Below are 144,179 nucleotides of genomic sequence, written 5' to 3'. Positions count from 1 at the left end.
TGAAAGGATTCGTCATAATCTTACCTGAAGGTATTTTTTCCACTTAGGGTGTTCTTTTATATGATCAGAGATTGGTTTATATAGATTTCGTTTGTCAGCAAAGGTAAATAAACATGCAAATACACCACCAGGTTTCAAACTCCAATATAAGTTCCGAAATGCTTTCTCTTTGTCTTCAATCCAGTGAAGTACACTAGCTGACATAACTTTAGTGAAGAAGTTTTCAAACTCTGGATACTTGTTTTGAATATCATTAACATCAGTCAGTAGATATCGAGTTTTGTTTGTAATGAAGTTGTTCTCCATCGCAAACTTGATGGCATTTGGGGCAACGTCAACACCTAGAAAATGCACAAACGTTATGGGATGAAGTCTGCAGATTTCGGGGGTCAAAAGTCTACATTTTAACCGAATGAACTGTAGTTGGTTGACAGTCCAGACTTGTAAAAAAAAATGGCCCAGTGATGGGACATGGCCATGGAATAACTATTCTGGTGCACGACTGAGCCTGCCGTGGCCCAAAAACGCTATATAGCTATAGATACTTGGAGCAATCATTAGAAACAACAACAACAACAACAACAACAACAACAACAACAACAACAACAACAACTTCACACTGTTTTACCGACAACGGTTGAAACATTCTTTCGTGCTGCTATCTGATTTGTCAGTTCTCCAGTACCACACCCGACATCTAAAATAATGTCACCGTCTTTCCAGTCATTGTCCCAAAACGACAACAGTTGCTGGCCAAACATTTGCTGCCCTTCTCTATTCTTTGAATACACTCTCCAGTCGACGTTGTTCATGATGACAGATTTGATTCGTTAGATTTGTCCTTGCAGAGAGTCCCGCCTCTCAGGGCAGTTATAACAACCAATTCAATCATACAAATGGTCAGTTATAACCAAGCGATGTCAACAACAAAGCGAGATGACCTTTGGTAAAGACAAATGCACAATCCTGCTTTGCGATAGTTTAACCCCAAAATGGGTCTGAAGTACACTACTGATAACGTATACAGCTTGCATGTATTTGTTTTACCTTGAAGTGCATGCAATTATAATGATCAACATGACCAACTTACTGAGCGATTTTAAAGTGGCCATATGGATGAGGATTGGGTATTTGATTTGGATTTTTAAGTTATAAAACAATTTTATCATGGCTTCCTACTTGAGAAATCAATGTGAAACAACACATACCAAGTCCCCTGTTGGTAAATAAATAAATTGGAAAAGATTAATAAATGTGTGTAAAAATCTTTGTTATTGTACGTACAATAACGAAACTTTTTACACGTATTTTAGCTTTTTGCAATTCATTGAGTTACAAACATAGATTTGGTCTATGTTGTTCACATTAATTTCTCAAGTAATGTGTATGATTTGTGAAAACTGTATAAACCTGAAACAAATTAGTTTCTGTCTTACTGAAGTTGCTCTTCAAATAATTTGATGATTTGTTATTTTGTGTAGCGACCAAAATACCGACATCAGACTGGTAGCAATTTATTTACAATATATACAATTAAAAGCATACTGCTTACCCCGGTTATTAAGGCGTCATTATACATTTAATTTTTCCTTCGACAGGGGCAATTGAGTCGGCAAGCCAATCATGCGGCCTTAAATTAAACTTGTGCATTGTGATATGCATGTGTTCATACTAGGTAAACACCATATGACATTTAGGGTGGAGCAGGGGCGGAAGATATCGCGAGAAAACAAATGCTGACGGATTCAAGACAAAAAATGCTTCTAGAGTACAACAAATTTGCTGTGATCTATTGTCAAAGCATTCCTCGGTAGTTGGTGTAGACTGTGAGATACGTTGTGTCGTTCCGCCCTCACCGGCCTCCTCTCACCGACGTACGTACACGTGGGTGGGGTTGACCGATGTGTGAGGGCCCGTCCCGTCATGCACGACATACCTGAATATACCTTCATTTGAAAAAAAAATCTTGTCAAAGGTTGAAACTATTCCGACAACACTACTGTTATAAAAAAAACACTACCATCAAATCAGATTGTTTTTTTGTACAAATGAATTCAACGTCAGTCTAGATAATCATAAATTCAAAAACAATATCTAGAAGGAACCACACCTAGCTACCACATTGACTCATTATTACAACTAGAAACTTTTTTTTTTAAGTCAGTCAGTCAACATGATTATTTAAGCAGTACGAGTGAGTACTTCCCCGATACATCGATACTCTGTACGGAGAACCGGTCAACAACGTTTCACTTTTTGCTTTTATTTCTCGTGACGGGATAACACAAACTAAGAGAGAGACGTGAATATCATATCTGATCACGTGAGATACTGTAAATCTAGATATTTTCGATTCGCTACTAGAACATTTTGCGATTTTACAGTCTTCAGCTAGTTCTCAAACAAAGGCTAATTTTTACTAATTACCAGACTGGTACATTGTGTTCATGTACAAGAAGGCATTTTAGTCACCATTTATTTTTGCATTTTGTTTGGAAGCGAAATCAGTGAAAATAAGTCTTCAGTGAATATTTCCAGGTTTACAGTATATTCGCAGCTGTTTTAGACAAAGAGAGCAAAACTTGATATCAGCTTTGTCAATGTAAATGTGACTGTCCCCTATAATACATCTGGTTGGCCTTGGTATGGTCACACACAGGATATCTGTTCTCTCTGACTTTTTGCCATTCATGTTGTAAATGCCTTCTTTATTCTGAGATGGCAAGATTTTAATAAAATTGTTGTTACGTGTAAAAAATATCGTTATTACATTTAATTTTGAGTACAACATTTTCGTTCCGCCACTTTCGATCACCGAAGTTTCACGTAACTGTCAGCAACGGCTAGCGCCCTCTAACAGTCTCTACTTGTAAGTCTGTATTGAGGCCAAAGGTTGCAGAGCAGAGTCGAGGAACGAAACGGGTGGGTAAGAGACATCGATGAGAGATGTTGAAAACGATCAGGTAAGGGAAATTATACGATAGACCAAATCTATAAATATTTCAGCCACAATAAAATGTTGGGGTCATGGCAGGGTTAATAAATAATAATGCTACGACAGTGGGTTAATTCTTTTGTCAGGGTTAATTGGCAGACACCGGAATTTGAGGCTGGCACACGGGAAATAGAAATTAGAAATCGTTAATTAAAACCAATAATGGATTTATATTACTGTTCAGTGTTGACTATTTCCATGCATAGATTGCTTGTATGCCTATAAGCTCTATTACAAACAAAATACGTGCACACTTTTAAAATATGTGGGACATGATGTCCATCATGTATGTGTATGTCACGAGTCCACAGATATATAACTTGAATAGGATGGAATAAACGGAACATTTATAATGAATGCGTTCAGTGTACACTGTATAGTCCTTTGTTATCCATAGACAAAGAAGTAAGGAAAGAAACAATGGTAGAATAATCCACGACATATGGAATATCATCGTTTCGACTGACGTGGACTAAATTTGTCACGGATTCAGAATTATCGAGTCTCGACTTTATATTCTGTCAGGCAGGACTATAGTCTCTTGTTAATGTTACAATATAGTCCAGCTTGCAGAGTAGTCTATCAGCTAGCCCTCGGATGTGCTTCCGATAAAATACGACACACAGCCGAACAACGCTATCTAGGATGGAACATCCGAGTATGCGAACTTCGTTCGCTTATAGTTATAGCATCGAAAGAAAGCCCGAACGTCTAGCAGCAAGACTACTTGCAGAGCTGCAGAGGGTTAGAAGGAAGGGACGACTTATTCCGTCTGCAAGCAGGACTAGGAAGGGACGACTTACTACGTCGACAAGCAGGACTAGTCTCATGTTAGCCTGTTCACGTGCGCTGTAAATAGGCCAACCTTTTGTTTACTATGTTTTTCCGTGGTTCACATTGCCAGATAATCATCCCAGAGAGGTCATCATTTGAGTCATAACAATATTATATATATCATATGATGAATATGCTGAATTGAATTCTTTGTGTAAAACAACTGACATTTTCATAGTATACTCTATTTACACACAGGAGTCATGCAAATAATTTGGATTGTGTCTATCCTCAGTTTGATGTTAGGGAAAGGGTTTAATATGTTATCATCCCTAGTCAAATACAGTGTTTTTGCTAAGGTTTGGGAACCCCGGTAACAGAAAGGGGGAAATAGGTAAAACTGGTAGTGCTTCCCATGCAATGTATCATAATTTTGGTGGGGAACCCCGGTAAAATGATGTGGGAACCCCGGTAGATTTTACCTACTTACCGCCCTTAAATAAAACACTGAAATAGTTTTATCATTATTAATTAATGGCTATATATTATGGCTGTATGTCTACTAGAAATATGAGTGATGCACAGTAAAAAAAAAATTGTTTGAATTTTATTGATCTTCCCAACAACAAAGTAAAGACAGACAAAATGTATCAACATTACTTGCAAAGTAAGTTCTTTCTATTATAGTGCTGAATTTTTTAAACAAATTGTAAACATATAGGTAACATAATTTGTGTGTGCGTGTGTGTGTGTGTGTGTGTGCGTGCATGTGCATGAGTATGTTTGTGTGCACACATGTACATGTACATGTATGAAGGTGTGTGTGTATGTGTCTGTGCATGTGTGTGTACATGAGTATGTGTGTGTGTGTATGCGTGTGTGTGCATGCGTATGTGTATACATGTGCACACATGTATGTGCATGAAGGTGTGTGTGTGTGTGTGTGCATGAGTATGTGTGAGTGTATACACATGTACATACATGAAGGTATGTGTGTGTGCATGTGTATGCATATGTGTGTGTGTGTGTGTGTGTGTGTGTGTGTGCACATGTACGTGCATGAAGGTTTGTGTGAATTGGGCAAACTAGCTAGTAGTCTATTATTTTGACAAATCTCAATCATACACTCTTATTCTATCTACAGGTATAGTCAGATGACATGATATGGTAAATGTCTGCCAAAAGACCTAGAGCTATTGAAAGGTAGTGGTTTAACCAGAAAACTCCAGGTATTGTCACCCCGCTCCATTTAGTCATCAACGAACTACCATTTGATAGAGAAGGTACTACGTCTGATGCCAACAAAGGGTGTAAAACAGATGAATGTAGTCACAATGACCTCCACAGCAAATGACACCTGTGCTGAAAATTTGGCAGAGACAGTGATCATAAAAAGAGAACCCATTGAATATGAGGACAATTGTGACATTGAGCATACCAGTCAGCCTAAGTGGGCAGCCACTAATGAATCCTATCCTCAGATAGAGCCACTGCAACAGCCAATTGTAACTTTGACAACTAAAGATGCAGTAAAGGTTGAGACAGTGCCACATATAGAACAATATGCCTGTGGGGAAAATGTGACTGAGGCAGTTACAGTTAAGGAAGAAATTGAAGAAGGTGGTGCTAACAATAAACCCATAACACAAAGTCATTGGAATGTCGTTAGTGAGAATTTCATAACAGTCAGTGAGGAAAATTGTAGTAACTCTACATATGTGCCAAGCACAGATCCAACCCAAAGTACAGAGATTAAGAATTCTTTAGGTACGTGTCAGCAACCCATGTCTATAGATATTGATAGTACTGCAGACACACAAGAGACAACAAGCACTTCTCCCAGCCATGCATTTCCAATTAGCATCCATCAGGTAGATATAGGTCTAATTTTAAAGACAAAAGACACGCCATGGAATGTAAATAAGGTAGCAAACCATGAAAATATTAGTCTACCGGAAACCAATAAACAAACAAAATGTCCCACCATCACGTTAACTGGTAATCTAAGTGAGGACTCTGCAATGGAGAGCTCTCCTAAGGAAAAGAATATCAGTAATCCTGGCAATAATGAAACTCGTATCAGAAGACAGATGAATGACACACAATTTGCATGTAATGTGTGTGGTGAAAGTTTTAAACTGATGTACCAGTTAACTACACACAAGAGAATCCACATTGGTGAAAAACGATTTGTATGTGAAGACTGTGGTAGGCGTTTTACATACAGCAGCCATCTGAAAAGACACACTATGATTCACACAGATGAGAGACCGTATGTGTGTCAGGTGTGTAACAAAAGTTATCGTAGAAACAGCGAGTTAAAGAAACACCTGGCAGTCCATACCTTGGGTTTGACTGTATGCCAGGTGTGTGGCGAAGATTGCGAGGATGGGCCTCTCTTGAAGGCTCACATGGACATCCATGCATATGAGAAAACTTTTATTTGTAAACTGTGCGGTGAAAGTTTCAATGACAGTTGTGGTCTAAGGCACCATATCGGAAGCCACAAAACAGAAAAGGAAAAGTTGTTTCTATGTAAAGAATGTGGGAAATGTTTTACGGAAAGTTTCAACTTGGAAACACACATGAAGACACATGAAAATAAGAGGAACTATATTTGTGGGGAATGCGGTAAAGGTTTTAACCACAACGAAACTCTAGAAATGCACATGAGGATCCATACAGATGAAAAACCATTCATATGTAAAGAGTGTAGTCAAGGTTTTTATCAATATTACAGTTTGGCAGTACATTTGAGGAGCCACACTAACGAAAACGTTTATGTGTGCAAAGAATGTGGGCGAGATTTCAATCAAAGTACTGATCTGAAAAGACACATGACAAGTCACACAAGTGAGAAATGGTTTTTGTGTAACGAGTGTGGGAAAGGTTTCCATAAACTGAGCCATCTGCAGAATCACCGAGAAACACACACAAATGGAAGACAGCACGCGTGTGAAGAGTGTGGCAAAGGTTTTAAACATATTGACACGCTGAAAAAACACATGATGATACATTTAAATGAAAAAACTTACGTCTGTAAAGACTGTGGAAAAGGTTTCAATCAGAGTAGTTATCTGACGATACACATGAGAACACACACAAATGAGAAACCGTATATCTGCAAAGAATGTGGCAAAGGGTTTAGTCAAAGTTGCAGCATGAGAGCACACTTAAGGATCCACACAAATGAAAGACCATATGAATGCAAAGAATGTGGGCAAGGCTTTAATCAAAGGTCCATTCTGCAAAGACATATGCGAAGACACACCGATGAACGACCATATGTGTGTAAAGAGTGCGGCAAAGGTTTTTATCGAAGAGACCATCTGAAAAGTCACATTAACTCCCATCGAGTGACTGACAAATCATAAGCAATAGGGAAGATGGAAATTAAACAGTCAATCTCATGTGCACACTGGCAGATCGATCCTTTACATCTCAGTGACAATTATGAACTGACTGGGGAGGAGGGGATGGGACTACCGTACATCCTGTATTTGACGCTATACACACAAACTTTGGTTTATGTTCATTACCCATTTCTCTAAATAAGGTTGATATATTTTTGGTGAAAGAATCTAAGATGGCATCCACTATACTACATTCTCAATAGCTAAAGGGACATCGGGCATGCGTTCCTGAACCCAGCTTACAAAATATTTCCAGAGCCTGACAAGTTTGTGTCCAGTTTGTCAATTTAGTGTGCAATTAGCTTTGGATATCACCCCCCCCCCCACACACACACACACACACACACCCCCCATCACGGCACCTACACTTAGTGCTATCAACATAATACTAATTTGTACTATTGAATGTCAAAACTGATGTAATAGATATCAACATGAATCAAAATTTGTCTTTTGACCTCATAAGTGTGTGTGCATAGCAAAAGGCAAATAATTACTAGTTTAAGTACTTGAAGATAAATATGAATAAATTTCAAATATATGTGGAATTGTAGTAAAGCAAACACAGTACATTATATATAGTCTTGTAATGACAAAGATTTTCATAAAAAATTTTCACTTGCCAAATAAAGACCTATTGATTTAGTAGAACTTCACTTAACACTGGAAATTTATGGATTATAGTTATTTTTATTGTTGTTTAGTATTTTGTATGATACTTTTTATTATTTATTATTGTTGGGTTGATATTAGGTGAGGATGTTCCTAGGTATGTCAGAGTGAGATGTAGATCGATCTCATTGAAACGCAAGGTGATCATATTGTTTACTAACTGGGTACTATAATGTCAAAAAAATATGTACCATATAATTTTTGTCTGTGGTTTATGGGAGGAGAAATATGTGTTTAAAGGAGAAGTGTGCCTTTTGTGAATTTATGATGTTTGATAAAAATTAATGGTTTCATTCACTTTTACAGAGTTATCATTGATCTGAACTTTGGCAGAATTTACAATGTAATGGTTTCATTCACTTTTACAGAGAACTTTATCATTGATTTGAAGTTTGGCAGAATTGACGTAATATGAGACTTTCCCGGGCAAACTTCTGTTAAACTCATTACAATAACAATACCAAAAGACAAACTCCGCAACGTTTAAACTTGCTCATTCATATTCTGAATTTCAATTACGAGAAATACGGCCATCACTCAGTCATTATTGTGAAGGTCATGAAATAAATTGATGTACATAATTGGACTATAGTATCTGACAGTTGTGCTAGGTTTGTTAGAAACTGGTCCATGTATGTCAGATTTGCACATGAACACTTTTAATATTTTAAATCATTTGACCTTGAACATAGAGGTCAAAAACCAATGTCTCATTAGAAAGCTCATCATGAATAACATTGGTCTAGACAAGTAAATGAGGTCTCTATGAAGATGCCAGAGTTGGTTGGCAAATTAAATTTTTTATAGTAAATGTGGCCACCATTCGGCCATTATCAACTATAATGATGAAATAAAATAAAATATAATCATATTTGAAAGTGCAATGGTAGAGCAAACAGTTGTGTAGAAATAAAGGTGTATTCTTTACACAATACTAGACTCAACGAGCATTTTTTTTTCTGGCTCCCAGATACCCACCAATCAAAATCTGTACATGTCCTTTACATCTTGAATCACAATGAACTATACTTATAATAGCTGCAATAATTTAGCATTTGATGTGATTTTTAAGGGCTTTTTCCTCTGTTTTCGTTCCGACGTTTGATTCGGGTTAAACGTCGGAACGAAAAAGGCTCAAAAATTGATGAAAAAGCCCTCAAAATCACATCAAGCGCTACAATTATTGCAGCTATACTTATAAGTGCTCCTTGTCACTTAGTTGTCAAGTATAATATCACTATTTGTAACTGTTCCTGGGATCCCTGTGGTTAGTCCTATAATGTATTTTTCTCTTTCTCATCTTCCCTCCCTTTGGTTTTGTTGTTTTGCTTGTTTCTGTATGTGATTATACTAGTCATATCACAGGGGACCCAGAAACCGTGTGACAAACAAAACAAAACAAACAAATAAACTATCAAATAAAATGACAAATGAACAAGCAAATGAACGACAAGTATAGGGACAAATAAAATAATTAAATAAACCAGCAAATAAACAGATACTCGTGGGGGTATACCTAGATACGTTTTTTTTTGTACCCATGTGGGGTTTTTTTTTATACTAATACTAATAGTGATGGGTACAAAAAACTTATCTGTTTATTTGCTGGTTTATTTAATCATTTTATTTGTCCCTATACTTGTCGTTCGTTTGTCATTTATTTATTTGTGACACGGTTCCTGGGTCCCCTGTGGTCATATCTTCTCTACTTTTTAGTAGTGTATCTGTCCTAACAGTCTGCACAGATGACCTGCGTCTTCTGAAAAGCGCCACCACCGAAATCAACCTCGTTGCCTACATATAAATATGACGAATTTATACTCTCGCGTAGAACACTTCAAAATTATTACAACTTTGAAGATATTAGACTGGATTAGGTATTATCATATTAATATCCCAGTGTGTGAATTTTCGCTAGCTAATTTAAGCATTTTAAAATTATATTAATTTTGCTTGTCATCCTCGTACTGCCCGCCATTTTGAGAATGGTGTGTTGATTGAAAGGGACAGGAGAAAAATATTGTTCGTAAGTTTGTACGCCTTATATGCTGCTGATACGGTGATTACGACGGGGAAGATATCACCTTATATTCCCTTTAGTGCAAGAGTCTGATAATGTCGGATTTTGAAGGTATGTATGACAGAAAGACAGCTACGAACACATTCGTGCGAAGTGTGTGCTTCACCATTCAAGGACAACAACACTGCGAGTTGAATGGGGTGACTGAAATTAGTGAACGACAATCTAAAGAATACGTGTGTACAACTGTAATGTGTATAGTACATGTCGCTTAAAATGCAATATTATGTGACTATCTAGTCTCTGGGGACCATTTGTAAAGTTTAGTGATAGATTTAGAGTTTGTTTATACACTTTGATATTGTATAGAAAGCATATAAATTATAATTCAAACACGATGTATGAGTAGTTACTTTGATATCAATGTCATGCATGACAAAGAAAATAAATTTCTCAATCTTTAGCCTTAGGGCAACAACCTACCACTAACTAGTGTAACCAACTACACGTATATCATTGTACATACATGTATCCATGATTCTTGCATACACAGTGACACAGAGTCTATACATTTTCGCCAGTGTCTTTAATATTAATGAAGTAACAAGTTAATCTTGTCATGTACTAAAGTATAACCTCTTCATATACATCTTCTCCTACATAATACTGAAGTTCCTAAAGATGTATCTCTAAGTCTAAGTTTCCTTTCCCTTTTATTTCATTTAGATGAATTTGACCTTAGTGATGATGATAAAGCATACAACAGAAAGAGACCAACTGAGGCATCATGGGACAGTGATGACGACCTTCTAAAGGATGAATACTTTCCAACTAAAAAGGTATTGATCTTGATAAATATTAAGTCATCGAGTGATGTCATATTATACTACAACCAGTATTGTTTCAGGTGCCAATAACTTGGCAGTAGGAATATGATATCTGTATTTGAATTTTATGTATCTTTTAGCTCAAAATGAATCTGAACAGGTAGGTCATATGACTGAAGTTATTGCAACCATAATAAATTGTGTGCAACTTCTCTTTCAATAGACAAAAACAGAATATTCTGATGAAGAATTAGATGAAGACGCTCTACTAGCCAGTGATGTAGAAGACGGTGACTTGTTAGATGATGGAAATGATGAAGGCCAAGATCACCATGGAGAAGATGAACTGAGGTAATGATCTAAACAGTTCTTTGTTCAGAACACTGTTGTCAATGTAGTATGTAAAGTTATCCTTTCTCTGTGTGCATACACAGAGTGGTACATATATACATGTACAGTAAGGGAGTATTTTATTTACACTGTTAGTTATACGAAAAAATTTAGCTGAAAAAATATTATATTGATTTTATGCCGTTAGTTATTAAAAGTTATGCTTTTGCATATGTGCTTATCATGTATGTGTATACATTATCATACATATACTGCAAAGGTGGTGTTATAACCACAGGATACATGTAGCTTTGTTGTACTTACTTTTTATTTAACCCTTGTTACATGTAAATAAAATGTACTTCTTGATTCCTTCATTGCAGGGAAGACGTCCAAGATGGAATTGATGTCCTCCTGGAAGATACAGATGATTTAAATAATGACATATTAGACATTCGTGTCCAAGACGATGACATATTGGATGATACTTTTGATGAAGGTGGAGGACAAACACAGGCTATTTACCCTAGTGAGTCTGTTGTAACACAGGAACTGATACAAGATAAATCAGGAGATGATACAGATCTAGAAGCAGAAGACAATACACCAGAGGATACCCCTGAAGTGGTGAGTTCAGTCAATGATAATCATATTTTTGAGAGCTTATTATATCTCCTTAAACTTATATAGGTTAGTAAAGTGCTTGCATTTACCAGATTAAAACTTAAACCTGAACACAACACAAAAAACCTACAAGTTGGGAAAAAACAAGATTCTAGCCAGATAAAATTCCTGATTTATAGAAAGTTCATAGCAAGAAAGTTAACTCTTATATTCAATTTTACAAAATCCTTTCTCTGAAAACGTAATGGGAACTTTTGGTTGCTTAAGTTGTCTTTTAAGATATTTCTCAGGTATACAATGTAAAGGTTTGGAGGGGGGGGGGCAGTTTTCTTTCAATTCTTATGTTAAAATTGATGCTGCATTTCAAGTATAGGGATGTTTATTCTGAACAAAATGCTAAGTGTTAAATCTCAAGACCAAAGTAAATACTATTGCACTGGGTTTTCAGAGTCATGACATGATTGTCCAGTACTGAATACTGCGATATTATTCAGCCCCAAAACATACTTTTTGTAAACGTGTGACACACACACATGCACACGCATGCATGCACACACACACACACACACACACACATACACGCACGCACACACACAACAATAATAGCCAATTTTGTTGTTGTGAGTCAAAATGAGAAAAAGTGGGATTTCTTGTGAGTCACCACCACATAGTAAGAGATAGGAGAACTCCAAATTTTGGTGCGTCACTAGAAATTGTGTGCATCAGTAGCATGTCAACTTGGCTTAGAGGGCACACTGACACACACATACTTTTAGAATTTGTCTTTCATATAAAAAAACATATTTGCTTAATTGTTTCCTTCTTAAATAGGGACTAGAACCTGAAATTGAAACTGAGGAGAGACAAGATGATAACACAGAAGAATTAGATGATGCAATACTAGAGAGTAGTGACAGTGAAGACGATGATGATGAGACAAGAGCCAGGTTTAAGTCAGAAAGACAGAAGTCAGACACAGTTGGGTCAGGTGTGGTGGCAACCACTACAACAAGGAAAAGAGACATACCAGATACACTAGGTAGGTAACACAAAAGTGGCTCTACCTTATCAAGGATGTAGAAAATAGGTAGAAGGTAGAAAAAAATAAATGAATTTATGGCTGAGAAAATTCTGAAACATGGAAACATTGTGGAAACATTAATTTTATCAAAATGTTTACACAAATGAATTTGTGTTTAATTTCCTTACCTTTATTGTAAAGCCTTCTTTGATAGCAACCATGGATTTACAAATTTTTACAAAAATGGAGATAGCAGAGGCTTCCTTTCTTAGTTTCTCAGACTTTAAAAAGTATGAACCTTGACTAAAAATGGTCACTGCATGCTTCACATGTCAAATTCCGGCTTTCTAATTTTTTTTCCTTTTGTAACTAACATTTTCTACATCCCTGCCTTATACATAATACAGAAAGTGCTAAATCAATATTCTAACTATGCTGTGTTTATTGGATATGTGCTGATATCCTATGATTCCAGTACAACAGTCAATCTACGTAACATAATATGAAAGTCATTTGCAAACTAGTTGATGCGCTGTATGTAGGTAATCCTGAGAGTAACACTGATAGGTGTGTAAATGACTAGGTGAAGGAGTAGAAAAATACAGTGATTGATTGATTGATTGATTGATTGATTGATTGATTGATTGATTTAGAAACATAAGTTGGAAGGTCAGCAAGGGCTTATTTTCTGGCTGTTCATGTTATGTCCTGAATATTGGAATTGAAAAATCTGAAATGCCGAAACGATTGTTTCTCAATTTCTGTTAAAGTACCAGTAGTGTACTTTTGACATTATAACAGTGTCCCAGATCCCCTAGTTTGCTTGGAAATAGTGAAGTGTTGATTTATCATGTGCAAGTCTGACTGATGAAGTGTTTTCAGCTATTTGTTGTGAATGTTTTATTTGGGGTTTGATTAAATTTACCATGCTGTAACAGTAAGTAAGGAGAGTGTCGTTCAGTTTGACTCTACCAAACGATGCAGGTTTTCCCTAGGTACTCTGGTTTCCTCCTGCAGTAACACTGAACCCATGAGGGATGGCCCTCACTGGACTTCTTTGGAGCTACGTTTTTATGTACTTAAAGAACTATCCAGTGTAAATAAATAAGATTATTGTATCTTTAAACCTTCACAGAGGTGAGTGCTGAAATACAAGCAACAATTGATGAATTTGACCAGCAACAAAGACAAAAGAAGATGAAAAATAGAAATCAGAATCAGAATCAATACCAACGACACCAACAGAGGTTTCCCTTTGGGAGGGGAATGATGCTTACAGGAAGGGGAATGGGACAGCAGAGACCCATGATGAGCTTACTGCAACATAGACCCAGAGGTGTGCAACCTCTAATGCACATGGGAATGCCTCAGAGACCCCTCCTACCGTATGGACCAGGACAAGTACCAGGACCCAGACTGGATCCAAACATACCCAAGAAAATCCACATAAATCCTCATTTCAGAGGTACAGTGACTGTTAAACCAGAGGGTAAGTAGAGTGTGTGGTTACTCTTATGGTAAACTATTTCAAATGAATATTAATGGTTCTTATTGCACGACCAAAACATTCTAATTACCTGCGAGTAATGTTTCGCCTGACCTGGTCGACAGGCTTTGTCAAACTGTCTGTTTGTTATGTCACAACGTTACTTGCACTATTAGAATGTTTTGGTCGTGCAATAAGGACCGTTATAATACTATGCTTTACCGACCTAATGAATATTTTCAAGGATATTTCAAATGAGTTCTCTTTCTTACCTGATATTTTGGCTGTTCAATATCATTGTCATACCTTATTCTCCCATAAATATGTCTTCATTCACATCTAGACATAGACGATCTTTTCCAGGTACTTTTTTTGTTGTGTGTGTATTGTATTTTGAAAACAATGGAGTAATATTTCTTGTTTGTTCCAAATTTGAACACAATATTATTTGGGTTTGTTACAGCACAACTGAGAGCGGGAGGAGAAGGATCCAGTGAAAAACAAAGGGCACCCCAATATCCTCCCCAGCAATCAGAACACAGTAGACCTCCCTATCAACCCCCAACATCAACAGGAGTGACACAGGTAACATGAGACTCTTAAATAATGCCTTTACATGTGGGTGTTGTTTAACAGGAGCTTAAGGACAAAGAACACACAGTGCTACCCTATTTCTACCAAATTTCTTTCTCTGTTAGTTCAAAATGACTGACTTTCATTCTATGGTCACAATTTTCTTGTTATTCTTTTTCACCCTCAAATTCACATGTTATTTTACATTCATGTTTATCAGTTGACATACAAATCTCATGAACAGTTCTTCCCCTATGTTACAATACTTTAATTCATATACATATAATTTAGGAGATTGCACACTGTCAAACCAGATATCTGTCCATGAATCATGCTTTGTATTGTACATGTGACATGATGTGTATGTAATGCAACGTAAACAAACATTGGTTCCATGTTTCAAGGGTGTGTCACCATCTCTGAAGTCATGATATAAAGAAAATGAAACAAACACTGTAATTTACAAATATACATCTTCGCCTTATTTATTTCATGTGATTGGTAGATTGTTTGAAAATATTTTTAAAATGGAGAGAAATTAGGTTAGACGCGGTTTTGATTTTAACAATACAGATGGGCAATTCCATATTTGTGTACAGTGAATCTTCACTATAGTTCACTTTGTTGTTGTTTGCAGCCTGGTTACCAATACAGAGACCAAGCTGGAAACTTTAAACCCCAGGTAACAGAGGCATGGGGTCCTCACCATAGAAGCCCTTCACAAAACCAGCCAACACGGATGGGTGGTAAGTTTACTTACTTCATCTGTAGTAACCAGATATCTTGTGTTCTGAAATTCCAAGGTCCTGGGCATGATGTCTGAAATGTAAGTCAGGTTAGTTCAGGATTGACAGGCAACAGCTGTGTGTACAGGATTTAACAATGTGAAATGTTTGGCAATAGACTCGAGGATTTTGCTAAGGTTTATTTGAGAACGGTCACCCAAGAATTAGAGAGGGTTAATAGTTACAAATAGTCAAGGTTTTCTATAAAAACAAAAACTCAGCATTTCACTCTTACAGATAAAATGTCCCACTGTACATTTGTACATGATTAAAATTCACAAATTACGTGGTATTTAAAGTGACATAATACATATATTTTTATAATATGTACATGTTGTAATTATCACTATGCATGATGTACTCTGTAACTTGTAGGGCCACCACAAGCATCAGGTCCTCTAACTAGCTCATCATACAGTCAGATGCCTCCTTATGGCAGACCAATTCAATCAGGGCTGCGGCCAGGACTAGACCCTCGTCAAAGGTATCCATATCCACAACAGCGACCCATGTATCCAGGAACTCAACCGCGCTATCCTGGCGAGCGACCACCATACCACGGTGGGCTCAATCAAGGACCACCTCGCCAGAGAGGTCCTCCACTACCACATCAAAGAGGTCCATACCCCAGACAAGGTGGACCACAGAGGGTGCCACTCCTAGATCAACAGGTACATATGGTTTTCAGTGAGAATAGTTTCATTTCAAGCTAGCTTCATAGATATTAGTCTGTAGCTTGTCAACATCAGGTGCGACAAAACATTGTGAGAGCATGCATACATGTAGCCCAAGCAAATGCACTCAAAACAACCTCCATTTCTGGAATCACACTTATATCACATACTTATCAAATTTATAACATTACATTACTGGTGTGCACTGATTTCCATAATCAGCAGAAAACTTATAAAGTGCATTTTGTTATTAAATGTAAGATTTTCACAACTTTTAAATTCTGAAATTTGTGTATTTATTTCAGATGCACGGTCATGGCAATGCTGGGAACCGATATCCGCATCCCCAAGGTTTTCAGCCCGGCGCTCCACAGCAACATCAACAGCAGTATAGACCACCTCCACCACAGCCACAAAGGTCACCACATCAAGGTCATTTCCCACAGCGGCAGGCCACACCCAATGAACCTAGATTTTCACCACCAACCCCACAGTCGCCAAGACAACAGCGACCTCCAACACCAGCATTTCAACAGGTATGTTGTATTTTATAGATGTACTGTACATATATATACAATGATATATACATTAACACTTTCCTGCTATGCTTTTCATATTGTGTGCATATACCAAGGCCTGAACATAAAAGCCAGTTGCCCATGGACTCCTTGTACTTGGCGTTCTGTGTGATGAATTATCTGTTTTGAAATTTTTTTGCGCATATAAATCTTGAATGAGTTCTGTCTCGTCCTAATTGTTGTTGTGAAACTCGTACCCACCCAAATTTGTCTTAATTATTTGCATGCCAGGTCCAGGGACTTTGATTTGTTCCTAGGGAAATATTTACATGGCCCTCACCAGAAATGTTCTTTCGATTACTTTCAAAGTTTGTGTATATATTTTTCTTCTCTGGTGGAATAAATTTCAGTTCAATTCACTTCACTTCAATCGCACATCCTCATGAAATTTTGAAATCAAAGTTGTCTCGTTCTGTCACCTACATGTGTGAACTAGAAAAAAAAGCCCATCATGACAAAATTGGGCAACCAGTCAACTACTGTACAACTTACAAGTATACCTCCATTAAAAATAGTGTTCTCACTATATTTATCCAACAGAGACCAAATGTTCAACAACAGCCAAGACCTAGACAGCAAGTGCCACCACCTACCCAACAACAACAACAACAACAACAACAACAACAACAACAGAGATTACCTTCACCGCAACAGAACATACCAAGACATCCAGGTCCCCAACAAGGTCAACCAAGGCCTCAGCATCCACAAAGTCAGCAGCCACGACCAGCAACACCAAATACACAGCCAAGACAACCAAATCCAGTGCAAAGCCAGCAACCCCAACAACTACCACCACCTCCGCAACCACCAAAGAAAGAAGAGGTATTCAGTGAAATTTGACTAATGATATACCTACAGTGTAGAATTAATTCAGGAGTTTATTATACTTTGACCAATCACATAGTAATGAAGGGTGTTCAACTTCCTTATTTGTAAATACTGATCTGGTAGTCTTCCAAGTCCAACAAAAATGTCAAATTTCTTTTCAAATAGCATCACACGGCACATCTCATATATTTCTTTTGTATGTAATAATACTATAATGTATGCTATGATACAGAAATGTGGGATTGGAAACGGCCAAAATTATCAACTATTTTGACTTGTTTAGTTTGTATGCCGACCTTGAATCAGTGATTATAAAGGAATGGAGAAATCGTAAGTTGAGATTTTGCACAAAGATGTATGCTGAAGCCAGCAGATCTGTAGGAGACAATCTTTGTTCATTGCTACACAAATTACCAGTGAAATATGAAGTATGAACAGAAACTAGAATGATACCATGTTAAGTATGTGGTTCTTTTCTCTTGTGTGATATTCGTGTCTTTTGTCCAATAGGAACCAATGACTGAAGAGGAGAGGATTTTGAAAATCAAACTTGATGAGCAAAAGAAACTGAGAGAAGCTATTCAGAAGAGAAAAGAAGAAAGGCGGCAACAGATGGCTCTCAAAAAACAAGCTGAACTCAGGAAAAAATTGATAGCCAAAGAGCAACAGCAAGGCGTGACTGTTGAACAGGGAGGTGGGGATGCATCTACACATGTCATAGCTGCACCAGTTACACAACAAAACATGCCAACAACTCAACCAAAAGCTGCTGGGACAGGTCAGATGACACAAAAACAACAAATGTTGGCTAGAATGCAGAAAGTAAGAATGCAAAAGTCACAAGAAGAACAGAGGGTAAAGCATCAAAAACAAATTCAGCAACAACAACAACAACAACAACAACAACAACAACAACAACAGCAGCAGCAGCAGCAACAACAAGAATTTCATCAACAGCAGCATTTTCAAGCACATCCGCAGCAGCGACAAGCTAAGCCACAGGTACTGATGCAACAGCAACAACAAGTCCCAAAACAAAAGTTACAACAACAGCAGCAGTTGCAACAACGACGGAGGCTACAACAACAGCAACGCCAGGTTCAGCAACGGAAACAATTCCAGTTGCAACAACAAAAACAACGTCAGTTGCAACAGCAACAACAGCATCAACAACATCAGCAGCAGCAATGGCAACAAAGTCAACCACCAGTACACTCGGCCCTACAGCAGAAAACCATTCAGCAGTTTGGACAAAATAAGACAATGGTTCACTTGTTATCAACTGGAGCTGATGCCCCTCAACCCATACCCACCATTGGAGGAACTGCACAGCCACAACCCATTGTACGAATCACAGCCACTGGTACACTGCAGGTACAAAGTCAATCCAACCCAAGACAAGCTGTGAAAAGGGTATGTAGTGCCATGTGTATGTGAACAAGGAGTGCATCATGATTTTTATGAAGAAAATCATAAAACCTGAAACAAAACATTGAGTGGTTGGACAAAAATTGTACTCTCATTGTTACATTTTAGGGACTGACGTGACAAAAATCTTAGTAACATTGTTACATTTTAGTGACTGACTTCACAAAAAATCTTACCAACATTGCTTGTTAATCATCTGGCTTGACACCCCTCCTCAACTCCACAAAATTGAAAGGTCATAAGTGCAGTATTGACATTCACATCTTTACCCAAAGCAATGTTGACCTGTATAAAAATGACACAATCTAGCCACAAGGTTTGAAACGTGCCTACTTAATCCTTTTCTTTATTTTTCAAATCATTTTCAGAAAGTTGTGATGGGTCAAGATAGTAAACAGATAAAAGTCCAGAAACAAGTACAGTCTCCTCAAAAACAACCTCAACTAAGACAGCAACAGTTGCAGCAACGAGGTATACAACAGCGACAACTCCCACCACCACCACCACAACAACAGCAGCAGCAATTACTTCAACAACCGACCCCCAACAGGAGGGTTTTACCCCAACAACAACATCTGCAGCATCCACAATCTAGACTGCAACCCAAACAACAACAGAAACAGCAACAGCCACAACAAGTACCAGATAGAAGAGTTATTACAGGAACTCAATCAAACCAGCTGTCATACAGGATGGTGACTATAGATGGTTTACCATCTTCTATAACCAAAGATAGACTGGTGGATATGTTGAAATCAGTTGGACCTGTAGAGGTAGGAGCAATGCATGAATTGAAAGGACATAGTTATTGGAAAAACATTTTTCATGTATTTTAAGCAGTGTTTGGCTCTTATAGTCTGATTTGAAACACAGAGTAGAGTACAGCTTCAGAATCACTTTTCAACTTGGCTGACTAGTATTGTGCTAGGTGAGTGCTAACACCAAGCTGGCACTAACACTTCACCAGCATGAACTTTTAGTAACTGGAAGGGTTAATGCTTGTACCTGCACTACGTTAACACATGCTATTCCAGAGTTAACACTGGAATAGGGATAGTGAATCTGAAAGGAATTATTGAACTGTACTTGTACTGTGCAAATAGGCAGACAGGAAAATAACTATGTAAATTGTACATTTACATTGTATTGATTTGATTTGTAAAAATATAGTGATTGCCATGATAGCGTTCAAATCACCTTTTACCAGGTTTTCACACATTTGTATCAAATGATGTATGGGAAATACAAAACATACAGTTTATCAGAAATGGCTAGTAAGAATGTAGTATTCACACATTTCTTCAAATATACCTTCTGATAATGCCAAGAATACTCCACATAATATCCACACATGTAATATGAAATGCTAAATTAAAAATAACACCTTGCACTGAACAGACAACAGGTAAGGTAACGTCATGATTATGGCAATGCCCACTACATGTACATACCAGTACTAAGAGTTAACTCCAAAATTTATGTCACAATAAGACTACAATTTCTTTGAATAAACTGATATCACTGGTCATTTTGATACAACTGTGTATTATAATGATTTTGCGAGTGAAACTGAATGTCAGTAAACAGGTACATGTATGGTGACATCATTATTGCAGTGACATCACCTACATGTACATGTATGTACTTGGAGTTGACATCAAAATTCACATGACCGCTATTTCCTTTTGCATAGACAGTTGTTGACTAGCAAATTCATTGAAATTACTTCATTATTAGCTTTGTCGTATCATGAAATTTTATCTTTTGCAATTTTTAGGGCTTCTGAATGCGAGTAAATCAGCAAAATGACTTTATATTTTTTATAAATTTTCTATATGATTTTCAGAATGTTCAGATTATTCTCACGCAACACAAAGCATTTGCCATTTTTAGGTCTTGTGAATGTGAGTAAATGAGCAAGACTACTTGATATTTCAGCACTGTTGATAATCAAATGTCATGTGGATACGATAAACGATTATGGTTACTAGTATACAGAAAACGCTTTACAAATGTACTTTGGTGTTATGGGTTGTGAAGCAATCATAATGATTGCTTCACAACCCATAACACCAAAGTACATTTGTAAAGCGTTTTCTGTATAACCATAATCGTTTATAGCATCCATATCAAGTGTAAAAGTATATTGTTTCATTTATTAATTGACCACGTTAGAAAGGCCACATGCTCGGCTTGTAAATAAAGCAGTTGAATCAGTATACTTTTACACTTGATATGAATGCTGTGAAGGAGCGTACATGGAGCACATAGAGAAAGTGCTTTACTTCAGTGTTACTCGTTGTAATAATGGGTGCGGGCCCTCATATCTAGGCGATTTATTAATGGTTAGATCCACCCGTCGTTCCCTTCGGTCGCAATCCGGTAGCGTGGTGAATTTGCACCAACCGATAGGGAACACTGCATACTATGGTGATCGGGCCTTCTCTATTTGCGGCCCACGCCTTTGGAATGCCCTGCCACCATGTCTTCGTTCTTCACATACTTTGAACAGTTTTAAATCTGCCTTAAAATATCATCTTTTTAGATCTCATTATCATTAATTTTTAACTTTTTTACATTTCAGTTTTTAAATGTCATTCCGTGTCTTTGTATTTTTATCTTGTTTCATATTATGTTTATACTTGTGTATATGTACATTTTAAATTACTTTTATACTTTTGTTCAGCGCATTGAGATTGTTTTAATGTAATGCGCTCTATAAGAAATAAATATTATTATTATTAATATGAATACTATAAACCGAGGGTAGCACATAGAGAAAGTACTTTACTTCAGTGTTACTCATTGTAATATGAATGCTATGAACGAGTGTAGCATAAAGAAAGTGCTTTACCTTCAGTGTTACTCGTTGTAAATTTGATAAATTTTCTTTGTAATTTTCAGAATGTCCAGATTATTCCTACTCAACACAAAGCACTTGCTATATTCATCAGAGCAGAACATGCTTTGACATTTCAAAAGAGATATCATAGGTAAGTTATCACTTTCTTTTGTATTTCTCTAGTTTTGTGGTTGTTTTGTACTATATTATTTGAAAAGTCAAAGTTAACACGGTAAGGTATAGACAAAAAATATTAAAAGAAATGGGAGCATTTTGCTGAAATCCACCAACAAGTTATTTGAAATTGGTTTTATATAAGACACTTGCATGTAGTAGTTAATGGAAAACACCACCTCATGCAATCAAAATATATATATAAATCTTTCAGATATTTTAGTTCATCTGTTTATTTAGACAAAAAAATATTTGAAGAAATGGGACTATTTTGCTGAAATCCACCAACATTATTTATACCCCCTGACTAAGTGATTCAGGTAGTTCTTGGATTTCAACACACAGTCAAACAGTAATAATTACTTTCTCTTCTTTTCTGTTTTCACAGACATATGATTGATCTTTCCCATATCAATGTGAGCATAATGCCAGCGTGAGGTCCAAGCGGTCACTACTGTTATGTAAGTTGCTGTCTGTCAAACCGTCAGAATATCACATTTTCTATAGTTGTTTTCAAGTGTAAGTTCACTTTGGCATCGAAACAGGTGTTGTTGTTGTCATTGACAGCCAGAGTGTTTTTATTTCGATGTAAATAGTTTACCTCATAATCATTTCGTTGTTGAAATGTGATATGTATGTGTGGTCTTCAAGTCGTGGACATCTAGTGCCAGTCTCTGAAAGTTGCAACGGTCAAAGAATTCACAGGCTGTGAGAAGATTGGATTTCAAGTCAAGAAAGATACAAGAATAAAGACAGGTCTGAAGGATGCAGCTAGAAGATGAAGACGTTCATTCTGATGATGACAGTATTGATGTCATGGTTACAAGTTGAAAGGTCAAGTACTGGCAGAAGAGCCTGATGCGAAGAAGACTTGAATCATGGCATGATATGATAAGATAAATTTTAGTTGTGCTGTTGTTACAGAGTAATTGTACATGCTCTCATGCTCTGTTTTATACAGATGCTGTTAGAGGAGCATTGTTAAACATGGCTTTACTGATAAAAAAGGGCATTGTCAAAAAAACCCCATGGCTTTACTGATAAAATGAATGCCATTGTCAAATGTACATGTACATGTAGTGGTTGTTGACATTTTTTGTCAGCACTTTTATGATGTGTAAATAGAGTACCAACCCAACCATAGAGGAATTACTTAAACTTGCAAGGACCAAGAATCATGTTTGCCTGGAAATTTAGGATATTTTGAGAGAGGAAACCTTCAACTAATCAGGAAGTTTACCAACACGATTTTTGTTTTGATTTACCTGACAGCAATACCTAAGCTCAGTATTCACTCCTTATCAGTGTGTTTAGGGAACCATCCAATTTTTGATTTTAGGTACATGCAACATGTGACACAAAATCTGAAGAGAGGAGAAATTTACATGTTTTAATCTTTTTGTAGAGAATGTAAGTGATAGAAGTGTGTGTCTGTAAGTATGTGTGTGTGTGTGTGTGTGTGTGTGTGTGTGTGTGTGTGTGTGTGTGTCTGTCTGTGTGTCTGTCTGTGTACTCCCAGTTTTTGTCATCTTATGGATCACAGTTCCACATAAAAAGGTATCGGAACTGCCCAACCAAGCCCACAAATTAACCACAAAAGAGATCTGTAATACTACATGACTAGGTAAAATCTCTCCTACTACATCTACATTTCGTGTGTCTGTAACTTGATGGATTTTTGTATGTGAATTCTCTCATGTAAACAATTTTACCTCCAAAATATATATACTATCCCCCGATCACTGTCTTGGCCATCACATGTGTCTGGTATCAATCAGGAAAATAAATTTATTCAACGGGTATCATTTCTCGTATTTTCCAGTTAAAAGTACATAAAAGAACAGTGAATGATCATGAAATTAAATTTTGTTGACACTCAAGTTTGGAAATTCGTATCAAGAGAAATTATATCATTATAGGAGTTTTTGTATAGAAGATAATCATTTGAATGATGTTAGCAGCCCAATTTGAAAAAGTGACCACTGTAGTGTAGTACACTCTGAAGATACTTACGAGACATCACCAAAAATTTGGGATTTGCTTCCAAGAAATATTTTTGACTCTATGATTAGAGATTTCATTGCTAAGTATGAACCCAGAGTCCATGAACATTTATTCTCAGACCACTGTCTGTATTTACTGATTTACTGTCTGCCATTTCTGAAATGTAGTATGAGAACGATACACAAATTTGTTACCCCCAAAAAAAAATTGTGTGAAAGTTGTTGATGTATATTGGCACACCTGTGGCTTGGCGAAATTGACTCTTATAATTGATAACTAGATCTTAGTGAAACCATGACTACAAATTTTACTGAATAACTTATGTAATCTTGATATCAATTAGGATTATGATAGAAGAGCTTGAACATATTCAAATTGGTTAAAATTTATTAATGTGGTTTCAGTATTTCTGCCTTCAAGGAAAAAACAACATTTGAGCAGAGACATGGAATATTGTAAAATTATTACTTTTACGTTTCTTTTGTATGAACAAAAACACACTTTGAACTTACTTTTGTTTGAACAAAAACACACTTTGAACTTACCCGGTATTTTTGTGTGAACAAAAACACAAATTGGACATGTTTCACTTCCAATGAAATAGATAAGTGAAGTAGATTCCTCACTAAAAAATTATTACCTTTCTAAGGGCCTGCCTCAAAGTAGATTGATAGAGAGATGGCATGTAGGAATGTGGTCCATAAGATGTCTAAATAGAAATCTTCAAATAAAGTCCAGTACAGTACAGTACAGTACAGTACAGTTTGGTACAGTAAAATCAGAACGTAATACAAGAAAAAAGTGACTAGACCGTAGATCTTAAATTTCCTTGAGATAATTCTTGTCCTTTGAAAAATTTGCTTTTATGTTGATGTCTATTTTCTACGTACATGTATATAGTGGACTTTGTTTGGGTGAGAATGTGAGATGGTTTGATTGTTGTGGCATGATGTGTTGTTACAATCACAAACAGATTTGCCATGAATAGAAGGAAGTATTGTCCTGTATACAATAGTTGTCAGGGTTGCGGTTTCAAAGAAAGGTCCATTTGTATACTTTCAATCGTATACCATCAATTGAAATGTTGTTACCAAGAATAAATTTATGAATACAAATTGATAAATCGGATTTAAGCTGTTCAAAGAAATTTAATTTAGATTTGAAATGATATTGTAAAAAGTCAACATATCTAACTTGGTTACTGTAAAATTGAAGATCTAAATTGATCATTATAAATCAAAGTTCTGACTTGGTTATTGAAAGTCAAAAATCAAAATTGGTTATTGTAAAATTGAAGATCTAACTTAGTTATTGTAAAATTCAAGATCTAATATGTAGATCATTTTAAATCAAAGTTCTGACTTGGTTATTGAAATCAAAGATCTAACTTGATCATTGTAAATCGAAGATCAAAATTGGAGTAGGGAAATTGAAAAACAACATCTTAAAGCCAAAATGATTAGTCATAAGCATGTCTTAGAAACGTAACAGCGAGAGTCTAGAAAATCAACGTTTTGGTAGGATACTATCCACTCTAGTTTATGATAACAATGAAGTTCCATGTTCCTGTCGATCTCTAGGGTAAATGTTGGATAGTGTTAGCATGAAAGAGAGATTTCGTTGGAAAGGTTAGCTGTATGAAAATGTCTGAGGTGTATGTGTGAGGAATGAAACCACTGGTGTGAGATAGTGATATTATGTGTATTCATGAAATTGTTCAGAGGGTTGTATCTGAAGCCAGAGTACGATTCACGGTGTACTTATTACACATTTAAACATTTTGCTTATTATTTCAAGGCATCTGAGATGCAATAAGATCGTTTTAAAGAGCAGCGGACATGAACATTGAAAAGTCATTAGGAAAATATATTCAAAAATTATGCGACATGTATTTACAGTGCATACACTTAGAAAAAGGACAATAGAGTAGAAGATTACTGATAAAATTCAGATGATTATGACCAATTGACTAGAATTTATGAGTGATGGTTTGAACAGCGGTTATTTAATAGATTTTTCAGATGGTGAAGTTTTAACTGGGTGTTTCTTTGGAGTGAATACTGAGCAAATCAACCCTGAAATGGTTGAAAAGATTAACTTGATATGAGATGATATTATTGATACTTGCTATCTACCCTGTGTGATTCAGGGTCAATTCAATCGATCAACTCTCATCATTGGATTTCAATCATCAACGAAACTACTCATTCGAAGTATATTAAATGCACAGAGTAATCATTTTAATATTTGATAAACACACTTCTTATTTAGCTTCAAGTCGTAGCAATATTTGGAAAAAAAACAATACAATTATGTACTGTACATTTGAACTGTGACTGAGTACTCTATTAACTGAAGCACTTGCCTTATTGATGGCAATAGAAAATATGGACTTGTGTATAAAGGGTTGGGACATGCACACAGAGAGTGAGACATGATGAAAGGGATGGAGCTTTGTGATTTATTAGAATTTATATCTTTTATATTTAGTTGAAGAATGTTCATTTGTTATTAACCTATATAATGATAATATCATTAAAATGTGTTTTTGAAAACAGTACTGAGTACTTCAGCCATACAGTATTTATTATTTATGTGATATTGACAAATGAATAACAGCATATATATAGACTATTTCATATGGTGCTATGTTGTCAAATGACTGCCAACGTACAGTGTTTCGTACATTGTGTTATTTCGTCAATTGATTGACAGTATATAACGTTTTGTAAGGTGCTATTTTGTCAAATGACTGCCAACATACAATGTTTCGTATTTTGTGTTATTTTGTCACATGATTGACAATAGAAAACATTTCGTAAGGTGCTATTTTGTCAAATGACTGCCAACATACAATGTTTCGAACATTGTGTTATTTCGTTAAATGATTGACAAGATATAACGTGTTTCGTAAGGTGCTATTTTGTCAAATGACAGATTTTTTACGTGTGTAGTACTTCATGTGGTACTGTTCTGTTAGGTTTTGAAATGTTCTAAAATATTTTGTAGGGTGCTATTTTGTTTTTGAAAAGACACCTACAACAGTACCGAGGTTTTGAGGTGTTGATGCACTGTTTGCTTCATGTGTATACTGTCAAAAGAGGAAAGGGAATGGGGTAATATCATGTTTATGATATGATCATTATGAGAGTCTGAAATCAGTTTATGCATCAGAAAAAAAGACACAAATATTGAGAACTTAAACATCATGTGTAATGCAATGCATGCAGAAGGTATCTTGAATAGTTTGCCTCATTGAAAGAGTAGATGGTTGAAAAAGATACGACATACATTTGTATCTTACACTCTAACTTATGACTCTTGTAATCAAGCCTTCAGTTTACTAAGTAAGATAGATGCAAACTAAATATATTGTTCTTCAATGTGGTAGATTACACAAGTGGGTGATAGTGGTTCCTCTGTTGTGTGATTCTAATCACCCTGTGATCAAGGTAGTGTAAATATTGGAAGTCCCAAAACAGTACACTGCAAGTTCATGAAACTCTTGTCAATAAAATTGTATGAAGTCTCCCTACTGAGATTATAATTTAAACCTATGTCCATTCAACAATAGCTTATCACTGTTGTATCAACATGTTGTGACAATAGTTTTAGTTTGTTTCTAGCTCAGTAAACTGAAGGCTCATTTGCCAGAGTAATATGTGAAGATTGAACTAATTCAGCGTATAAGCCAAGAGTTGATATCAGCATGTGGTATCAGCAAAACTTATAACATAAATTTACTAAGTTTTTGACTTTCTGTTATTTCTTCATGTGAAGTAGATTTCACATCCCGTGCTCGACAAAAGCAATCAACATGACCTGGTTTATCAACCACTCTATATATTGTGGTAGCCTTTGAGATAAGTGAGTTTGACATCTTTAAAGATTTATTACATCTGGCAACATTCATACAATATCATTATTCGTGATCCAAAGAAGTAAATTTCAAATTGATGAGACAAATGTAATTCTCAAATATACAACATTTTCAAGACATAGATTCTAATTTGCCATAACCCTACAAACTCGCAAGAAAAGCTTTCAAGAACTATATATAAAATCCATAAAAGTTCTACTTTGATAACACTAACCATGCAAGCTATATCAGTCAGTATTGCCAGAAATATTTGAAAATCTGAAAATCTAATTTTTGCACTGTAACAGGTATATATACATTTTTGTTGCATGTTGACAATCACTTGGAAATTATAGAATCTTTCTCACTTTCAGTGACCTTATGTCATTTGTGTATGTCATCTTCTTGAGGTCAGGTTTATGTAAACGACAATGGCTTTGACAGGATTAGGGTTAATAGGAAAAGTGAATCCCCCCCTGATATGAAAAAAGATCCAACCATGTATAAAAGTTTTTCATTTTCAAAATCTTAGAATTTTGATCATCATCATAGCTTCTGCATTTATTACATAAAAAGTGTTTTGTGGGAGCTGTATGTATTCAGTTGAGAAAAGTAAGTCTTTGGGACAGCATGTATTTACAAGTCAAGGTGACGTTATTGATATATTTTGATCAAGTTATCGTGAACTTGAACTGATTTCAGTCTTTCACATTGATGTTATCATTTACATGAGTTTAAAGAAGATGAAGAAAAAAGATGAAGATCTGGAAAAAAAAACACACCATGATATGTGATTATGAGGCAACAGAAAAATAGGAGAAGGGTCTGGCTTTGATTTGAATATTACAGAAGAATGCCCTCTGTTGGTTAATTGGTCAGATTTGACCCTTGACCCTTCTGTATTCATATTATGGTATATCTACATTGTACCATATGAACCTCTGTAATGACATTTCAGAGTAACTTTGGTACAAAAGTATTTGTAGGGAGGTGGATGGGGGGGGGGGGAATTGCAGTTTTGGGGGAAAAGATGTGCAGATTAATCACTAGTTTGCAATCACACTGACATTGACATATTTCTTTTGGTGACTTAGAAATTAGATTGTAAGCTCCATCGTGTTGTTCAGCCCTGTCTGGCTTCTAAACTAGAGTTGTAGCTGATAGTGTTGCTTGAATGTCGTGAATGTCATATTTTACAGACTATTTAGAAGTGTGATAAGATTGTCATTTCTTGATGGACTACTTGTCAGGGATGACTTTGCCTACACACGTCTTTGTTGATAAGTCATATAAGATGTGCAGTATTATACACCATGTACGTCAGCTGACAGAGTACTAGTATTTGAAAAGGATGTGTCTTTAAGTTGTTTGTGTGCTTTGGTTTTGTTTTTCTTGTACATGTATATATATATTTCCCATGCAAGGATTTTACATCATAATTGCACTGGTCGTCAAACGTCGAGTGTGATCCCACTCAGTTTGTGTGCTTACTTGTAACTTGAAGATAAAACCCAGTGTGTTTTGTTATTATTTGCATCTCAGCTCATCAGAGGTGGGACTGTCAGCTGGTGACCATAAACATGTGACACTTTCCATCAAAATTGCATGGAATTTAGAGTTTAATATGACTGAACTTGTCAGCTTTACAAAAACAATGTTTTATGTACATACAGAAAACATGAAGAGTTGTGGAGATCAAATCAGTTTTTCGCCTTTATTAGTCTAGTTTCTTAGACGTGTTACGATTGTAGAGAACATCAACAGGTGTGTAGGTACTAGACTAGTCTTCATAACATTTGTACCAGAGATTACTTGCACTGGTGCATGTACATACTAGTGGCATTTTCACTGCAGTGCAATACCGAAAACATCATTGTATGCAAATGATATGCAAATGAGGATGCGATCATTCTATACAAAAGTGCATGCTCGCATAATGTTATTTTTACAGAAATTTGTTGTTACGGATAAACATATGTAATAATAACAGAACCCCATGCCATGTGAGTTCCAGTGTGGGTACTCAGGGGTTACGTATTTGCCCTTGTGCTTGAAGTATTTTCTGCTGCACTTTCACTTGCTACGCTTGTGAAAGTATGGGCACAGAGAATACTGCAAGCACTCGTGTAAATACCTTGAGTATGTCACACTTGCACTCTGTGTGTCATGGGGTTCTGTCATATTATTGACTCATTTAAAGTAGATTGCATGTTATGGCAATACATACAAGGTGAAATAGTGTGTTTATTAATTAACAAGTCCAAACAGAAAGAGTGTATCAACGCTACTTGACACATCCTTTGAGATAAGGTTTGATTTTTCAAGACCGCTGTCTTAAAATTAGATTGAAAGCCAGTCAATGTCAAAACTTTGAAATTCCATGCTATTATTGTGGAAAGTGTAATATCAGCTACCATTCTACAAAATTTGTAGCCCATGTCAACAAACAAACAAACAATTGGATTTATCGGAAGAAACAAAACCCTTATGTTGAGCTAGTCATTTATTGTCACCCTTTGAGTGGCCAGTTGTTACAGTGAAACTCTGATTATCCGAATTGTTCGATAATCTAAACATTCATTATGTACCCCAAAGTTTTCACAAGGGTTTTGATGTGTTCACTTTTCATGATGTTTCAGACACAGGAAAATTATGCCCCACCAACAAAATCAATGACCTGAAGTGTCTGCATATCCAAACAAAATTCATGTCCCCGGGGAGAATTGGATAATTGGAGTTTTACTGTATCAATTTACATATGAAATCTCTAAGATGAGTTTTGTATTTTAAACTTTCGAAACATATGAATGGGTAACAGCCTTTGTTCTGGGTAGGTGAGATGCAGTTGTGCAAGTTACATTTGTGTGTTAAAGGAAGTTACATACCACAGCTGACCAAAAAACTGTGTTAAAATAATCCAAGCTGTCAAGAAGTACTTGTCCTTCAAAACTGGAAACTGTTTTCTCGTGTTGAATCGCATAAGTCATGAGAAAAGAGCATTGATAATTTTAAAACTCACACATTGCAAATCTGTATTCTCCACTGAAAGGATTTGATACTTTATAAACAGTGAAATAGTATCAAGTAAATAGTCAATGTTTTACTAAAACAAATTACATGTACTCTTATGCCATCATAACTATCAAATTAGTCTGCATTGTCTATAAATCTCTTAAAGGCCCATCATTCAATCCCAAGTCCTTTCAAATGTGCTATATATATTATCGGTAGAGTCGAAAGGATTACGTAGGCCTGAATAATTCTTTTATTCAAGACCAACTTTTTGTTAAGTGCTGTCAACCAACTGATTTTCTCACAAATTTTCATCCTAATTCATCCTTGATACTATGATAAGAAATTCTTGAATAGTTGCTATCAGAAACATAAAACATGGTTTGTAAACGATATCAACACTATTACCAATTTTCAAATCTTATGTATTTTAAATTGTATATGTAGAAGTTAACAGTAAGAACATTGGTTCTGTTGGTAAAGAGTTTTTGTCTTCAATTTATACAGAACTCTAGATTTGTATCATGTCTGTGAGTTTGATTATCATGGCTCTATTGTCGTACATTCCTTTCCTAATACTAAGGCTTTCATATAATCTGTGCAAGTCTTTCAAATTTATTTACATCTAGAACTATGAAGACAGGTGATGTACAGTATTTGTGTTACTTTTTACTTTAATGTAATTTCTAACATGTTACTGTAGAGAAATGTAATTTATAATGCATGCTGTGAATGCACCATGTGTAGTTTAGTTCAATTCACTCCATACTCATCCCAGTTTTAAGTCAGTCTGCTAGTGTAACAACGACAAACCTAACCTGGAGACTTGTCTTGGTTTTGCTATCTTAAGAAACTCTGTACACACAGAAACTTGTCTTGGTGTTACTATCTTAAGCAACTCTCTACTCCCAGAGACTTGTCTTAAGAAACTCTGTACACCCAGAGTCTTGTCTCGGTGTTACTATCTCAAGAAGCTCTCTACATCCAGAGACTTGCCTTGTGTTGGTATCTCAAGAACTTAGGAAGCTCTCAACACCAAGAGCTTCTTGCAGTAGTAACACCAAGACAGGTCTCTGTGTGTAGAGAGCTTCTTGAGATAATAACACCAAGACAAGTCTCTGAGCTACAACAAACCTAATTGACCCATTCTTCATTTGACCCATCTATCCCGTAAAAGTAGATTTTTTAAAATTTATTTGTAGTTCCTAGCACCTTGTATATTATATTTTCTAACAGTCTTTTGTGTTTTACTCTTCTTTTTGTTAATGTAATGATCTGTACCACACTTGTCTTCATAGTTCAAATTAATGTACTAAGTTGTAAGAATAGCGTGGAATCCATACGGATGGGGGTTTTGAATTCGTTGTGACTTTTATTTTTATAAGCTTCTATATATATGTTGTTTGTCCTGTCTGTAGTGATGAGTGTTAATTGTTGCATGTCAAAGGTACCTGTCAGCTGACTTTTTTTGTCCAAATATTTTAGTTAATTCCTTTATTTTTACTTTAAAAAGGTCGGTTTTGAAATTATTTCATGAAAAACATATATATATATTTATATTGTATTTATATTGTATAGTGTACTTTGGTCTTCTTTCCAAAGGTCAGTGTATGTCTCAGCCTAATTAGGTAATATTTTGAGAGAAGTCATGTTGTTGCCTTTTGTGTAGACTACTTGTGTGTTCTGGGGAGGGTTGGGGGTGGGTGGATGTGTAAAGTTTCAAAAACATTCTACTGAAAATTCAAACAGCGCACAATACAACCATGTCGGGTTTTCTCATTAAAACTGTCAATTTCATTTTGGAATTGAGTTATTTAAGGATACCTGGATGAGATATCAGAGATTTGGACCTTGCGAACAAAACTACGATTTATGTATATTTGATATAAATATTCTCAAATGGAAGTACGTCTTCTCATAATTTTGATACTAACAGCAATACTGCAAATTGTGATTTATATAAAATGATTGCAGTGGATGTGGTTCTCTCTACACTTGTACCAGAGTGACAATGAACCTAAAAGGGTTTACAAGTATCCCAGAGTGTTTGATTTGTTACTCATTGCAATGATGTGGTTCTAAACTTTGTACCATCTGACACTGAATTTAAAGGTTTTGTTAAGCAGGTTCAATTTGTTGGATGCTATGTATACAAAAGCTTAAAGGTGAATTGGTATACTGTGTCCAACTTTACACTCATTTTGCATTTATTTGAAAATAATGATATCAATAGCAGTATTACTGAAAATCTATACATGTTTTAAACATTGTGTCTGTGCTCATCTTCTTGTACCGAGTTCCTGGTGTGTTATCTTATAAAATTGCTTCTTCGTACAAAATCCATTTTGTACCTAAAGAGTTTATTAGAAGCCATGATGCACATTTAGAATTCACTTTGTAATACACAGGGAACTCAGTACATGAACAAGCCTTTGGAAGTGTTATTCCTATATATGTCTTATGCTTGATATTTGGGTTATAGTGGTGAGATGTTTTTTTCCATCTAATGCAGTATCTGGTTATTGATCGACAATATTTATGTAAATGTGCATTGTTGGGTGAAGGTTTCTGAAACACTGACATGTTTCACCAGTAATTTTGTTTTATAAGAAAAGTTGAAATAACAGCTATAACTATTCTACAACCCATGCAATTCAATGCCAAGCCCCAAAAGATGAAAAACAAAATGGAAAGCACGTCATTTGGATCATTTTGTTTAAGATTACTTGATTCATATATAACATGTAACCTGGCCTTTACATGTTTTGGCTATCCAGAATTGATACACTGACCACATTTATCCACAGGTACAAAGTTACTCTGTTTATTGTTTACCTTTCTGTGAATAACATGTTGTATTTATTGTTTTACAGCATCAAGACAACACATATATAAACACAGACATGGTAATAACAGATATGACTAGAATAACCAAATATTGCCTTTCTACAGGTCATACATATTATTTTACAATGCTTTGATATTGACTGTAGCAATACAAATGTGACCTTTGAATTACAATCTCGGACTTATCTAATACAATATTCAAAGCTATATAATGTTCAACCACAAACAATATTATCATCAGGCCAGGTCCCTTAAAATTAGGTTGTCAGTTGACAGGATTGTTGTGCCGTATTGTGTCCTGAATTAATTTGACCTTTCAGGAACTGGCTTAATTGATTTAAATGACAGTTCTTGTTAATTACAATGTCTAAGAGTCTTGTCAATGATATCACTTGAATACACAACTTTCATGAGATATTGTGTACCTCATATTGATGTCATATCCCAAAAATTCACGCTTCTTCACTGGACCATTTCTTGATACGCTGCATCCCTTGGGGTACTATCTGATAATACATGTATGTATATTTTAGGAACAAATATCTCAATTTCTCTGTTCTCATGTTATATAATCTTGGTTTGTTTCTAGATGATCAGTTGTTTGCCATTTTTTAGCCAGGAACTCCACAAGGCTTAAGGTTAATTGCCCTTTTTTTCCCAGAGATGCTTAAAGGGGCACAAGCTGAGTTTATACATATTTGGGTGCATATTTAAAAGGTTCTCGCAGTATTGTACTTACTGAAGCACACTTAACTACCACTCACAAGCGCTGGAACTCAGTCCTGGTATTAAGATAGAGCCCATAAAGATACAATGACATTATTTATCATACGTATGAAAACTGGAAATCTGCACTATGCAATCAACTGTTCTAACAATGCCAGAAGATGCTCGAAATGTTAGAAAAGACATGCATCAACATTAACATTATATTGGAGTGGGGTTTTATTGAAGTATTTTCACTTGAGTAAAAAAATTATAAACTCAGCTTGCGCCACTTTAAATTCCGTTTTCATTTTCAATTTCCCCATTTCAGAATCCATATGTGGAGTGGTGCTGAGGACCATCTATTGTAACATACTGGTAATAATTTAATACTTCTAATGTTACAGGAGACACAGAACTGTCTAGTATATCATTGGTGTAAAGAGTGTACATTCTTTAAGTTGAAATATTGTCTCAGATTGCCACAAATATCAAGAAGTGCAAGTCTTCAATTTTTATCAACTGTACATATCGTAAAACAAATGGTTATAAGTACGATGTTGATGTACATGTGCAACAAACTATGTCAGGAAAGAGTTCTTAATAGGAAACCATATCATAGATAATACACAGAAGATATACAAGAACCTCCACACAAGACGCTGAGAATCTTTCATGTCTCTCACCTTTCTGTTTACTTCGCGAGTGCAGCTTCATTCTAGAATGTTTCAGAACATCAACAGCTGAACTTTGAGGTTGAGACCTTCTTTCAAGCATGTAGTATGCCTCTTAAGAAGACTTCTGGTTTCAGATGAGTTGAAAGCTTACAATGTACCTGGTAGGCAACAACAAGAACAACAAGAACAACAACAACAACAACACACCGGTATGATGACACCCCATCATATCTATAACTACATTCAAGCATATATCAGTCATTTCAAGTAACCCCAACCTCTACCAACTTGTACTGATATTGTGCTTATATCATATATCACACACATGAAATAATTTGCAAAACTTTTAATTTTTTCCTTGTTTAACAAGTTAGGACAGCAAACAGGGTTTGGAATGTGACGATGGATTGAACACCAAACTATGACTGGGAAGATGGTTGATATTCAACTGCATTGTAACGGAAACTGTATGTTCTCAGTGTGACATTGAGATAATGAAACTGTAAAATAGACTGTTAACACAAGTTATTACTTAATGACCTTATGCTGGTACAAATAAATACATGGTGACCAAAATGAGCATTATAAGTGTAAATATTCACATCACTTATTTCCATGGTAATTGGAAAGGGTAAAGATGAATATTCTGTACAACAGTCTATTGTAATGTATTCAATATTTGAATTTGTGAAGTCACTGTGTGACATAACTAAAATGTATTAGTAAAAGTCTTTTGTACATACTTAAAAGAAATCAAACTGTAATTTTACGATTGATGAAATGATTTATGTTAAGTAAAGTTATACTTAATTATCAATTAATGTTAATTACAAGATATTGAATGAGAATAAAAGATAAAGGTTAGAAAAGAGAAAACTTGTGGTGGTTGTTCTTGAATGAGGGTGTGTTTGTTACCGGAATGTAATGTGCACTAAGATTTCATCATTGTTGTAACTTTCAAAGTTCATAACTTGGTGAAAGACGGACCAAACTACTGAAAGTTGCCATATGGATGAGGCTTGGTTAATATCTCTTTTGGATTTTTAATTTATTTATAAAGTAATTTTATCATGGCATTCTACTTGAATAAATATGAAACAACATATGCTAAGTCCTTGTTTGTAGCTTTTAATAATAAGTTGCAAAGGAATGGCAAATGTGTAAAATGTTTGTTATTGTACAACCCCTATCCGAGTGGATTCCAACGTAGCAGAAACCTGCAAATAGTCAATCTGAGTGAGACCCTTCTAATGTAAAGCATAGCTGACCAGACTATGTATTGAACATGCATGCATGCATGCATACATACATACATACATACATACATACATACATACATACATACATACATGCATGCATGCATGCATGCATGCATACATACATACCTACATACATACATACATACATACATACATACATACATACATACATACATACATACATACATACATACATACATGCATGCATGCATGCATGCATGCCTACCTACCTACCTACCTACCTACCTACCTACCTACCTACCTACATACCTACATATATACATACATACATACATACATACATACATACATACATACATACATACATACATACATAAATACATACATACATACATACATACATACATACATACATACCTACCTACCTACCTACCTACCTACCTACCTACCTACCTACCTACATACACACACACACACACACACACACATATACATACATATACATACATGCATACATACATATATAAATACATACATACATACATACATACATACATACATACATACATACATACATACATACATACATACATACATATGCACGCATGCATGCATGCATGGTATGTATACATACGGTATGTAGCGACGTAGTAAATCTTGACAGTCGGTTAGCCATTAGTCTATCAGAATCTTGTCAAGCAGTCATCAATACCACCCTACTAATTGTATAAACCATAACGGTGGTGTCATTTTATTAAAGTAATGGTGGTTAATTATATTATGGTCACTCCAATCAAATTTATGATACCATGCATTCAGTTCAAAGTTATGAATATGATAGTCATTATGGCTGTATGATGATAAATTATATCAAATGTACCAATTAATTATCGTGAATGTTGCAAAAGAACAAAAAACAAAACCTAGTTAATACGATGTAAATAAGGAGTTTTCAACAAACCAAGTGACTCATGAAAGTCGTATATTTTAGTCTACTAAACGTAGATTTGCTCCAACTTGAATCTGTATTCAAATGGAAATTGGTCTTTTTGCAGTGATTTTGAACTGTTTTGTAACGGCTTACAACGTAAGAAGTAGTGTTCATTACGATCGTGACGAGTGCCTTATCATAGTCCTACCGTAATATATAACTATATTATATGTATTTGTACAATGATATGAGAACTGACAGATTGAGATCAGTAGACCAGACCGCCCACACCCTTTCTTATAGTCTCTACGATCTGCACGGAGAACACACTTGTTATTTCATCTTGTGACGTTATTCTTGGACACTACCAAACAAAAATGGTCTATTCCACTGATACACAACTTGGAACATGGGATATAGTGGTTGTCGTTGCATATTTTTGCTTCGTTTTCGCTGTCGGCATTTTCGTAAGTAACCAGAGATTTATGAATAAGACATTGTATATGGAAGATAACTTAAGGGCAGAAGTTAGGGAGCCTTCAGTAATTTTAGGGGGTGGGGACGGGGAAACCAGTCCGCGGCTGTTGCGTAAAATGTTACCCTCTCCCGATTCTGTTGTGCCAAGAAGTGTCCATCCCCCACCTTACTTTAGCTTTCTTAAACATGCCTTGCCCCCACACACCCCCCCCCCGCCTCAAATATTCTAAAATATTATTTAAATATGGTGTCTAGCGTGGAAATGGACACGGACTTACTCCCACCGCTGCCACCATGTTGAAAGTTTTTTTCCCATTGCCACTAACAAGGTAAATTTGTGTGAAGGAATGGCATCCATGAAAACATTTTTGGACCCCATTGGCTGAGCTGAAGGCCAGAACACCCAGAGACCTATAATGAGTACACTCCCGACATGATTGGGACAGAGGTCAAAATCTTCACAACATACCCCTACTATCTTACTCAACTGTTCCTGTTTTACGTCTGTGAGACCCTTTCCTCTCCTCAAATCACAACTCAACTGACCGTTATTTGACTCTATGGTTGTCGGGTTTTGATGTGGATAACCCTAACAGACGTGGCAATAGTGGGATGCTAAAATAGTGCATAGTTAGACATAGTCTAGTTCCTGTACGGTATCGTTACCATTTAAACCTCCACTCACATACGTGGTTTAGTTAAAAACCCCGTTGGCTTCCAGACTAAGTTAGACAAAACAATGAGTCAAAATAAAATGTGACTTCTATTTTCGATAATATGATCCTCCCCGAGAACAGATTTGCAAAAATCGACACCCCATCCCCCGTCCCCTGAAATTACAGAAGGCTCCCTTAAAGCTTGTGCTATTGTTAGCGACTTTGACGTTGTAGCAGGCATTTCAAACAATCTATATGCTTATACATGTAAGGTATGAAGTGAATGTAACCCAAGACTTGGTTTTGAAGTTTTGACAATGACAGACATTCGTTAGCACTTTGCAGCACTGCCAAGCTGGACTTACTTGAATGAGGCAATGTAAGCCAAATATTTCGGTATAAAATACACTCCGAAAAAAACATCAGAACTTTACATTAACCAGCAAAACAATTTGTCATACTGTTATACCTTCTTTAGTGTTAATTTTATATAAGTACGCTTACTTACTTTGTTTGTTTGTTTTGGTTTGTTTTCATATTTTGATGTGTGAAATCGATGGCTCTGAGAGGGAAAGATTTTGATAAACTTATTACGTGTGTATACAATCTCAAGAAGCTCATTGGGCTTGCAAAACAACGAGACTGTGTGCCTTTAAGAATGAAATCCCGGAAGTGTGGTAAATTTCGGTAGCATGGAAAACCCAGAATCCGGAATGCGTGAAAATACTAACAAAACATTCAATTTACTATTCTAGTATAATGTCAATGTCAATGCCACATGCTTTCTATAACATCACAATTTGTGTTTTGGCATCAACTGCATATTGTTAATGTCATTTTATTTATGGTTATATATGTGTGGGTTTTTTCTTTTTTCTCGTTTTACTCTTTTTTCCAATTTTTTCATGTGCAAATTAAACCGAAGCGAGTTATTTCGATTATGGCAATAGAGCGATAATGAATATGTGAGCTGATTTACTGATATGGCTCTGTAAATATTATATTAGCATGCAACCTTTCCAAATTAAAGTACTCTGTCATGATATCATATATATATTTCTGTCAGTGTGTTGACTGTGTCACTTTTATACAATCGATTTGTGTTGACGAGTCTGCCAACGCTGTCAGAGTTTATTTGTATTCTGGTCACACATTAACGAATGCCTGGAAAACACTTGACAACAATATTTATCTCGGTTATAAAAAAAAACAGTTGACACAAAACAGAGAAAATATGTAGAAACAGCTAACAAACGATGAACTCAGAATGTTCGACAAATTTTGATTTATCATATTATAATTCATAATTATGAAATGTTATAAATGTCAATAGAAGCTAACGTTGTAACATGTATAATGGTTGACATTTATCCCGCCTCTCAATCCTCTTTGCTAGACAAGAGTACAAATGACCAGGTTTATATGTCTTTGTGGCTTACTCACATGTTCAACACAAAGGCCAAACATTGTTTTAGTCTAGTTGGTATCTATGGCTTCGATTCTCAAGATCTCTCTTCATCATCCTCTTCGAAGCCACGGTTAGCCTCTCACACTATTTCACTCGAAATCACATAACCACACAGCCTCGGACTAACACGATGCTAATGCGCCTGGCTTAATATCTGCATATACAGTTTCAGTTGTAATGGCAGTGTTTCAAAGGAAAAGTCTTATCGGTCTTATTTCTGCCTTTTAGTACAGTTGTGTTGATAACTTCTATCAATAAACATACTATTGTGGGTGATAAAATAAGATCTCGTTTAGCATAAGATTTACTCAACTTTTGAAATCTTCAAGCTCAAGTGCACGCGGCATGTTTTCTGCCATTTGGGTGATTTCGAAGTCACAGTGCAATATGTCTGACCGGATCGTGCCTTTTTTTTCGGTTCGTTTATGTTATTTACTGTGATTATGTATATTTCAACTAAATCGAAGCCTATATATATCTTGGAGGGGACCTCCTATTAAGGTCTATGAGTGAAGATAAATGCTAAATTCTACAGATCTCTGCACATTTATGTGTACATTGTGTAATACGTTATTCTAAATATAATTAACAACTTTTGTTTTATTTTATTTTTAGTCTATGTGCCGTTCAAATAGAAGCAATGTTGGAGGCTATTTTTTGGCGGGAAGAAGCATGAACTGGTGGCTGGTGAGACGATGTTTCCTTTCACTTCTCAAATATTTCTATTACCAGTTTTACTCTCAATTAATTCATAAAATTAAAGAACCGTAACCCCCGTCTCTTGATAAGTTGAAAGCGGTGTTTTGAGTGATTCGTGTCTCTTGTTTTGAATTTGTAATTCTGAGGAGTTTTGGTAAAATTTATTTTCTAACTCTAATAAGTAAACATTCTTGTTGATGAAAACTGACCCAGTCACTGGGCTGTGTTATGACCGTCTTCTTATTACAGTCCCCCTAAACACTGACTATGACTTTCAAAACATGACGCCTTCTTCTTACTTTAATAGGTTGGGTTGTCGTTGTTTGCCAGTAACATTGGCAGTGAACATTTTATAGGACTTGCTGGTAATGGAGCTGCAGGTGGACTCGCTACATACTTGTTTGAAATCAATGTAAGTCCCACCATCGATTGGTTTATTCTTTTGCCACTATTAACCAAATTAGAGTTTTAAAGCGCCCCCCCCCATCGCACTGTCAGTTTTTCGTGCCATATGCTCTCTTCAGCCCCCCCCCTCCCCCGATAAAAAATTCCACTCGTTCCCTAACCCAAATTGTTTTAAAGGAGAGTTTGAAATATTCTGCTCTTGATTTGTGGCTCTTTGAATTACATTAAACCTCTGGAGCGGTCTTTTACCATCTTTATTTGCAGACTTTCTTGTGACACCCCTCCCACTAGCAGCCACCATAATGTAACTGTATCCCTCTCATTAAGATAAAAAGGAAATGCCCTACTAGAAAAGTATCCCCAAGTATATGTTATAGCTAAATGTGAGATGTCCGATTTCTGCTGGCAAAGCCTACGTCGATTTGAAAAGAAATCTCTAATGGATTGTGTACATCTTGTATTCACTTGTCAATTGTAAACTATCAGTGTGCCCATACCTTTGTACATCTGCAGCGTGTGCAGGGTTGGGGTACAATCCCCACTCCCCCCCCGGCATAAATTCTATCCGTTCCCTTATCTCGTTCCAAATGTGTCATCATAAAATGTCAGGGTGCCAATATTTAATATTTTGAACTGAACTCTTAAACCTGTCAAGTTTTTTTTTTTCATGGGGGACAATGTCCTTGTTAGCTTAACGCTTATATCATTGTTAGTTTAATTTGATAGGTCAAAAGTTAAGCTACAAACTTAAAGACAAAAAATATGTATAATTTATGACAAAGCACTTCCACGTTGTGCAATTCTGTATGGTTGACAAAGAACGAGAAAATTACATGTACTGTGTGTCTTACAAATAAAATTAATATATTATTTTTCCATTTTCAGGCGATATTCTGTCTGGTGATGTTGGGCTGGGTTTTCCTACCCGTCTACATTGCTTGTGGTGTAAGTAAATCCAACTATTACACGTGTAGTTACTTCTAATTTTAGATTTTGCGTGTAGACCTCCGAGGTCATTCTCACCCCATCTGAATTTGTATAGGGGTGGGGGTGGGGGGGGGCTGGGTTTGATGATCTCTAAGGTTTGGAATAGACACATTTTTTTCTACCGGAATCGAATATATGTGTATTTTACAGTTACATGTAAGTTGGTGTATATGCTCTATACAATTAACATTGTTTGGTGGGTATTAGGTATGGTGAGTTGATGAAGTTTGATCATTATTGTTCATTTTTCAGGTATCAACTATGCCGGAATATTTGAATAAGCGATTCGGACGTCAGCGTCTGAGAGTCTGTTTGACAGCATATGCTTTGTTGTTGTACGTTTTTGTCAAAGTGTCGGTGAGTATATGATAAATTGATCTCTTGATTTTGAGTACCTTGTGTACATATTCATTCGTCATCGAAATATATATGACAACGTACACAATCAATCAAGCTATCAAGCAATCAATCAAAAGGAATTTTATCGCACCAGATTCCAAAACCATTGTTTTATTCAATGGCACCAAAAAAAATACAACTCACACCACATATTCTCTGTTGAACAGATATTATGTCGTCTGTTTGTTCCTTTGTTTAGATTAGATGCTTGTTACAAGTATCCAATGTACAGAGGTCCATAGTCTGAGAGTGAGTTTGAAAATGTCCGGCCACCATACATATCTTGTTCTTGAACTGTGTCGAAAACAAGAATCACTTTGTTACCATATGATAAAACCGTACCATGGCTTTGGCGTTTTAAGAAGTTACTCGTCCGGAGAATTGGCTATCTAACTTTACACACTAGCTCGACAGAATTCTGGCGAACGACATAGCCAATTCTCTGGGCTATAAAGTTACCCAAATGGATTATGCTACTTTTTTTCTCTCCAGGTCGATCTGTTTGCGGGCGCTATATTCATCCAACAAGCTTTACGATGGAATCTTTACGTGTCTATCATCTTCATTCTCGGTGTAACTGCTCTGTTCACCATGGCAGGTGAGGTTAATATATTGGAATTTATATTCGACGGCCTTCTGGAATAAAATGTCTGTCATGAACGAAAATACAACATATGCTCGTTGCCTTCAAAGATTTGACGTCGTTTGTTTTTTGTCATAAATGCAGATAGTTTTAATTTAAAAATTAATCATAGGCCTGGTATTCAAACTTGTGACTTTCTGTTCTATTTGCTATGTGTAAATTGCCTTGGAATGAAACTTTCTCATATACATATATGCATCCCAAATTTTGTAGTACACACATTGCCTCCTTATAACTAGTCCGTATGTGGAGTCCAGAATAATGAAACAACAATTTGCAAAGCTTGACATGATTGTTTCCATAGTAACATGGAAGCCATGCGGATTGAGATTCTAAATATTGATTTTAAATCCCAATCCGCAAGGATTCCAGGCTAATATCCATAGCTACACTTGGAGGGATCTTTAGTCACCCAGGGTGACGGTAGCGGAAGAACAAATCACGCCGCTCTATCTTGAGATGTCTAAAACTATTTGCACACGCACACATGCGCGCGCACACGCACACACGCAGACAGACACACACACACACACACACACATACATACATACATACATACATACACCAGCTACATAAACAAACATACAAACTGATATGTCCAATACAATGCCTGTGTGCAATATTTTGAAACGATCCAGTCGATTCATTGTTCTTTGGACTTTCGAAAACTTAGGAAAGACCGCTAAAACATCACCATAGTCCTCGAATTGTGCAAGTGAGATAAACACAGAATCATATATCTATAACATTAATTGACTTAATGTGATTTGATGATTGAACAGGTGGTTTGACGGCTGTCATGTACACGGATGCTCTACAAAGTTTCATCATGGTAGCGGGCGCTATTGTCCTTTCCGTACTCAGTAAGTATCAAACGTAATTTATACTAATATAGTTACATTAACTTCGTCGTACTGAATACTTCCATTCAAAAGTATTTGAACAAGTCTGGTAAATATTTACTAATTTAGACACATCGCGACTTTGTTCTGACCGTTGTGTATTACAACCAACGAATTTATATTAGACGCCATTCGCAAACATCTCGAAAAGTAGTGAAGTTCGGCGTCATTTTCGAACTTAAATATTTGTGGTGTCCCACTCTGCTCTGCTTCCGAGACGAAATTATTGAAATAGGCTAGCGCCCTTAATAGCTAATTCCCGATCATATGCATAATATAACACTGCGTACATTTTATCAATATTCATATTTGTAATGATATTAATGCGATATTTCATCATTTTCGTCCAACAGGTTTTATAGAAATAGGCAGTTATTCTAACTTGAAAGAAAAGTACATGGATGCTATGCCAAATATAACACGATATACTAATTATACATGTGGTACACCACGTGATGATGCGTTCAATATGGTTCGTGATCCAGTCGACTCTGATTGGCCATTCCCTGGTCTGTTGTTCAGATCTACCGTCATATCTCTTTGGAATTGGTGTGCTGACCAGGTAACCACATTACCATAAGATAACGGAGTCAGCAGCTCCGAAATGATGCTAGTGTTATTACTGAGACGTGCGCATGATCAGTTAGGTATTTGCTTTAGACACATGCGCAGTGCAATTGCAGAAGTCAGTGTCTCAGGTTATTCCCCAGACTCTGAGATGGAAACGCTTATACATAAAGGCTCGATGCACTGAGGATGGCATTACAAATGACCCTCTTTCGACGCTGATAGTAAATTTGATAGTACTTTCTCACATGATTGGCATAGATTTTGATAGAGAAAATGTCTGATGCAAAGAAATGTTGAGTACGTGCGATTTCACCCACCTCTGTCTACGACCAGCAAAATGTATATCTTGCTTAGATTGGTATAGTATCAAGAAACTGTATGCAGAGATACACAAAGCAATTATGCTTTACTTTTTGAAAAAGCAAAATATTCTGTTCTGGACATTTCTAGACAGATTTCACCTTATAGCTCACAGGAAGGGCAGTAAGGTTTTCATAGATTAAAGTTACATAAATCTATGGTCTTCCTAATTCTAGCACAGTGTCAGTGATGCCTACTTAGTTCCTCTCATACGGTGAAGTCGACAGACGAGCAATTATAGAGTCGTGTATAATTCATCCTTCGTTTAGCTCGACCAGGCGTTCCAAACCGTTACCTGTTTATAAGTTACTTTCTCTGGTATTGTTAGATTTATAGTTAATTTATCGTCCCGTGCAGCATTAAAATGATGTTGATTTTCCCCTTTTCCATATAGATTATTGTTCAGCGTGTTCTAGCTGCAAAGACCATACCACATGCAAGAGGAGGCAGCGTACTGGCAAGTTACCTCAAGATTTTACCTTTGTTTTTAATGATGTTTCCCGGTATGATTAGCAGAGCACTGTGGCCAGGTAAGTACTTGGGATTTAATTGTTCATCAAGTAAATAAAGTAGGGGTTAACGGAGAGCGAGAGTTACCCTTGTTGTGTTACTCCACAATGAAGAAGGTCATATCGAATGTTTACGCCGTACTGAATAAAATGGTAGGAGAGAACAGTATCAAACACGCAAAATGTCGAAAGGAAATGCATATAACGTCAGTTCTCAAGTCTGCATATGTAAATTCCCCTTTCTCTTTATCATGGAATATGTAACCTTCGAGGAAGTGGAACTTATCGTGTATTGTTTTTATTCTCGTTTTCAGAGGAGATTGCTTGTGCCGATCCAGAAACCTGTTTAGCAGTATGCGACAATGAACTTAGTTGTAGTAACATTGCCTATCCTAAATTGATATTGGAACTTATGCCAGAAGGTATAGTGTGAACTATTTACTCTGTTCTATATCATGTTATATCAAGTGTGGGGATGCCACTATTGTACAGTAATGCACTGGATACATTCATCGACAAACTCTGTCTTAGTATTAATATTTACCACATACCATAAGGTGATAAGGTTATACTTTATACAGGTATATGTAGTAACGTATATGCTAGCCATGCTTGTATGGCTGTAGTGAACGTTGCACTCCACACATAGGGGAGGGGGTGGGGTCGAGTGACAACAGTCGAGAATCGAGTCACGGACCCGCACACGCCATGCAGGCAGGGCTACTTATATGCATGATAAATAAGTGCATACGTTATCAAACAATCCCTTCTAGTGAGCAACAAACTTGTTAGTTTTCTTTATCATACGTTATTTCTATTTCAAACCACTGTATAGGTCTTCGTGGTTTGATGATGGCGGTGATGTTGTCAGCTTTGATGAGTTCGCTGACTTCCATTTTCAACAGCGCCAGCACTGTGTTTACTTTAGATGTATGGAAAAGACTCCGCAAGGACGCCAAGCAAAGAGAGTTGATGATAGTTGGAAGGTAATACACCCATTGACTCGAATTAATACTATACCAATAAGTTTAAACAGGTGGTTTGAAAGAAAGTATTAAAAAGTGAAAAGCGAAGAAGAAGACAGGCATTCTACGGAGAATTGAGAGGGAGGGGATTCTTCGCATTTTAATCCAAGAAATAGGTGATTCGTCAGTGTACTTCTTCTGTCTTTCAAAACACCAATATCAATATATTGTTTAATAGTTGCGTTTTTTTATTATTTTTTTTTCACAGAGTATTTGTCTTGGTTTTAGCAGCAATTGGTATCCTATGGATACCAGTGATGATGTCACAAGGAGGGGGCCAATTAATGGAGTACATATGGGCAATTACGTCATACCTAGCTGCACCAATCACTGCGCTGTTCTTATGTGCAGTTTTCTTTCCAAGAGCCAACGAACAGGTAGAGCTCGTTGCGAATCAATCTTGGATGGCGACATTTTCCTTTAAAAATTTGATTTTTGAATAATTTTACCGTTTGAATAATTTCTAACATATATGTTTCTAAATTGGATTAATTATTAAACATGTGTGTGTGGTGAGTGGGGTGGGGGTGGGGGTGGGAGTGAGTGCGTGTGAAAAGTGAAATCACATTTGGTTAAAATCCATCAAAACCAAGTCTCGCATAATTCATAAACACAGTGCATCGACCTCTTGAAAATGGGTAATTCTTGGCATTTAATTACAATAAATATTTGTAGCGATGGAATGTTTTCAGTCTTTGCATTCCTGTACCAATCCTTATTTCCCACGTGGTATGATATTCATACTTTGATTTATCAACATTCACATACGTACGGTGACACCATACATACCACTATGCTTTACTTCATAATATCAATACAAAGCCAACAAGTATAACTCTATCTATCGATGTAGCCCAAATCACCGAATTGTCAATTTCAGACAGCACCCTATTTTGGTTCACTTTGTACATTACATCAATAACTGTCCGTCCATTACGTAATTAGTGAGAGATGACATAAACGGCAGTAGTGGCATATAAATACCACATTATATACATTTATTGCATCCCGTTTGGATCAGGGGCTCGATCACTATGTAAGTTAGGAATAGTCCAGGCAGTAAAATTAAATAAGTACATTGCTAAAAAATATAGAGAATATGACTATTAAATCAGGCACAGAAAAACAACAAAAAACAACAAAGGTGTACGCTTGGGAAGAAGAGAAAAACACAAGCGATCAACACTTCAAATGTTAGTAGTCGACAGATCTAATCTATTCTTTTGACTTAGGAAAGTCAGTTCTGTCAGTTCTGTCTTCAAATTGCATCATAAGAATATATGATGAGTTTATCTATTTGTTTGCTAAGTGACCCCATTTGTAGTGTTTGTATTATCTCCTATGAATAAACACTTACCAATAAAATTATGATATATTAATACTTACTTGTCATTTTTCTCGTGACAGGGTTCTTTCTGGGGTTTGGTAACTGGCATGGTGATTGGATTGACACGTATGGTCCTGTCTTTCATCTTCCCTAGTCCTGCATGCTGGGAGGAAGACACCCGACCATCGTGGCTGTCATTCTTGCACCATAGTTATTTCTCGATGGCTTTGTTTATATTCTGTGTTATTTTAATTGTTATTGTAAGTCTGATGACCGATCCACTGCCAGAATACAAGGTAAGAAACACAGACATACATGTACACTTGTGAATAGAATGTCGAATCAAATTGTAACACTATAGCTCTACGATCCTCTGCCAGAATAAAAGGTAAGAAACACAGGCACTTGTAAACAGATCTAGAATATTCAACCAAACTACGATCCTCTGTCAGTGTAAGGAACACAGACACCTGTGTACAGGTTGTGAAATCTCAGACCACTATAAGAAATCAAACTCTACGATCTATTTTCAGAATTGATGAAAGGTATACGCTCATACCACTATAGTGGTCTGAGGTATAAGGAACACGGGCTTTTGTGAACAGAAGTCAACCAAACAATGATATATACTTCACATTCACCCAGAATCAAGCTAAGGAACACCGACACTTGTACTTGTGAACAAAATGTTCAACCAAAGCTGTGCCAATCCCTTATGTTTTAGACCTAGAAATTATGTTTACCGAAACAAAAACTGTTTGCCAATGTTGGATATTCCACTCCAGTGTCGGTGGTATTGTAACAGTCATGGCTTGTAATAGCAATATGACAGTATTGTGTTTTTGTACCATGCTGCGCTGATAAAATCCTTTCTAAAGTACCGAAAATTAACACTTACATGTTCTTATTTCTGTTCGTAGATCGTAGGTACAACTTTCTTCACTCGGGATGAGATATATCAACCTGAAGACGAAGTAAGCGAAGATGGCAACGCAGGGGTATTTGAAAATGAAATGACTAAATCTCACCCTGATTCTTTTAAAACAGGGAAGAGCTACTCAATGGAATGTAAGTAATGTTGATATTAGGTGGCATTCTATCATTTTGACATTCCTGATAAAACCTTACGTTGTCTCTGACTCTTAAAGAGATACATGTAATATTTACAGAATCATCCTGTAAGACTTACGAATGTTAGAAATTAAATGTCAACACAACACGTACATGATAATTTGCCACTTTTGATTTACGACTTTTGTCTATAACCTAGGAGGTTTCATCCGAGCGTTCTTGGAGGTATAAGAATAACTTTTCATCTTTCACCCTGGAAGAGGTATTGTGGCAATATATCATATAGGAACACAGCAGTTAGTTGCTATGTTTTCCATTCGACGATGACAGCTAACGTACTACTGTTATGTCACTTAGGGAGCTACCATTACCGCTTTAGGTTATCATATCGTTCTCGTATCCCACACGTAGGTAAACCGATATACCATAAAGTACGTACACCGTGTCGGGGCGTCCCGACATATTGGCCAACGCCGTGCCGCTGATTGCGTGGCATATGAACGTCATTAACGTTGTATCTCACTGACACTTATAGCGCTAAGTCAAAACAAATTTACTCTTCTCCTTTTAGTGCACGAAATCAAAACAGACATCAAGGCAGAGGTGAAAACAGTCGATGATGACGTTACCGATGATAGAAACCAGTCTCCATTGAAACGAGCATTTGGTTGGATATGTGGGTTGTCTGGATCGGAGGCCGATAACGAAGACAGTGCTAAAATAACAGAGGAGCAGATAGAGAAACTACGAGCAACAAACACCAAACCGGTGTGGAAATATTTCCTTAATATCAATGTTGTTTTATTGTTCGCCGTCGAAATTGGCATTATTGTATATTTCCGTTGATAAAACTAGAATCTTGTAATGTTGTGAGTTTGTTGTCTGGAATTGGTTATATCTTATTTTGCTTTTACTCGATGCAGAAGTTCAGAGTTACTGCAAGTTCAAGCATGTGCATTTCGTAGTGCAGAGTAATGACATTCTCTCAGTATAAAATAGTGGAGAGGGTAAAGTGAACAAATCCATATCATTTTTTGCATATGAATACAGTCGAGGAAAATTCCACATGATCTTCAAATTGTGTTTTCAAACTGACGCCAATGTCATGTTTGTAAGAGTAACGTCGACACCAATAAGATATGGCGGATGGTTTATTCAGCGACTCACCAAAACTGTCTAATTCTCCATGTAATGACCTTGATAGGAAATGAAAGTCCAGGGGCAACGCACCCCCTTCCCCCAACCTTAGCTTTCCACTTACCGGAAAAATAATCTTGCACATGACATGTAAAATGCTAGAAGACGCAATGAATCACATTTGTATTGTCAGTAAGTAAAGATATTACTAGTCGAGTGAACAATTTATTGGAATCACACGTATGAAATAAACTCACATAACGACACAAGACGTCAATTTTGTGGTTCCAAAATCTTCAAGGTGTGCATTAAGTACTTGTCTACTAAATTAGCATAATTTTTAGACCAATAACTTGTTTATAGTATACTAGATCTAGAGGTACACTGCTAAATGCCTAACAATCATTTTTCGAGGCCTAATGTGCATCTTGGGTACTTGATGAAATTCGTTATTAAATTTAGTATCATAAATTATAACTTTCTGTAATATGTTCAAAGTACTTATGAAGTGCTTCTCTATATAAATTCCATATTTAGTACAAGGAAGAAAAATTGTACTTTAATGTCTGTCTGCAATATATCGTCTCCAATTTCTGACGATGGAATCTTAAGTCAAATGTATGGCAACCATTATGATCATGCCCATACCTGCAGATTTTTAATAACTTTGTCTGTTATTTAAACCATGGAATAAAAAAAAACCAGTGCTATGATTGTAATAAATCAAATGAATTCGAGAAACATATGGGTATGTGTATTATGATTACAAATAATGATTGAGTGACCGCACGTAACCTTGCCCCGAGCTGATAAAGGTCTGCACGGAACACACTTGTTGTTTCATCTTGTAACGTTATTCCTGAACACCAAGCAAAAATGGTCTATTCCACTGGTACAGAACTTGGAACATGCGATATAGTGGTTGTCGTTGTATTTATTTTCAGTTCGCTTCGTTTTTCTAAGTAATCAGAAAGTTAGAAATGTGTATACACTTTCTATCTTTAGCTGAAAGTTCCATTCATGTATTAAAGACGTTAATTTTATAACACACGTAGTCTCGGTTACCCAAACTCTCGCCGTTGAGGGCATCACCCCCGATGTAACAATATAGAGCTTTCAATATCAATATATCAATGTAAGTTCACTCAAAATTCGCGTGATTATTTTCTCTGAATGTTGAATATTTACTTTGACCAAGAAAGCAATTTGACAACCAAAGAATGTTGACTTCGACGTAACATTGTCTTTTTAAAATGAAATTCTGTAAAAGCGAGGTAATTTTAAACATTACGGTTGATGTTTAAAATACTAATACATTCTTGGGTCTTTTTGTACAGTGTCAATAAATGTAACAGCTCATATGGGATGTCTACATGAAATTGTCTAGCCTGCTGATTTGTTGGTAAGTATAGTTGAAATTTGATGTGTCAGACATATCCTTGCCTTCGTGTGTCACAAAGTCAATATATTTTTTATCTCGGTTACAATGCCGCCGGAGGGTCTTCCGTGACTACGCCCCCAGCGGCCAGTCTGGGTATCTAACTGAGACTACGTCTCCACATACAAGTTCATCATTACAAACTAATTATGCATAGACTAGTAACTCATTGACTAATTGTAGCAAAGTCTAAAACGAATTGGATAAAACTACAGAGAGGTGTGGGCAAAAAAATAACCGAAATATTTTCCAAAGGCCCCCCCCCCCCCGCCTCCAACCCTCGTAAATTCTGCCCGTTCCCCTACAGCGTTGCTGTCATGAAATAGGAAAGTTAACACTAATTACTAAGGATTATACATTTATCTATGAGCTTAGCAACCTACTGAATGAAAATAAAATTTCAATAATCGAACAACAATAATTATTTTTAAAATGTGCACTGACAAGGCAATACGCCAGGAAAAGATCAGGGGGTACCACTCTCTATACTGTGGAATGGGTAAGCCCCTTATTGACTGGTCACGTGATTATGACGACATAAAAGGGAATCTATTATCACGCGGTCTACGGCGTGAGGACAGCGGACGGAGCAGTGGCAATCTACAGCAGTAAACTTGTTTCTCGTGGTAAGCTGACAACGTACGTTTGCCATTAACTTTGAGGGTTCCCAACAAGTGTATATATGATATCTTATAATTGTGGTTGATGTCATGCAATCTGTTCACCCTTCAATAGGCCAACAACATTATGGTATGACCCTTGTCCTCGACCTAATTCCTGATTCGTTTGGCCAAATAGGGAGAAGAATGGTTTCTGGTGACACAGAAACAATAAATTTGTGGAATAAATAATTGATTTTTAAATTTGGGAGCAAAATGTTTAATACAAGGATAAAACTTTTCTTTCGTAGGACAAAATATTATTTTTGTGGTTCGAAATAGAAATACCAAAGCAAAACGTTAAATTTTCTTAGACAAAACTTTCTTTTTACAGAGCAGAAAATTTACAAAATGTTTGATTTTTTATTTGAAACATTAGAACCAACTTTTGTAACAACAAGACTTAAAAGATCTCATTACAAACTATTAATCCTTAGAGCAGTACACCAAGTTTTTGCGAAAACACTTTAAATTTGTGTAAAAAGTGTTTTTATGTCAAGCCAAAATATGAATATAATAAGTCCATTAAAATCTTACAATCTGATTACTGAAACATCATTTGTCACTGTACAGCCTCCTTTTCCTATCGAGGACATTTACTAAACACTCCGATGCAAAATTAATGTTTGGGAACGAAACAGTTCCATTCGAGGACAAAACTTTTTTTGTGTTGACGGAAGTTGGACTATATGAAGGAAATTGGTTATATATCCTACAATCAGTGTGATTTAAGTAATTTCACCCATCATGTACGTCTGGGTTCATTCTAGACTGATGCCAGTAACTATTTCCATGATTTGATGACTTGCATAACCCTGTGCGGCATGGCCGGCAGTGCATTGTGGTCACTATGTAGAAGGAGACAATTACTGTTGTCTAAAAGACTCTTTACTGTATTATTACGCCAAAATGTTGTATAAATATTTTGCTAAAATTCAAAACCATTGGTTTCAAAGTATCATAGTCTGGAAGGTTCAGTGCTTGGTTCGCTTATGTATGTGGATGGAACGCCAGGGTAAGTGTCATACCATTTGTTGAATTTTTATCATATGTTTGAAAATAAAGTACATTAGGCTGTGATAACAACGTAGAGGCCATTATGACGGCTTCACTTAGTCAAACTTTAATAGAATTGTCATTTTACGTTGATGAGCGTAAACGACAGCCTTCCACCGGAACCATCATGGTACAAAATAAATTAGACACACGCAGACAGAGGAAACCACCGGAGCAGTACCATATATAGTTGAAATTTTCATCCGGGGGTTACACTCTCCATAGACATGATAGACGTACATGGAATGTATTTGGGGAATCCCCTTACTTGTCACGTGATTGAGTTTGTGCATAAATACGCTGACCTTGCCACCATATTAACACAGTCATACAGTGTCGTCGATGTCGTAACAGTCATATGTGTAAGTAGCTGACTTTTTATTTGATTTTATTCCTTATTGTTCTCTGTAGTCTAGTGTCGTGACGGACCGTATTCGATAAGTACGTTATCTTCGTACTATTTGTATAGTTCCTGACGAACCGTATTCCGTACTACGTTAACCTACGTTATGATCTTGAAAACCACCGGAGTCTACTTCCGTAGTTCGTACGGTCAAAGTTCGTCATTATGTATGCACGATTTTTTAATAGTGGATTGATTTTTTAATCGTCCTTTTGAAATATAGTAAAACACAATTTATTCTTTCGCCACAATTCAAATATATCAAGCCGATGGCAGTAGTAACATATAAGATCTACTATGTAAGTATCTATGTTGTAGGCTGGGCAAACCACCGGAGTCGGAAAGCTTCTCCCGGGGGGATACACACCGGTATTTAATCAGAAACGTTGAAAGCGCGTATTTGCCGCTATTGAGATCTACGACTAATATGATATTTGGTCGAACAGTTTTGAAGGAAATAGTCTACTATTAAACTAGAACAACATACAGTTTCTAGAATTAACTGTACATATTAAGAAAGAGATGGTGCTTAGGGCAACGCCTACCCCCGCTGAATGGGATTTTTGATACTTAGGGATTTGGTGTTGTACCATTCCGGAGTATAAACCGTAAAGGCAGTGTAGAATTGAAAACCACCGGAGTCTACTTCCATAGTGCGTGTAAATAAATGGTCAAAGTTGGTGATTATGTATACACTTAAAGATTTTATTTGTAATAGTGGATTTATTTTTTATCTTCCGTTTTAATATAGTAAAACACACGTTGTCCTTTCTCCACAATTCAAACATATCGAGCCAATGGCAGTACTAACATATAAGATCTACTATGTAAGTAGCTGTGTTGTAGGCTGGCCAAACCACCGGAGGCTGAAAGTTTCTTTTGGGGGATACACCCCGATATTTATCACCATTCAAAATGAAAAAGTGACAGTAGAAACGTACAATGGTGATATGACGGAGGAATGTAGTGTACGTAATTAACTAAGTAATTCTAGTTCATTTTGTAAATGGTCATATTTTACCCATGATCGTGATAAAAAAAGAACATTTTTGTTTCGAACCGCAGACACCAGTACATTGTAAGCCTGGTTTAAACCGTCTGAATATTTAAAACTTGTTTTACAATTCAATTTCACTCATCATGTACGTCTGCGGTCATTCTAGAGTGATGCCTACAAATATTTCGCCAGTTCCTTTACCTGCTCAAATAGCAAAATGTGGGAAAACTGGCGTTCGAAAAAATATTAAAGTATAACAGTGAAATTCCGATAAAAAAATCCCGTGTTTTTTTCATTGAAGGAACTTTTCACGAATTCTATGAAATGCAGGAATAGAATAATTTGAGATAAAAATGAGAGAGAAAAATCCGTAATACGTACCATATTTCCTGAAGGCATGTAACGAAAAGGCACACTTCATAGAAGGTTGAAAAAATAGTCTTGACTTATAAGACCCCTACCTATAAATTGAAACACCGTGATTATTCATATTTTAGTCAATCAAAATGACAGCAGTGGAGATAAAAGCAACTGTTTTCAGATTAAGGGTCATGTCGCTTCAATCACCGAGTTGATGACTTGCATACCACTACAGCCAGTAATGCGTGGTGGTCGCTATGATATAGAAGGAGACACGTTCTAAGTCTAAACAAATCATGAAACTACAGTTACCCAAATATTTACTATTTATTATTACACCAAAATTATAAAAGTTTTGCTAAGATTCAAAATTCTTGTTTCAAAGTATCATAACTCTTTGTTAAATTTTTATAATATTGTTTGAAATAAAATTCACTCAATAAAGTACATTAGGCTGTGGTTAACAAGGTATAGGCCATTATGACGACTTGACTTAGTCAAACTTTAATAGTAGAGTGGTAATGTTACCTTGATAAGTAAAGACAGCAATCTACTGAGCCTGGTACAAAAAAGGGTTGTAGTTTTAGACATACGCAGACAAAACCACCGGAGCAGTACCATATATGTACTTTTCATCCGGGGGTTACACGCTCCGTAGACATGGTAGACGTACAGGAATGCATTCGTCCCCTTACTTGTCACGTGATTAAGCCTGACTGAAAAAGGGTTATAGTTTTAAACATACGCAGACACAGAGGAAAAACACCGGAGCAGTACTATAATTGAACATTTCATCCGGGGGTTACTATCCATAGACATGATAGACATACAGGAATGTATTCGGGGAATCCCCTTACTTGTCACGTGATTGAAGTTATTGTTGCTTGGCACTACTAGTGCTAGGCTGACCTTACAACACTTTTTAGGAAAGTCTTACAGTGTCGTCGAGTCGAAGTGGTATACATCTGACTGATTTTGTAGGAGTAAGTAGCTGACTTTTTATTTCATTTTATGACCTTCTTGTTCTCTGCGATTAATGTCAATGATTGCCATATGATAGCAACTTAATTGTATAAATATTGGAACAGTCTAGTTCAGATTTTAAATCAGAAACGTGTATTTGCCACCAATGAGATCTACGTAAGGCTTGTTATTTTGCCGAACGGTTTCGACGGAAATAGTCTACTCTATAGAACTAGAACTACGTGTAGTAGTATCTATAATTAATTGTACATATTAAGAAAAAGACAACCTGTACCCATCGCTCTGAATGGGAAATCAGATTTGGGGATTACGTTGCTCTGTCATTCAAAGGATATAAACCGTAAACGCAGCGTAGATTTGAAAACCACCAGAGTCTACTTCTGTAGTTCGTGTAAAAGGTCAAAGTTCGTGATTATGTATACATGATTTTAAAATAGTGGATTGATTTTTTAATCGTCCTTTTTAATATAGTAAAACACAATTTATCCTTTTGCTACAATTCAAATATATCAAGCCGATGGCAGTAGTAACATATAAGATCTACTATGTAAGTAGCTATGTTGTAGGCTGGGCAAACCACCGGAGTCTGAAAGCTTCTCCCGGGGGATACACACCGGTATTTAATCAGAAACGTTGAAAGTGCATATTTGCCGCCATTGAGATCTACGGCTAATATGGTATTTGGTCGAACGGTTTTGACGGAAATAGTCTACTCTTAAACTAGAACAACATGTAGTTTCTAGAATTAATTGTACATATTAAGAGAGATGGTGATTAGGACAACCCCTACCCCGCTGAATGGGATTTTTGATACATGGGGATTCGGTGTTGTACCATTCAAGAGTATAAACCGTAAAGGCAGCGTAGAAATTGAAAACCACCGGAGTCTACTTCCGTAGTGTGTGTAAATAAATGGTCAAAGTTGGTGATTATGTATACACTTAAAGATTTTATTTGTAACAGTGGATTGATTGTTTTAATCTTCCGTTTTAATATAGTAAAACACACATTGTTCTTTCTCCACAATTCAAACATATCAAGCCAATGGCTGTACTAACATAATAGTATAAGATCTACTAAAGTTGTAGGCTGGGCAAACCACCGGAGCATGCAAGCAAATAGCAAAATATGGCAAATCTGGCGTTTGAAAAAAATATATTGAAGTATAACAATGACATTCCTATTGACAAATCGCTTGTCTTTTTCATTGAAGGAACTTTTCACGAGTTCCATGAAAAGCATGTATAGAATAAATATGATGAAAAAATTGACAAAAAACCCCCGCTAAGACCCGTACCTATGATTGAAATGCTGTGATTATTCATGTTTAGTCAATCAAAATGACAGCAGTGGATATAAAAGCAACCGTTTGCAGATTAAGGGTCATGTCGCTTCAGTCACTGAGTTGATGACTTGCATACCACGACAGCCAGTAATGCATGGTGGTCGCTATGATGTAGAAGGAGACAAGTTCTAAGTCTACACAAATGATGAAACTACACTTACCCAAATATTTACTATATATTATTACAACAAAATTATAAAGGTTTTGCTAAGATTCAAAATCCTTGTTTCAAATCTTTGTCAAATTTTTATAATATTGTTTGAAATAAAATTCACTCAATAAAGTACATTAGGCTGTGGTTAACAAGGTATAGGCCATTATGACGACTTGACTTAGTCAAACTTTAATAGTAGAGTGGCCAGGTTACCTTGATGAGTAACGACAGCCTTCTACTGAGCTTGATACAAAAAGGTTTGTAGTTTTAGACATACGCAGACACAGAGGAAAACCACCGGAGCAATACCGTAGTTGAACTTTTCATCCGGGGGTTACACTCTCCATAGACATTATAGACATACAGGAATGTATTCGGGGAATCCCCTTACTTGTCACGTGATTGAAGTTATTGTTGCTTGGCACTACTAGTACTAGGCTGACCTTACAACACTTTTTAGGACAGTCTTACAGTGTCGTCGAAGTGGTATACAGCTGACTGTAAGTAGCTGACTTTTTATTTCATTTTGTGGACTTCTTGTTCTCTGCGATTAATGTCAATGATTGCCATATGATAGCAACAGTCTATTTCAGATTTTAAATCAGAAACGTGTATTTGCCGCCATTGAGATCTACATACGGCTAGTAAATGTGGTATTTTGCCGAACGGTTTCGACGGAAATAGTCTACTCTATAGAACTAGAACTACATGTAGTAGTATCTAGAATTAATTGTACATATTAAGAAATAGACAACCTGTACCCCTCGCTCTCAATGGGATTTCAGATTTGGGGATTAGGTTGTTCTCTCATTCAAATGATATATAAACCGTAAACGCAGAGTAGATTTGAAAACCACCGGAGTCTACTTCCGTAGTTCGTGTAAAAGGTCAAAGTTCGTGATTATGTATATATGATTTCGAAACAGGGGATTGATTTTTTAATCGTCCTTTTTAATATAGTAAAACACAATTTATCCTTTTGCTACAATTCAAATATATCAAGCCGATGGCAGTATTAACATATAAGATCTACTATGTAAGTAGCTATGTTGTAGGCTGGGCAAACCACCGAGTCTGAAAGCTTCTCCCGGGGGATACACACCGGTATTTAATCAGAAACGTTGAAAGTGCATATTTGCCGCCATTGAGATCTACGGCTAATATGGTATTTGGTCGAACGGTTTTGACGGAAATAGTCTACTCTTAAACTAGAACAACATGTAGTTTCTAGAATTAATTGTACATATTAAGAGAGATGGTGATTAGGACAACCCCTACCCCGCTGAATGGGATTTTTGATACATGGGGATTCGGTGTTGTACCATTCAAGAGTATAAACCGTAAAGGCAGCGTAGAAATTGAAAACCACCGGAGTCTACTTCCGTAGTGTGTGTAAATAAATGGTCAAAGTTGGTGATTATGTATACACTTAAAGATTTTATTTGTAACAGTGGATTGATTGTTTTAATCTTCCGTTTTAATATAGTAAAACACACATTGTTCTTTCTCCACAATTCAAACATATCAAGCCAATGGCTGTACTAACATAATAGTATAAGATCTACTAAAGTTGTAGGCTGGGCAAACCACCGGAGCATGCAAGCAAATAGCAAAATATGGCAAATCTGGCGTTTGAAAAAAATATATTGAAGTATAACAATGACATTCCTATTGACAAATCGCTTGTCTTTTTCATTGAAGGAACTTTTCACGAGTTCCATGAAAAGCATGTATAGAATAAATATGATGAAAAAATTGACAAAAAACCCCGCTAAGACCCGTACCTATGATTGAAATGCTGTGATTATTCATGTTTAGTCAATCAAAATGACAGCAGTGGATATAAAAGCAACCGTTTGCAGATTAAGGGTCATGTCGCTTCAATCACCGAGTTGATGACTTGCATACCACTACAGCCAGTAATGCATGGTGGTCGCTATGATGTAGAAGGAGACACGTTCTAAGTCTAAACAAATCATGAAACTACAGTTACCCAAATATTTACTGTGTATTATTACACCAAAATTATAAAGGTTTTGCTAAGAATCATAATCTTTGGTTTCAAAGTATCATAACACTTTGTTACATTTTTATAATAATGTTTGAATTAAAATGCTCTCAACATTATGCTGTGGTTAACAAGGTATAGGCCATTATGACGACTTGACTTAGTCAAACTTTAATAGCAGAGTGGCCAGGTAACCTTGATAAGTAAAGACAGTCTTCTACTGAGCCTGATACAAAAAAGGTTGTATTTCTAGACATACGCAGACACAGAGGAAAACCACCGGAGCAGTACCATAGTTGAACTTTTTATCCGGGGGTTACACTCTCCATAGACATACATGAATGTATTCGGGGAATCCCCCGGCTTACTTGTCACGTGATTCAAGTTGTTCTTAGCGCTACTAGGCTGACCTTACAGCACATATTATTAAGACAGTCGTACAGTGGTATACATCTGACTGATTTTGTAGGAGTAAGTAGCTGACTTTTTATTTCATTTTGTGAACTTCTAGTTCTCTGCGATTAATTTCAATGATTGCCATATGATAACAAAATTGTATTAAGTATTAGAACAGCCTAGCTCAGATAATCAGAAACGTCGAAAGCGCATATATGCCGTCTTTGAGATCTACGGCTAACATGGTATTTTGCCGCCATCGAGATCTACGGCTAATACGGTATTATGCCGTCATTGAGATTTACAGCTAATAATGGTATTTGCCGCCATTGAGATCTACGGCTAGTACGGTAGTTTGCCATCATTGGTGTCTACAGCTATTAAATACGGTATTCTGTCGAACGGTTTTGACGGAAATACACTTCTACTCCTAAACTAGAACTACATGCAGTGTCTAGAATTAATTGTACATATTGAGAGAGAGAGAGAGAGAGAGAGAGAGAGAGAGAGAGAGAGAGAGAGAGAGAGAGAGAGAGAGAGAGAGAGAGAGAGAGAGAGAGAGAGAGAGAGAGAGAGAGAGAGAGAACCTGTGCCACTATCAATGGGACTTCAATTTGGGGATTACGTTGTTCTGTCATTCAATTAAAAGGGTATAAACCGTAAACGCAGCGCGCAGCGTAGATTTGAAAACCACCGGAGTCTACTTCCGTATTTCGTGTAAAAGGTCAAAGTCCGTGATTATGTATACATAATTTTAAAACAGTGGATTGTTTTTTTATCGTCCTTTTTTAATATAGTAAAACACAACTTTTCCGTTCGCCACAATTCAAACATACCAAGCCAATGGCAGTAGTAACATTTAAGATCTATGTAAGTAGCTGTCGTAGGCTGGGCAAACTATCGGAATCGGAATGTTTTTTTACAGGGGGATACACACCGGTATTTATCATCGTTCAAAATACTAAAGTGACAGTAGAAACGTACATGGTGATATCTTTGACGGAGGAATGTAGTGTACGTTTTCTTTCCTTTTACCAGTAGTTATCATGTTGCCCAGCATTGGACAATGATGTAATGTGAATAAATGTCTATTATGTGTTGCTGATATTTTAAGTGCCATCTTAAATTTTTGGATTAAAAAATAAATATTTATAAAGAAATGCCGTCATTACAGTAAATGAGAGTAAGGTCATATTGACAATGATTTATTCATGTTGATGTTTAATGCATGGTGGATAAAATAAGGTCGATTTCAGTATATACAAATGCATAGATTCTTTTTTGTAGAGCTTTGTCATGTGCGTTGTATTTTATATGATGTATTGTGTTATGCCTGAATAATCAATACGATATCTCAATATATGTTATTGATGTAGTTACAGAACTTATAATCAGTCCACGATGCAGAATGGTAACAGGAAGTCAGATAAGAAGAAAGAACTATGGGAGAGCTTGTTTAAAGTGTTAGGAAAAAATGGCTTTGTTGAAAGTGTAGGTATTATAAGCTTAACAACAGAGATTGTTTTAGCACAATTGAACCAATGAGGGGTTCAGTGCTATAGGCATGACGCGATGTCTGTTTGTCTGTCTGTACATACGTACGCGCGTGCGTGCGTGCGTGCGCGCGCGTGCATGACTTAAACTCGAAAACCGCCAGCCTGATTGTTTTGATATTTGGTAGGGATATTCCTTTTGGTGTCTACTTGGGAAATTTTAAAATCAAATTATACCAGAGGTGTACATTGTTTAGAGCCACAGAACTTGCAGTCTCAAGGCAAAGTGCAAGTTATATAGTTTTATTTATGTCATGAAATCATGAAATCTTTATGGGGTAATTCGCACCTAAGTCTGAATAGCACCATGGGGTTTTCTCACGTACTTGTCAATGGCACCAAGATTAGCAGGTTTGAACACACTTATTAGCACCAAGCAAGAATATGAAGTAACATGTGATCTGGGGTCATCACACGAGTACGCCCTTTGTGTTGCATGACTACAAACTATATCCATTCATGAATATGAATGTGTGTATGTGTGAATAAACACTCAAAATAGTATGCAAATATGCCCAGCAACAACACTCCGCCCATAGCAACAGCCAAGTGCCTGTATAATTTACAAAGATAATGACTTTGTTGGACAGGCAAGTGAATAAACATTCAAAAATGTTTTCAAATATGCCTGACAACAAAAGCAAGGCCATAGCAACAGTCAAATAATGGTGCACATTGCATGGTACCAACAAATATTGATCGTCATTTGGATGAACATTTTCTTTTTGAATATCACAAATTTTACAGTTGTGCTTCAACACCATAGGCGCTATTTTTCACTCATATCATCACAGTTCATGTAGTTAACAATTTGCTATGTTAGCAATTACTAGGATTTATCATATGACTAGGGTCGAAATGGAAGCAAAAATACAAAACAAAAAACAATACAAAAAAATTCCAAAACAATCCCCGAGAATGCTGCACCAACGTAAACTAACAACAGTTTCAATTCTTAACAGTAGACAGTATTAAAACTTTTGAATCGATCGATGACATTGAACATGTATGAGTCCTGATAGCAAACTGAATATAATATATCTTCTTATGTTACACTTTTCAACGTCTCTCTGTTTCCTGTAGACTAATTGTGACTGAACGTCGAGTCATATCACTTTCTGTATGAGACAAAATATAAATAAAACAAAAATGAAGATTTAATAATCCAAAGGTCACAAATAATTTTCAGTATTAATAATAATTTATTGTTTTCACTATTATCACAAAATTGACAAATTGCGAGAGTTATCATGACAAACACAAAATCACAAAGGATCTATGGAGAAGAATTGCTTCAATCAATGTCAGAAATAACTGCAGCATTTTTCTTGAATGAAATATTATCTAAATGCTTAAAATCCTCGATCTAGCTGTCTGCACATTTGTTAACAAAGATGAACAATGTCATGCTGTTCAAACTGGAACGTCCGATCAAATATGTAAAGACTGATCAGATTTAAACTGAATGCCTCCTGTGAGGGCAAAACCATAGAATTTTGGTCCTACACACATTGCTGAAATGCAAACTATAGGTATATATATGATGTACCCCTTAATTGGAAAATTAATTATATGAAATTTGGAGCTTACATAGTTAACATATTGCCTAATCATCGAATAATCATTATGCAAATGAACCATTAAGATTACAAGCTACATTTACAAGCTTTAAAGGACACATCATAACACGCAATTCTTTACCATCAATGCATATACTAGGTTATCTGAAATTTAAAGCTTGCATTCTAAAGATATTGCCTAATTATCAAAAATGATTATTAATGCAAAGTAAACATCACAATCGAAAACTACATAAAAAGTTACATCAAACACGTGCCATTTGTTATGTTTGATGTATGTACCAAGTTAAATGGAATTTGAAGTTTTCATTCTTCAGATATAGCCTAATTACCGAAAATCACTAATTATGCAAATTATTTATTAAAACTAAACACTACACAAACGGGCTTTATAGGATATGTACATTGTTATAGTATATATATATATATATATATATATATATATATATATATATATATATATATATATATATATATATATATATATATATATATATATACCAAAGTACATGAAATTTGAGGCTTGCATTCTATATATTAATTACGGAATACCATTATTCATTAAAAGTATGTATACGCTACATCAACAAACTATATAAGACATATGCGCTTTGTTAGGGTTAGTGCATGTACCAAATTATGTTGAATTTGAAGTGTGCATTCTTAAGATATAAACTAATTACTAAAAACCATCAATTATGCGCAAATGACTAAGAAATGTTCATTTGATGTTTACCAAAATCGAATCAGTTCTTGTGATTAGCATATGGAAGAAGATGTGTAGCAAGTTTCATTAGAATCGATGCAGTAGTTTTTGAGATATCGTGTCCACAGGCAGACAGACACACACACACAGACACAGACACACAGACACACACATACACATACACATACACATACATATACAAACACAGACACAGACGCAGACACAGACATACACGGACACACACGGACAACCTACCCTTACGGGAGTTAAAAATACAGAAAATTTTCCACCTTTTGTACATTCTTTAGCAACATTCTTACTAGTGAGCATTCAAATGTATTTTCATTAATGTACCAATTTCATTGTTACACTTTCTATGTGTAGAAAGTAATATCATAATAACAGTAACATTGAGTTGGTATACAGATACAATATTGATTGTTCGGTTAGGAATGCTGTGAGTGTGTATGAGCTTATCATTTTGAAAGTCAATTACAAGATAGTGTATCGCATATCCATTAAATCACATTAAATTAAATTAAATTAAATTAAATTAAATTAAATTAAATTAAATTAAATTAAATTAAATCATAAATTGAATTAAATTAAATTAAATCAGTTTACTTTGATTACATTAGATTAGGTTGAGTTACGTTGGGTTAGATTACATCAGATTTGATTAAACCCAGATTAAATATGGTGTTTTCTTTCTGTTGTGCTATAGAATGGTTGGACAGCTGTTCATGTGTGTGCAGTACTCGGCTACACCAAGGTCATACAACTGTTATTAGACAATGGATCAGCAGTAGATAAACTTAGCGGGGTAAAGTATTTCTTGACTTGATTACTTGTTGATATATTGGTTATATACATCACTATTATACAGACATTAATTGTTATGACTGATAGGTTTGATAGAACGTGGGACGATTATTAATAAATGCAGAGAATCTGATAGCTCAATCTGCTTAGGAATATTGAGAATATATTTGATGATTACAAGTGAACTTGTCGCAAATGTAACGGGCAATAAAATAGTTTATTTCAAAGATATATTCAATATTGGTAGATACTGTGGTATTTGATTTCCAAATGCAATAGCGCCATAATTACGAAAATTGATAAAGCTTTGGGCGTGGTAAATTTTCGATTAATTTACCTTCATACCGAAAACATTAAAATAGTTTTAAGATAAGATATTTGCGAACTTGAAATTCATCAGTACTTTAAGTGGTAGTGAAATAAGTAGATATGAGAATAATTTGATTCATTTCTAAAATGTTGTTTACCGGCCGTGCAATGCATTGTTTATATATATGAATGTGTAATACATTTGTATAGAAACTTTTGGAGGATTTTTAATGAATGTCAAATTTGATATGAGAAATGTCACAATATATAAACTGGTACATTTGCACAGCATTTCCATCTTTACTTAGCTGCAACCTTATTATGAATGGAAATCCATGCTACGTATTATTATCGAAATCAAGGCAATCATTAACTTGTAGACGATGTCAATTAGAAATTAATGAACACATCCCAATTACGATGTTACGGGTATCTGTCGATAAAATTTCATGTTTCGTCTGATGGACAGGCACGATATTGTATCGTGCTCTGGTATGTTGTATTGATATCACAGCCGTCATAATCGTCCTTTGATTATATTTTATACTTGACACCTACCGCTGAGATTCTAATCATTTTTAATTTTGGTTGGGTGGAATAAAAAAAACAAGATCTGACTTTGCCCATGTCACTTTTTGAAATTGGTTTTTCGTTCCTCCTTTATAAGTGTCGGCGATTTATAGTTATATCTAATCATACTATTCGACAATTTCTCTAGTCATACATAACGTTGATCTACTCAACGCGCGATCTCTTATCGACGTGCCAGTTTATGAGTTAAACCGATAGATTTGCATATCTTTGAAGAATATCTCCTTGATTGTCCAAATCAGTTAAGTGAAGTCAAATATCTCACATGTAACTCAGCAACACCACCATGTTGCGATATCTTGATTGCCAATAACAGTCATTTCATTAAAACGGTAAAGAAGGTATCATGTACATCGCGATCTGTGAATTCGCTGTCTCACTAACTATTTATCTCACCAACTGTCTGTATTGCTACAAATGAAAAATGCACTCAAACTGATTGGTCGCAATGGGGAGTGATAACGTATGTATATGTTTATTGCGTTTCTAGGCCTCCGGCCCATATGCAAAGTTTACAAAATAGTGAAAAATACGTAAATGTTGCTCGTTGAGATGAGCACACACTTTACATAATAATTACGGCGATTATTATGTGAATATCCACAAACAGGCATGCTGGTAACTGCCATTAGGGCATGGCAAAATTAATCGTTTGCCATTGCTAGCATACAAGCAGTACTCTATAGGCCTACTCATTACTTCAGATTCAAACCCAATGGACTTCATCTTGACTGTACAAGCGGTTAGTGTCAGCGGAGTAAAATCACAGATCGTGATGTAAATAGGCTATAAAGACGGCAGTACTCGGTTGAAACGTTACTATATTTGTGTAACAAATACATTAAAAATTATTATTGCCATTTTTTTGTGATGAATACATAAAACTAATCTGAGTGTCACTTTTCACAGATGTTGGATATTGACATGATTTATATCATATAAATAATTCATATTGATAATATCTACATTTTGACAATGGATGTTGAGGGAAGTCGAAGTTAACAGCTATCAAAGCAAATAATAAAAAAGAACCTCCTTGAAAATATGAGAAAGTATTCTATTTAATGTCAATGAATATTGCTGACCTAAAATAATTTTGATTTTTAATTTTTTCAAGCATAATTTTTTTATACAGTGCCACATCTCGAAATTAAAGGATAGTATCATGGATAACTGGCACTGTGAGATATATGGATAATACTTATATTAAGTAATACATACAATGAATTGACGAAGTTATTAGAAAATTGACACTGTATGGCAGATATATAAAAAATAATTAATGCTTTATTTCTTTCAGTGTCAACAAACTCCTTTACTGTTTGCCGCATTATTCGGTCGCGAAAAGGCAGTAAACCTGCTTATCGAGAGGGGGGCTGATATACATGCATTGGGCAAGGTGAGAATTAAGATGAGGATTAGCATTTTATAAGTCTGAAAAACAAAGTGACTGACATCTTGATAGCTTTGATTTACATCCCATGTAATGGAAACAAAAACTGCCATGCAGCTTACAAGCTTATGTCACAATAAAATAGAGAAGAGTTGTTTCAAAACAAACAAACAAACAAACAAACAAACAAACAAACAAACAAACAATCAAACAAACAAACACATAGACAAACAAGATATAAATTAAATAGGACCCTGTCAGATATTGATATAATTAAAGCAAAAAAACATTAATTCAATATAAAATATATGATAATAAAAATACAAATTCATCTTGGTTTACTTTCTCTTCAAAGCGACAAAATAACATTACACATAAGTGGTTAAATTGACAAGCTTGTGTCAAAGTCACATTATATAGTGAATCTTCACATTTCCTTGTTTTAAAGGTGCAACAATCTCAAATGTTAATCGTAGATACTAAAATCAATACATATACAATCAATGATTGACTGAAATACATGACTTGATAAGGGTGTTCTGAGTTGGTAAATTAGGTTTATGGGGTGAGAGTGTGGTCATGGCAACATTTTGGGAAATCTTAAGATTTTAATTGGTATAGCAATCAGTAGATGACAATGAATTTGTTGACATACCTGAAATGTCATTAATTGTTACTGTTCAGTGAACTGTTTATTTCTAATAATCGTATATAGAATCACACAGAAACTCTTGAAAGAATGATGTCACATTACATTGGAGCAGATGAATTGGTAGAGCCTTGTAATCTCTACTTAGCTGCAAGCTGCAATCTGATTATGAAGGGAGATCCATGCTAATTCAAATTAATACTCCGTGCGTGTCGTAGACAATGTCGGTTAGTTGTCATTATCTCTGTTCTCTGATAGGTTAGGTGGAGCTTGTAGATATAATAGATTCTTTACATGCACTTGACTAAATCAATTTAGTCAACCATGGCTTGTTCTGTGTCTCATAATTTCCAGTTACTGTATTGTTTGCGTTAACTGAACAGTTTCCTGTGATAACGATTTATTCCATAAGTAATGGTAACAATATTAGACAGATTGTCCTATTCCAATGATTTCCAATGACATGTTTAATTCAAACAATTTTTGTATCGTGTTATATATTGGAAACAGAATAATTTTACATCCTCCTTTTCCATTGTCATAAGTACAAATTATACAGGTATATGGTTGCTAGACTATGAACAAACTCCTCTGTTTGCTTTCATTTGATCAATTGGACATAATATTCTTATCAAACACTATGATTATTAAAATGTATACACACACACACACTCACATACACACACATACACATACACACACACACAAACATATATATATATATATATATATGTGTGTGTGTGTGTGTGTGTGTGTGTGTGTGTGTGTGTGTGTGTGTGTAATTCGTGACCATAAACTTATGTAACATGGGGACAGGTCAAGGCTAGCACTAGTTTGTATACTTCGATTAGCAGAAAAACAAAAGATTGCATAGTTTGCCCACGAGGAGTGCTATTCGGAAAACAGCCTTTGAACACCGAGAAGTGATAGCTATGACAGTTTATTAAATCCGCCCTTGGAAACTCACAATTTCGCTCAGTTTACCACAAATTGGTGCAAAAATTCTGCTAATCTTGTTTCAGATTAACACATTTTGAATAACTCATGGCGTTGTCTTTATAGTCACATTTTGTTGACTGGTTCATATGTTGCCTTGGTAATTTAACCCTCATTTTTCCTAATCTGGGACACCCTTTTGTGACACTTGAAAATGATTGCAAGGTGGAGGACAGGAAGATGATATATTCAAAGTTTGTGCTTTGATATATTGACTATCGTAGCTAGAATATGATCATGCTCTATTTCCTTGAATTGTGAATCATTAATCAAACACGATGGGGTATGGTAATTATCGTGTTGGTCTTCAAAGGTAAAAACGCCAATGCTGAGCCATCATAGACGCATATGAACTTAGCAAAACTGGAGATACCAATAAGTAAACACATGCACAACACATCCACACACACACTCTCTCTCTTGTTCCTTACACACATAGACACTAACACCATTCTTTACTAAATATAATAGTTTACCAATTATGAATTTTATATTTAATTCATTCAGACTATTTTCTTCAATGCTCTAAAATTAAATGTGATGAATTGTTTTACTCACAGATATTCGCGATGTTCAAACAGTAGCTTACCATGTTATCATCGCTATGTTTTGTGTTAGCATTTCACCTAGTGCGTTATTTCGAGGTGAATTTCGGCACAGTAATCAATACTTACTATCGTAATACTTCTCGTTTTTACCAGTTTAAAGCCACTGCTTTACATGCTGCTGCTACCAATGGTCACCATCGAATTGTAAAGCTCTTACTTGACAGAGGAGCAAATATTGAACAAAAAACTATAGTAAGTATTTTATATCGTTCATTTCATAGATCTTGGATAGGAATCTTGAGAATTTTGATACATTTGACACGGCATTGTTGAGAACCCAGACTAAGGACATACAATATTTCTCACTATACTTACAACAGAAAAGTTTACTTTTAATTTTTTTCAAATTCGGTGATAAATGTATTTTTTTTATAGACTTTTACAAATTTCTTAGTGCAGTATTAACTTATAAGTATTATTGAAGTTCAGAGTATTTGCAATCACAAAATAAAGAAGTTTACATGAGAATTGTGACATTTAAATTCATAAAGTATTGTGATTTTTTTTATTTGTGAATTAGTATAAAGTGGTCATATTGATGTTAAATGTGTATTTATTTGTTAGTTTTTATCATTAAAACAATTTACTGTATGTTTTTGTATTTGAAATTGTGGAAAACAATAAGAAACTTCAAGTCTTGGCGTTCAGTAATATTTGCAATGATATACTGCACAGTGTAATGTTTGTTTGAAGCTGGTACACATATTGCTTCTCTCAGTTAAGGAATCCGTTCATCTCATCTTCAACTAATAGTTTACTTTTAGTACAATGTCGAATCGAACATGGAGATTTTTTGGCCAAATGCAAAGTCCATTATTCTGATAAATACAGTAAACAGGCCTTGATTCAAGGATATCTTCTTTCATGCAACAAAATTAGAAGCCACGGTTTTCAACTAAACTTTTTATAAACATAGATACATACCTCCCTTCCCATTTGATTTTGCTTGTAGAAATATTTGAGGGTTTATAAAAACACCAGTGCTTGTTAAATATGAAACACCGAGGTTTAGAAATGAAAATGATTTCTTAAAATTTGTAGAAAAAAATAGTGAGCCATGTTTCAGTAGCCGAAGTATTTCGGAGTCAATATATTTAATTTGGTTGAGATAAACCTTGTATATTGTGTTTGTTTTCTGCATCCTATATACTACAATGCAGAGGACAGTGATTTTTATGTCGTTCTTTTAAATATGGTCGCTTAATGATTTTAACTACAATAACTTCAGGTGTACTTCAGGTATAATCAAAGAACCATTGTATCAAATATGATGCGAAAAGTACAATATTAGTACTTTGAAAATCAGATATTTGTGAACTAAAAATCCATCAGTATTTTAAGTGGTAGTGAAATCAGTAGATATGAGAATAATTTGATTCATTTCTAAAACTTTGCTTACTGTGCAATGAATTGTTTATATCTGTAATGCATTTGTATAGAATCTTTTGTAAGATTTTTTAAGGAATGACAAGTTTGATATGAGAAGTGTCACAGTATATAAACAGGTACATTTGCACAGCTTTTCCATCTTTACTTAGCAGCAACCTTATTATGAATTGAAATCCATGCTGTGTAATATCATTCGAAATCAAGGTGACAAGTAAATTGTAGATGATGGTAATCTGAAATTAAGGAACATATCCCAATTATATTGTTAAAGGTATTGGTCGATAACATTTCGTGTTGTATCGTGCTCTGGTGTGTTGTATTGATATCACAGCCGTCATGATCGTAATTTCATGATATTCTAGACTTGACACCTACCACTGAGATTGTAATCATTGCTACAAATTTGTAGCAATTAAATGAACAATGCACTCAAACTGATTGGTCGCAATGAGGAATTTTATTTTGGAAAAAAACTTTTAACAAAAACTTAAAAAATAAAAAAAAATTAACAAAAAATATATTTTGACTTTCAATTATATATAATCCTTAAAAACATTCTGATTTGACGAAAAATAAAACTATAATCTCAAGTAAATGAAAACTTGTTTGAATTAAAAAAATGTTAACATGGAATAAAAATGTGGATCCCATCGAAAAACTACACATAAATGGTTAAAATTAGCTTGTAACTATAGCTAAAATAAAATAATACTTTTGGTCTGAACGGCTTGCCATAGTTAACAGCTATCAAAGCAAATAATTAATAAATAAGAATCTCCTTGAAAATATAAGAAAGTATTATATTTATGTCAACGAATATTGCTGACCTAAAATAATTTTGATTTTTTATTCAAGCAGAATTATTTTGTAAAGTGCCTCATCTCGAAATTGAAGAATAGTATAACTGGCACTGTGAGATATATGGATAATACATATATTAAGTAATATTAATGAATTAAATAAGTTATTAGAAAATTGACACTCTATAGCAGATAGTTAAAAGATGATTTGTATTTCATATCTTTCAGAGTCAACAAACTCCTTTAATGTATGCCGCATTATCAGGTTGCGAAAAGTCAGTAAATCTGCTTATCGAGAGAGGGGCTGATATACATGCAGTTGACGAGGTGAGGATTAGCATTTTATAAGTCTGAAAAACAAAGTGACTGACATCTTGATAGCTTTGATTTACATCCCATGTAATGGAAACAAAAGCTGTCATGCAGCTTACAAGCTTATCTCACAATAAAATATAGAAGAGTTGTTTCAAAACAAACAAACAAACAAACAAACAAACAAACAAACACATAGACAAACAAACAAACAAACAAACAAACAAACAAACACATAGACAAACAAGATATAAATTAAATAGGACACTGTCAGATATTGATATAATCAAAACAAAAAAAACATTAATTTAATAAATAAATATATATGATAATAAAAATACAAATTCATCTTGGTTTACTTTCTCTTCAAAGCGACAAAATAACATTACATATAAGTGGTTCAATCGACAAGCTTGTGTCAATTTCACATTATATACCGAATCTTCACATTTCCTTGTTTTAAAGGTGCAAGAATCTCAAATGTTAATCGTACATACTAACATCAATACATATACAATCAATGATTGACTGAAATACATGACTTGATAAGGGTGTTCTGAGTTGGTAAATTAGGTTTATGGGGTGAGAGTGTGGTCATGGCAACATTTCGGGAAACCTTAAGATTTTAATTGGTATAGCAATCAGTAGATGACAATGAATTTGTTGACATACCTGAAATATCATTAATTGTTACTGTTTAGAGAACTGTTTATTTCTAATAATCGTATATAGAATCACACAGAAACTCTTGAAAGAATGATGTCACATTACATTGGAGCAGATGAATTTGTAGAGCCTTGTAATCTCTACTTAGCTGCAAGCTGCAATCTGATTATTAAGGGAGATCCATGCTAATTCAAATTAATACTCCGTGCGTGTCGTAGACAATGTCGGTTAGTTGTCGTTATCTCTGTTCTCTGATAGGTTAGGTGGAGCTTGTAGATATGATAGATTCTTTACATGCACTTGACTAAATCAATTTAGTCAACCATGGCTTGTTCTGTGTCTCATAACTTCCTGTTACTGTATTGTTTGCGTTAACTGTACAGTTTCCTGTGATAACGATTTATTCCATAAGTAATGGTAACAATATTAGACAGAGTGTCCTATTCCAATGATTTCCAATGACATGTTTAATTCAAACAATTTTTGTATCGTGTTATATATTGGAAACAGAATAATTTTATATCCTCCTTTTCCATTGTCATAAGTACAAATTATACAGGTATATGGTTGCTAGACTATGAACAAACTCCTCTGTTTGCTTTCATTTGATCAATTGGACATATTATTCTTATCAAACACTATGGTTATTAAAATGTATACACACACACACACACACACACACACACACACACACACATACACATACACACACAAACACACACACACACACACACACACACATATATATATATATATATATATATATATATATATATATATATATATATATATATATATATATATACATGTGTGTGTGTGTGTGTGTGTGTGTGTGTGTGTGTGTGTGTGTGTGTGTGTGTGTGTGTGTGTGTGTGTGTGTAATTCGTGACCATAAACTTATGTAACATGGGGACAGGTCAAGGCTAGCACTAGTTTGTATACTTCGATTAGCAGAAAAACAAAAGATTGCATAGTTTGCCCACGAGGAGTGCTATTCGGAAAACAGCCTTTGAACACCGAGAAGTGATAGCTATGACAGTTTATTAAATCCGCCCTTGGAAACTCACAATTTCGCTCAGTTTACCACAAATTGGTGCAAAAAATTCTGCTAATCTTGTTTCAGATTAACAAATTTTGAATAACTCATGGCGTTGTCTTTATAGTCACATTTTGTTGACTGGTTCATATGTTGCCTTGGTAATTTAACCCTCATTTTTCCTAATCTGGGACACCCTTTTGTGACACTTGAAAATGATTGCAAGGTGGATGACAGGAAGATGATATATTCAAAGTTTGTGCTTTGATATATTGACTATCGTAGCTAGAATATGATCATGCTCTATTTCCTTGAATTGTGAATCATTAATCAAACACGATGGGGTATGGTAATTATCGTGTTGGTCTTCAAAGGTAAAAACGCCAGTGCTGAGCCATCACAGACGCATATATGAACTTAACAAAACTGGAGATACCAATAAGTAAACACATGCACAACACATCCACACACACACTCTCTCTCTTGTTCCTTACACACATAGACACTAACACCATTCTTTACTAAATGTAATAGTTTACCAATTATGAATTTTATATTTAATTCATTCAGACTCTAAAATTAAATGTGGTGAATTGTTTTACTCACAGATATTCGCGATGTTCAAACAGTAGCTTACCATGTTATCATCGCTATGTTTTGTGTTAGCATTCACCTAGTGCGTTATTTCGAGGTGAATTTCAGCACAGTAATCAATACTTACTATCGTAATACTTCTCGTTTTTTACCAGGTTAATGCCACTGCTTTACATGCTGCTGCTAACTTTGGTCACCATCGAATTGTAAAGCTCTTACTTGACAGAGGAGCAAATATTGAACAAAAAACTATAGTAAGTATTTTCTATCGTTCATTTCATAGATCTTGGATAGGAATCTTGAGAATTTTGATACATTTGACACGGCATTGTTGAGAACCCAGACTAAGGACATATAATATTTCTCACTATACTTACAACAGAAAAGTTTACTTTTAATTTTTTTCAAATGCGGTGACAAACGTATTTTTTTATAGACTTTTACAAATTTCTTAGTGCAGTATTAACTTATAAGTATTATTGAAGTTCAGAGTATTTGCAATCACAAAATAAAGAAGTTTACATGAGAATTGTGACATTTAAATTCATAAAGTATTGTGATTTTTTTTATTTGTGAATCAGTATAAAGTGGTCATATTGATGTTAAATGTGTATTTATTTGTTAGTTTTTATCATTAAAACAATTTACTATGTTTTTGTATTTGAAATTGTGGAAAACAATAAGAAACTTCAAGTCTTGGCGTTCAGTAATATTTGCAATGATATACTGCACAGTGTAATGTTTGTTTGAAGCTGGTACACATATTGCTTCTCACAGTTAAGCAATCCGTTCATCTCATCTTCAACTAATAGTTTACTTTTAGTACAATGTCGAATCGAACATGGAGATTTTTTGGCCAAATGTAAAGTCCATTTATATTCTGATAAATACAGTAAACAGGCCTTGATTCAGGGATATCTTCTTTCATGCAACAAAATTAGAAGACACGGTTTTCAACAAAACAATTTATAAACATACATACCCCCCTTCCCATTCGATTGTCCATTTAGCAATATTTGAGGGTTTATAAAAACACCAGTGCTTGTTAAAAATGAAACACCGAGGTTTAGAAATGAAAATGATTCAATTTTCTTGTAATTTTTAGAAAACAATAGTGAGCCATGTTTCAGTAGCCGAAGTATTTCGGAGTCAATATATTTGGTTGAGATAAACCTTGCAGATTATGTTTTATTTTCTGCATCCTATATATAATAATAATGCAAAGGACAGTGATTTTTATGTAATTCTTTTAAATATGGTCGCTTAATGATTTTAACTAGTACGATAGCTTCAGGTGTACTCAGGTATTATCCAAGAATCATTGTATCAAATATGATGCGAAAAGTATATATTTTGATGTAGCATTTGAAGTACCCAGATAAAGGCACGATAGAGACGCTTGCTTCACAAACGCAATGTTAATAGTAAACAATTTCTTTGATTTACACAAGATTGAGAATAATTGTGTGTTAAGGCCTAAATCACAGACTCTGAGGCATTTCTGGTTAAAATCTTAATTTGATTTTGTATCAAACCATGAAGGTTTGAGTACGACATTTTCCTTTCTGAAAAGCAGATTGCTTGGTTACATCTATAAATATTCCCTGTCTTAGAATTGTTGGACCACCAAGTATATTATTTTTATTTTTTTGAAAATGGAACTGCAATTTACCTACTTGTTAGACTTCTATTCCAAAAGATCGCACCTAAAAATTACATTCCAAGTTGATTATGTTGAAAGTAGACTAATTACGTATTGCTGTTGCAGTAGTTACACACAAAGACAAAACATGATAAAATATTATGTAGCCCAGAAATTGGCTGAAATATTATAAACTGTATATACTGGTTTCAAGTTGTCGTGCTAAAGGAAATGCACAACTCATTTAAAATGCAAAATGATTTTATAAAAGTATTTGATTTTCCAGAATGGCTACACTGTCCTTCATTGTGGTGTACTTGGACGACGTATTAGTGTTATTGAGGTGCTCCTACAAGCAGGTGCAATCGACAACAGACAGAATAAAGTAAGAAATCACACAAATAAGAGTAATTACTTTGTTACATATGAAATTATGATCTAAAAGGAAATAATACTCATCGTTAGTAACGTTGAATGCAACAACCAGAGTTAAGTGTGATTATTGACAACCTGTTATGGGTAATATTTGCAGTAGTACATCATACAAAATGTTAGTAATGAACCAAAACCTATAAATATGACTAGTATTTTTAGAGTCACAACTTTAATGTCACCCATGCAATGGGATAACTCAATATTCCTTTTATCTTCAATACTAGTATGGAAACACTGCCCTAGATTTGGCTGTTAAACTGGGTTACCATGATATTGTGAATCTATTATCACATGCGGTGAGTACATATAATTTGTAAATTTACACAACTCAGACTAAAGCCGACAGGATAAGTTGCACATACGACCAAATTGATAACCTGTCCTGCTACTCAGCTTTAGGATTATGACAATTTCTATCCGCATCATAAACGAGACACGTTTTCAACATGTCAGTAGTATTCTTCATGTCAGTGACTCAATAAGCGTAACTTAAATATTAACTTGTCAGTACAACAGCGTGTATACTTTCATTATCAAATGAAATAATCGGTAATTGAGCAATATACTAGTATCTGTGATATATTTGAACAGTGTTATTATACATATTCGTTTCTGTTTACTTTCAATTCACAAAAAGTTCATATTTTCTTTGCACCATCTACAAATTACTCTTTTCAGAATTCAAACCAAAGCAGGAAATATTCCGATATAGGTCATAATGGTAAGTCTTTATTTTTAGTATAATGATTTCCAAGGTGTCGGATTTAATTGTTACCACTAGTATAAAATGAAAAAGACATGAAAGTTAACATTGTTCTTCAGTATTGTCACAATAATATTATGCTAACTACTAGTATTCAAATTTGAAGTTCATTGATAGGTCATTCTTAACTGTTGAACAAAACTTGATTTGCATTATCGTCTTAGCCTTTATCCAAGTTTCATCGTTTACTTTGTTGTTACAAAACTCAATGATTAGACAATGAACAGTTATACCAAGCTACATATGTGTACATTGGACACCATAGATAAAAGGATTGGTTTGGAAAATGTAAACTGATTAAAAAATCTAAACATTTATCATAGAGACTACACTTTGGGATAAACTCCAGCAAATAGAGTTACAAGTAACATCACCATCGGTTGATGTAGCCGTATTTGATGACGTAGACACATTGGAGGAAAGGAATGGTAAGTACATATTCTTAGTAAAGTGACATATGAATGATGATAGGGGTATACGTTTCAAAATTGTGTAATAAATAACGTCACTGACATTCTTTATTGACTACTTACATTCATAAGTGTTTTATCATGCCTAAAATTAAGTGGGCTTTATTTGACTTACCTGAAAGTGGTGCCTATGTGATCAAATTAAATTCTTCAGCACAGCACTTAGACCGAATATTTTCCAATTGAAAATAATTTACATGTACTAAACTGCCAAGCTTGGGGTTTGTGATTACAACTGCAATCGTTGAATGATCTGAGCAAGGGGGCTTTTTATACCTCCTTGATCTGAGCTTTCAAGTAATGTTTTGTATACCTATTCTGTCTGTAGAAACAATCCAAGATGTTGGACAGATGGCTGGCAGGATATCCTGTATTAAAACACCGAAACCAAACAAAGATAAACCTCTTTGTAGTACACAAATCAAGGTAGTTAGAAAATCGGTTATGGTAGAAAGACAGTTGCGGTTCCTGTGGTAGCCAGTATTTGAATTTAACATATTTCACAGATTGGTAAAAACAAACCAAAGCATTACATACACCTATGCAATGCTTTCAAAGGTTTCCCATGTTAGTGTCATTCACGCTCAGAAATCGTGATTTCATATATGGACGTGATGTTTTATAACGAAATAATACATTTTATATGTAAAATACAACATTGCCTGCTATGAGTAGGTGATAAGCTTCGTGGGAGTAACAACAACAGTGATTCATCTCATGATGACATAATTGTGAGAAATATCACCAAAGGTTACCATACTCTTAATGGTATACTTGCATTTATTCTAGAAATTAAGTATTTACTTGTAAACGGTATTTCAAATTAAAGTGAATGTCCCAGGGGTTCGAATATATTCAGAGAATTGAATAATTGTGAAGATATTTATAAACTTTTATTCATTTATATGCTATTGTACAACAGAATTTAAAAATAAGATTAAAATGTAATATTTATTGTCAGAAAGTCACAAGTTTAAAGGGCACTAGGTGTGTGTGTGTGTGGGGGGGGGGTATCCATTACACTGCTATAAACTTTACATGTAAACGGATGCTTGTCATGCTTTATGTGTTGACGCTTGCATTGTAAAATCTGCGAAACACGTTTTAATTGATTCCAAGTGTTGATGCTATTTTCGGTGTCCAGGTTCATATACCTCATTTCTTCTTCCATTTTAGCGCATTATACCAGTGGCAGGACGTAACAGTAAACGTATGTTGAAATGTTCCAAGTGCCCGAAGACATTCTACAGTTTGAAACAGAAGAATGAACATGAGCAGACCCATGTAAAAGACAACGGATCTGTTTGTACACTCTGTCATCTAACCTTCGAATCTAAACTTAAACTCAACAAACATAAAAAGACAAAGGTATATTACAATAGTGTTTTATTTTTGTTACAGATAATGCAAATAAAGAGTGAAAGTGAGAGTTCAAATGAAATGTACATAATTATTTCGCTTATATACATTCATTGCATATCCGTAAACATTGATGAATGTTTCAGATAGATTTCACAAAATCCTTTTAGGTTTTGAGAGAGTGTTTCTCGGCATCAGTTCTGGTCAAGTATAGAGAGTGAATATTTACTTTGTTTTCAACTTGAAGTCGTTATCATTAATTACTTTCTTTGTTTGAATAGTGCTGTTGTCTAATAGAAAAGACTTTGAGACGCCGGGAATCTGATTATCAGTTCATTGCAATGTCGTAATCATTCCACGCTTTTTGAAAAACTGTTTACTTTAATAGAAAAAGCCACGAGAAATATTCAGTGTATTTACACAGTACTTGATTTCATGTTCCACTCATTGCTAGTCTACTTCCTATACAGTATCGTTACGATTTACATCTCCACTTACAGTATATAATCAAAGTCGTTACTCTAGAAGTCCTGAGGTGCAATTTATAATTCATCCACAGACACCCGCACAGTCATTAACATCATGTCTTTGTAAACAATGTAAATCAATCACAACATTCTGACCAATAACACACAAAGTTATTGTTTATTGGGGCAGCTATGTAATGTCCAAATATGGTATATTTGTCAGCTCAGGATGCTACTTATACACTGTGTTTACGTCACTATAGCAGTTGGGGTTCTCTGATTGGATGAACAACCTTTTGTGCTGATTCAGGGACTTTGGCCAGACATGGTTAATTAGTTAGAAACCACGTTGTCATCCAGACTAACTCACTGCATAAAAACTCAATATAAGAATCCATTCATTATAGGCAGTAACTACTGAATGTGCTCTAGTACCAAGTACTTGTTTGTCATAAACTTTAGTGACATATACTCATTAACATTGCCAGCATTTTAAAAGATACTTGATTTAGGCTAGACTTCGATATTCTTTCAGCATGGTGTTCACCAACAAAAGGCGGCGAGGGGTTTATTGAAACGTGCCAAGCGAAAGAAGATCTTCAGTGTCAGTCAGCGAAAGAAACAACCTAAAAGAATCCATAAATGTAAATATTGTGATAAAAAGTTTGGTACAAGATCCGCAGTTGCTGCACATGAGAAGATTCATGTAAGTTTCAATTTGTTTAATGATGACTCTTATAATACACTCATTCTTCTATTTTGGTTTACTCAATGTCGGCAAATCTTTGAATTATGATGTTAAACAATAATTGTACCTCAAAGATGAGATGAAAAGTCTGTATTAGCATTTTATTGCTTTACATAAAGCTTCCTACCCGACATTCTCCAGTTCTGCCGAATTTAAATGATGAAAGCCCAAATAAGTGGATACTATAATAAATTATTATGTTCACAATATTCCATGATATTTCAGTAGTTGCAGGGTTATTAGCATAGGATTTGGGATGATATGATGGGGTGTTTTCCTTCGACATTCATATGTATTACTTTATTATTTTGCCACTGGGAGTCCTATGTACGTGTGATGGCAATGTCGTATAGAGACATTTCAAGTAAGCAGGTATGAGAAAATAAGTAATTATATCATCATTATATCATATTGTCTCATAGGAAAGAATGCACTCTTTAAAACAAGATGTACCTAACAAACTTCCAAAGTGTGAGTTGAAGGAAAATGCCGATATGCAAATACGGACTGAAGGAAATCGGCAATTGAAAGAAGGAGGAGAGTCTCCAAAAGGGTCACGGGATGGAAATGAAAGCAGTAAGACGTTTATCGAAGAACTAACCACCGCAGACAATCGCAATATGTCTGCTATAAATTTACCAGGTGTAAGTCTCTCAACATGTTTCATTCTAGATGTACGTCTAACCGATTCTTGAATTTGCAGTTTGCTTTGATTTGTGTTTTAAGACAATCATGTAGACTGACAGATTCGCAATTGGCGCTCTTCTTGTCACTGAGTAAAATTTTTAACGGGTGGTGTATGTGTACGCAATGACGAACCTTTCAGTGTAAAAGACATGTAAAATGTAAAAAAATATCATCACTTGGTCACAGAATCAATAAAGTTTAAAATACAGAAGTAAAATAATTTACAAGTGTTCAGTGTTCAGTGATTGTATTAGTACAAAGATCCGTAGATAGTTATGTTGGTGTATGTACACCACCGATAGAGAATTACTCTGTTTTCTGGTATTTTTTTTATTATAGATTTGTACAACCACACGTTACCATGTTTTACATATTTTTTCTCTGTATTAGAACATTAAGACTATTGGACGAGGGAAACCATGTCAGCCTGTGATGGTGAAATGGATGGCTGGTGTGACGTCACCAATTGCAAAGACCGAAAATCTTAGCAAACAACAGCAATTGAAGAACATCGCTGCAGTAATTCACGATCCAAAGACATCGGATGAAACTCCACAGAATGAAAGCACGGTAATGAGTAAAGAGGGCACTGAGGAGCCTTGTCAAAGCAATTGTAAAAGGAAGAAAGGGAACCCTGAAGAGGGCAAGCCAAAGCGGACTAAAGAAAACACTAACAGACAAACCGAGAGATCATCAACACCAAACGAAATATCTCAAGATACAGAGAAAGCGTCAGAACATGAAACTGACAATGATACGTTAGAGAGAATACCATTAGCTGATGATCAAGGCAATGGTAAACCAGAGAAGAAGAATGAAACAGACCTGCATAAATCGGAGGGTGATATATGTAAGGTCTGTATTAGCATTTTAGTACTTTACATAATGAGTTTTACTTCCTTTCCGACATTCTCCAGTTCTGCCGAATTCAAATGATGAAAACCCAAATAAGTGGGTGCTACAATTAATTACTAGGGGGTGTATTCCTTTGACATTCATTACTCTTTACTATTATATGCCAATGGAAGCCTACGTACTTGATGGCAACTTCACACATTTAGAGACATTTCAAGTAAGCAGGTATGAGAGACTCGGTGCAAGTAATTATATAATCATCATATCATATTGTCTCATAGGAAAGAATGGATACAAAACAAGTTGTACCTAGCAAACTTCCGAAGTGTGAGTTGAAGGAAAATGCCGATATGCAAAGAGAAGTACGGACTGACGGAAATCGGCAATTGAAAGACGGAGGAGAATCTCCAAAAGGGTCACGGGATGGAAATGAAAGCAGTAAGACGTTTATCGAAGAACTAACCACCGCAGACAGTCGCAGTATGCCTGCTACAACTTTACCAGGTGTAAGTCTCTCAACACTGTTTCATTCTAGATGTATACGTCTAACTGGCGTAATTGGCGCTCTTGTCAACCAACTGAGTAATAAAGTTTGTAATGAGTGGTGTACATGTACGAAATGATAAACCTTTCAGGCATGTAAGATGCAAAAATAAATGTTAGCACTTGGTCACAGAATTAACAAAATTTTAAAATAAAGTGTTCAGTGATTGTATTAGTACAAAGATCCGTAGTCTTGCTGCTGGACGTTCGGGCTTTCTTCCGATACGATAAGCGAACGAAGTTCGTAGTGAGGGCTTGCCCGAACTCGGAAGTTCCATCCTCGATAGCGATGTTCGGTCGTGTGTCGTATTGTATCGGAAAAACATCCGAGGTCTAGCAGCTAGACTAAAAGATCCGTAGATATATGCCGAACAAAGCCTGGCCCATAGTTATGGTGGTGTATGTACACTACCGATAGAGAATTACTCTATTTTTTGTTATGTTTTTTTTTTTTAAATATAGATTTTGTATAACCACACGTTACCATTTTTGACATTATTTTCTCTGTATTAGAACATTAAGACTATTGGAGGAGGGAAACCACGTAGGTCAATGATGGTCGAATTGATGGGTGGTGTGAAGGCACCAATTGCAAAGACCGAGAATCCTAGCAAAAGACGGCAACTGAAGAACATCGCTGCAGATCCAAAGACAACCGATGAAACTTCACAGAATGAAAGCAAGGTAATGGGTAAAAGGGGCGCTGAGGAGCCTTGTCAAAGCAATTGTAAAAGGAAGAAAGTGAATCGGGAATCTGATAACGCAAAACGGAGTAAAGAAAACACTCGCAGACAAACCGAGAGATCACCAACGCCAAACGGAACATCTCAAGATACAGAGAAAGCGTCAGAACATGAAACTGAAAATGATACGTTAGAGAGAAGACCATCAAATGATGATCAAGGCAATGGTAAACCAGAGAAGAAGAATGAATCAGACCTGCATAAATCGGAGGGTGAAAGTTACAGTTGTGATATATGTAGCAAGAAATATAAATACAAACGCAACATGCTCAAACACAGAAGAGAACATTTCCAAAAAGCGAACTCGTACGAATGCGGTATATGTGATCGGACATTTGCAACCAATCAGAATCTTAAAGAACATATGATTGTTTACAGTACTGAGAAACCCTTCAAGTGTGAAGAATGTGGAAGGGGGTACAAGAGAAAGAAGGACTTGAATGTTCATCAACGGAAGAAGCATTCAGCATAACACTTTCTTCATAATTACCTCAACGAAATAAAGCTACAAAAGAGACCATTGATGTTAATATATTCACGAAGATAGACAAACATCGTTTTCTAAGTAATCTTATTTTTTTTTTAGAAAGATAGTTTTTTTACACAACTGAACATTAAGATTCAGTCTTGCTTATGGCAATATGTTTAGCTACGTTGAATTTCATATCTACTTAGTATATAATTTTCATTACATTGTGTACATTTAATGGTCTAACCATAACATGTTTTGTTTAAACAGATTGCCTGATTTTTTTTTTTAACTTTAAGATATAGTTTGAAGTCAAGAGAAAGTCAAGAACTTATATCGAAGTAACTATGCAACATCATGACTCGGTTACAGATCTATTTTGAATTGTATGATTTGACTATGCTAACAGTGATCACCAGTCATTTAACCATATTTTGTGTGATATAACTTTATTGTAACCTGACGTATATACTGATATACGAGCAGAATTGCATTCAAATGTATGTATGTATGTATGTATGTATGTATGTATGTATGTATGTATGTATGTATGTATGTATGTGTGTGTGTATGTGTGTGTGTATGTATGTATGTATGTGTATGTATGTATGTATGTATGTATGTATGTATGTATGTATGTATGTATGTATGTATACAAGTAATAAATGCCGTCCGGGTAAATACACGCCGACGTAGGAGGCGTGTATTGCCAGGATGGCATTTATCTTGTACCCCGGCTAATAATTCGATGGTGTCATATTCTTTCCAGGAAAAACTCCATACACTCATTGTTTATGTTTTGATTTTCGATGAGACACCCTGACGCCAACGTGACTTCCAATCGAAGCTGACACGTGTCAACAAACTGGATACACGCCTGTGTCAACATTCAATGTTACAACTTTCAGCGAAATTGTTTATCTGTGTCTAGCGTAAAGAAACAGCATATTAATTACATGCAAATGAAATACACCATTCAAACTTTTGAAATGTAGTGTATTACGAAGCAATAGTAGTACCGTCTACCTCTCGCAAGTTGTAGTAGTAAAATACACCATTCAAACTACAGTGCAATACCGTCCACAATTATTGTGACTTTTTTGTCAATTCCGTCTTCATCCCTCTCCTCGGCCCAACTATTCCATACTTGCATGATGAGCTAGTATTTTTTTCTGTGTATTTCTGTGTACTATGATTTTTCAGTACACTTGTCTTCAGTTTCTGATCTATGTCCTCAAATATCATAACAGCAAACCGTCGCTTTCTCTCTGCCATTATACCGTCTACCTTGCTAGTACAAGTTGTAGTATGTGTATTTTATTCACCTTCTAAATACACTCTGAGGTAATGTTTATTATTACGAAAATAGTGTTCAACTTGTGAACGGAAGTCCTATCTGTTCAGTCACAGTCAAGGGTCATGTTTTTGTTATGATTGTCTGCGTCTAATCACTCTTCCCTGGATGCCATTAATTGGATCTCATACACAGCAAATACACTCCCGCCACCGACATTTGATAAATTTGCTACTCTGCTGATACACCGGTCTTCACGCTTTTCCCTGATTGGTCAATAGCCCTCATTTGTAACTGTCAGTCGAAATTTAACGCCCAGCCGGAGTACAAGTATGTATGTATGTATGTATGTATGTATGTATGTATGTATGTGTGTGTATGTATTTGTGTATTACAATCACTATATTAAGTTTCAAGTTGAAATTTGGAAAATAAAACTGAATTTGAAATCGGCAAGAAAAGTTCTAATTCCTTTGAATCGATGGGTATGCTTTAAGCGCTGTAATCTGCTATAGCGTGGATGAGTGAGTTAGGCAATTCACCAAATATATACAATAGTTAAATTATACCATGAGAAAGTGAAGATGGCAATTCGTTGTCTGTTAGAACTTGTCAGTGTAGAGCGAGTTAGGCAACTCAACACCTGTAATGCATTCAAACCACTATCCTGGCCTTCTCAGGTACAATTAGCCAAAATATAGTAACATACATCACCAAACCAAGGACAATGTTCACATTCTCAGTTGTAATTTTTCGAGTGTTCAATTGGATATAAAGGTTACTGTTTATATATACGGCATTGATGTCTTGATTATGTTATCCTGGAAATATATACCCAAGTTTAAAACATGAAATTATGGCAGTTATTGACGTCACCTTGTGCAACAAAGGCATGTTGTACAATGGTGTGTGATAATATAGCTGTATAAATTTCATACAGCAGCAAAAGGAAACAACACATCAAAATTTGGTGTAGTACCAATTTTTATTTGGATTATTTTTCTCCCAAAATCTGTGAAAGAGTTCAAACCGACTGGATAATAGATGGAAGGTGTGTGTTTGTCTGTCTGTCTGTCCGAGAATTCTCTTGATTAATACCAGCACTAATCTGTATAAAAATGCACACCAATGGGGGCTACAAATTTTTAAGTCAATGCTCCATTTCAATAAACAACATCCGCTAGCAAAAGTGTTACATTGTAACATAACATAACAATGACTATTATATGAGAGATTTCTGACCATAAAGAAATAACTATGCAATCATTTTGTATAGTCATATGGAAACACACAGTAAGCCATTCATTCATTCATTCATTCATTCATTCATTCAGTATTGTATTCAAATAAACCCATACACATAGTTCACGTTGGCTGTTCAGGCACCTTACATCTATTTTACCGTATTATCACTAGAGGATGTTATTTACTGCAAATGTATGTCAATGTACAAAGGGGGGAAAAATTCAAAATATTCTATATGGCTGCATGAATTATATATAACTCTGGTGTATGCCCCCAAATTCTTAATTGTATTCTTGCCCTAGTCACTAATTTGAAATCATTTTTGATAAGTGATTTTGGTTGTTGGCTGAACGAAACTACACTTACATAAACACTGTATCCGTTCTGAGTGGAATATATTCATTGATCTTTCACACAGGTCTAAATTTTGGTGTTTTTTGGCTATAACTTGAACAAAAAAAATCCCTAATTGATAGCATATGTAAATACAACACACTATTCATATTCTTGGTTGTAACTTTGTTAGGAAAATACTACAAAATGATATATCCAGCCTGCAAAGTATAAAACTAATGTCTACATCCCTAGGAAAGAAAGTGCATGATCGAATGGACTCTTTTTTTTTTTAGAAAAAGTGGAACATAAAGACTTCTTATACCTAGAGTCCATAACTACACATTAGGAGTTTTGAAAATGCTTGACTAATTAACAAATATATCACCATTTGGTTTATAAATTTAGGTACTGTTATGTAACTGCTACGACAGACTACAAATGCAGATTATATATATTGATGTAGAACTGCTGTCTAAAGTGCCAAAATGGTTATAAGAAAATTGTACATTCTCACTACATTCAAGTCCATCACACCCTCACAGTTGTTGTTATGAACCTCATTATATTAATGGGGAATTTTGGATTCATTAATGAACGTAGAATTCTATATTTTATGTCATGTGGTAGTGTACGTTTGGTTGGTAAAATAATAGCATGGTTGAGAAACCCCTGGATGTACTTTATGTCTTGGTATATGAAATGCAAATATTCTAGGTTCCGTAGTCGAACTTGAACATTTCAAAGTATTATACATTGGTAAAAGCAAACAATTTGTTTTCATCCATCCACCCTTGTTATCACATCCATGCATATACATACATGCAATACACTGAAACAGATAGTTGTTTGCTTTCATTCACTGTGATATTTTGAAAATGTGAGCCTTGGGCTTAAGTGTGATGGAAGATCGTTGAATCTTTCCTGCTACATTTATCTAGATAATTTCAGTGACCTGGTACTGGACAGAGTCACCCAAGAGACTCTAGTGACCTGATACCTGACAGAAAGAACACCACTTTCACATGTTATAAACGTTGGACCTAACCAGAGTTAACTTAGAGATAAGGCCATGCATATATCTTTGGTAATGAATACTTTGTCCCTATCAAACTATGGCAAGTGAAAACCCATATTGATTAAGCATGCATTTTAAGGAGAAACCTGCAGTTGGATATATGTGTATCTCTGTCTTGCTGTTAATTCTATAGCTAGCTACATCACCAGAACTGATCTTAAATCAAGTAATATACAATTATTTTTATGCAATGATTTCAATCAAACGTTTCTTTGCAAATATTTCTGAATTTGTTTCTAGATAGGTATTTCAATGTGTCTTTGTATCACAATATATTCTTCTGACAATATCTGTTGCGCTTCATGTAGGATAACATCTTCTGTTGTTAGTTTCGCACGAAAGTTTTTCCTCTGAAAGGAAGAAATACAGCCACAAGTGAATAACAGTACCATTACAAGTGTGAGCAAATATGTGATGAGTATTTGTGTGTCAGCCTTTTCCATAATAGGAGAGTTACATGAGGAGCCTTTCAATGTGACAATCTTGTATGTAACAACTACTCTCGGACTGAGTAAATGAAAGTACGCTATTACATATTCATAAAACTTGTGTAGGAGAGTTTTACACAATAAATATGCAGATACAATAATGACATGATGTAGATGATGAGTTATCAATTTGAAAGCTCTGATTTGACTTTATGTATAATGTAGCATCATTTTCAAGGTAGGAGAACCATGACAACAGAAAGTGGGGGGGGGGGGAGGAAATCTGGTAAAAGTGTCATCGTTTCTAGTCACATTATGATATTCATATGGGGACCCCAGTAATAATGACAAGGGAACTTGGGTACATACATACTCTCTTTAACAAAAACATTGTATAGACAGTTCATACTGTCTCCTCACAGTTTAACTTGTAAAATCCTAGTACATGGTGTTGATACTTACGTTATAGTCTTCTTTTCTTTCACCTGGGGGTCTGGTCTGGCTCTGTTGAGGACTTTCACGAAGTCAGCAGCCTTAGCTCGCATACGGCTGTGAATGTATGCCTGAAATGATGAGAATTGAATGACTGTAAAACTTCAAATAGCAAAACATGATTTCCAGGTGGGAGAATTATTCAAATCAATACAAAATTCTTTGCCTTTCAAATCTAATATAAATGGCTGGAAATCACCCCTACCACAACTGCTGCAATGAACACAGAATTTCTTGTGATGTTTGCTACTTTCTCCAACTCACCTTAGAACATTTAATGTGAGAATGTAGATAGAATGTAGATAGAATGTAGATAATCTGACTCACCTTAGAAAATTCAATGTGATAATTTAGATAATCTCCAACTCACCTTGGAATATCTAATGTCAGAATGTAGATAATCTGACTCACCTTAGAAAATTTAGTGTGATAATTAAGATAATCTGCAACTCACTTTGGAACATTTAATGTGATAATGTAGATAATCACAAACTCATCTTAGAACATTTAATGTGAGAATGTAGATCAGCTCCGACTCACCTTAGAACATTTAATGTGATAATGTAGATAATCTCTAAAGATGTGAATGTGGTCAATTGTATTATCTCGTGCCTTTCTATTGGTATGTCTGTTTTCCAACACTGTCAATACATAGACAAAAAGGATGAAATTAGTATCATTTCTTTGGATAGGTGTAGTTGACTAAGTCAGATATAATGTGTTGATTCCTTCTACTAAAAGTATTGGGCTACATGTCATAATGTAATTTGGCTAATTTGTCTACTATTTCTTAAACAATGGTTTGAAGTTTTCTGTAAAAGGGGGAGCTACATTGTGAACCTCAACTCTTCCCTAGAAATCCTGGCAAATATTACAATGCCAGATGACCCTCTTGACTTCTGAATCAGCACCCACTATTTCTTGCGAGACTTTTCGATTTTATTATTATTTTTCTTGAAACGTAAAAAACAAGTCATTGAAAATGACATAGTCCCTGCTATGATTGGGTTTTAAGGAACTGGCAGTTTATGTTGTCATTTTCAAACCTGGTTAATGTTGTTTGGCCTCATACATTTTGTTTTTGATATCACTACTCTGTTCAAGCATGTCTGAGTTATGGCTTTGGACATGAAAAATTTGCAAACAAAATGGCTGCCAGGCAGCCATATAGGGTTGTATCACAACGAAAATGGATACGCACATGTATGTCATAGAACACTGAACTAATACCAACTTTGAATGAGATCTGTTCAAGCATATCTGAGTTATTGCCTGGACATGGAAAATTTGCAAACAAAATGGTTGCCAGGCAGCCATATTGGATTGTATCACGACAACAATGAATATGCACATGTATGTCATAGAACACTGTCCTAATACCAACTTTGAATGAGATCTGTTCAAGCATGTCTGAGTTATGGCTTTGGACATGGAAAATTTGCAAACAAAATGGCTGCCAGGCAGCCATATCGGATTGTATCATGATGAAAATGGATATGCACATGTATGTCATAGAACACTGTGCTAATACCAACTTTGAACGAGATCTGTTCAAGCATGTCTGTGTTATGGCTTTGGACATGGAAAATTCGCAAACAAAATGGATTGTATCACGACAACAATGAATATAGACATGTATGTCATATAACACTGTCCTAATAGCAGCTTTGAATGAGATCTGTTCACACATGTCTGAGTAATGGCTTTGGACAGGGAAAATTCGCAAACAAAATGGCTGCTAGGCGGCCATATTGGATCGTCTCATAAAACAAATTGACGTGCATATGTATGCCATAGTATGTTGCCCCTGTACCAAGTTTGAAAAAAATTGGTCCAGGCATCTCCAAGAAACGGCTATGGACGGAACCCAAACTATAAGTCCCTGCCGGACGAAGACTAAAAAGTTTAAGGTCGGTGTGAAAAACTAGGTGGGGTCAGGTAACTGGAACCAAACAACTTTTTTTTATTTGGTTTTACTGGTGATGGTACAGGGCCGATCACCTCAGCGAGGCAATCTCCATATAACAGTGACAACTTTTATGTGTGCACAAACAAAGAAATCACACTTGACAAGGTAGTCACTATTCATTGCAATAAAGAGTTGGCAAGGAATTCATACTTGGTGCCTGCTGTTTTATAGGTTTAATTACATCTGATATATAGAAGCCATAACACCATGGGTGCCAGATACAATCAACAGTCACCACCTCGTCAAGTATGATTTCTTTGTTTGTGTAGACATAAAAGTAGTCTACTACTAGAGATATGTCACTCAGAGGTTATCATCACTGTATAATATTATTCCCATCTAACAACTCAAAGTGACAAAGACCCCTTAGGTCACTCATATTTGTTCTTGGCTGAACGAAGAAAAATATTATGGAATAATATCTAAAAGTATATGTACAAAAGTAAATGCGACTATTTATCAAGCTCCTAGCTAGTCTGGCATCTCACCTTTTTCTGTGCATACGAAATATGAGCTCTGACAATGGACATTTTTAGCATTAGATTCAGATAACATGAATCTGTGTATAATGGATAATCAAAGTTTATAAATTAAAAATGGCCATAAGATAAAAACTCACCAAATGTAATATATCCAATGTTATCACCTGTGGCAGCATCAGTACCTTGTAGTTCTCTGGGTGGCTCTTTGTGACTGAACAGGACTTGTGGTGCTGTTTGACTTGCACGTCGACCTTCCTTGAATTCCTACGACAAAAAACAACAATGTGCTTCTAATTATAGTCACTGCCATGTGTTTGTGATCATAGGACTGCTATATACTAATGTAGCCAATAACCAGAGTGGGGTCCAAAAAATATCAATGGCTATTTTTTACCATTTCTCAAACAGTACCACTACACGACTGACTGCATTATATTTGCAATTTGACTATTTCTAATATTTTCTACATATCAGATATGTGTTACATCAGATATGTGTTACATCACTCAATAAGACAACATGTACACATGTTTAGGAGTCAATACAAATCTTACCTGCATGAAAACTTTACCAATAATGACATCATCATCATCTTTGAACACTGTGCTGAAGATTACTGTAACTCGGTCTGGTTCTGCCTCTACGTACCTAAAAGACAATACCAAAATGTACGTTATTATCTTTGTCTATTGTCCGTGATGAGCACCACCCTGCACATAATTTGTTTCAATTGATGCGTTCTGGTGAACGGTATTGTTCAATGAAGTCTGGTTCCAATCGGTCTTTAATCAGTTTTTATCCTACAGCTGTTAGAACCCTGAATGAATCTAACCTGAGTATCTAGAGGTTTCGCCTCTCTTAACTTTTTACCCATGTAAATGTATTGTATTTTCGTAGTCGTTTGTTTTTGTTTATACTGCATGCTTGTCTGTATCTCGCAAAACCAACACGTATTTCATTGTATGTGCAGTAGCGTATATATATGATAAATAAACATTATTATTATTATTATTACCACTGAAAAGGCATACTGTTACAGTAGAACAGATCTTGTACCAATCATATGAATCTTTGTATGAGAGATTACATCTATGAGTATGATGCAAAGGATGATTGAGCATTAGTATTGTGTTTCACTGGACTCAGTAGAGGTGCTGATGTTTTCAGGTACTTGACTGACATCGAGTTCAGTTGCACAAGTTCAAGCAGTAAAGTTAAAACAAAATGTGAATGATGTTGTCAAATAATTGCGTGGATGATACGAAAAAGCCCTGCGACAAACTACTGTAACCGTGTTTTCACTACAAATGTACTTTCGCTTATTTCAATAGAATTCAAAAATTCAAAAACAAGTAGAGACTAAAATGCCTCTTCTTGTACATGAACACAATGTACCAGTCTGGTGATTAGTAAAAATTAGTCTTTGAGAAGGAGCTGAAAACTGTAAAATTGTAAATTTTTCTAGTAGCGAAAATATCAAGATTTGTGAGTTTCTCATTAATGTGCATTTGGATCCATGTATTTAGGATTTACTATGAACAGTTCTCACAAGTTTCATCAATTACTAACCTACAAATACAGTACTGACAAAAAGTATAATATGTAAAAAAAAATCGGTTTTGAGATGCTAAATCTTTTTAGAAAGCCTTAAAATCATGTGAATAAATTTGAGATGGGTTGATTTTACTTACATGGTTTCATCTTCTCTATAATGAATAACTGCTGTTTCCTTACTAGATTCTTCCTTCTCCTGGAACTCAAAGTACTTTTCAAACACTGATGCAAAACAGTTTCGTTTGAGAAGTCCAGCTTTCTTTATAACTTCTTCTTTGTTAGAAGGTACATTCTCCAAGTCGTATAACAATGAAACATCAAAGCCGCTCTCCGGGCTAGTCATATAGCTACCATATTCCCTCTTCAGAAGCTTGAAGAAAGACAAAATTTGGAAAATGAAGCTCAGAAGAAGAAAATTTGAGATTACACACACATACTCAAAATATTAACATATGTGATTTTTTCACTCTGGTTTCTTTGACTACTCTTTTTCGAGCTAAAATAGCCAAGAATTACACAATCTTCATACAATTCTATATTTTAAAAAAGTTACTCCTAGATTTTGATTAAACTTCTGATTTCTGGCATTCATTGTCATCAAAGGATATGTAGTACCTTTAGTATATTTACGGAGTATCTGCCTTCTATCTAGAGTACACTACACCTGCCAAATATCTACTGCAAGCTATTGGTGCAATTGCCTACTATCTTCAGTACAGCAACTGCTAAATATCTGCAGCAAACTACTGGTGCAATTGCCTACTAATACTATCTAGAATACTAGTACATTGTAACTGCTAGATATCTGCAGCAATCTATTAATGCAATTGCCTACTATCTGTACAGTACACTGCAACTGCTAAATATCTGCAGCAAACTATTGGTGCAATTGCCTACTATATCTATAGTACACTGCAACTGCCAAATGTCAGCAGCAAACGTCTGGTGCAATTGTTCCATAGAAAATGTAAAATAAAATGTTTTTCACAACTGTCTGAAACATTAATTGCTTTGTTTACAAAACTGATGCCTGTGATTTATTTGAAGTGAACTCTCAGCATAATGTTGCATAATAAACTTGTCAAGTCAGTGACAAATTACACTAAACTGTCCCTAAATTTGATAAAAACTTGTGGGTTATTTCTATCTCAGAATAATTCTTGGATTCAGTTAAAACAATGACCAATGAATTTGGTAAGGATAGTCTTATACAGAATTGGAAACACATCGATAACCGTCATAGTGACACAAGACTAGTTTCTTTTTTACAGTCATCTGACATTTCTTTCTCAGAATGACATCACATAATTTCTACTCTATCAAACTAATTAACCGAGACTCGAGTATGCACCTGTCCACACCTGGCCTCACTGATCATGATCTGATTTAAATTACTTTGATCTGGACTGAAACCACCACCACCACCACCAAGAGTAGATCTGGATCAGTTAATTTGAATTAGATTTGAACTAACAGGTAAATCTAAATGGATCTGGATCAGATTTTATAGTCTGTTTGTCAGAAATGCCTGCATGCTATGTCAGATAGCAAAGTATCCATGCTATATGCAAATATACCAGCCCCAATCATACATTTGTTGTTGTTGTTGTTGTTGTTGTTGTTGTTGTTGATGTTGTTGTTGCAGTTGTTGTTATTGTTTTGATATGTGGTGGACTTACCTCATCAGCACCATGCTTTTGCAAGTCTTTGTAGAATTTCAATGAAATACTTATCATGACCTTATTCTTATCTCCATCTGGATTGGATATGTGATACAAGACCCCGTCAAAGTCTACAGTGGAAGATTCACAAGGAAAAAATATAGAGGGCGATATTTAGTCTGTAACCTAGACTACAGTATATGGTAACTCAGACTGTCAAGTAGAAAACAACATGATTATACACAACTTTTGTAACTCAAAAAAAAAAATCAAAGAGAAAATGAATTCGGGTTAAGTAATCAAATAAGACTATAATAAGAAGAACAAGATGGATTAGTAGTATGGGGTGGGGGGGGGAGGGGGTGTTAATGTGTACCTGGTTGTTGGTATGAATAATGCCACATTAATGATGTGACAAGTAATTTTAACTATGGTTTGTCTGTAAGTTTATCTCTTGTTGAGCTACATCAAATCTGATATTTACACTAAGTTGCTCCTTGAATTTGTTTTCTATGCAATTTATTTCATTGTTTTAATGTCGAGTTATGTTTTGGTCTAAAAATTTAACAATCACAGTATCTTTTGTCTTACTTACCTGCAATAGTTATGTCAATGCTGTCAGGTTTGTTCCTGAAATTGAACAAACATATGTATACACAGTCAGTATAAGCCCCAAGTATTAATTGAAACCCTGAACTCTTACAATATACAATGGGCTGTATAAATAAGTACTGTATGCACAAGTGATCAGATTTCCTCCTTTGACAAAGAACTTACAAACTGTACAAACTATTGGTTCATATACACCACACATGATAACATGCATTAATACACATGTACCTGAGATTACTTGCACCGGTGCATGCACTGCATAATAATACTATGGTCTTTCCACTGCAGTGTAATACCAAAAACATGCTAATGATATGCAAATGAGAACATGATTGTTCATTCTACACAATAGCGTGTGATTGCATAGTGTCATTTTTTTCGGAAATTTGTAATTTCAGATAAACATATGTAACAACAGAACCCCATGCAGCGTGAGTACCAGCATGAGCACTCGGGGTGGGGTGGGGGTGTGGGGGATACTTGCACTCGTGCTTGCAGTGTTTTGTGTTACACTTGTTGTCACTACATCCGCTCGTGAAAGTACTGCCTCAAAGAGCACTGCAAGTACTCATGCAAATACCCCAAGTAGTCCACACTTGCACTCGCATGTCATGGGGTTCTGTCATATGAGATTGAGTTATAGATATTATCTTTTCTCCATGTATATTTATCAACACTGATCATATCAAAGTAATTTCAGGCTATTTCTTCCCTGGCTTTCTATATCCTGAACTGATTATTTTTTCATGACAATGGATACTTTACTTTGCTTACCTTGACAAAAACCTACATTTTTTTAAAACGTTAAAAAATATCAAACTGTGCAATTATGCAATTTTTTATGTAAAAGAATTGAAATCAAAATTGGTGCATTCATATCAAGTACAATTATAATCAAATTATAGTATTCCACTTTTACACATAAATCTCTGCACACTGCAAGTACACACTGTGACACAGTTCTAGTTATTGGGACAAAATATATATCTCTAAACACTATATTTGTAGTATATTTTGTAGACACAAACCTACACAGGAAGCTAATGATTCATACCAAGATTCCCAATTAAACCAATATTCATTATGTACAATGATACATATAAATTTCATCTCTGATGGCAAGGTTCTAAAACCCACAAGAACATAGTATTTCAAATTGAATCTCACACTTCCGTTTTGGGATCAACCTAGTATCATATATACATGGGCAACTACACTGTACTAGACGGTTGTCAACGACTTTATGCATCTTGGCATGGGCTTGCTTGGTGACACTACACACCGCAAACGAAAGATAGAAACACCAGTCGCCAACCATGTCAGTGTGTTTCGAGATATATTACTAATTCCTCAATCTTAGTTTGTTACACTTAGACTCGAAATGAGGGTCCTACGCTTCGGCAATAGAAGGAATCGAAACCCGCCCATCGCATCGAAAATTACGACGAAAGACTGGGAACTTACCCGGCATTGTTAAACTTCAAAGTCAACGTCTCCTCGATTATTCTGTTATTGATTTCTAGAATTATCATTTTGATAACTCTGTCGACAGTAATATATTCCAAGTTTTAAAACTTCTCTACCATACCAGGAAGACCAGAACACACCCTGCCTTCACCAAAGCGGAAATGGATATGTGTAGACGGCCGTATCGAGACTAAAACATAATAAAAACGAATTATTCCTTTTTAACTTAATATTGGCTATATATAGATGGAAAATATTATAATATAATAGTTAATAGGTGATAGAGTATATAATGTTACTTTTAACTTTAACAAAGTCGAGGATAATGATAAGAAAATAATATTGCCCGTGAACGAGACTAAAATAATATGCGCCAGCTACGATGACACATGTGACACGATAGGTCACGCGACCTGTGTCTTCTTTCGCAGTGAGTGAACCTGCGCGATCACAGAAACAAGTGTAATTTTACCCCTTTCATATATAGTTGGCTGACTACGTCAATATTAACGATATTATCGACATTTCATTGTATTCTGATATAAATATTCTGAGACATAACTCGGGAAACAAATGCCTGTGGAATACATCTATGTCCATGAGTATGAATGACATGCGGATAAGTAATTTAGTAAGTAACTTCATAACATGGACGTCTATTAGGGAGATCTCCCTAACTTAACACATCCATGTTCATAACCACTAAAATCCATTACGTAATTAACCCCGTGACCGACTGGCACGTACACACCAGCTGATCATTGTTTAGGCTGAAGACACCGGAGGCAAACACCTTGCAATACCGAACACCCTACACCACCACCAGCACCACTGACGAATATGTCAGAGAATAACACAGTTGGAAACGATGGCGAGATCGTACCGAATGAAAACGAGAGTGCAAATGACCAAAATCCTGGCAACGACATGGAAAACAAAAGTCAATCCGACGACAATGATGAACGTGACAATGGAGGCGACGATCAAGCTGATGACAAAGTCAATGAACCCTTACTCGAGACAAATAATCATGGCGCTGATGAGAAGACAGGTGAAGAAAAGGCGCCACCGAAATCTGATTGGAATGAGGACGATGGTGCCGTGGATGATGCATTTGTCAAAGACCCAGCAAAAGGTTTGTCATTTGTTTTGTGCACCTAATTTAGCGTTCAGTAAAGCTATGAAACCAACGTCGAGGGCGCTCAGTAGAACTAACTCAAACATATATAATATTACATAGACCCTCATAGCATGCATAGGGTGTGAAATCAAAGTACAGTAATGTGCGGTACATATATACTACTACACTTTTGACGTCAGACAGAAGTAGAGTAATATGGTCGAAACTACGTTGAATTGTTTGTAAACATTAACCCGTAGCTGTACATTTACGATGTTGTTATTATAAAGCGATATTGTAAATCATATAATTTTGTGATATAAGGTTTCGGTTATAATTGATGATTTTTCGAATATTGGATGTGATCATCAAAGCTAACAGTGGATAAAAAATCCTCACAGACACCCAGTCACATCGCCTTCAACAAAGGACAATGCGACGCCACACGTACACAGTGTTTAAAGTTCCGTACGCAGGTGTATCATTGATTCAACCATGGATCTATCAGGGGTATTATTGAGATAGATCCACTGTCTATGGGCAGACACAGTAAAACAATGGAACAATGAGTTACTAATCATTCCTGACATGGTTCAGTAAAGAAATTGCTGTCGGAATGAATGAATATTTTGCTCTGTTAGTTTTTGTCTTTGGAACTCTATAGATAGCAAAACTGGTCTATACTGAGTGTAGGCAGAGGTTGGTATGCTTGAAACAGGAGAATAGAACAACACATCACTTGGGTACATGTATCAACAAAAACACTTGAATTATCAATGAATACTAACTCAAAATACAAATAATATGCTGAGATGGAATGTTTATAAAGTGTATACTGTCCATCAGTTATTGTTATGTAGACTTTACATTATTCTTAATTATATTATAGCATTACCAATTCCAGTGAATTTTGTGACGTCATCGCTGTACATTATTACTGATAATGTACTCCGTTATTGGGCATCGAGGCCCTGGAACGAGCATAACAATACAAGCTTATTGTTCTGTTTCTTCATACGACTAGGTATTTTTTCGAAATGTATGTTGTTACTTATGATTGTCATTTCCACTGTTTAAAAATACAACGCATTCATGAAACAAATTTGTGTTCACAGCAGTTCACTGAAGTGTATATGTGTGTGTACGTGTACGTACGTGTGTCGCTATGATTAGTATTCAGCTTCCGGGCCGAACAAGGCAGACGATGTTCAGCGCTGTGTATAGTATACGTTGTTTTGCGTTTCTCGGTCTACAAATTCACTGGAATTGGCAAAACTATAAAATAATAACAATAATGTACGTCCTCCCAGTCCATAATGGACTCAAGCAAACGTTGCACTCCATAATGGGCTCGGCTGTCGCCTCGCCCATTATGTCGTTCAAAGTTTGCTTTCGTCCATTATGGGCTGGGAGGGCGTACATTATTGTTTAAATAGTGAATACAACAAGTGAAATTTTAGCTATTTTGTTTTATGTTGAACATTGTGACAAATAAAACACTTTATTTCACTTACACACAAATAATAAGTAGTGATTAAAAAGCGCAATGTACTAGTCTGGTAATTTATAGTAAAACTAAGTAGTGACTGAAATGCCTTCTTGTAATATAAACACAATGTACCAGTCTGGTAATTAGTAAAAAAAATAAGTAGTGACTAAAATGCCTACTTTTACACGAAAACGATTTAATATACCAGTCTGATAATTAGTAAAAATTAGTCTTTGAGAATTAGCTGAAGATGGTAAAATCGTAACATTTTCTAGTAACGAAAATATCTAGGTTTTAGAGTATACTATGAGCTGTGTTAGAATAATTATAGGCATTGTAGCATTGTGATAATACTTGGAAAAATACCTGATTTTTACTCTGGTAGATATTTATCTCAAACAATTTCTTCAATTATTAAGTGAGATTTAATTACACCTCAACAACTATTCTACAATGTAAGTTGTCTTTATTAATCAGCAGCCATAAGTTGTATGAGCCCAGAGACATGTCTTGATCCAATCATACACAGTGGAGGATTTCCCTCCACTGTGTATGGTCTAATGAGTTTCTGGTTTTCCAACAAATCCATGCAGGAAACCCCCTAATTGGGAACTTGCAAACCCGCCATGTTGAATGTTGCATCATGGGAAATGTGATAATAAATACTAATAAATTGGTATTGTAAACAATACTGTTACATTGTTTGCAACCACGAATGGTCAATTCAAAGTTTACCCTGACTATTGTGGGAGGTTTTTTTATCGGTAGCTCCAGATTAGATATTATGATAACCACATATAATCCCATAGTCCTTTGCATCTGGGCATACTCAGTCTTGATTGCAAGTTCCCTATTGGCAGAATACAAGGAAGTGCAGTGGTACGAGTAGGGATTCTTTACAAGATTTCAAGAATGCTTTTTTCTTTATCTCAACAAACTTCCAAGCCAAGAATAGGTGTTGTTTTTATCAGACAGTATTATGTACTATTATGGGGATGCAATGGCATAGGGTGGGGGTGGGGGTACCGGGTGGGGATGGGTGGTTGTTACTTGCCATAATTTGAATATTTCAGTAATTTCAGATTGATTGAATTTTATGGTAATAATTTATTTCCAGGTAGGAATAGAAGGAGAGAATGCTCAGAATATATCAGAACTCCTGGATTCATGATCTACTCCACTCAGAGTTTATCAGCATGGGTAAGTGTTCAACTTAGGAACACTTTGAGTCTCAGTTGTCTTTTAATGAATAAATTAAACCTATCAAAATATTTCCTATCCTGTCAATATAAATTTCTCTGTAAAGACAAACAGACCATAGTATTAACTTCGTAGTAATTTCCTGTAAGGTTTTCCCACAAACCCTTGCAACTTAGGTATATCCCCTAATTGGCAGAAGACATGGAAGAGCAGTAGGGCTTCTTTAAAAGATTTCATGAATTGCTATTATATCACCCCAAATGTACTTTGATAGCAGTAATCAATACAGGTGTACTAAAGGCAGAAGTAAGCCAACTAGCTGTCTTGACTTTTCCTTTTTAAAGTGGCCAAGTGGATGAGGATTGGGTATTTATTTTGGATTTTGGATTTTTAAAACAATTTGATCATGGCTTCCTATTTTTCAAGTAGAAAGCCATGATAATTTTTTTTTTAATAAATTACAAATCCAAAATAATACCAAATCCTCATCCATTTGGCTACTTCAAAAAAATGTATTTTTCAATCTTTAGGGAGATCGAATGTGGCGATTTTCAGTTGGTTTGTACTTAGTTGCCATACAAGCCAATTCACTGAGACTGGCTGCTATTTATGGTCTGTGTCTTGGGATGTCGTCAGTAATGTTTGGCGCCCTCATTGGTGATTGGATTGACAGAAATCCCCGTCTGAGAGGTAAGTGACAAAGTAAAAAAAAACAAACACAAATGACAACGTCGAAGGGAAATAAAGGAAATCTAATCATAATATTACTGCATCACATTTGTATCAGATCACTGTCTTTGCATTATAAAGTTATTGATTGGTGGCAGTAGGTAAATGCAATCAAAATGATACTGCTCTATAAAGGAGTATGGCACTGTCATTACTAAATGCCACTGATACAGTAGTGTAAGGTTTTTGAGGATTACTGTTTAAAAATAAAACATCTCGTCTACCGATATGTTTACACGAATATCTTCATCTGTCAACTGTGCTTGTCACCGTCTGTTCCAATTTGATCAACTTTCTTTCAAAATATGTATGGTATGCAGTATGGAGAACAAAGTCTAGCTTATAAAAAAAGACAAAACAATGGACATTACCATTAAATTTACCTTTATAACACAAAAATTTACCACCACCACAACAACAACAAGTGAAATAAATTATTCCATGCATTTATCACAAGCTTTCACACTCACAGAAAAGACTAACACGAGAAGTAAGCTAATTTTCAAATTTAGATGCTGATGATGAATAATAAATTTCCATCTGTTGTTAGCTCTTATAATTTATAGGTTGTGTAACAGAAAATTAGTTATGTAATTTGGTTAATATGGAACTTGCAAACCCGCCATGTTGAATATTGCATCATGGGAAATGTGATTGTAAATACTAATGAATTGGTATTGTAAACTATACTGTTACATTGTTTGCAACCACAAATAATCAATTCAAAGTTACCCTGACCACTGTGGGAGGTTTATTTTATCAGTAGCTCCAGATTAGGTATTACGATAACCACAGATAATCCCATAGTCCTTTGCATCTGAGCATGCTCAGTCTGGATTGCAAGTTCCCTATTGCCAGGTAGCAGTGTACAAGATGTGGGTGCTAGTTTAATCATAATCGTATTTTCACGTAAATGTGTTTACGCGAATGGTTGAAAGGGGCACAAGCTGAGTTTATAATATATAATTTGTGCTGCATATTTAAAGTGCACACACTGTCTCCTACTCACTGAAGCACACTGAATTCAAACTAGGTATTAAGATAGCACTGTGAAAAATGATCTGATGACATATAAGTTTTCATACTATAAAAATGTTGAGGAAATACCAATCTGATTAAAATCTGATGTAGTGTACACATCACTGTTTCTTTTGGGCTGTTACGTTTACTGTCGTTTGTTCTTTTGTGAGGGCTCATTACATTACATCTGACAGATTGAAGAAATCCGTACTATGTAATCAACTGCTCTGGCAATACCAGTAGACAACTGTAATGCTATAGAACAAATTCATCTACATTAACATACTAAAATAGCTTACCGGTAATTGCTGTTTTATCGTAAATGTTGTCACTTTTAGTAAAAAGTTTGTAAACTCAGCTTGTGTTGCTTTAATGTGCATGTTTACTCCAGTAAGCATGATAGAATACCTAACAGTTTGTCTACTGTAACATTTTTTATATAAACTCAGATTTATGTCAGCATATAATTAATGTCTTTGTTGTGTGCGACAGTGTGTTCTGATGAGTTAACTACTAGTATTATTGTAAGACCAACGAGCATAGAAGTTACCTTTTTTTTCAAATTTATTCAGGTTTAAGACCTGAATGTTTGTGACACATTGATCATATGATTGTATTAATTATCTCCATTGACAGTTGTGAGGATATCGTTGCTGATTCAGAATTCAACTATAATTGTGTGTGCAGTTATTCTTGGTGTACTGCTGTTGTTGGAGTCTGACATTGATGCAATGTGGAATGGAGGATTGACCTACTTACTACAAGGCCTGGTTATAATGTTTGGTTGTATTGCTAACTTAGCCAGTATTGCTAACAAGATATCAATACAGAAAGACTGGGTAGTTGTAGTCTCAGGCTCAGACAAAGGAACACTAGCAAGTGAGTTGGTAATTCAGTGTGTAACCATATTCTTTCACAATTCTTTATCTTATATATATATAACTTCTCTGCTGTTTTCTATGTGATGAACATAAGGCATATTCATCGATTATAACACTGTGTTCATTGTATATATGAATTCATTAATCTAAGTAAACTGGAATGTACCAAATGTCTTTCCCAATTTTTGAATAGTTTAGATATTGTTATGAAATATTTTATCAATAAGAATTGTATAGACTAGGTTTATTTGTTTGTTTATTTGGTATTTGTATGTTTTATTTCAATGCCCAGCTACCCAAGAAAATAGAATCTTATTAATTCTCAGTTCTCAGCCAATAACCATAAAAGCATACATAATTAAAGGTAACCAAATCTGGTGCAATTTCTCACAGGGGTGGGGGTGGGGGGTAGGGATGGATGGTGGGGTGCAAGTACTATTCCCACATTGCAAATTTGTGAATCTGGTTCTCAGAAATTTAATGTCGAAAAATATTGTTTATTCATTTTCTGTTGTCCAGATTTAAATGCCACCATACGTCGTATTGACTTAGTCATCAATATAGTGGCTCCTATTGTGGTTGGTCAGATCATGACGTTTGCTTCCATGTTTGCTGGAACAGTGTTTATTGCATCCTGGAATCTGGTGTCTGGTTTTGTTGAATACTACCTCTTGTTGATGGTGTATAAGAGAGTGCCTGCATTGGCAGTAAAGAAAAATGAAACATTTCATGGTAAGAAAAATAGTTTTTATATATCATAAAGAAAAAATACATAACCCCTGTATGTGATGTACTCATATTGTGTAAAAAGCATATAATGTACAACAAGTATCATTTGGTTGATTTTTGCTGGAATAAACTATAATATATTAAATACAAACTTTGATAGGCCTGTATACTTCTGTTGTTTTTCTTCTCTGTAGACAAAGTGGCAAAGAAAGAGCAAGTTGATGGTGAATTTGAAGAGATTGATCTGGAAGATGGAGGTAGCAAAGACAAACAAGAGGATGACAACAGAGAAGATAGTGTGGAAACGTCTCCATCACAAGGACAAGATGAGGCAAAGAAGACAAAGAAAAAATGTTTGCATCAAATGTTTCAAGTATTCATCAACTTAGTGAAAGGATGGAAAGTATACATGAGTTACCAAGTCCATTTTGCTGGTTTAGGACTAGCATTTCTCTACATGACCGTCTTAGGCTTTAATTCCATTACAAATGGATATGCCTACTCTCAGGGTGTGCCAGAATGGTTGATTGGTGTATTCCGTGGTGTAGGATCAATCTCTGGATTACTTGGAACTGTGATGTATTCATTCTTGAGAAAGAAAATCGGACTTGAAAGAACTGGACTGTGGGCTATAAGTGAAGAAATCTTGTGTCTTGTCCTTTGTGTTGGCTGTGTCTGGGCACCTGGTAGTCCTTTTGATTTACATTACGCTTCTAAAACTGGTAAAAGTGACAATCTGACAAATTACACTCAGATGATGTCTACACCATCAATGACTACCAAAGTACAGAGTGTACTGAATGAAAGTCTTGTGGTTGCCTTGAATGATTCCCAGGCTGTAACATACAAACCTTTGATTGATAATGTTTCAGTTCTTACCAAGATTTTGGGAGAGAATTCGAGCCTTACAAGTACAGTGTCCCCCAATACAGGAGATTCAATCCATCAACCACAGTCTTATACTTCTGTCGCTCTCTTCTTCACAGGAATAATTTGTGCTAGACTTGGTATGTATCAGAACAATCTGATTAAAATATGATGTGGTGAAAGCGTCTAAATGCTTTATTTACCTCTATTTCCATCGTATTTCCACCTTCCCACTCGGAACAAAACAAATGTCATAACACGATGGAAACAGAGGTAAATAAAGACATATGATCTAGCCGCTTTCACCACATCGGATTTTAAGCAGATTGGTATCAGAAGTAAATCAAATTATTATCATTACTATTAATATTATTGACTTTAATTAACCTTGATAAATTGTTGAGCCATGTAGGCTCTTCGTATATAATGCCGAAGAAGAATATACAATATTTAAATTAAGAAATACAAGCACTTATACACACATTAAACAGAGATACATAAGTTAATTGCCAGGTACTCTGGAATCACAGAAAACAGAATTATACTGTAGTCAAATGTATGTTTTACATTGATTAAATATTTTTAAATTTGTTCAGGGGGTGGAGGGTGGGGGTTGAGTTGCTGAGAACACTTCACCCACAAGACATGGATAAGCAAGATGTTTTGGCAGATTTGTGGATAAATACTGGTTGTTGTGTATGAGGCTATGGTATAATCTTAAATAGTGTTTATTAATTATTAGAATTTTAAGAACTGTTATTCATTTTTTGGTTTTGAAAAATGACTAATTTTGCATAGTTGATAATTATTTGCAAAATCACTAATTTTAGCCACAGCCGTGTTGCTCTTATATTGTTAATGATCAACAAAATAACCAAAATCTCATAAATTCTGAGATGAGTTGAAAATTCAATATGATACACACTAGTATATTTCAAAGCTATTGCTAGAATTACTGGTAATTAACATAACTATATTGCTCTCTTATTGTTTCTCCCTAGGGTTGTGGTGTTTTGATCTTGTTGTGACCCAGTTATTACAAGAGAATGTTCTGGAAACACAGCGTGGAGTTGTAAATGGTGTCCAGAGTTCCCTAAACAGTTTAATGGATATGCTGCATTTTATTCTTGTTATTTTCCTACCGAGACCAGAAACCTTTGGAATCCTCATCATACTGTCATTTTTATTTGTTTTCAGTGGTGGTGTTTTATACGCAGTTTATTGCTATAAGGTCCGTGGACATGTCATGCCATTTCATAATATCAATGGCTGTCATAAGGAAACAAAGAAAACCAATGGTACAAGGCATGCATGAGAATTTGAAAGCGTTGCTTAGCTAAAACTTAGGTTGCTAGGGTAATGCTTTAGAAACATCTTGACTTTGGCTTGGTGAATTGCACCCTACATATGCAAATGAAATGTATATGCAGATTAACACACACCTCAACTGCATGTATTAATCTGCATACACTTCATTTGCATGTGTATCATCTGCATATATTTGAATACTCCATGACAAGGTGATTGGGAAATTATGTGTTGAGATTTTCAAACTGCAATCTAGTACAAGCCTACAGTGTGAAATTGAATGGAATATACTGTAAGCGCCATAAAGAGGCTGGCTAGTTGGTTGAACTGTATTGTCTAACTAAATCCATAGCTTTATATCATTTATCTCTATTCATGATAAGGATATTGAGGGTGGGGTTTTTGATATTACAAATATGATTTTAAGTATTAAAAAACTGAGCATGGTTATAATATATATATATGTCTATATGGCTATTATTGAACTACATGTATACTGTTAGTCGTCTTTTGATCACAACAGCATGAAACACTGTGTAATGGCTCCATGTAACAATTCACATTTTCATTTTATATCATATATGTTTTACATATTTTGATAACTGTACACTTTATTTTATATCATTTTACATTATTTGCCTGCCAAAGCCAATGGCTTGTATTAAAGTATGAAAAACTCACATTTAAACGTGAGGTGGAATCTTCTTAGTTTAAGACAGAGAAATTGTTTTCTTCTAATTAATTTATACATAAACAGTTTTGAAAAATTTGATAAATATAAGGCATTTGTATTTTTATATATTTGTGTAATAAATTTTTGATGTTATTTTGAGTTGGTAAAGGTGATCAGTGCATGGAAATAGGGTGCATTCACACAATACCAACTCTTGTTTTATAGATACCAATGTAAATCATGACAATTAAAATAAGAAACAGGAAAAAAAGCACACCATGTACCACAGTATAAGAAATGCATCCACATATACTGATACATGTGGTAAATTATCTATGTCACGTAATTTGGAGTTATAGAATTATAGAAACTGAATTATAGAAGCAAATATTTTGTGATATTCGTGCATTCATTTTGTATCTTTCAGTTTTTACATTGATATTTATCTGTTTCATATAAGAATTTAAAACCATGTTTGTGTACATGTATGTATCAGTGTTCTCCACGAGGGGTTTTTGAGGGGCGCACCGCCCCTCTGTTTTCATGGACCGCCCCTCTGTTTACAGAACCGCCCCTCTGTTTGCGTTCAGCGCCCCTTTGTTTTGGTGTGAACGTCTTCAAGAGATTCTATTCAATGCCGTTAATGAAGGAAGTAAACAGCGACACTGCGTCTATCATCATTTATGAACTTATTTATCGCCTTGATTATAACAATGGTAGCCGAAACAAAAACAGTAAATGTAGTACCGTCGTAAAGTAGAAGACGGTACGTTGGTAGTTTCTATGGCCGGGTATATCAAGCCGGTAATTTCCAAGCCTTCCCGTATACGTAATACAGTACGCATACGATGTACGATGTCACGGCAATTTTCGTATTGTATCGATAAATACGAACAAAATCCTAAAATTTATACATGTTCTTTAGAAATAACTACTCCGGTACGGTTCCATGGTAAAATTTATGTCCTAAATGATCACGTTTGGATGTGAATCGCGATCGTAGTACCACGAGGTAGCTCCGAAGTGGCAGCCATGTTTGTTACTGTACATTTGCACTGAACGTATTCGGTTATTCTTAGCCCAAATTCGTCACATTAAAAATGTACGTATTTCCGGCAAATTTGGATGAAAAATCATTTTCCATTCATGAAAATTAAAAGGATATCAAATTTTAGAGAAATAAAGGAAAATGAATTGTTTTCAATTAATTTTTATGAATGACATGCACATTTACAAGGTGAAACCAACAACTCAAAACTAAGTGATAGCTAGCCTAGAGGTGCATACATGTACATCAACAATGCCATGTGTTGTCACTCCTGTGTGTAAAACATGCTTGCCAACATTACTATAACATCGTTTGTGTAACTGTCAACCTCCTTCCTGAAATTTTTACATTGTGAATTATGTGAAAGGTTTGGAAATTGGTGATTACAATACATTTCAGTACATTTTAGTTTGCTGAATGAATAAAATAGGAGTTTTTGATTTTGGAAACTTTTTTCACTTCCTAATATTATGATCTGGAAATATGCTAATGATATGCAAATAAATATGCAAATTAGGGCGCCCCTGTATTTTTCTAAATTGTGGAGAACCCTGTGTATGTATGTATGTATGTATGTATGTATGTATGTATGTGTGTATGTATGTATGTATGTATGTATGTATGTATGTATGTAGGTATGTATGTGTGTATGTATGTATGTATGTATGTATGTATGTGTGTGTGTGTGTATGTCTGTGTGTGTGTGATGGGATGTGGTAGCAGAAGGATTTGGAACCAGTGGCAGCAGTGGAATCATGCCCAAATACAAAATACTGCAATGTTAGATAAAACAAGTGACCTAGCACGCGAAATAGCTCTGCTGGATTTTTATTTTTTTTGTTACATAAAAGTACAGAAGATATATGGACAAGGTGAACCTCAAAAGTCAAATGTTGTATTAGTTGAGCATTTTCTAGAAACAGCTCAACTATGCTACAATTAAGAATAACCATGATAGTTCGTCATTCTCTGTTAATAATATCACTTATAAACCTGGTCAAAACATCCCTAAAAAACATATATCCTATCATAATTAGCTTATGGCTGCAAAAGAAAATTGCTTCATTCTAGGATTGTTCACTGCTGTGGTTGTCATTTTTATGGAAGAATAGTTTTTTTCCATCCAGTGCAGTGGGGCAGGCCCACGCGGCGATCATGCCGAACAAAACAAACGTCACAACACGATGAATAGAGGTATATAAGGACATCTAGCCGCTTTCACCACATCGGATTTTAATCAGATTGCCACTTGCCTAACCAATCTTTTTATCTTTGCAATATACACAACCATTTGTCTGTTGCTATATGCTATGGGCTTAGTCATTGCTAGCAAACGTGGGGTCATTTCGTAAATGTTTATCCACATGCCTACCCATACCAGTTTTCACCCATCTATCTCATGCATCATGTCAGTGCGCGCCTAGCTAGCCGTAGCCGGCCCGCGCGCGCAGGCCACTCACCTCGCGAATGGGTTTCCCAATAAGCATTGCGGTATTGACTTCCTGTCAAGATGTCGGCCACCAGAGTTCACATCGGACAAGATGCTGAAAAAGAAGCACAGCGCTACAAGAAACGGGACCAGACCAAGATATATCTTGGAAATACACACGATCTTTGGAAAATCACTAAACTCAAAAAACACGGGAAGGCATCTAATGCTGAATTTGCGGCTCATTTATTAGAAATTCACTTGGAAACTTGTCGTGAGTGTTTTACGCAAACCGATATTATGAATGAGATTGTGAGCGAGGACTTGGCCTCATCAGCCCAAACAGAAACACCCATGTGTGTGGTATCAACACCGAATCTGCCGTCTGTAAGGTCAGGACCATCTTCTGTCCATTTGTAAAATGTATTTCGCCTACATATTCTGTATATTATCTACCTTCAATATCTTTTATCAAGTGTAAACTGCCATGTATTCAACGGTCTGTACTCCGGGTCTGCACTACCCTATCGATATGATGTGTAAAACACGAAGGTAACCTCCAATGCCATTGTACGTATGGCCTGTTTCTTTAGCCATGTGTACTACTTGTTTTATATGATGTTTATTGATGGTGTCATTAATTTCCACATGCATTATACACAACAATTTGGCTGTTTCTCCAGCCGGGGGGGGGGGGGATTTTCACACAGATGTCGTATTCTTTCCAGTACGTATTTGGTGCATTAAAGAGTAAAAAACATTTTGCCAATGTCAGGCACTTTTAGAATGTTTCAGTATTTATATATAATAAATACTAATAAATTTACGATAAATACTGAAACTGCCACTTTGTGGAAGTACAGCCCAAGGATGGTGACCAGTAGTCCCTGATTTCTGAACTGAAAAAAAGGAACCACCATTGTAAAGTTATGTCACATTACAAATGTGTCTGTTGTCTCTAAATCTTTATTTTGTCATCTAAATCGTCCCACAATCAGTGGTAGCACAAAAAAATCTATTTTGACAAACACTAAACTCTTTCAATCTATCAACAGGTTTACTAAATCTGGCAGTCCAGATTTCCTGAAATCACAGAAGAAGACGAAGAATGTGGTGGTAGTTACTGAGGAAAGTGCTACAAAGTGTAACCAGGCTCCGCAGCAGGAAAGTACTACTACTAGTACTGGTATCTGCATAGATGAGGCTGTGTGTGGAGTAGATAGTTGCCATGACATTGCAGACAAAGATGAGATAGAGGTTACAACAACAAATCTGGTAAACAACGACAGCAATGTAGCCTGGAAGTCAATAAGAATAAAGCAAGAAAATGTGGAGGAGATTATTGATGATGATTGTGGTGTGGAAGTAAGCAGTACAAATTTAAGAGATTATTGTACAGGTGTGCAACCAGATCTCAAAGAGGCCAGTTACAGAAAGGAAGAAAGGACATTGAATAGGTCGGAAAATCATTGGAAAGTAACAGATGCAGATTCCCAGACAGATAATGATTTTCATACCGATCTATCTACCTCTACCAGCATAGATCATGTATACAACACAACTGAATGCCAGAATAGTGACTTGCTTGAAGAAGATGTCCCTGTACATATAAAATTAGAAAATGACAGTACAAATACAACTGGTATCAGTGACAGCACAAAATCTACATGTAGAGAGCCACAAAATGATATCAAGAATTCTAACCAAACAGATAGTTCATCACGTAACAACCCATTTCCCATTGGAATACATCAAGTTGAGGGCTCCTTTATACTGATGAGAGACAGTACAAATCTAGCTGTTCACCAAAACCATACGTCAGTGAGTGGCAATCACACAAAGATTTCGAAAGATGAGGGAACTAGAAATGTTAACAGGCATGTAGAAACACACTCGACTGTTACAGCATTTTCAAGCTGTCCTGATGTAGGATATTCAGATAAGTTTGTTCAAACAGTGAACATTTCAGACTTAAGAACAAGACAATTTCTATGCAATGAATGCGGAAAAGGTTTTCATTTTAATTGTCAGCTGAAAGAGCACTTAAAGACCCACACAAATGACAGACCATTTGTTTGTAAAGAGTGTGGTAAGGGGTACAAGAAAAAATCGCACCTTAAGGAACACTTGATGATCCACTCAAATGATAGACCATTTGTTTGTGACGAATGTGGTAAAGGTTTTCATCGAAAGAGTAAACTGAAAGAACACTCAATGATCCACAAAAAGGAAAGACCATTTGTTTGTCTAGAATGTGGCAAAGGATTTAAGCAAAGTTGCACGTTGAAGGAACACATTAAAATCCACGCAAATGAAAGTTCACTTGTATGCAAAGAATGTGGCAATGAATTCAAACAGAAAGCTGACTTGAAGAGACACATTAAGATGATACATACAAAGGAAACATTTTTTTGTAGAGAATGTGGTAAAGATTTTCATCATGTTAGTCAGTTGAATATCCACATGAAGATGCACTCGAATGTGAGACCATTTGTTTGCAAACAGTGTGCCAAGAGGTTCAAGCGGCAGAGCCATTTGAAGGAGCATATGATGATCCACACAAATGAAAGACCATTTATATGTAAAGAGTGTGGTAAAGGTTTTCATCGAAGTCATAAGTTGAAAGAACATGTGATGATCCATGCAAACGAAAGGCAGTTTGTGTGCCAAGACTGTGGTAGGGGGTTTAATCAACTTGGCACTCTGAAAAAACATATGAAAATCCACACTAATGAAATTGTGTGAAATTGTGATTTCAATGACACTCATCCTACGAAGTGAGCGGAGTCAAATACATGAAAGACTGTGGAAAGAGTGTGGTTAAATTTTCCATCGGAATGGCATTCTAAAATAAAAGTATAAAACTGAACAAAACCATTTGTATGCAAAGTATGATTAAGGAGTTTGATGATAGTTGCATTCTGAAGACTCTGCATCTGACAAATGAGGTTTTTGGGAGATCTGTATGTGAAATTAAAATATGGAAATATTAAATAACAGTTTTATTCAAAGTGGTTATTTGAAGAATTACAGAGTTGTCTAGATGAAAAATTGTTCAAAACATAATGATCCTCGTAGTTGAAATGCATGAAACAAATTTAATGAGATGTGAATTGCATCATAAACTTTACAAGAAGGTAGTCTGAATTATATTGTATTGTCTATTGTTGATGTCTCTTGGAGAGAATTTCTTACAGTATGACTCAATCTTTTAGATAGAAATTTGGTCTAAATGATTTAATGAAAAACTAAAATCTTGTAACAGATGAGACAAATTTGATGCCACCTGTTGAAAATAATGACAGAAGTGCAATTCACAATAAGCATCGAACATTCATCATGTTGAATCTAATGCAAAAATAACCACAATTCAATGTCGTGTCATGTGCATTCATACAATTTTCAAAATATGGCGATAATGTCAAGATAATGCATAATTCTCGTATTTAAATTAACTTCATCTTCTTTTTAAATACTAAAATAACACTATACCATGATGTTTCTTTCTTCTATGATTTTGTGTATCAACAACAATCTTGTGCAATCCGCCATATGAGTTGATCCCTGAAGTGTGCCATACGCCACTAAACCCGCTAAGCTGTTCGTTTCTTAATAAATTCAACAGATTGGACCCGCCGTCTGTTCATAATCGTATTTAATATTATACATATTGACTTCAATACAAATAGGTTAGGTGCATGTATATGAGAGGTTTGATGTTTGTTCCAGGCCTTAGATAGAAATTAAACTTTTTGATAAAAAACTAAAATCATGCACTAGTTTCTACAAATGTCTAGATGAAGATTTTGGTCCACATGTAGTTTACACAATTATTCCTAACAGCCATGACCACATCACATTAAAATGTCAGTGCACAGATTACAATGCAACTGAATAAACATTAAAAATGGACCTTTGACATTGACCTTCATCTTCAAGGTCAAATAGGCATATTATTAAAATGTACGTATATAACTCTGAAATGCATAAGCCAATTTCAACCAAACCTATCAGATAAGAAGGCCCATACTTCACATATGCATGTCACTTTCATTCAAGACTGTTGTGATAATGGCGAAATGGTGGCCATATTTTGCTCCTCTAACTCTGGAAACTTTAATAGATAAAAACAAAGACAAGGGTTATGCATTGAAGAGAGAATGTGATAATGTCATGGTGTCCTGTCCCCTGCTTGTGAACGTTTAAAGTTCTGGGGTTAGGGACTATTTATAATTACATGATGATGAAAAATGTATTGTAATTTAATTTTGTTAACATATTAAAATATGTAATCACATTATCCTCTCTCTTATAATTGCCAATAGTATAAATACATTTATTGTTTGTCTCTGTGTGTTGTTACTTGAACCCCCCCCCCCACCCCCACCCACCATTTATGAAAACTATTGATCGTGTCTGGCGCCATCAACGAGAAATAAGTGTATAGTGTCGTAGAGAGGCATAGACTTCACATGAAGATAATATATGTATGGTATATGGGCAAAGGTTATATTAGTTTTTATCTTGTCAGTCAGTTGTCATTTGGGTGGTATTACAAGCTAATTATTTCATGCAGTACCATGGACAGTCACTATTCGAGAAGACAAGAATAATATCCCGGAGGTAAGCCAAACTCATATTAGTCGGAAGTACTGTCATGTACGCCTCCATGGTCCATTGGACCATGCGTGGATTCCAGGGTACCTCCATGTCCGAAGCATAGAGGGATAAGTGGGTTACCGAGTTGGATGATACTTCAATGGTCGAGGGAAACGACAGTTCATAAGTCATTGTTCAAGTGCAACCACAACGTCACATTCTCAGAGCGCATATTTCTAGAGCGTCACGTATCTCTGGATACAACCTTGCTAGAACACAGGCGCTTGGGGACTTAAAAAATTCAATTCAACTTCAGGTTGGTCCTTCTAGAAAAGATTCGCATCATTAGACTTCTATGAATATTCATAAAGAATTTCATTGCCACTGGTGGTGATGGATCACTTTATCCTGATATCAGCTCATCCCATTTCAACTCGCCCCAATTTGAACTCGTTCCAATTTCAGTGCATCAGAATTCTGGGCTGATTGTTTTATTTTTCAGTATAATGCTTTAATCAAAGGTATATGATTGATTTTCTTACCAAAACAATGAAGGGATGAACCAAACTGAAAGTCAATACATGTATATTATTCAATTTTACATTGGTGACAATTTGTATTTCCAGGACTCTAAAACAGACACAGTGTAAGGTGGATGACTATTGTCACAATCCCTGGAAGCTAGTGAATTTAGTTGCATTGGGATTATTGTGATGTGGTTACGATTGCATTTCCTGATTTTAGTTACTTAGTTTTTTTACCATCTATCATAATGTCTTTTAGTAATGAAAATCAGGAATCGCAATCGTGACCACATCACAATAATCCTAAATGCAACTGAATTCACTGGTTTCTAGGGATTGTGACAATGTAGTCATCCACCTTACACTGTGTCCGTGTCTGTTTTAGTGTCCTACTCACTGTCATTGAATTCTCTTGTACCATATTCTGTTGTGTACACCGTAAAGTTTGACCCTAACAAATTGTATATTTAATCGATCAACAGTTTTTCTGAACATGGTAGCCCAGATCTCCTGAAATTACAGAAGATGGACAAGGGGGTTGTTAAAAATGAAAACTCGACTCCCTGTAACCAGGTTCAATGGCTTCAGGAAAATACTACTAGTATCCATAGACATCAGTCTACGTATGGGGAAGATTGTTGCCATGACATTGCAGTCAGTGATGAGATAGAGGTTAAGACATATCCGGTAAACAAGGACAGTAATGTAGTCTGGAAGTCAGTAAGAATAAAGAAAGAAAACGTAGAGGGCATTGTTGACAGTGATTGTGGTGTGGAAGTAAGCAGTACAGTGTCTTTTACTTCTTCACTACATTATCCTAATGAGAGTGTATGGGTAAAGGGAGAAACAAAGCCTGAATATGATACAAGGAATAGAGATCTATCCAGATGTGAGACAGAGACTCTTTCAATAAAGAGAGAGGAGTGTGGTCATTTAGATTGGTCAGAGAATCATTGGAAAGTAATAGGTGAGGATTCTCAAACGGATGAATATTATTTTCCGAACCTACCTACCTCAACCAGCAGAGATCAAGGACATGACAAAACTAAACTCCAGAACGGTGAAGTTCTTAATGACATCCCTGTATATCTAAAATCCGAAAATGACAACAACACAAATACAACAGACAAGAGAGGGGAGTATAAAGAGTTGGATAGTTCAGAGAATCAATGGAAAGTAATAGGTGAAACTTCCCAAACAGATGAATATTATCGTACTAATTTACATGTACCTACCTCAACCAGCACAGATCAAGAACAAAATTCTACTGGGCCCAGGAACAATGGCATCCTTGAAGATGTACATCCAAGCATAAAATTAGTGAATGGCAACACCAACTTAACTGATGTAAGCAGTAATACAATACAAAGTGAGAGAGAGAATGATATCAAGACTTCTATCCAGGTGCATAGTTCCTATAACAAACTACTTTCAAATGGAAAACGACAAGTTCAAGAGTCGGACAATACCAGTGATTTCATGAACAGTCATCATGGTATCAAGAGCTCAAGTGACTTGAGAAATCTAAATGTAACTAGCACAGGCAAAGTACAGCATGTGCAAAATCACAAGAAGCGTTTAAGGAAGCTCATACCCCAAAGGGAGTTTGTATGTACAGAGTGTGGTAAAGTGTTTGATCGCATTTGTACACTGGAACTACACATGGTGATACACTCAAATGAAAGACCATTTGTATGTGAACAGTGTGAAAAGACATTTAAGCGAAGTAGTGTTCTCAAACAACACATGCGAGTACATATAAATATATGTGAAGTTTGCGGGGAACGGTTTAATCAAAACAGAGATCTTAAATTGCATAGGAAAGTCCACATTCCCGAAAGACCATTTGTATGTAAAGAGTGTGGTAAGGGGTATAAACTGAAAAGCCATCTAAAATCTCACATGCTGACACACAACAATGAAAGAGCATTTGTATGTAAAGAGTGTGGGAAAGGGTTTAACACAAAGTCAACTATGAAAAAACATGTGTACATTCATACAAATGAAAGACCATTTGTATGTGAACATTGTGGTAAAGGTTTTCCTAGAAACAGTCATTTGGAAACACACATGAAGATCCACTCAAATGAAAGGCCATTTGTATGCAAGCAGTGTGGTAAGGGATTCTACCGAAATTGTGATCTGAAAGTGCACACGCAAATGCACGCAAATGAAAGATCATTTGTATGCAAGCAGTGTGGTAAGGGATTCTACCGAAATTATGAACTGAATGAACACTTGCAAATACACACAAATGCAAGACCATTTTTATGCCAAGAATGTGGAAAAGGATTTAATCGAAAGAGTATTCTGAGAGCGCATATGAGTACCCATACAAAGGAAAGACCGTTTGTCTGTCAAGAGTGTGGTAAAGGGTTTCAACGGAGTAGCTATCGGAAGAATCACATGATAATGCACACAAATGAAAGACCATTTGTATGTAAAGAGTGTGGTAATGGGTTTAAAGAAAAAAACACTCTGAAGAGACACATGAAGCTGATCCATGCAAAGAAAAGATTGTTTGCATGTAAAGAGTGTGGTAAGAAATTTAATAGTAGGTGCATTCTGAAAGAACACATGATTATCCATGCGTCCCAAAAACATTTTGTATGTAACTTGTGTGATAGAAGATTTCGTCGAGGAGGTGATCTGAAGAGGCACAGGAGGAGCCACACAAATGAAACACCCATTGTACACAAATACTAACCAAACACATACAATGTAGTTCGTGTAATAAACTGTTTAAAAAAAGGGTTTTGAACTTGATGTATACCAATGTGAAATGAAAGATGTTGACAGTTCAAGCAGCAGAGCGAGGGAGGGAGGGAGGGAGGGAGGGAGGGGGAGAGAGAGAGGGGGAGGGAGCGAGAGAGAGAGAGAGAGAGAGAGAGAGAGAGAGAGAGAGAGAGAGAGAGAGAGAGAGAGAGAGAGAGAGAGAGAGAGAGAGAGAGAGAGAGAGAGAGAGAGAGAGAGAGAGAGAGAGAGAGAGAGAGAGAGAGAGAGAGGGAGGGAGGGAGGGAGGGAGGGAGGGAGGGAGGGAGGGATAGAGAGAGGGAGGGAGAGGGAGAGAGGAAGGAGGGAGAGAGAGAGAGAGAGAGAGAGGGGGGGAGGGGAGGGGAGGGAGATTGAACTCTGGAAAAATAATGAATTCAAAATCCCAATGTGCAGGGATTCCAGGCAAAGAACAAATGTGTTGACACAAGTTTGTATATATGGACAACAGATTATACTACATAATCTAAATATTAAAATCAACATTCCTATGCAATAAATAAATAAATAAATAGATAAATAAATATATACACATATATATTGAACAAAATCAGAAACTCCTAAAGTTAACTTAATGCATTTGGTGACGATTTTGTGAGCGTAGTCCATGAATACCAAGGGAAATGGGATCAAAGCACAAAGGTGGCACTCGCACAACATGTATCTATTAATTCATGATAAAGAGTGGCTGATTATTTCAAATTGTTATATACATTGTGCCAGATGTAGACACTGTTTATGGTCTACTGGCATTAGTCTGTTAGTCTATAAGATATGACATTCGTGCCTGGTTTGTGCCATGCTATTAGCCAGCTGTCACTGGTTTAGAAGCCTGATATGGTTGAACAACACGACACATCTTCCAGTCTGATACTGGTACTGGCATGTATAGTATTGGAAGGGTTTCTAAACAGCGCCACCAACGACTATTTTGTTGTACCATATACACCATGTATATACACATAATGTATACATCCCGTCCACATATCCAGCGCCACCCACCTTGTTTTCTCACAGGCGAGTTTTACTCAAAGAAAGATACATTTTAGTGATGAACATTCCACATATAAATACAACATGTTCTAATTTTGTTTTTAAAGTAAAAAAAAAAATACACACTGTACATTCAACACATGTAATGTTAAACCAGTTTTAGAATCATTTACTCCACTTCACCAGATATATAAATTAAAAGAATAGCATACACACTGCCAGCCGATATTTTGATAGATATTTGCAATATTCACACATTTTTGTAGTTTTTGCCGAAACTAATTTTTCTTTTAGGGTAAAACCGAAATTAATTTCATTTGTTAAAAACAACTTTGACAAATCAAAGAATATTAAATCGTATCATGCGTCATGCATGCTGCTGAGTGGTCGTGGCGTCATTGTAAATTAACTGCACTGATGTCATTCTCGGAATCGAATCCGATGTTTCTCGAAAGAAGCCGAGCATTTCCTTATTTGGTAACAGGAATTTCGTCATTGACGAAACGGCAACCGGAGGCACATGTACTAAACTGTTGTGGTGATCAGTCGTGAAAATCGTAACGTCTCGCTTGAAGAATATAATTTAAAAGGTAAATATACATGTATATGGATAAAACGGATCATACTGTATGGTTTTAGAAATATGAGATTATTCACAGGCGTTGAATTCTTGTCGGCTTTTCAGCTCTAAGCGATTGTGTAATTCGCCGGTAACCGGCACATTGACATTCATTTTTCATTGAATGATATTCGCTTCCGTATGGAAATGTAGTTCCTTATATGCGAGGGGAGGGTGTAAATTAATTGATGGAAACTCAAAACAGATAACAGTTGTCAAGGGAGTTCACGCTCATACTTGTTAGTTATCATGTCCATATATTCCTGTCAGCGACAAGCCGACCGGCCAAAGTGACGTCACAAAGAAAGGCGGTAAGGTTGAGTCTGAATACCGACCTTGAAAAAATGCTATGGCGTTCCAACAGCTGTCACCCACACGCTATTCGTGTGGTAGTTAGGGGACCGGCAGAAGGCAATTTGTCAACAAGGAACTCTCATACCTATATGTCGTGTTTTGTTGGGATTCCACACCGATTGCTATTTGATACGCGAGTCGTGGTTGTCGCATGTCGGTGTCGCGACGGTCTCTCATATCTGACATAATTCAGTAGAGCCAGGTCTAAACACAGTCCATTCCTGAGTCACTGAACGTTGTAACTGGTGTAAAAAATGGGATTTGGTATTCGTCAGCACACGTACACGAATGACAGTGGTGAAGAAATAACGTGACTGTTGACAATGACATGCAAACCAATGTTTCAGCCTTGTACAAGCATACAAAAAAAGGGAGAAAATTATTACCATAAACATCAAAGATGAAATTATTACAGTTGCTTTAGGCTTCTGTGTACAGCAAAATCTGTCGATTTGTTTTATTTGAGAAGAAATAAAGTCATGTGCCACAACTATCAGTATATCATAGAGGAACCACTTCCATCGTTGTGCCTCTACATGTACATGTTGTTCTAACTAATCCACTCATTTCTTTCTGTAAACTTATTTCTTGTAGACCAATCCATATTACAGAATAAGAATGCCCTCTGAAGCAGCTAAAAAACGTCAAGCCAAAAAGAAGGAAGCTGCAAAGCAAAGGCAAAGGAAAGGAGCCAAAGCCCAGACTGATTCTGAAACTCAACAGACAAACGGAGTTGAAAATGGAAGCAGGAATGGTAAGCCCAAATAAAAAATAGTCTTAGGTAATTTTAGATGAAAGACACTTTGAATAAATTTGTAAATATCACTAGTAAATTAGATATCTGAACTCAGTTTTAGTTTGAGTAATTTTCACAAAATTGTATAGTCTAAAGACTATCCATGGCTTTGAATCTCAAGACCTCTCTTCACCTCAGCTAACTCAACAAGAAATCATGAACCAAAAGTTCCTACAAATGAGTTAACACCAAACTGTTAGAATGGTGTAAACAGTTGATAAGTATTATCCAGACACATGACAAATGCATAATTATTTGTTGTAGTTTAGGTGGTCAGGCAGGAGTGGGTGAAAATACACATCCACTCTAGAAATTTATAGTACATAATGGAGGCGCATCTAAAACTTGGGAAAAAACATAGAAAGTTTGCAATTTTCCATTGGAAAATCCAGCAATTGTAAAATATTGTCTTTTTTTTCATTGCTCTGTATTGTGAATGTGATGTAAAAGTGACTGAAACTCAACAACACTCCAGGAGATTGTCTTGACTATGTAAGAAATTCTTATAAATTCAATTTTTAAAAATATATTTAATATCTTTGTGATTTAGGAGCAAGTGCTGATGTCAATGGTGCATCGGCAGCCATGTCAGACCTCATGATCAACACAGGCAGATCCTGTACAGGAGTTTTAGCATCTCACCCTAGCAGCAGAGACATCAAGATTTATAATTTCTCCTTGACTTTTCATGGTGTAGAACTATTATCTGATACTAAAATTGAATTGAACTGTGGTCGCAAGTACGGTCTTGTTGGGCTAAATGGATCCGGTAAGTCATGGTACAGTGTTCTCCATAGATTGCTTAATACTTATTCTCAAGGGTGCTCAAAGACCAGCAACTTCATCTGTACATGCCAGCTACAGACCAGGAATGAAGATTTTTGGATCTGATAGCTATCAAGACATCATTTGGGGGCATGAAATGGTGATGTTGGCATAGGATTTTGATTATGTCCAGAGCATGCTCACAAATTATGACTCATGAGAGAGCTTGCCACCCACACTACTTTGTTTGGGGATAACACAGTATGAGGTTTCTGTACAGTTCACTAACACTAACAGTAACGAGTAAAGAACTGTTGTGCTGAATAAAAATAAATGTTCCCTTTGATGCAAGTCAGTACTACTCAAAAATTCCAGTCGTTGTAGTTTTCCATTTACACTACAGTACGTCATAAGAAATGCGTTTCTCACTAAATCTAACTACTTTCTATGTAATTCATTTTGAAATAACAGGTAAATCTACATTCTTAAATGTGTTGGGGAATCGTGAAGTGCCTATACCTGAACACATTGATATCTTTTACTTGTCAAGAGAAATAGCTGCTAGTGACAAGACGGCTCTACAGTGTGTAATGGAAGTAGATTCAGAAAGAAATAGACTTGAGAAAGAAGCTGAAGAAATAGGCCATATTGAATGTGAGTGAAATAGTGAAGTCTTAACAAGTTGCACATATTTTGAAGTACAAGTTGCACTGAGATCTCGAGAATATGAATTTCTTGTACTAAGTTGTAATTCAGATGATTGGCAGTTGCACTGAGATCTCGAGAATTTGAATTTCTTGTACTAACTTGTAATTCAGATGATTGGCAGTTGCACTGAGATCTCGAGAATATGAATTTCTTGTACTAACTTGTAATTCAGATGATTAGCAGTTGCACTAAGATCTCGAGAATATGAATTTCTTGTACCAACTTGTTATTCAGATAGTTGACAGTTGCCCGAAATCTTGAGAATACATGCGAGTGTTTGCTGCTAACACCTCACCAACATGTGTTAGCAGTTGGGAGGTTATTGCCTGTTCCAGCTAGATGACATCACTGAGTTGTATCCCAAAGTTATCATGACAACAGCTCATAAATCTATAGTTTCTCTTTCTTTTTATGTATGATACAGCTGAAAGTGATCGTTTGATGGATATCTTTGAACGTCTCGATGATCTGGATGCTGACAAAGCTGAGAGTACAGGTGCTCGAATCCTACACGGTTTAGGCTTTGATCACGAAATGCAAAACAGAGCTTGTAAACACTTTTCTGGAGGCTGGCGAATGAGAATCGCTTTAGCCAGGGCATTATATATCAAACCACATTTACTGGTATTAGATGAACCTACAAACCATCTAGATTTAAATGCTTGTGTATGGTTAGAAGAGGAATTGAAAGAGTAAGTGTACTTCGCTAACACCGTTCACCTTAGCTGTTAACTAACTCCGATTATATCTATCATTGAAGCTAAGGCCAAATGTGAAAAGAAGATATGCTTATACCTTGATTCTACAAAGTTTTCCACAGTAGGCTGTAGGCTTTAATACACACATTTAGTTTTTAAAACAAATAGCATGCCTGTTTGTTCAATTTGTAGTTATTAGTGTACAAACAAATACTCCCCTGGTAGAGAGAATATTAACACACAAAAGCAGGGATGTCACTACCCCCAAAACTTGAAATAAAGAAAAGAATAAATAACTCTCCCTAATTTTGAAAGTACGGAATCGGAATCACAAGAAATTTAGAGCTTAGTATTAACAGTACAAGCTTGGGACATGATGGAAACAGGACGGGACAAGTTAAAGAGTAAGCCTCACAGATATCACTCAGACTTTATAGACATGGAATTAGATGTTGAGAACTTGTTGATTGCCCCTTTGTAGACTGGGTTCAAGGCTCAAAACTAGCAGTAGTCCAGGGTACATAGACTACTAAACATTGTATCTTGACTCCCAAATTATGAATGTTGCAGTAGTCCAGACACCTTGGCTACTAAACATCATATCTAGACTACCGAATTAATAGTAGTCCAGGGTACATAGACTACTAAACATTGTATCGAGACTACCAAATTAGCAGTAGTCCAGGGTACATAGACTACTAAACATTGTATCGAGACTACCAAATTAGCAGTAGTCCAGGACACATAGACTTCTAAACATTGTATTGTCTAGTTGGAAATCAATAGAAAATTGTAGCAATTCATTTGACAGAATTTCAATTACCAAGCATAAGTTGAATTTGAGCACAGAGAGTTTACAATTTTCAACCCGCCACCAACCTCATGGAGTGGAAAATTTCCCCAACTTGGTTCCATTGATAACATTTGTTGTTCTTCTCAACAGATATAAACGTATATTGGTGCTAGTATCACATTCCCAAGATTTCCTTAATGGTGTCTGTACTAATATCATACATTTACACAAGAATGAACTGAAGTATTATGGCGTAAGTATGCCCCTAAAATATTAGTATCTCGTTCCTAGTGTTGTGTACCATGTGCCGACCCGGTGTATATGCAGTGTGAAAGAATGCAATGATAGGAAGTCAGCTATATGGAAGCTAACACACACAAACTGAAACTACTGTTGCATTGTGGAAATTGATGTCATTACATTCACAATAGGGTGGCATCACTCATAGGAAGCTTTCCTCAAGTGGCCACATTCAACATCATTCAGTGTTCACACCATGATTATATCCACATAACTAAGGCATCGCTGTCATCCACTCGCACAATCTACCACATGCAATGACAATAGTTTTATTTTGTAGTAATCTTAATTAGCCGATAGCTGGCTTTCCATAGTAATGTGTACAACTGTATTAATGCATCCAAAACATATTACCAAGACTTTAAAAAGTCTTAGTGGCTCTGAACAGGTTTATATATAGAACAAAGGACACTTGTATGACTAGAAAAAATAAAAAAAATAAAAAGTTTGCTCCATTCTTTCTGTAAGTTAAATGATGTAACTCTTATTTAATTTGAAAAAAAAAATCTGAAGGTGAACACATCACAAAGAAAATTAGCATTGATTCGTACACAATATTCCATACTTCAACACACTGTTTCAGATGTTGGTATAGAAAATTGTTGGTCTGCTAGGAACTCGTTCATATTCATAGTTACAAAGGGTATATACATCCCTGTGTATGGTAGTAGTTGTATGTACATATGTGCATGTGCTTGAAGAATGATGACATCGAAAGGCCGAATTACAGTTACTGGCTTTTTCACACCAGTGACAATGCTAAAAATTACCTGGAAGCGATTATCCTTATTCTGACTTCAAGCACATGAAATGATAAAAGTTAAAATTATTTCTTTCTTTTTTGTACTTCGAGAAACACACCAAAGCAAACTGTCACTGACAATGATGTAGTAATGGTGATATGTATATATGTTTGATTATGACAGGGTAACTATGATACGTATGTAAGAACACGATCTGAACTGGAGGAGAATCAAATGAAGAGATACGCCTGGGAACAGGCTCAGATTAATCATATGAAGGTAAGTAACTGAAAACCAACATTGATATGTCATATTATATCAGTGTTTTTGCTAAGGTTTGGGAACCCCGGTAACAGAAAGGGGGAAAGAGGTAAAACTGGTAGTGCTTCCCATGCAATGTATCATAGTTTAGGTGGGGAACCCCGGTAAAATGATGTGGGAACCCCGGTAGATTTTACCTACTTACCGCCCTTAAATAAAACACTGTATATGCTTGAATGATCACAGATAGGTATGTGGGTAGGTGTTGGTGTTGGTGGGTGGGGGGTGGGGTGGTTCATATTCAGAAACTCTGCTGATCGTGGAAAGGGCTGATATGGTAAGCACTTTGAGATGTAAAACAGTATTGTGTCCTGTATGAGAACCAGAGAGCTCAAAAACCGAGTACACTGAGAAGCTCATGTGAAGTCCGTAAATTTATCTCAAATGGGCGTAATGCACCTGCAACAGTGCAAATTTTAAACGTCAAATCATGAACAGTGTAAAAAAAAATAACACTCAATGAAATATTTTTAGGGTGGTTACATTCTATCCATATCATTTGGAAGTCTAATTTATGTATTTGAATTGTTCGAAGTAACCACTAGCATGCTTGAAGGATGATGACATCGAAAGGCCGAATTACAGTTACTGAGTTTTGTACCAGTGACAATGCTAAAGATAACCTGGAAGCGATTATCCTTATTCTGACTTCAAGTAAAAGTAGTGTTCGTTACTACAGAAAAATGTCTCTCAAAAAGGAAATGTGTAAAAGTAGTGTTCGTTACTACAGAAAAATGTCTCTCAAAAAGGAAATGTGTAAAAGTAGTGTTCGTTACTACAGAAAAATGTCTCTCAAAAAGGAAATGTGTAAAAGTAGTGTTCGTTACTACAGAAAAATGTCTCTCAAAAAGGAAATGTGTAAAAGTAGTGTTCGTTACTACAGAAAAATGTCTCTCAAAAAGGAAATGTGTAAAAGTAGTGTTCGTTACTACAGAAAAATGTCTCTCAAAAAGGAAATGTGTAAAAGTAGTGTTCGCTACTACAGAAAAATGTCTCTCAAAAAGGAAATGTGTGTAGAAAAATTATGTATTATTGTTTGTGTTTAATCACTATTGTATGTTTTTACTCGCCAGGATTACATTGCCCGGTTTGGTCACGGTAGTGCTAAATTAGCCAGACAAGCCCAAAGTAAAGAAAAGACATTAGGTAAAATGGTTGCCGGAGGACTCGCAGACAAAGTAGTAGCTGATAAGGTAAGTCTAGAAATTGGTGTCTGAAAAGATGATGTATAAAGGGGCAGTTTTCTTACAAAATGTTTCAGAAAGGCAGAATGATAGGTTATGTAATGTAATCTTATCAATGTGCATCTGCTTTATCTGCCAAGTCCCATGAGGCACAACGGTGAACCAGTGTGAGAACCCTAGAGGTGAATGAGAGTTTTTGGTGTGGTTTTTCGTGGCAGTTGTGCAAAATTTACTTGATGTAAAATCATGAAATGACTCCAGAACCCAAAGGTTATTTCCTGGAGTACTGTTCAAGCATTGGAAGTTACTATGAGTGGATGATTGAAATCTTATTTTGAGTATTAAAATGTCCAGAATTGTCCAGGTTGTTTTGTAGATTGTCAGGAAGTTGTATTTATGTTTTTCTCTGCTAAATAATTGTTTGCTTTGTGAAATTTTGCCACACAATATTATGTATTATATATATTACCACACAATAGCATGAAGTTTTTCAGTAAATATTTTTGACTTCAATGTACAGGAATTGGGTTTGGGATTTGTGTAGATTACCAAAGTATACGGGTATGTGAAGTGTCCTAAACTCTCGGGTTAAATTGGCATGTGGGCACATATATATTTATAATTATGGTTACATGTTCTCTAGCATAGAATCACCTAACCTTTGTATTTCGTTCTGTTTTCATTTCAGACTTTATCATTCTATTTCCCAGAGTGTGGTACTATACCACCGCCAGTGGTTATGGTGCAGAATGTTAGCTTTAGATATGAAGATGATAAGGTAATGCGTGTAAAATAGCATGCATCTCAGTTTATATCTAAGAGATTTTATACGATATTCAAGCCAAGTTATTGTCTTTGAACAGAAAATATGGATTACATACCAAGATCTTTCTATGTCACGACAAACCCATGTCTACGTTTTGCATTTCTCGATATACAAGTCAAAATGTTCCAAATCGCGATTATTTTTCCTGATTTTTCATAAATTATGCTTGAGGAGGTATAATTATATTATTCCCCGATATTTTATTTCATTCAGCTGGAAAATACTCATGACCTAAGGGTTTGTCACTACTCGTGTAACTACTCATAGTGACAAGGCCCCTTATGTCACTCATTTTCCTCAGCTGAAAGAAGAAAAATATTGGGCAATAGTATCTACCGTATTTACTCGTGTTAGCGCCCTCACATGGGCAAGTACCCAGTGCTTTTATTTAGACTGTCTATTTTTAGAATAGTTGCAGTTGTAATTATATTAATGAAAATTGCTTGATACCCCACTGTATAACAACCATTTGCATGTCACTTTGTCCACAGCCATGGATTTACAAAAACTTAGAGTTTGGAATTGACTTGGATTCAAGAGTAGCCTTGGTGGGTCCCAACGGTGCTGGTAAATCAACACTCCTCAAACTCTTACTTGGTGAACTTGTTCCAAGCGATGGCCTTATACGAAAACATCCCCATCTTAGAATGGGAAGATTTCATCAGGTAAGTGTCTTACTACCAATAACTGTTATGAAGAAATTAATCATGTATTTATTCGCTTGCAGTAAAATTTCACCCAAATTTCATCAAAGCTGTATTTGAATTAATAGATTGTAAGATATGTCATGTTTTTCAGCCCCAGTCAGCTTTCTCTTGAAATGGTAGTTGATAGGTGGCACATTCCATATCGTGCAGACTACATTATAATTCCCTGCCATAAATTTCTATTCCGTAGTGGGCAAAGCCCAAGGGAGATACTACAATACTTTGAGTTTGGTCTGTCTATGCGTCTGTCCATCAGTTCGCATCATTTCTGACATGCACAACAAGCTATATTCATTCAAACTTGGTACAAATGTGACTTACAATGATACTTTACTGTACATGTTGGAAGTCAATGTAATAGTTTCAATAGAAACACCAAGTCAATGTGTAATGTTTTCATTAGAAACCTGTTTCTATTACACTGTGAAAGAATAGTAATGCTTATCAGTGTTCAGTGTGATTGGACAAAGAATCCTGCTGTGTTTGTTGTGTATCTGTTATTGTCTGTCTAGAGTTGAAGTATGTCTAGCTCTGTGTCAAAAACGTAATATCCCATGAGTGAAAGACCAAACCAACGCCATTTTAGCTATATTCACAACTCTGTTTCATCTCTCTCTCCACAGCATTTAACTGAATCTTTAGATCTAGATCTTAGTGCATTGGAGTATATGATGGGGTGTTTTCCAGAAGTGAAAGAGAAGGAAGATATGAGAAAAATCATTGGTAGATATGGACTCTCAGGGAAACAACAGGTAAATATAGATCTCTGCTAAATTTATCATCTTGTCTGATTTCACTATTTAAATAGAAGAAAACTGTGCCAAAAGGGATGGAAGAGAACATATATACATATTTTACTACTGACACTATAAAGAGGCGGATATTACGCAACAGAGGATGATGGTTTACATAAGGCCGTTCTGATGAAAATTATTTTTGTTCTTCCTTCCCAGGTTTGTCCCATGCGTAATTTATCGGATGGTCAACGTTGTCGTGTCATCTTTGCATGGATATCGTGGCAAACACCTCATCTTCTACTACTTGACGAACCTACCAATCATTTAGATATAGAAACCATTGATTCCCTAGCTGATGCTATCAATAACTTTGATGGTGGAATGGTTCTCGTTAGCCACGACTTCAGACTAATAGGACAGGTGAGTCTAAACAGAGTGATTTAGAACTCAAGATTATAGGAGAATTAAGTGATTGAGAACTCAAGATTGTGTGGGACTGAGAGTCGCGCAGTTTCAGTGATAGAATGTTTTGAAGATAAAGTCTTCAGCTGGTTAACAGTCTCTTCAAAAGTACAGTATATGAAAATGTCTGTGGTAGAGATGAATTTCTGCACTTTTCACAATCCCGAAGGGAGTTGACTCCTAACATAGTGAAATGCCACACCAACCCTGTTTCTGTTGTATTTCACCCTAACACAATGAAATGCCACACCAATATTTCTCCGTATTAGTAGTATTACGGAAACAGTGAAATGCCACACCAACCCTGTTCCTGTTGTATTTCACCTAACCACAGTGAAATACCACACCAACCCTGTTCCTGTTGTATTTCACTTAACACAGTGAAATACCACACCAACCCTATTTCTGCTGTAATTCTTTGACTCCTAACACCAGCCATTGTTTCTGTTTAAAAAAAAAAACAGGTTGCAGAAGAAATCTGGGAATGCAATAAGAAGACAATAACGAAATGGAAAGGGGATATCCTCTCATACAAGGACGACCTACGTGCCAAAGTTCTCAAAGAAAACAAAGACAAATAATTTGCATTTACACTATGATAACTGCATGCCTCCTGACGTGTACATTGCCTGGTTTATAGTTTTATCAATCATGATATTCAATAGTCACATGGCCTGATCATGACCCCCCCAGGTCAACGGATGTTACTATATCACGTTGCAGGATTCATAAATTTTGCTGCCTCACAGAGCAGTGATCCCCCATAGTGATGGCAATACAGGTTATGAAGATAAAACTAACTTAATATCACACAGTAATTTCAGTTTGCTGGATATTTAAATTTGCTTGATATTTGAATCATGTTAATTTCATGACGCGTTCAACTGCTACACAGAGTTTGGTTCGCTGCAGCGTATACTGTCTTCTCTCTTTGTAATGGTTTGTGAATTTGATTAGGAGTCAAGTTTAGGACTGACAAACAGTTCTCTGGCAGAGTTGTAGAAAAAAGTTGGTCCAGAACAAAAGAAAGAATCTATCTAACCCTTATGGCTCCACTGATAAGATAACACTAATTTGAGAACCTGGGATTGAAACCTTGGCCTTTTAAAGTAGGTATTCTCAACACTGAAAATTACCTGGAACAGACGTAGTTCCATCACTGATTTGCACCACTGCTGCTGAAATGGAACACATAGAGAAATGAATCATGCATTGTCTATTAGATCAGAAGTAATTTAGTGTTTAACTCAAAGATATGAACATAAATAAGGTCACGTAGAGTTCAAATAAGGCTTTTGTCAATTTTATTCATCCTACATATATACTACGGATAGTCACTGTCCTCCTTACCTCTGAACTGTATTTGGTTTTAAGTTTTGATTATTACTAGCCGGGAATGATGTTGTTTGTGACGCACTGAAACCTTGTGTTCTTAAGTTGTTAGTAACCATAGAAACAATTTTGCTTCAGTAGGAAGGCATTGCAGGGCTTAGGTCCTCTTCAACTCCAAATAGTAACTTCTTTAATGTACCACCTACTCACAAAAATGACAAATTACAAAGTTTATCGTACCATATACAAACTCTTTATTTAATACAGAATTCTTGTTAACCCCCTAACTTGCTGAAAGTGAACAATATATGGCAAGTATTAGTGTCTTAAGGAGTCTTGAGGCACTCGCATCAAAGACAACTTTTCAGTATTTTAAACATCTTTAAAAGACAGTTGAAAAAAAGAATTACACTTTTACAGAGTCAGTGTATCCAGAGGAGGAATTGAACAAATTTTCAACATGCTTTTGTGTATTTGAAAATTAGGAAAAAATTATTGTCCTGTTTTAGAGACTTCTGAAAAGTGCAAATCAGGTAAATTGTAAAATTAAAGTTTGGAGTGCGCAAACAGTAAGTAAGTACAAACATACCAAGTAATCAAACAGTTTTTTTCAATTTGGCTAATTTAAGATAATGATGTAGGAACTTTTTCACTCAAAGGTGCAAAGATATATCTGCCAAAAAAAAAATTCAGGAATTTCTTCTTCCGATAGTTTGTAGTTCAATTAACAATATATTATCATATCCCAAATTTGGTTTCAAACCAGCTGAGATTATCAAAATGTTGCCAAACGTTCCAAGAAAATGAGGAAGTTTTTTTTCATACATAGAATAAGTTTATGGTAAATTTTGTTGATCGGAGAGAAAAATTGCGTACCCATACTTGTCTGTGGTGTAACTGGGATAGATTTACATACATTCTAGCTACAATTTTGACAGGAATCTGAGGGAAATACTTGGGGAACTTGGGTAGATTTGACAACGTGTAGCACCCTTAAAGTAAAACATTTGCAATATTCATTGCCTATACCTACTACTACAGTCAATATCGAGGTAAATTATGATATAAGCAGACATGATGTGTGATAACCTAAAAACTGTGATTTCATTGGCTAAGAAGTATTTGATATGTAAATGTCATTCAAAAGTTGAATTCAACCAATAAGGATGTTCAATCAGATGCAGTGCAAGCCAGTCACATGATGATGATCTGGCCTGGCTAACATTGCAATCACCTGAACACATATTTAACAGAAACCAATATATTTAGTAGTTTAGTGGAATATTTGCAATACATTGCAATCCCTAGGATTTTATTAGAAATTGATACAGACTGAGACATTGGTAATATAAAGTTATTTAACTTATTGCCTCTGGCATAAAGCATATTATTTTTGATATGCATTTATGAATTCTATTATTTATTTCGCACAATTTTGTGAAATTTCTACTTTTTAGTCTAGCTAAACAAGTGTTGTAATTTGGAAGAGTTCAATAAACCTTTATGAGAGCAAATTCAAAATGTGCCAGTTTTTTGTACTTTGTCTGACTATAACTTGACATTTCCGTCAGTTTTAGAGAACATTTTGATAATGGCCATGATTTCCCAATTCGGAGTTAGTCCTATTTTCAATTCCAGATAAACCCATTAAGATGAATTGTGTGATTGTGTGTGTATGCAGTGTCCCCCCCCCCCACACACACACACACATGCAAGGTGTAATAAATGCAATGAACATGCATTATCTTGACTGATTAGATCGTCCCTTTAAGATGTACAATGTACATCATGCATTTGGGAGAAGTTGCAGCATTGCATACATCTCTACAATAATTATTTAGCCAGTAACAGAAATTCTTGGTTCCCCATAAACTTTTCGGCATATCGCAGTTTGCCTTTAGGCTGGAGTTCTAATCGAAATGCCTGTTTATATATTTACAACAAATAGACTACGTCATCTTTAATTGGTAGCCCATATATGGATGTAAGCGCCAGCATACATTATGCATTTATGCGCATACGTCGTGTATCCCACTATTAACCAGATAATCCTGTGACTGTGAGGGCGTGCTGCATATATGAAATTTACAGCAGTGTAGTCAATTGCAAGAATTTTCAGTACTTGAAATAGACCTTGCAAAGTGTGGATAATTCCAAAGAAGTATGTCTGTGTGTTCTCGTGAATTTTATTCCTATAAACGTCCCCAAGACTCCAATGGTTCGGTGTTTCACATGGGCCTTGTGTTCATTGTCAGGCCATGAAAGCTCTCCGTCCTACTATAGAATGCAATGTAAATATGCAACGTAATATGTACTATTACATCTCAGTGGACTCTACGCTAAAGTTAACTATGGGTTTGTCTCAAGGCAAAATCTAAATGATTGTGTAAATACACCAGTCTTCTTGGAAAAAGTCAGTCATCCATCACCCGACATATAAACAAGAGAAGGTAACAGAGATAGACACGAAATAATACAGTATACAAAGTCAATGCACACCAAAATGCAACCCCCATCAATCAGATCATGGAGGTATCCCAACCTCCATGATCAGATGAAGTCAGTGAAGTCTTTGAGTCTTACCGTAAACATGTCCAGACTGCCACATACGCTTAGGAAATGAAATTCCTTTGTTTAGATTGACTCCACCCTTTATACCTTATCCCATTCGGCGATCACGTGCACCCACAACAAAACAAACGACACAACACTACGAAAATAGAGGTAAATAAGGACATCTAGCGGCCGCTTTCACCACATCAGATTTTAATCAGATTGCCTTATCCCAAGCCCAGTGTTTTATGCGACACTGAGTCAATCCCTTCCCACTATTAACAAGCGGTCAATTTGTGACTCGGACGAATTTATCAATGGTGAAGGCTCTAAGAGATGATGAATAAATTATGAGACTACACTAATAGATTATTGGTTACCAGAAAAAAATGTGTAAAACCTCAACTCTTGTCAATTGGCCAAATTTGAATTGTAGTAGAACAATTACCTCCAAACATTGTACTTTCAAAACTCATCAATTAATTTTTTTCTTCATTCTTTCATTTTTTTCTTTTTTAAAGTCAATGATGACCCTAACACACAAGCTTGCCAATCTTGCGACCAAAGATATGCCATTCACATCGAAAAAGATGTTGGTACAACTACTAGATTTGGTTTTGTTTATGAACATCGCCATCAAGCGTCAGGTGTTTTGTTATAATCCAACTTTTGTTTTTTTATTATTATTATGGCATTCACGAAAACTTGCGAACTTTGTGGTGCGGCATTCATATCCGGGTTGTTTTAATATATTCCCTGTTTTGAATGAGTTGGATTTATTGTTCCATTTTGATATACCTTCGTTGATTTATGATTATTCTACGAGTTATGATCATTTAGCAGGCTAGGCTTTTCATTGGTGTCCGTTTAAATCTATCAAAGAAAGTGTCTCGTGGCTTTAAATACTGGATGTCCAAGAACCATTAAAAGATCTCTAACCGAATATACCAAATCTGGGGGCTGGCCAAAAGACGTGTTATTTTGAAGTTTACACAGTGAAACCCATGTCACCGTAAATAGTGGCGTGGTCTGGCCCGCCAAAAATCGATCCGCTGTTTCACTACATCATGACGAATGTGTGTCCGTGACTCGATTCTGACTGTTTGTGTTGGTAGTACAACGTATGCTACAGTACTATCATACAGCAAGTAAGGCTGCCTACATCACAGAAATAATCTTATGTGTTATTGTCAAAGTTAAATTGCTTTGTAGGATTAGAAACATGAGACAGTTTAGGAATTGATCCCAATTCCACTTTCCATAATTGCAGTGATAACGTTCTTGTACCCGTGACGTCATTAATACGTGTCGGCTCTTTTTTTTGGTCAAGGCTGGGAACATCATGATGGCCTGAAGGGAATTTCATGCTATCATAACTCCGATGACTATTTATTCGTCTGACCATAGGGTTTGGAATCCGATTCAAATTACAATTAATTTCCTCGAATTAGAGACGTCTGGTTCTCCAGAAATATGGATCAAATTACTTGTGGTAATGGGGATTTTAGCGCAACAAAGGATACAGGAGCTCAAAAGGAGAAATAATGTCGATTTGGAAGAATTGTTTGTGGTCAGCGCGCGCATCACTCAAGTACCCTCGGGTCTTTTTTTTTGTATGTGTTTGTCCAGCCCAGCCAGTCTGCAGATCCAGGGGGAAACGCAAAAATAACCCTCCCTACTTCAGTGAAGACAACTGGAGAAAGCCGATCATAAACAAGCAAATGACATTTGTCTCACATACACACTTGTTCTAAAGTACTAATTAAATTAAATTAAATTAAATTAAATTAAATTAAAAAGAACAGTAACTGCTATAAATAGTAGATTGAGTGACAGGTTCGTTGAGAATACTACTACTACTACTACTACTACTACTACTACTACTACTACTACTACTACTACTACTACTATCATCATCACCACCACCACCACCTCCACCGCCACCACCACAACCACCGCCGCCGCCGCCGCCGTTGTCGTCGTCGTCGTCGTCGTCGTCATCATCATCATCATCATCATCATCATCATCATCATCATCATCATCATCATCATCATCATCATCATCATCATCATCATCATCATCATCATCATCATCATCATCATCATCATCATCATCATCATCATCATCATCGATCGTCATCATCATCATGAAATTTGATACATGCAACAAGACTATACGCATGCATGTACATTCTTGACAACAAAAAAGACATAACATTAACAGCATTTGATAGAGAGATGTTTAATTTGAACGCCAGCACGAATGTCAAACTACCAACAAGAGATTATTTCTCTCATCTCCTTTGTACCTAGACTCAATCATAGACCTTCTGTCTGACAAAGAGACTGCAACTCAATCAAGCAAAACTATTCAAAATTTACCATCTTTGGGGCACACACACAAAATTGAAAATGAAGCTTTTCAGAGGAAGGTGAAGAGATTCTGAAGGACTTTCAGATTTCGTTGTCTGTGAGTTAAAAGAAACGTATTATTAGTTTATAGAAAAAAAACTGACGAGGCTGATTGTATTTTTCTCTTCATTCAAGCATACGTTCTAATTTGTTTAAATTAGAATTCGCTTCGGGGGCTAATTTTCCTGAAAATCTGAATTTCAAATTCTCTTCAAACTTTGTCATATGAAAGCTTGTTCCTGATTTCTCTTTGACATATTAAATTTTTTTTCAGGATTGAGTTAGTTTCTTGTTTTAAAGGAAATAGACAATCATTTATTCTACAGTTAACACAGTATTCGGCGGCCATATTGGATTATACGGCCATATTGGATTCTAAAATGACGAAATTTTGATGTCCTTTTGACCTCTATTTCAAACATTTATAAGGTGGTCCCCATTTTTTTATATTGATTTCACCTGAAAATAGGTAGGAGAAGTTTTGAACAAAGTAACAGCAAAACTTTAAAGAGTTTATTTAGGAGGCGCTTTCTACGTTAAAGTGGCCATATAGATGATTGAACTGGGTATTTATTTTGGATTTTAATTTATCAAACAATTTATCATGGCGTCCTACTTGAAAAATGAATGTAAAATAACATAGACCAAGTCTGTGTTTATAACTCAATATATTGTAAAAGACTGATAATTAATGTAAAATGTTTGTTATTGTACGTACAATAACAAACTTTTAACTCATTTTAAAAAAGCTTTTTGGTATATATCAAACGCAGACTTGGTCTATGTTATTTTACATTCATTTTTCAAGTAGAAACTCAAGATAAAATTGTTTTGTACATCAAAAATCCAAAATAAATATCAAATCCTCATCCATATGGCCACTTTAACTAACGAAGTAAATATTGAATATCATGGGGGGGGGGGTGGCTTTTTAAACGGAGTATCGCAATGTCTTCTGTCATTTCTGGGTGTACTGCTTAACTTAATATATGTAATGACTCAGGTATACTACTACTAGTCTAGCAAAAAAAGAAAGATAACAGCCATTTGGGCTACATAAATATTCAATCTTCAACCCATGACTATATCATTGACAATCTCTATACATATAAGGTTACCCCCGAACCTCTCCAATTACAGACTATACATACTAGTCTCATTTGCATCGACAAACGAATGGAAAGTTCAATTATAGATTTTGACATGTCTGTGAGGGTTTGCATCCTTCAGCGCACGAACACATGTTAGATAGAGTGCCTTAAGTTTGAAAAAAGTAATTTAACTTGAAAAATAACCAGAAGATTTGTATTATTGGGAAAGGTCGAACGCAATTGTTAAGGGAATTTTTTTTATAATATGCCGTACAGTAATTCCCGTACCGGCAGGTATGGATATGATTACATGCATAAATGTATGTGGTGAAATTGATACCTTACATAATCGAATGATTGACGGCGTTGATTTCTGTACTTTTATCAAATGGGTAGTGCATGTGCAGTTAGGTCCTGTAATTGACCAATTTGTTTCATGCATAACAACAACCGTATTTCTACAGCCGATGTATTAAATTACTACTCCAAAATCCTTCAAAAATGTGTCGTTCGCCACTGTGGCTCCCGGTCGAAGTTCTGGGGAAACCATTTTTATGCTAGGAATCTAGAACAGACGGGCGATAGTCCGAATGGTTGAACTGCCATGCATGTGGCCTGTGGAGTTCACTTTGCCCACATGGAATATGTTTACGTTGCATCTGTACGAATCATGTACTTATTTGTGTATTAGTTTGAGTGTAGCGGTTGATGATGAATAAAAACTTCGGAATATCGTATTCCACTGTACATGTGCTGATCATGCCCTTTTAGTTGAATTTTGTGTTCTTGTTCGTCCACTCTACCATATAACATGTTGGCATCTTAACAAACATACGGGTTTAACTTAGTAAAACAAAACAAAAAATACCACACAGGGCAATGTCTAGTTTTGCCTCAATCGTGGAGTAAAACAATCTAGGAACACAAAAATAATTATCACTAAATGTTCTCAGTCTGCTATTGATTGCATGAGCCAATCAACGTGGACATTTCACAAGACACAAAATCTTGCAAGATATGTTATTCCGCTAATAATCCAACGAAAACAACCAACATTTTCGTGGACAGTGCCGTAAAAAGGCTTGTAGTTTTACGACAATAAAGACGTAATGTTCTCTTATCTGTTTTCAAAAAAATCTTTGCAAGACAGGTTGTTGACCCTTTAGCAAGTCTTAAGGTATATTTCTTATGTTCTCTATGTCTCTTAAAAGGTATATATTTTGACGTGCGTGTTTACAGAGCTATTTTGACGTTTGAAATCGCTGACTTTTTATTTGATAAAATCTAGCATGCTTGAGTGAAACTATATGACTGCATATGACTGTTAATTTCCTACAGTTACTTTTATTACATCCGGGCGCAAAGCCTCAAGCTCCATTAAAACCCTAACTATATCTCCCCTGAGATTTGTGTTTTGATCGTTGAGGTCGCCAAGGTTACACTACGTCAGTAGACTATGTTTGAAATAAACATGATCTACGTCACCATGCTTACTTTATTTTGAAACAAAGTGAATTAAGAAATAACCTAATTGAATTTACCCAAAACTTAAAGTGCATTTTTAGTAATATAATAACAAATTTACTCTCTGTCACCACACTTGATGGAAACATACCACAGGTACCCAGACTGTCATCATGATTAATATCTGCTGGTATGATTTGATTGGGTGTACAAAGCCTCATTTTAGACGCGTTAAAAGGTCGTTGCCCGCTGGAGACAAGAATTCTAAATTCGCTACAACAGTTGTGTGAATTCTTCCCGTGGCCAGAAATGGTTATAGCACCTTTAGAGTGGACTCGTTAGAAACCATTCACATGAACACTAAACATTTACTATACATGTTATATTACCATGACAACCTTTGACATTCTGGACCCTATAAGAGGTGGAAAAATATATTACTCTTCATGGAAACACAGGAAATATTTGAAAATGACAAGATTCTATAAACACGTGAAACCTTTCAAGATAGGTATTTATTAGGCTTTTTTCATTAATGTAGGTACAGGAGCATTATTGTATCAAGGATACCGCCAGAAAGAGATTTATTAAACAACACAGAAACATCACAGGAAATGTCGAATACACTGGGAAAAAGAGTAACGTTAAGGATGTGTCATTGCATCAGCGACCACTCCACCGAACACAAACGGACACATGCAAACACACACACACACACACACACACACACACACACACACACACACACACACACACACACACACACACACATACACACACACGCGCGCGCGCACACACACACACACACAGACACGTGTATGTATGTATGTATGTATGTATGTATGTATGTATGTATGTATGTATGTATGTATGTATGTATGTATGCATGTTTTATATACTGCTACTATAGATGTATGTGTGCATGTATGTAAACTGTATGTACATGCGTATACGTTCGTGTAAATATGATGCCTTATGCAACTTCAAATTAAAATAATTTAACAAACCTGTAAAGTGTTACCATGACGTAATGCTGCAGTAAAGTATAAATATCGATACATTTTCCTATCATGTCCAAGCCAATATTTCACCGCTTTCATAAAAGAACAAAGTTGAAATGTTGTGATTGTCCACCTTGATTTGATAAATGCAGCTCATTAAATGTAGACCAGTAGAGTTACCCTGGCAACGGGTGGTCAATTTTGCTCAAATTGGACAAAACTGAAATGGAGACAACTTAATTCAGTGACGTAATTAGAAGACAAGAGAAACAAATAAATCACAATTTCTTTTGACATTTTCAAAATTAACAATCGGAGATGAAACCGCAACATGATTTGTTTTCCTCAGATCATTTAGTCGTCAATATGGAACTCGCCTTCCTTTCAATTACCTTAAAATAAGACGAGGTGATTCAAGTACTCTGTGATGACAAAATGAAATATAAAATCGGTTAACTAAAAAGAAACGGATTCATGATTGTTTTTTTTTTTATTTCATCAAGGTTCGCTGTTAAATGTATATCTTTTAAGGGTACACTGTACTATCACAGTTACAGTCAATTTCAAAATACCGTGCAGATTTTCTCTTCTTTTTTTTTCGTGATACAACGACGCAGAAACCGACAAGAAATTGCATATGCCATATGATGATATGCCACACTTCAATAGCAAGATCGCATTTTTTGCTACATTTAGTCTCAATGAAAGAAACTATTTAATTGTATTGCAACTCCAAGCAGATATTCGGGCGCCAATGTTTTTCTTGTATCTAACACCCTATGAAGGGCGCGGTGTTCATTTGTTGTTTGTATGGTGGTGGCATGTGTAGTTTATTTCACTTAGACAAAATGTAGCAAGAAACTGTTTTCATTCAATCTTGCTATCTTAAAGTGTAGCATGTACAGTTTCTTATTGGTTTCTGCGTGGTTGTATCAAATAGAAAAAACTACACGGTATTTCACAATTCGCAGTAATAGTATGCCTGGTTAAGGTTTATTATACTGACTCTTTTTCTTGTAGGTTTCGAATTCCTTTGAGACCACAGACAAGGAAGAAAACCTAGTCTGTGTAAGAAAACCTAGTCTGTGTAAGAAACTGAATAGGTACTTTCAAACGTCAATGTTTCTTTTTCTAATTGAAAATAAGAAATGAACATATTTTTATTCCAATTCAATTTCATTGTATGACGTCCAATCTGAGCCTGTAATCTACACTGTCTTAACAAACCCAAACGCCGCTGTCGCTTCATGTAATTTGATTTTAATAGAGATATTTGGATGACTTATGGGATCTATGTTCACTGTGTTATTAAGGTTTACTTAAATTTTTAGAATTTTTTTATGGAATTCACATCAAAATGACGTGCCCCTGTGGACTAAGCCAAACACAAAATGAGTATTTACATTTGAATCTCCATTGAATCTTTTCAACATTCAAACACAGTTCCTGAAAATAGCTGCATTATACTCTCAAGTAGTGGAATACAGGCTCTGAGAGGGCGATTTAAATGTGACTGACTCGTTTGTATTACATGTAAGTTAGCGATAGCCTTTTAGTATACGTGTAGTTGGATAACAACGATTTTCAAAACAATGGAAAACCTGAACTAGACACTCACACATGAAAACAAATTAATGAAATAAATAAAAAGTCTACCTACCTCACCTGTTCTAAATACATACATACATACATACATACATACATACATACATACATACATACATACATACATACATGCATGCATGCATGCATGCATGCATACATACATACATACATACATACATACATACACCTTTTCTAATCGGAACCAAACAATTTTTGTTGTTAGACCTTATACAAAAATGCGACAAATTGAACTAACAGCAAAGTACGGAAGAGTTGATTGTTATTTAAAAAAAAAAGTTTATGTGAACGGTCCTGATAGAGACCATGCCAGTACGACGACTGAGTGTTGCCTTTGGGGTATGTAACTCCCTTGACTAGAACCTGTGTAACAATAATGATTACCTTAACTATCCACTAGACATTCCTTATTTACGGAGAACCATACCTGCTAGCCAAAGGCAAGTGCACGCTGCAGAGAACTTGCAGGACGAGTATGATGAATTAATACGTTGATTTGGATAGGAGACTGACTACCATTAGTACCGATAGCTAATTTTGATGTATTTAGTCATTTCCCTCGAGCTTGGGTAAGTCTATAGAGTCAACTCAATGTGGACGAGACAGTCAAGTAGTAATTTCCCCCCGTTTTATGTGATTTCCCCCAACGTTAATTTGGTGATATTTGTTTCGAAAGCTGCCTGGTTTAATAAATGTCTTACGCGATTTGTGTTTCACTAGCACTCTGCTGACCAAAGCTACTAATTTTCTAAAAAAAAATTTTTAATTTTTGAATTCCAGTTAATTTTATAATGAGTTCATTGTAATTAATAGGAAGCCATATTGACTTACATTCCATGGAACGAACTCTTACATTGGAAACAAAAAACGCGCATTAGTTTCGAAAAGTGTCATGTACACACGGTAGTATACAGTAATAACTATCAAGATAGTGAAAAGTGACTGGATGATCAGAATGTGAATGTACAAAATATACACGACTTCCACGTTATTATAAACATCACATGTAAAGTGAATATTATTAATCTGTTAGGATAAAAAGCAAACCTTTTGATTGTTGATCCTACATACATTGTCATTGTACATTGTCGGAATACAGAAGTCTTAGATAGAGCGAATTTCACAACACTGTTCAGCTTTTCTGTTTGATACAACCATGCAGAAATCAATACTAGTAAGAAACTGGACATGCTACACTTCAAGATAGCAATTGAGTGAGTACAGTTTCTTGCTACATTTTGTCTAAGTGGAATGAACTACACATGCCACCATACAGACATCAAATGAACAAATTTTACGCGCTCTCCATCGGGTATTTGATACCAAGAAAAACAGTGGCGCCCGAATGTCTGCATGGATCGGAGTTGCAATACATTTAAATGGTTTATTTCATTTAGACTAAACTCAGCAAAAATGCCATCTTGCTATTGAAGTGTGGCATACATGTATGCAGTTTCTTGTTCGTTTCTGCGTGGTTGTATCAAACAGAAAAACTAAACGGTATTGTGAAATTCACTGTACCATACACGTATGTCCATTAATTGTAAATTTCAATTATCAAGCAGGAGACACATTACAATGATTAAAAGCTATATCAACAAGCTATATCGGACACACACACACACGCTCTGTTATTATGTGCCAGTATATATGAATTTGAAGCTTGTATTCTTAAGCTTTTGCCCGCCAAAAGTCATTGATTATTAAGTGATTAATATTCATATGACATTTAGCACAACCTTAATTTTTCTTACGATTCCCATAAGGAAGATGTGTATTACGAAGTACTATATTTTTGAGATATCGTGCCGACAGACAGACAGACAGACAGACAGACAGACAGACACACCCACACACGTGCGTACGCACGCACATACACACGCATAGACGTACGTACATACATACATACATACATACATACATACATACATACATACATACATACATACATACATACAGACAGACAGACAGACAGACAGACCTATGACATAACATAATCTTATTTACTAAGTTAAGTAGAACTAAAAGAATCGAGACATGAGTGCACGACCAACTGTTGCCTTTGGCGTAACCTCTTGACTAGAACTTTATTAACAATAATGATGTCTTAGAGGGACGACGCTGTCCACATGAAATTCCCGGGCTTAATTTAAGGAACCACACCTGCTAGCCAAAGGCATGCATGTAGTGCGGTCTCTCCTTGAACACACTGTGTACTAATATTGGTTTGATGAGAGACTGACTACCATTAGTCCTGATAGATAATTTTGATGTATTTAGTCATTTCCCTCGAGCTTGGATAAGTCTATAGAGGCAACTTAGTATGGATGAGACGGTAAAGCAGTAATTCCCGGTGTTTTTTCTTTTCTTTGAAAGTGCATGACTTGGGGTCCTGTGCGAATTGTTTTCAAAGGCCGAAATCAGCTCACAATATTAATGCATTTAAATGTCTGTCTGTCTGTCTGTCTGTCTGTCTGTCTGTCTATCTGTCTGTCTGTCTGTCTGTCTGTCTGTCTGTCTGTCTGTCTGTCTGTCTGTCTGTCTGTCTGACTCATATTGAAATTTAAACCATTTGATCAGAAACAAGTGATCAACTGACTTGGCAGAAATCTGACTAACATTGCTACATTTTATCGTCTGACTCGACAAAAGTCAAAGCAAGTTACTAACATTGCTGACGAAGATTTGCTTCTAGTCAACTGGCTTCCACTAGCTAGTTGTATGGCATTCTCCTGTTCAAATTTCCGTTGATTAGTTTCTGTGCTGAGATTATATTATTGTGGTGAATATTGCCGGCAAATTATTCGGTTTGAAAAAGTAAAGGTTAGACCCCATGCCAGCATTCTACCATACCAGTGGATCGGCTTGTTTACAGACAATTGTCTCTTTAAGTCATCGTGGCACCAACTTAATGCATTTTTTAGATTACTAATTTAACCGTAACAGCACTTACAGTTACTGAAGAGATCGTGAATACGTGTTTGTCTGAATCGCTTTCAGTGAAAAGCAGGATGGGTCGTAAGTCTCTTCGGGGAAACCCCGTGTACTCAGCAATATGTACAAGATTATTGGCTAGATTTCCACAAGTACATTAGAGTCGAAATTGCTGGTATTATCGGCAACTGTCTGTCTGCATGTGTTTAATCAGTCCGATAGAAGAAACCGAACTTGGTTGAATTTAAAAATCCAGGTGCCAGAAGATGACGTCAGAGGGCGGATGTTTGAATACCTGTACATGCATGCATGCGTACACTGCTTTCTTCCTCGTGTCTGTGGTATCATCGAGAAGTAGATACATGTAACATTGCATTGTGTACATACAAGTCGACGGTTGGAAGAAGTCAGCAATCAGTCAACGACGGTTTATTACGCTGCTGTGGTTAATAAACCCCTGTAGTTTATACTAGTCGTATCGACGAGGATTCATGATTTGGGGTAAGTTATAGATGGTACTGAATACAAGCACACGTGCACACCATAGAAACATACACCCTACACGAACGGTAGGGTCTATGCACACACAGAGACACAAGTCATGTAGGCAGACACAGATACAGATATATACACACAGAGGCACATGCACACACACACACACACACACATATATATATATATGTATATATATATATATATATATATATATATATATATATATATATATATATATATACAATACAAGTGTATATAATATATATATATAAATATATATGTATATATATATACACAATATATATATATATATATATATATATATATATATATATATATATATATATATATATATATATATATATATATATATATATATATATATATACACACACACACACCAACAATTGAAGAAACCCAAAGTCGTTTAACGGGACAAGATGGCAAGATGGAGGTTGCCTCCGCCAATTTGCTTTAATTGTTCAAAGGCATCATCGTGAAGGTTTCATTCACAGATCTAGATCAGATGTTTCTCTATGCCTGGATCAGTAAGATATGTATTCTATACGTCGCATGTATAATGTATACCTTAATAGAACTGAGTTGTTCAGCATTGGCGGACCAATTCAGTGTCTTTTAGTTCATATCAGAAATTAAAGTGCTTTTTTAAAAAATTAATGCCAACTCTTTGATATATTTTAGTGGCTGCGATCGCAGAAATACAACTAGCGCCTACAATATCATTCCAGTGTCTTATTCGTATGTCGTTTTGCTGTTCAGATGTAAGTAAAAATAAGTGAAATGCACTCATTGTTGATTTCCAGTTCAAAAAAGGATTTGTACTGTTTCAGTAGACAGACATAAATGCGGCATTGATCTGTGAGAGTGAGCGAGAATCAGTAGTTACCTATTTGAGGTTTTTTTTTGAAATGTCTTAGATGCTGTGTATTGTAACTGGAAATCACTCCGTCAGACGATTTTCACAGTGAATGGACCTTCTATACAATAATGAAGCACATTGTGCCATGTAAGCGTTAATAACACCCTTTTGGTATTTTCTACTTGCAATCGCCATTTACGTAGAGCATTTCGCATCGAAACCTGTCCACAAACAGTCTCGTTCGAAAGCCACGAACATGTAAAGGAAGCCTTAAGTGGGGGAGGGTCGGGGACATTTGATCTAGTGGAGGGGTTAAATATAACATCGGTTCTCTGGTGATGTCCATATTTATCAAATAGGGGGAGGGTTGCATTTACTATGACTAATGTCATTATCTAACATTCGTCGTCTATTTTTTTAGGGGCATGACCTTCAGCTCTGCCTATTAGATTCAAGCAAAGGGACTAATTAATGCAGTGTCTTCTCACAAATTGTATGTGGTGGTACTAGTGGGAAACAACTTCTACCATTAAAGTTATCTACATGGTGGCAGCAGTGGAATAGAGTCATTAGCATAGAGTCTCGAACTCGTGTCTCAGCATTTTAACGGATGGTTTTTAGACATATTTGAACATCCGCGAGGGTCATGTTTCAAATAAAATAAGGCCACTTTACAGAAAATGAAAATCGGGGAGGGTCACACATACACACACACACACACACACACACACGCACACACACGCACACACACACACACACACACACACACATACACACTCCGCTTGATATCCAGCCCTCTTATTGTAATTACTGAAGGCTCCCTAATGTCTACTGTATTTAATCATCAAAATCGCGTAATATTAGTGTTTAGTTACCATGTACACTCTTCCTGTACCCCAGAGTGTTGTTTGAAAATAGCTGAAGAGATTTCGCTCTGCTTTTTTCATAGTATGGCGGCGAATTAGGCGCCAAAACGTTTTTTTTTAGAAGTACGATACTAGGACTGAGATGAATATCGCGTGCAAATATATATTCCCCAGGGGCTATTCGTTGACGGGAAGAGTGTGATTTCAAGGAAATTCAGGAAAGTTGCTAGGGCCGGGAAAAATTATCATCACTTTGACACATTATCGTCGATAAGCGTGGAAAAGTGGAAAGACACATCTGTTGCAGGAAAGGAGGGTAGGAGTACTGAGTCTCCTTAGTCAAAGAATGTATGATCGGTCAGATTGTGACTGATGTCGATATCGTGAGAGGGGAAAGTAACAATGTTGTAACGAAGGGGGTGACAAGTGTGTCGAGACGACACACTTATTAAAAGGTACATCCCCGTTAGTAACGGATATTTTGTCAGTCTTTAACTCACATGACATTTTTTGGATCGTTAACTTTCAAACTGAACGGATATCACAACTGTCGCTGTCGTATATACTTACGTATGCATTGTCGGTGCTATTCATATA

The 144,179-nt window shown here is 35.8% G+C and overlaps 9 protein-coding genes across 9 annotated transcripts; 7 read left to right on the top strand and 2 right to left on the bottom strand.

The window, feature by feature from the left end:
- Window positions 1–12: 12 nt before the first annotated feature.
- On the bottom strand, window positions 13–812 carry LOC144434238 (juvenile hormone acid O-methyltransferase-like). Its single transcript, XM_078122692.1, has 2 exons — window positions 629–812; window positions 13–341 (listed from the first exon to the last, which is right to left on the bottom strand). The coding sequence occupies exons 1-2, from the start codon at window positions 810–812 to the stop codon at window positions 13–15; spliced, it is 513 nt and encodes a 170-aa protein (XP_077978818.1).
- Window positions 813–9,853: 9,041 nt separating this feature from the next.
- LOC144434237 (uncharacterized) lies at window positions 9,854–18,862 on the top strand. Its single transcript, XM_078122691.1, has 13 exons — window positions 9,854–9,985; window positions 10,601–10,713; window positions 10,925–11,052; window positions 11,415–11,658; window positions 12,487–12,694; window positions 13,812–14,165; window positions 14,626–14,747; window positions 15,373–15,481; window positions 15,896–16,191; window positions 16,500–16,730; window positions 17,313–17,597; window positions 18,114–18,744; window positions 18,831–18,862. The coding sequence occupies exons 1-13, from the start codon at window positions 9,970–9,972 to the stop codon at window positions 18,860–18,862; spliced, it is 2,769 nt and encodes a 922-aa protein (XP_077978817.1). The 5' UTR covers window positions 9,854–9,969.
- On the top strand, window positions 18,859–23,033 carry LOC144434650 (uncharacterized). The gene is made up of 4 exons (XM_078123155.1): window positions 18,859–19,016; window positions 19,400–19,804; window positions 21,936–22,024; window positions 22,436–23,033. The coding sequence occupies exons 1-4, from the start codon at window positions 18,867–18,869 to the stop codon at window positions 22,482–22,484; spliced, it is 693 nt and encodes a 230-aa protein (XP_077979281.1). The 5' UTR covers window positions 18,859–18,866; the 3' UTR covers window positions 22,485–23,033.
- Window positions 23,034–37,679: 14,646 nt separating this feature from the next.
- LOC144434236 (sodium/glucose cotransporter 4-like) lies at window positions 37,680–49,646 on the top strand. Its single transcript, XM_078122690.1, has 15 exons — window positions 37,680–37,769; window positions 40,519–40,590; window positions 40,910–41,014; window positions 41,893–41,952; window positions 42,247–42,351; window positions 42,886–42,991; window positions 43,819–43,899; window positions 44,292–44,500; window positions 45,263–45,398; window positions 45,692–45,799; window positions 46,213–46,363; window positions 46,611–46,779; window positions 47,810–48,025; window positions 48,650–48,797; window positions 49,372–49,646. Exons 1-15 carry the CDS (start codon window positions 37,680–37,682, stop codon window positions 49,644–49,646), a joined length of 2,031 nt encoding a protein of 676 aa, XP_077978816.1.
- Window positions 49,647–61,128: 11,482 nt separating this feature from the next.
- On the top strand, window positions 61,129–83,355 carry LOC144434235 (uncharacterized). The gene is made up of 17 exons (XM_078122689.1): window positions 61,129–61,228; window positions 64,301–64,399; window positions 66,599–66,697; window positions 69,038–69,136; window positions 71,362–71,460; window positions 73,897–73,995; window positions 75,670–75,768; window positions 76,043–76,114; window positions 76,497–76,539; window positions 76,905–77,009; window positions 77,380–77,477; window positions 78,228–78,419; window positions 79,413–79,583; window positions 80,048–80,269; window positions 80,703–81,167; window positions 81,449–81,673; window positions 82,224–83,355. The coding sequence occupies exons 1-17, from the start codon at window positions 61,139–61,141 to the stop codon at window positions 82,923–82,925; spliced, it is 2,979 nt and encodes a 992-aa protein (XP_077978815.1). The 5' UTR covers window positions 61,129–61,138; the 3' UTR covers window positions 82,926–83,355.
- Window positions 83,356–85,172: 1,817 nt separating this feature from the next.
- On the bottom strand, window positions 85,173–95,687 carry LOC144433809 (actin-related protein 2/3 complex subunit 2-like). Its single transcript, XM_078122175.1, has 9 exons — window positions 95,535–95,687; window positions 94,054–94,088; window positions 93,477–93,589; window positions 91,935–92,167; window positions 90,798–90,891; window positions 90,381–90,507; window positions 88,333–88,433; window positions 87,763–87,863; window positions 85,173–87,222 (listed from the first exon to the last, which is right to left on the bottom strand). Exons 1-9 carry the CDS (start codon window positions 95,600–95,602, stop codon window positions 87,198–87,200), a joined length of 897 nt encoding a protein of 298 aa, XP_077978301.1. The 5' UTR covers window positions 95,603–95,687; the 3' UTR covers window positions 85,173–87,197.
- Window positions 95,688–95,972: 285 nt separating this feature from the next.
- On the top strand, window positions 95,973–107,119 carry LOC144433702 (solute carrier family 40 member 1-like). The gene is made up of 7 exons (XM_078122055.1): window positions 95,973–96,672; window positions 99,264–99,346; window positions 99,877–100,036; window positions 101,732–101,974; window positions 102,496–102,708; window positions 102,900–103,712; window positions 104,574–107,119. The coding sequence occupies exons 1-7, from the start codon at window positions 96,378–96,380 to the stop codon at window positions 104,885–104,887; spliced, it is 2,121 nt and encodes a 706-aa protein (XP_077978181.1). The 5' UTR covers window positions 95,973–96,377; the 3' UTR covers window positions 104,888–107,119.
- Window positions 107,120–108,111: 992 nt separating this feature from the next.
- Window positions 108,112–110,890, top strand: LOC144434234 (uncharacterized). The gene is made up of 2 exons (XM_078122687.1): window positions 108,112–108,422; window positions 109,086–110,890. The coding sequence occupies exons 1-2, from the start codon at window positions 108,112–108,114 to the stop codon at window positions 110,773–110,775; spliced, it is 2,001 nt and encodes a 666-aa protein (XP_077978813.1). The 3' UTR covers window positions 110,776–110,890.
- A 6,489-nt stretch (window positions 110,891–117,379) lies between these two features.
- Window positions 117,380–129,770, top strand: LOC144434564 (ATP-binding cassette sub-family F member 2-like). The gene is made up of 13 exons (XM_078123033.1): window positions 117,380–117,508; window positions 118,486–118,645; window positions 119,238–119,456; window positions 119,924–120,106; window positions 120,585–120,852; window positions 121,802–121,904; window positions 122,878–122,973; window positions 124,089–124,208; window positions 124,888–124,977; window positions 125,517–125,690; window positions 126,356–126,484; window positions 126,686–126,889; window positions 127,396–129,770. The coding sequence occupies exons 2-13, from the start codon at window positions 118,510–118,512 to the stop codon at window positions 127,510–127,512; spliced, it is 1,839 nt and encodes a 612-aa protein (XP_077979159.1). The 5' UTR covers window positions 117,380–117,508; window positions 118,486–118,509; the 3' UTR covers window positions 127,513–129,770.
- Window positions 129,771–144,179: the final 14,409 nt, after the last annotated feature.

Source organism: Glandiceps talaboti, chromosome 4 (assembly GCF_964340395.1).
Source record: "Glandiceps talaboti chromosome 4, keGlaTala1.1, whole genome shotgun sequence".
Taxonomy (NCBI): Eukaryota; Metazoa; Hemichordata; class Enteropneusta; family Spengelidae; genus Glandiceps; species Glandiceps talaboti.
Note: the sequence above shows the minus strand (reverse complement) of the source record. Positions and strands in the feature narration are given on the sequence as shown.

Bases quoted from the DNA above. Each gene is read 5' to 3' on its own strand.
- LOC144434238 (XM_078122692.1), bottom strand. From the start codon at position 812: ATGAACAACGTCGACTGGAGAGTGTATTCAAAGAATAGAGAAGGGCAG. The intron at 342-628 runs GTAAAACAGTGT...TGCATTTTCTAG, and splicing joins GAATGTTTCAACCGTTGTCG to GTGTTGACGTTGCCCCAAAT.
- LOC144434237 (XM_078122691.1), top strand. The intron at 14,166-14,625 runs GTAAGTAGAGTG...GGTTTGTTACAG, and splicing joins AGTGACTGTTAAACCAGAGG to CACAACTGAGAGCGGGAGGA. The intron at 16,731-17,312 runs GTATGTTGTATT...TTTATCCAACAG, and splicing joins CAACACCAGCATTTCAACAG to AGACCAAATGTTCAACAACA.
- LOC144434650 (XM_078123155.1), top strand. From the start codon at position 18,867: ATGGTTCACTTGTTATCAACTGGAGCTGATGCCCCTCAACCCATACCC. The intron at 19,017-19,399 runs GTATGTAGTGCC...AATCATTTTCAG, and splicing joins CAAGACAAGCTGTGAAAAGG to AAAGTTGTGATGGGTCAAGA. The intron at 19,805-21,935 runs GTAGGAGCAATG...TGTAATTTTCAG, and splicing joins AATCAGTTGGACCTGTAGAG to AATGTCCAGATTATTCCTAC.
- LOC144434236 (XM_078122690.1), top strand. From the start codon at position 37,680: ATGGTCTATTCCACTGATACACAACTTGGAACATGGGATATAGTGGTT. The intron at 37,770-40,518 runs GTAAGTAACCAG...TTTTATTTTTAG, and splicing joins TTTTCGCTGTCGGCATTTTC to TCTATGTGCCGTTCAAATAG. The intron at 42,992-43,818 runs GTGAGGTTAATA...ATGATTGAACAG, and splicing joins TGCTCTGTTCACCATGGCAG to GTGGTTTGACGGCTGTCATG.
- LOC144434235 (XM_078122689.1), top strand. From the start codon at position 61,139: ATGCAGAATGGTAACAGGAAGTCAGATAAGAAGAAAGAACTATGGGAG. The intron at 78,420-79,412 runs GTATATTACAAT...ATATTCTTTCAG, and splicing joins ACAAACATAAAAAGACAAAG to CATGGTGTTCACCAACAAAA. The intron at 80,270-80,702 runs GTAAGTCTCTCA...TCTCTGTATTAG, and splicing joins CTGCTATAAATTTACCAGGT to AACATTAAGACTATTGGACG.
- LOC144433809 (XM_078122175.1), bottom strand. From the start codon at position 95,602: ATGATAATTCTAGAAATCAATAACAGAATAATCGAGGAGACGTTGACT. The intron at 87,864-88,332 runs GTGAGTCGGAGC...TCATCATTTCAG, and splicing joins ATCACATTAAATGTTCTAAG to GCATACATTCACAGCCGTAT. The intron at 87,223-87,762 runs GTAAGTATCAAC...TCTTCCTTTCAG, and splicing joins AAAGAAAAGAAGACTATAAC to AGGAAAAACTTTCGTGCGAA.
- LOC144433702 (XM_078122055.1), top strand. From the start codon at position 96,378: ATGTCAGAGAATAACACAGTTGGAAACGATGGCGAGATCGTACCGAAT. The intron at 101,975-102,495 runs GTGAGTTGGTAA...TCTGTTGTCCAG, and splicing joins AGACAAAGGAACACTAGCAA to ATTTAAATGCCACCATACGT. The intron at 102,709-102,899 runs GTAAGAAAAATA...TCTTCTCTGTAG, and splicing joins GAAAAATGAAACATTTCATG to ACAAAGTGGCAAAGAAAGAG.
- LOC144434234 (XM_078122687.1), top strand. From the start codon at position 108,112: ATGTCGGCCACCAGAGTTCACATCGGACAAGATGCTGAAAAAGAAGCA. The intron at 108,423-109,085 runs GTCAGGACCATC...ATCTATCAACAG, and splicing joins CCGAATCTGCCGTCTGTAAG to GTTTACTAAATCTGGCAGTC.
- LOC144434564 (XM_078123033.1), top strand. From the start codon at position 118,510: ATGCCCTCTGAAGCAGCTAAAAAACGTCAAGCCAAAAAGAAGGAAGCT. The intron at 124,978-125,516 runs GTAATGCGTGTA...CTTTGTCCACAG, and splicing joins TTAGATATGAAGATGATAAG to CCATGGATTTACAAAAACTT. The intron at 125,691-126,355 runs GTAAGTGTCTTA...CTCTCTCCACAG, and splicing joins GAATGGGAAGATTTCATCAG to CATTTAACTGAATCTTTAGA.